This window comes from Bos mutus, chromosome 11 (genome assembly GCF_027580195.1).
Source record: "Bos mutus isolate GX-2022 chromosome 11, NWIPB_WYAK_1.1, whole genome shotgun sequence".
Taxonomy (NCBI): Eukaryota; Metazoa; Chordata; class Mammalia; order Artiodactyla; family Bovidae; genus Bos; species Bos mutus.
This window is the reverse complement of record NC_091627.1, coordinates 8,256,681-8,384,316: the sequence shown is the minus strand read 5'-3', so window position 1 is coordinate 8,384,316 and position 127,636 is coordinate 8,256,681. Positions and strand designations below refer to the sequence as shown.

At 54.6% G+C, this 127,636-nt stretch overlaps 6 protein-coding genes across 15 annotated transcripts; all 6 read right to left on the bottom strand.

The window, feature by feature from the left end:
- Positions 1-8,800: 8,800 nt before the first annotated feature.
- On the bottom strand, positions 8,801-18,455 carry AK1 (adenylate kinase 1). Of its 2 annotated transcripts, none has more exons than XM_005908448.3 (7): positions 18,373-18,455; positions 15,137-15,175; positions 13,564-13,599; positions 13,218-13,381; positions 12,289-12,405; positions 9,290-9,481; positions 8,801-9,039 (listed from the first exon to the last, which is right to left on the bottom strand). In XM_005908448.3, the coding sequence occupies exons 2-7, from the start codon at positions 15,141-15,143 to the stop codon at positions 8,971-8,973; spliced, it is 585 nt and encodes a 194-aa protein (XP_005908510.1). In that variant the 5' UTR covers positions 15,144-15,175; positions 18,373-18,455; the 3' UTR covers positions 8,801-8,970. The 2 variants fall into 2 exon arrangements, with proteins under 2 accessions (XP_005908510.1, XP_070235040.1); XM_070378939.1 differs by lacking the exon at positions 18,373-18,455 and adding an exon at positions 16,872-16,892.
- Positions 18,456-25,311: 6,856 nt separating this feature from the next.
- ST6GALNAC6 (ST6 N-acetylgalactosaminide alpha-2,6-sialyltransferase 6) lies at positions 25,312-42,337 on the bottom strand. Of its 7 annotated transcripts, XM_070378933.1 has the most exons (8): positions 41,387-42,337; positions 40,666-40,797; positions 35,854-35,908; positions 34,155-34,242; positions 31,944-32,123; positions 29,083-29,489; positions 26,444-26,551; positions 25,312-25,650 (listed from the first exon to the last, which is right to left on the bottom strand). In XM_070378933.1, exons 1-8 carry the CDS (start codon positions 41,457-41,459, stop codon positions 25,461-25,463), a joined length of 1,233 nt encoding a protein of 410 aa, XP_070235034.1. In that variant the 5' UTR covers positions 41,460-42,337; the 3' UTR covers positions 25,312-25,460. The 7 variants fall into 7 exon arrangements, with proteins under 7 accessions (XP_070235034.1, XP_070235036.1, XP_070235035.1 ...); XM_070378935.1 differs by lacking the exon at positions 41,387-42,337 and having other exon boundaries at positions 35,723-35,908; positions 40,666-41,310; XM_070378934.1 differs by lacking the exons at positions 40,666-40,797; positions 41,387-42,337 and adding an exon at positions 37,075-37,213.
- A 155-nt stretch (positions 42,338-42,492) lies between these two features.
- ST6GALNAC4 (ST6 N-acetylgalactosaminide alpha-2,6-sialyltransferase 4) lies at positions 42,493-51,686 on the bottom strand. Of its 2 annotated transcripts, XM_014482445.2 has the most exons (6): positions 51,530-51,686; positions 51,017-51,102; positions 49,275-49,460; positions 46,519-46,931; positions 44,347-44,454; positions 42,493-43,201 (listed from the first exon to the last, which is right to left on the bottom strand). In XM_014482445.2, the coding sequence occupies exons 1-6, from the start codon at positions 51,564-51,566 to the stop codon at positions 42,949-42,951; spliced, it is 1,083 nt and encodes a 360-aa protein (XP_014337931.1). In that variant the 5' UTR covers positions 51,567-51,686; the 3' UTR covers positions 42,493-42,948. The 2 variants fall into 2 exon arrangements, with proteins under 2 accessions (XP_014337931.1, XP_005908512.1); XM_005908450.3 differs by lacking the exon at positions 44,347-44,454.
- Positions 51,687-57,122: 5,436 nt separating this feature from the next.
- On the bottom strand, positions 57,123-66,858 carry PIP5KL1 (phosphatidylinositol-4-phosphate 5-kinase like 1). 2 transcript variants are annotated; one of them, XR_011466142.1, is made up of 11 exons: positions 66,761-66,858; positions 65,733-65,936; positions 64,522-64,572; positions 64,164-64,318; positions 63,844-63,968; positions 62,833-62,867; positions 62,688-62,743; positions 61,356-61,468; positions 60,906-61,059; positions 57,558-58,320; positions 57,123-57,227 (listed from the first exon to the last, which is right to left on the bottom strand). XR_011466142.1 is itself a non-coding variant. In XM_005908452.2 (10 exons), exons 1-10 carry the CDS (start codon positions 66,851-66,853, stop codon positions 58,053-58,055), a joined length of 1,254 nt encoding a protein of 417 aa, XP_005908514.2. In that variant the 5' UTR covers positions 66,854-66,858; the 3' UTR covers positions 57,455-58,052. The 2 variants fall into 2 exon arrangements, 1 of the variants encoding a protein (XP_005908514.2); XM_005908452.2 differs by lacking the exon at positions 57,123-57,227 and having other exon boundaries at positions 57,455-58,320.
- Positions 66,859-69,447: 2,589 nt separating this feature from the next.
- DPM2 (dolichyl-phosphate mannosyltransferase subunit 2, regulatory) lies at positions 69,448-72,614 on the bottom strand. Its single transcript, XM_005908453.3, has 4 exons — positions 72,477-72,614; positions 72,100-72,189; positions 71,213-71,315; positions 69,448-70,068 (listed from the first exon to the last, which is right to left on the bottom strand). The coding sequence occupies exons 1-4, from the start codon at positions 72,477-72,479 to the stop codon at positions 70,010-70,012; spliced, it is 255 nt and encodes an 84-aa protein (XP_005908515.1). The 5' UTR covers positions 72,480-72,614; the 3' UTR covers positions 69,448-70,009.
- Positions 72,615-75,982: 3,368 nt separating this feature from the next.
- On the bottom strand, positions 75,983-112,805 carry EEIG1 (estrogen-induced osteoclastogenesis regulator 1). Its single transcript, XM_005908454.3, has 11 exons — positions 111,715-112,805; positions 88,382-88,502; positions 88,161-88,190; positions 85,598-85,714; positions 83,884-83,930; positions 83,574-83,725; positions 81,419-81,523; positions 81,133-81,328; positions 80,577-80,698; positions 80,374-80,443; positions 75,983-78,775 (listed from the first exon to the last, which is right to left on the bottom strand). Exons 1-11 carry the CDS (start codon positions 111,858-111,860, stop codon positions 78,730-78,732), a joined length of 1,152 nt encoding a protein of 383 aa, XP_005908516.1. The 5' UTR covers positions 111,861-112,805; the 3' UTR covers positions 75,983-78,729.
- Positions 112,806-127,636: the final 14,831 nt, after the last annotated feature.

Here is a 127,636-nt window from a genome sequence, read left to right as displayed (position 1 = left end):
GAGCGTGTTTGTGTCTGCAGGAGCTGACCCCCAGGGCAGGAAGGGCGGGTGTGGCTCCTTGGGTGGAGGTGGGGGAAGGTTTGCTCGCCCAGCCCTGCGGCTGCGCTTTCCGTGCCCGGCCAGGCTCGGGTCTCGGGTCACCAGAGACCCATCCCAGTCCAGCAAGGCCAGGAAGGCTGTGACAGAGCAGAGGGAGACCCCTGAGAGTGACTGTTTCTCGGCCTTTTCCTGCAGCCTCAGGGATGGGGAGGTGGGTATCACCAGGCACAAGGTGGCTCCATTGGGGGAAGGTTGGGTGCCTGTGAGGTTCCCCCAGGCAGAGTCCATGCCCCAGCGACAGTTAGTTACTCCAGTCCCCCCAGAGCTGAACTCTTCCTCTCTCAGGCCCCACCCTAGGCCTTCCTCTGTCAGCTCTGGATCCCCTCAGTCACGCCAGAAACACAGGAGGAAGCTGAGGCTCCCTGAGGTTTGAGTGACCCCAGCTGGAGACCCCAGGGCTGCCTGGCTCCAAGCTCTGCTCCTTCCCGTCTGCTCCCATCTGAGCTTGGAGAGGACAGATGGCCCTAGGTGAGGGGGATTGTTATCCAGAATGGGTGTTGGGGCATCTGAGGCCATAACGGGGACCCCACGGGAGGCTCCTCTCAAACCTCCCTCCCAGGAACTTTCCTGGTGGCCCAGTGGCTATGACTCCAAGTTCCCAATGCAGAGGGCCTGGGTTTGATCCATGGTCAGGGAGCTAGATCCTATGTGCTGCAACTAAGACCCCATGCAGTGAAATAAATAAATATTAAAAAAAAAAAGAAAACACCGCCCTCCCATCCACCCTTATGCTGCTAATTCATCCCCTCTCACACGGTAAGCAGGACCCACTGGGTTTCTCTAGAAAGTGGGATAGGCCTAGGTGGACCCAGGACATGCTTGAGGGTGACTTCCAGGAAGAGAAAAACCTAAGGAGGGCCTGGAGTCCTGAGCCCAGGGGCCCGGTGGAGGGAGGAAGAGGCACCCAGGGCTGGAGAGGGGGCTCACCCCAAAGCTCCCATAGCACCCTGACGCCCCCAGCCCTCAGCCAGTCTCATGCTGTGTGAGTCTCTCTGCTCGACTAGAAGCCCCTCAAGGGCAGGGACTTGGATGTCTCTGCTCCACTGTTTCCCCAGCACAGAGCCCAGGAGGACCTTCTGGTCCTTAAGATTCATTGATTAAAAGCATGAAGTTCCGCAGAATGTAAGGCAGGAGCGGAGCCGGGGGACGCATAGGGCAACTGAGACACAGAGAGGTAGGCCTTTGCTCCTGTCCCCAGTGGCAGAGGCCAGTCCCCGGGCTGGGCTGCCCATCCCCAGGGAGTTTCACAGTCACTGTGACACCGACCCGCAGGCGGGGAGCAGCCTTGGGTTAGTGGTCTCCTGTTTGCCCCCCAGATGCACACCCCATTCCAGCGGACACATCTGCCTCCTCCGGCCCCGCTACCCACCCCCAACCCCATCCCTGCACAGCTCAGAGAGGAAGGAGCCAGAGGATTCATTCTTCTGGCTCCTTCCCCACAGGGTCACTGCAGATTGGTGGCCTCTCTGCTCCAGAGGCCACAGCCCTGACCTGGCCCTCTCCACCCAGCCCTTCAGGCTGAGGGTAGTCACGGGTCATGGCCACTGCCAGCCCCGGGCTTCGGCACTGTCCCTCGTGACTTTCCTACACCCTGCCCACACCTGTGTCAACAGACCCTTCACTCCACTCCTCCAATTGTCCCACTGGAGCGTGCCGTCTGTTTCCTGCTGGGGCCCTGACTGATACAGACGTTTTCAGGTGCCGCCTAGCCACACGCCAAAGAGACAAGCGGCCAATGGCCAGGCGTCCGGGCTGGGCCCCCGCCGCGGGCAGGTGCCCCTTCCTCTCCCCCGCTGGCCGGGAAGACCGGGGCTGCAGGAGCGGATGGAGCACGTCTACCCTGGCCGCGGGCCACCAGAGGAATTTCAGACGGCCCCCAGGGACACCCCCACCAGGCGGCGGGCTGTCTCCAGCACCGGCCTGGAGCCAGGAACAGTTGAAAACAGCAGGACCAGACCCACACAGGCAAGGGAGAGCGTGGGTGCGGGGAAAGACGGCACTGGCCTGGGAGTCAGGGTGTCCAGGCTTCAGGCAAGACCTCCACGTCTTGTGATAACTGAGGAGAATCTACGTATAACTCGGGGGACTCTGCTTGGTGCTCCTGGTGACCTAAATGGGGAGGAAATTCAGAAAAGAGGGGCTGTATGTAGATGCATAGCTGATTCACTCTGCTGTACAGCGGAAACTAACACAACATTGTAAAGCGACTGTACTCCAATAAGAATTAATTTAAAAAAATGTTCTGTGTCTCAGCTTTTACCTCTGTGCAGTGGGAGGGCAGTCTGCTAGCCAGGAGGAACCCAAAGCCCAGGAGAACAATCAGAAGCACCCCACCACCATTCACACGCTTGCCCTGTGCCAAGTGCCACCTCCCGGCCACTTTAACGGGCTGAGAGTGTTGCATCTCCATTTTGCAGTGGAGGAAACTGAGGCTCAAGTGCGCAGGACAACAGGGCTGAGGAGGAGGGGCTAGAGGCTAATTCTAATCTGGGCCTGTCCTTCCTCCCTTGACTTCCAGAACATTCCATCCTGGTTTTCCTCCCACCTCCCTGGTTGCCTTATCTGCCTCTTCTCTGGTACCTCCCCATCCTTCCTTACTTGGACCCTGGGTCTCTTCCCTTCTCTGTTTATTCTCACTCTCAAGTCCGATTTTCTGAAGTCTTTGTGACCATGATGTCATGTCCCAGAACAAACCCAGGGACTCAGACTCCAATAATTAAAACGAACATTTTGTGAACCTATATATATATATATATACCCTTAGGATGAGCATTCACCCTGTTCCATTTTCTTTCAAATACTGATCACTAGACACCCTATTGATATCATTGCCCACTGTGGGTCTTGGGCATAGAATATAATGCCCCAGATGCTCGCCACTCAAAATGTAGTCTTAGCGTCTCCTGGGAGCTTCTCTCAGGCTCTGCCCCAGACCTGCTGAATCAGAAGCTGCGTTTAATCGATATCCACAGGATATTCACGTGCACATTCCAGTTTGGGAAGGACTGTTCTGGGTGCCCTCATCCAGATAGCTTTAAAGACCATCCATACATTGGCAGCTCCCAGCTTTGTGTCTCCAGCCAGAACTCTTCCCTCAGGCTCCAGGCCCCTGATAAGCGCCTCAGACTTCATGAGTCCAAAACTGGGCTCTATTCATTCTCTGCCAACTATTCCTGCCTTCGTCTCCCCGTCTCAGACCATGACAGCTCCCTCCTCTCATTGCTCAAGACTTAAGGATGACCTTGACTCTGCTACATCATTCATCCAACCTATAAGCACATCCTTCGGCTCCTCCTCCCCAGATAAATTTCCACTGTCTGTGGGGCTCCCACCACACCACAGCTACCGCCCTGGCCACCACAAGCACCTCATGGAATATAACAGTCACTGGCCCTCCTTACTCCCACCCGTGCTCCCAGCCCACTCTGCACACTGTAAGGAGAATCTGTTAAAACAAAGTCAGGTTCCATCCCTCCTCCGCTCAGTGCCCTCTGCAGATAACCATCTCGCTCAGTGTGAAAGGCAGAGCCCCTCAAATGGCCCCTGAGGCTCCCCTGCCCCTCTCTGACTTCTGCTCTTCCCCCATTCACTCAATCCACCCCAGCTGGCCTCCTCGCTGTTCCTGGAATGCACCAAGCACGTGCCCACCTCAGGGCCTTTGCACCTGCCATGCTCTGTCCCTGAAACTCTGTCCCCCTAGATAACCACTGGGCTTGCTCCTCATGCTTTAAGTTGCCGATCAAATGTCACATGGTCAATGAAGGCTTCCCATCGCATTTTTGAAAATAGTTTTATTTATTTATTTGCTTTTGGTTGTGCTGGGTCTTCGTTGCTGCATCCAGTTGCGGAGAGAGAGGGCTACACTCCAGCTGTGGTGTGTGGGCTTCTCATTGCAGTGGTTTCTCTTATCGTGGAGCACGGGCTCTAGGGCTTGTCCCATTACACTTTAAGCAGCCCTCTCTCTCCCCACACCAGCAATTGGCCCCCTGGGCACATATCAACCTCGGACAATATTGTGTGTGTGCTAAGTTGCTTCAGTTGTGTCCAATTCTTTGCAGCCCTGCGGACTGTAGCCTGACAGGCTCCTCTGTCCATAGGATTCTCCAGACAGGAATACTGGAGTGGGTTTCCATGCCCTCCTCCAAGGGATCAAACCCACATCTCTTATGTCTCCCGCATTGGCCGGCGGGTTCTGTACCACTAGTGCCACCTGGGAAACCCTCTGACATATCATATACTGTTTATTTGGTCTGTTTCCCTCTTTAGAACAAGAGTTTCATAAGGGTAAGGGCCTAAGCTTTGCTGCTAAATCCCCATCGCTTAGAATAGCGCCTAGCCCATGACAGGTGTTCATTAAGTGTTCGTGTAATAAATGAACAAACTTAACCCCCGGGCTACACAACCTGGGGTCTCATGGGCTGTGATTCTGGGTTTCCAGGGTGTGTGTGTTGGGGGCATTCTGAACCCGGGGATGGGGGGTTCTCTGAAGAGGGCAAATGACTCCCAAGGGTAGAGGGAGGTGACCAGGTTCAGAGGTCCTGCCAGACTCTATTCTAAAATAGTGGAATCTATATCTCCCTCTCTTTCCCCGGGAAATGGTCCTGGTACATGCTGCCTCCTGGGTGATGCTGACCTTCTTGATAAAACCTGACCAGGCCCAAGGTCTAGATGACCATGCCCGTGACGACAATCTAAGAGGCAGAAGGATTCTACTGGGCTGGGATTCTAGCACCTCTGTGTTGTAGGGACTCCAAGTTCATAGAAAGGGAAACTGAGGTCCAAGAAGAGATGAGACTCTCCAACACCCCATGAACCATGGTGGGCAACAGAGGCGGGAGACCCTTCACCACAACCCCCAGAAGGGGCAGAAGCTATAGAGCAAGGTGAGGGTGCCCCTGCCCTGCTGTGTGATCTGGGGCAAGTCGCACAACCTCTCTGGGTCTGCTTGCCAAAGAGGAAGCCCTGTGTTGGCCAGCTGCGCATGTCCAGTGGGTCTCTGCACCCCCCTCTGAAGCCCCCCCACCGTGGAGCCGCCAGGCCTTCCTGTTTACTCGAGGCCCCTCTCTCGGCTGGGAGGCGACAGCCTTGGCCTCCTCCGCTCCCTGCTTCCTTCCTCTCCCACTTCAGTGCCTCCGGCCAGGCCCTCAGGGCCCCCGAAGCCAAGACTTAGGGGCGCAGTCCACAGGGGCGGGGGCATCTGAGGATACCTCCCTACCTGAGAGCGCTTCCTCTCTGAGACCCTGAGGTTACAGAGAGGCTGCATGGTTAAAATGTTCCTGCACCTTGGGAGGGTCCCCAGAGACCTGAAGAGTGACCGTTTCTACAGTCTCAGATTGGCCATCACGCTGCCCTCTCAGCCCGCCACTAGGCGCTGAGCACACACTGACTCTAGAGATGCCCCCTCTTCCCACGCCTTCCCTGGGCTCCCACCTCCACAGGGCAGCTCCTCTCTGAGCTCCCCAAAGTAGGGGGCTGTAGACCAGCAGCTGGGGCCTCCTGCCCAAAGCAGACCTGCTGAAGCAGAGTCAGCTTTTCTAAGACCCCAGGGAGATGCGTGTGCAGGTTACAACTGGAAGCGCTGCAGGACTCACTGTCCTTCCTGGTTTAAAAACTCTTCCTGGGACTTCCCCCAGTGGTTAAGACTCCACGCTCTCAAAGCAGGGAGCACGGGTTCAATCCCTGGTTGAGGAACTAACATCCCACATGCTTCGCAGTGTGGCCAACAAACAAACAAACCTTCGTGAGTTTAGTCTATTAGGTATTCCTGCCCCAAAGACTTCTCTTAAATCTACGAAGCCTCTACAGCTAACTTCCAGTTTACAAGAAGTTCAAGGGGTGGGGTAGCGGGTGAAACACCACCACGAGAAAGTGACAGAAGAATCTGGAAAAAGGAATTTTCTGTAGGACAACCAGTCCCTTCACAGTCAGTGTCAGAGAGCAGGAAGGCCTTCGAGGTTAAAAGAGGTTTCATGGAATCACAACCAAATGCGGTGTGTGGTCCTGGGTTGCATCCTGGTTTGACCACAGACATGTTTTGGGGACCATTGGGGAAAAGTGCATGTAGTCTGATTATTATCTATCACAGTGTTACTGTTAACCCAGTGTTCTTGGACCGATGAGTTGTGGTTATATAGGAAAGGGTCCTTATTGTAAAGTCATACTGAAGCCAGACTTTAGGGGTGAAATGTTTTCATATCTGTAATTTACTTAAAAGTGGTTTGGCAAAAGTAAAACAATGAGGTATGGAAAAATAGCACCAATTACTAAATGTTGGTGATGGATGTATGGAGGTTCATCACATTATTTCCTCCAGTTTTCAGTTTGCTTGAAAATGTTCATTAAAAAGTTAAGCTCTGGGACTTCCCTCGTGGTCCAGTGGTTAAGAACCCGCCTTATAACGCAAGGGACACAGGTTCAGTCCCCGGTCAGAGAACTAAGGTCCCACATGCTGCAACGGAGATCCTGCGTGCCACATCTAAGACCCAACACAGCAAATACATAACTATTAAAATATATTAATTAAATAGAATATATATGAATCAAATTATGTACTTCTGTCCCTCTAAGGTTTCAGCCCTCCCCACACTCAATGGGCCGTCTCCACCTCTGAGGCTCTGCAGAGCTGTCCCCTCTGCCCTTCCTAATGAAACATACTCCTGGTTTCCTTCAAGGCCCCACTCCAGAGCTCCAGCTCAAGGAAACTCCCGCCACCCGGGCCCCCTCTGGTCTGGGTGGAGTAGCTCGGGTGGAATTTTGTGAATATGGCCGCCCTTGTTCCTAGAGCCACTGCACATGGACCAGGGGGTTTGTGACCCCGTCTTCCGAGCATAGCAGTTGCTCTGGAAAGTAGAATGAACAAACGTGAACGAAGGAAACCCTCACAGGGAGGTTTGTGGTGGCAAGGATGGGTGGAGCTGTTAAAAAGTTTATGGTTTTTTTTTCAAATTCTCAAGGGTTTTTTGTTTTGTTTTTTATCAATAAAGTGATTCCATGGTGAATAGTTGGGGTCAGCTTAGGTTTTCATAAACTAAAGACATATCTGAATTAATGAAGCTGTACTTAAAAAATAAAGGTAACGAAGATGATTTTGTCAGGTAGATTCCTCTTAGCTTTGTATCATTTGGGGCGTGTTTTTCCACTTACCCTCACACTGATCATGACAACCTCAACAGAGGAGGTGCGTGCACGCCTGTGTGTGTTTTATCCCAGTTTGACAGATGCTCAGACAGTAAAGAATCTGCCTGCAATGAAGGAGACCTGGGTTCAATCCCTGAGTCAGGAAGATCCCCTGCAGAAGGGAATGACAACCCATTCCAGTATTCTTGCCTGCAGAATTCCATGGACAGAGAAGTCTGGCAGGCTACAGTCCATGGTGTCTCAGAGAGTCGGACCTGACTGAATGACTACACTTTCACTTTCCTTTTGACAGATGCAACAAGGAGACCCCGAGGTTAGAGGTCACAGAACGAGTAGGGAGTCCTTTGTGTGCCCTGGTTGGCATGGCTCACAGACTAACCAGCCGCAGAAGACCAATCTGTACCCCATCCAGGGCCTCATGGTGCAGGCCTTCTAGAACCTATCTCTCCTATACTATTATCTACCGATTTCATGTTCTTTCAATAGACTCACTTTTTATAACTTAAATATGTTTATTTTAAAGGAAAGTTTAAATAATGACTGTAAATGGAAAACCAGCCACACGTGCCATAAATAGAAGGGGACACACACGCGGGTGACCCTCACCCCACCCAGGATTCCGTCCCAGCCGGGGGTGCCCTGCTGGAGACTGTCTTGGCTTTAAAAGGAGCCAGCTGGGCTTGGGACAGGTGTTAGGGACAAGTGAGCACCAAGGGAGACGCTCTCCGTGATGAGGTCAAGGCGTGAAAGAGAACAGAAGAGGGAAGATAGTTCTCCCGGGGGATTCTGGGGGATTCTGAGGCATTCCCAAAGCACCCTGCCAAGGCTGCTCTGGTCTGTGGTTCCACAGGCTGTGGTACTGACCACTCACACCCCTGGCTCGGTGTGTTCTTGTCCTAACCTTGGTTGGGGGGTAGAGGGAGGAGCACTGAGCCTAATTCAGATTTGGAAACGGGCTCGGGGAGGGAAGGTTGTGACCTGTCCAGGGCTGCATGGTGGGACATCCTGCAGGTCTCACCTCCAGGGAGGCACCCTTGACCATGACCCCCCTTCATTCCCAGTGCTCTGTCCAGACCCTCAGAGCATCTCGCGCCAAGAAGGCCAATTCACTGCCCACCCAGCCAGCTGATGTGTTCTGCCCTCCCTGCCCGGGGAGCCCCTACCCCTACCCCCAGCCCATGACCATGCTGCCTGCTCCAGCCCTGTCCCCCGTGACGGTTTGGAACAGAAAACATGCTCAGAGCTAAGGGGCTCAGGACCAAGGTCACACAGCAAGGATACAGGGGAAGCCAGGCCAGGGCCCAGCTCTGCCTGACCATGAGCCCCTGAGAACCAGGACCCCACCTCCATCACCCAGCGTCCCCCCGCTTGGCACAGCCCATGCCCAGCACACCCTGTGTGAGGGGGATTTTCCACTGGAGCAAGGAGAGGGGCGCCAGCTGAAGTGGGTTGAGAGGGGCCCCGACAAGGAACCAGAGGGGGAGGGGCTGGGGACTCAAGGCTGGGGCGTCCACGCCCTGTGAATCAACCCTGATGGAAGCAAAGAAAAAGGAATAAAACTGAATGTCCTTGGAAACTCCTTTAGTGCTCGGCTGTCCATGAAAACAGGATAAAGTGGCTTCCTCTGCCTGTGCTCAGCCGGGCAGGGTGGAGGCGCTGAGCTCAGGCCAGGAAGGCCTCGAGTCAGGACGAGGGTGGGGCGGGGCTCTCGCTGGGGAGGGGGCTCCAGCTTGGCTACTTGAGGGCGTCCAGGTGGGTGCAGACCTGGGAGAAGACATTGTCCACAGAGCCTTCAGCGTTGACCTGTAGGGAGATGGGCCATGAGGGCAGGAGGCCTACAGGGCTTGGTGAGGGGGCTGGGTGGACCCCACCAAAGCAGGGGGCTGAACCCCCTGAGAGGCCAAGCCAGGGTCCCCAAGCCCAGCCACAGTGGACAGCAGCCTCTTGTCCAACCAGTGAGGGAAACCAAGGCCCAGTCAGGAGGGCTGTCCCAAGGTGACAGCAATTGGAGGCCACGCCAGGCAAAGACCCAGGTTTTCTCTCGGACCCGCACCTTGCGAACAATGCCGCGTTTCTCGTAGAAGGCGATGACGGGCTCTGTGGCCTTGTAGTAGGTTTCCAGACGCTTCTTGATGGTCTCTTCGTTGTCGTCCACACGTCCGCTGGTCTCTCCGCGCTTCAGGAGCCGCTTGATCATGGTCTCAGGGCCGGCGTCCACATACAGCAGTAGTGTGGGCTGTGCGATCTGCAGGCAGGGTGCTGTTTACAGAAGGTCCATTCCTGCCCCCTGGGGCCACCTTCTCCTCCACTTTCCACTTCTGAGGCCCACCTGAAACCCACCCATTCCTTCCAGCCCTTCCCCAAGGCAGCCTGCGGAAGCTTGCTCAAACCGATCTGCCCTGCCCCTCCCCTGCTCACACCTCTTCCATGGCTCCCCAGTGCCCTCAGGAGAAAGTCCTAACTGCTCACCTGACCTGCCCTCCTCATCTCATGCTCCTCATGCCTTTGCTGTCCTGGCTGTGGCCACATGACTAGCTGTGGTCGGGCTCTCATCCCCTCCTCGCCAGGTCTCTGCTCGTTCTGGGAACCTCAGTCAGAAACCCTTTCCCTCAACACCAAGGGCTCGCCTTCCGATTTGAGCTAAAATCTCATTCCTCTAGGGCAGTCTTCTCAGATGCCCCCTCCCCCACCCCAACTACGACCCCAGCTCTCTGGGATGCTCTCCCTGGTGGCTCAAACAGTAAAGAATCTGCCTGCAATGCAGGAGACTCGGGTTCGATCCCTGGGTAGGGAAGATCCCCTGGAGAAGGAAATGGCAACTCACTCCAGTATTCTTGCCTGGAGAATCCCATGGACAGAGGAGCTTGGCGAGCTATATAGTCCATGGGGTCTCAAAGAGTTGGACGAGACTGAGCGACTAACACGCTCTTTCACTTTCTTGCAATCAGTCCCCGTTACTTCTGCCTTGAGCTTGTCTCAGGAGTGTGTGCGTGAGTGCTCAGTTGCTTCAGACTCTGCAACCACATGGACTGTAGCCTACCAGGCTCCTCTGTCCATGGGATGATCCCAGGAAGAATACTGGAGTGGGTTGGGTTGTCATTGCCTCCTTCAAGGGATCTTCCCAACCCAGGGATCGAACCCTCATCTCTTGCAGCTCCTGCATTGGCAGGCAGAGCCATGGAGCTACCTGGGAAGGCTTGCCTCTGGTTATTTACTTAACATCCCTCTCCCAGGCAGGCCTGGAGCCCCTGAGGGCAGGTAGATGCATCTTATATCTGCAGGGCTGACCGAACCTGACAAAGGAACAAGGGCTGAGTGAAGGGGCGAGGGGCTGCTTAGCTCTGGGGGTTCTCAACAACGTCACTGTCATTGGAATAAGCATTTCATCAGCGGAGGTTTGGAAGGACCAGGTCGACCAGTCCTCCTTCAGTGAGGCCCAGGCGCCCCCTGGTGGCCAGAGGCTGGAGGACACAGTGGAGCTGGGCCCTGTGCCAAGTCCAGCACCCACAATATCACCCACAACAGCCCCAGAAAGGATGGGGTCTTTCATTGACCACATTTTCTAGACATGATTGTCACGGCCTGAAGTGACATCACAAAGCTGGTACATCGGGACATGCTCAGGGCTGCCTGGCATCGGACTTCAGGATCCATGGCCTCCTAGCTCGAAGGAAGCCCAGCCAATCCCCATCTCACAGATAGGGAAACTGAGTCCCAGGCCAGGATAGACACTTTCTTGAGGTCCTTCAGCCTCTTAGAGGTCGAGAAATACAGTGTTGGGACACTCCTGGTGGTCCAATGGCTAAGACTCCTTACTCCTGATGCAGGGGGCTCAGGTTTGATCCCCGATCAGGGAACTAGAACCCATAAGCTGCAAATAAAAGCCCAAATGCTGCAGTTAAAGATCCCGTGTGTTGCAACTAAGACCTAGAGCAGCCAAAAAAATTTTTTTTAAGAAATATGGTATATTCCTACTGGGTGAGGCTCAAAGCTGTGGAAGCCCAAAGATGGCCCAGTCTCACAGAGATGGGCACTGGAGATGGAAGTCTGTCCTACCCCAGCCCCCTAAGATGTCAGGTCCTCCCCATATATGGCCCTGCTGCTGACAACCGCCCCTGAGTCCCCATCCACCCTTGCTGACCTCGCCCTCCTCCTGAGAACTCGCAGTTTCCTCTGTTTCCCCATATGGCCTGTGACGTCAGAGATACTGGCATACATCAGAGGCGTGTGTATGTGTGTACATCTGTGTGTGTGTACATGTGTACAATCTCTGTGTATACCTGAGTACATCTGTGTGTATCTGTACGTGTGTACACACGCCTCTGCCTTGTGCTCATGAGTCTGTCGGTACTTGTGTGTACATGAACCTGTGCTTGTATGTACCTGTGGTCACCTACCTGTACATGTGTGTGTTTGGGTGAGGTGTTCCCACCCTGGAGAAGATCCTCCTGGAGGGCACTCATGCCAGGCAGCACAGAGCCCTCCTCTTCAAGGCTGTCTCTGTCCAGCCAGACTTCCTGTGGTGCCTGGAAGGGGACTAGACTCCCCCCATGGCATTCAAGACCTCAGCCAGGCCTGCACCTCCCTCCCCACGGTACTCCGAGTTGCCCTGCCCCACAGACTCTGTTCTCCCCACACCCCCTGACCTTCCATGCTGCTTCCTGCCCCTCTGACTGTGTGTTCACGGGATGCCAAGCCCCACTTTTGAAGGTGCATTCTCTCTAACCCCCATGCTACTTTTCAAGGATAATGTCTGTCCCCATTTTGCAGTTGGAGACACGGAGGTTCACAGGCAGAATGATTGGCCCAAGGCCTCAAACAGCTGAATGGGAACCCTTGGCCAGGTTTGTGAACTCCCCAGCCTGCTGCCTCCTCTTCTACTCATTTTCCTCTAGACTTCAGAAAGGCCTCCAAAGAGTCATCCTGGGCTTCCTCCTTGCCCACCCTGCCACCCTCCGATGGTCAGTCTATCTCTCCCTCGTCTCAAAACTGCCCATCACGGCAGCTCCTGCCTGCCCGCTCTGTGTCACAGCACCCCCAGGTTGCACTTACCCTCCGCTCAAACTCCTCCCCCTGCTGCACCTCCCGGGGGTAGCCGTCGATCAGAAAGCCTTTGGAAGTATCTACCTTGGCCACCATGGCGTCTCGGAGCATGTCCAGTACTGTCTCCTGGGGGCGCAGCAAAAGAAGGGGGGGTCATGAGCCCCTCTTCTCCAGGCTCCGCTCGAGCCTCTGCACAAGCCAGCCCACAGTTAGAAATGCTCTCTGCCCTAACACAGATTTCCCAAACAAGCTGCCCTCTCCAGGAAGCCTTCTCTGAATTGCGAAGACTTAACTGATTGATCAGGCCATTCATTCATTCATCCATTCATTTCTTCATTCACTCAATAATATGATTGGGCCCCTCCTTCCAGCCTCCTGTCTGAGCCCTGAGGACACAGCTCTGAACAAAGTAGACCTTCCCTGTCCTCAGCACACTCACAGTCTGCTGAGGGGACAGACCAATACACAGTTCACTTATAGTTTCCAAGAATGACATGGGCTATATACTGGCAAAGAAGCAGGGGTGGGAGTCTAAAGTGGGGGGTGGGAGTCTAAAGTGGGGCGGGTCTTGGCCCAAATCTGAGGGAGTCAGCAAAGTCTGAAAGCTGAGGAAGAAGGAACATTCCAGGCAGGAAGGAGTGTGGTGAATGTGAGGGGATAGAAAGGCCAGGGTGCAGGGAGGGTGGAGAGCTGGGGCCGGGGGTAAAGACTAGGGGGTGTGGGGAGGGGCGCTGAAGGGGGTCGGCAGGCAGGTCCTGGAGGCTCTTGGGAGCTTCTGGAAGGAATTTTATGCCAACGGCAATGAGGACTCTCAGGAGGGTTCAGGGCCAGGGAAGGTCATGGTCAGCCCTGCCGGTGTGTCATGGGCTTTGCTGGCTGGCGTCCACGCAGGGCCACCACCACCCCCACCAACCCTCACCCCGCCAGGGCCCACTCACCAGTGGCACCAGCTGCCCCTTCTCCATGATTTCTGACAGCATCTTGCCCCTAGCCGAGCCCGAGCTGACCTCGGCCCGCAGGAGGTCTCCGGTGGAGAGGTGGGTGTAGCCGTACTTCTGCACAATCTTCTCACACTGGGTGCCCTTCCCCGAGCCGGGCCCGCCTGCAAGCGCCCACCCACTCAGAAGCCCCAAGAAACGGGACCCCTGCAGGGACGGGGTGTCTGCCCGGGCCACCCAGAGAGGTGGGGGCAGAGCCCAGGGTGCCCCCCAGGCCCAGACTCCCACCGGGAGGCCTTTGAAGCCGCGCCCTTCTCACTGCCTCACCCGCCTGCCTTGGACTCACCCACCACAAAGATGATCTTGGTTTTCTTCAGCTTCTCTGTGGGAGAGAAGAGGGGAGCGGAGCTTGGTGAGTCACTGGACAAGGAGCCAGAGGCACCTCTGAGGTCCCAGGCCTGTGCTGAGCCCCAGGCAGAGGGACGGACACCGCTCATGTTCGTGTCAGGGAGGCAAATGAGTCAGCCCAGAGCGAGGGATACGGGGCGAGGGAAACGCAGAGACCGGGACAGGCCGGGGAGGTGAGGCTGATCCAGGCGGAGAGACCCGCAGGGACCAAGGCCTGGAAGTCACGGGCTCCGCACAGGCCATGAGGGTGACGCTCAGGGGCTCAGACGCCCACCCTCACGGCCCCTCCCTGTGGGCAGCTGGACCAAGGCGCTGGGTCACCTCTGGCTCTAGAGTCTTCCATGATGCGGGGGTCTGTCCCCGAGCAGCAGGCCCCCATGGTCCCGGTCTGCTGTGTCCCCCAGCCTTCCCCCCTCAGGCTCTGGGCCTGCCCATCGCCTGCCTCCCCTAGGCGGTACCAGTGTGGAGTTGGCAACCACAACATATGTTGCCCTGGAGACGGTTGCTGGGGAAGAGGGCTGTGGTGGGCACATGGAACCCTTGCTTAGAGAGGGCGGGAGGGAGCTTGCGTTTCAACCTCTGCCTCAGAACTCCACCAGACCGCAGCCCCACCATACAGAAGGGACTGAGGCCTGGAGGCAGGCGCCTGCTGGGACTGGGCGGGGGGCGGGGGGCGCCTCTTTCCAAGCTGCCCGGGCTTCTCCGTTTCTCAGGGAAGTAGGAGCTCTGTGTGCCAATGGGGAGGTGAGCTTGGCAAGCTCCCAGGGGTCTTGAGGAGCTGCTAGAATGACTTCCATGGGCTTCCATCGTCTGTGGCCGTGTGAAAGGGTACAAGCCTGGGAGTGGCGGTGGGGGGGCGGTGCGCCCACACAGCCCAGGGCACCTATGTTCAGAGCCCTGGGGGTAGAAGGATGACTGCCGGCTTCAGGCGCCAGCAGCAGCCAGGCCCACTGGGCTCCTTTAAGAGCCGCCTGGGCCAGGACCCAGTGCCAGGGATGGGATGGGTGGTGTCGCCAGGAGGCGGGCCAGCCGGGCGCTCTGCCCACGTCTCCCTGCAGGACCCAGCCCGCAGGAGCCAGGAGAGCCCAAGACACCCTGAAGACTCAACTCCACTGGTCCGGGAGAGGGGCAGGAGCGTGTCCTTGTTTGCCTTGGCATTTGCACACTTGGGGCCTCTCCGCAGGGCAGGCCTTCCCTCACTAGCGCTGTGCCCCCCCTCCAGAAAGAGCCAGAGATTCAGCTCTATAAATACCAGTGTAGGAGGTGAGCTATGGGGCCCTGAGAAGCCTCAAGGAAGCCTCATTCCTTCTAAAATTAATCTTGGAGCTGGTACATCAAGCGAGAGGCCCAAGAGGCCTGAGAAAGATGCTGGAGGCCCCCAGACAGGTCCTTCTGGCAGCTCCAGAGCTACCTCCAAACCGTCCCCGCATGTCTCCCCAAAGCACACCCCTTTAACAGATGGGCACACTGAGGCCCAGGCTGTGAGTGGGCAAGGAGAGGCGCTTCCATACCTTCCATCCTGCTGTGATCCGGGCAGCCGAGTCAGCGCTCTGCAAGACAAGGGCACAGGCAGCCAAGTGAGGGGGATTTCTTGGACATCCAGCCTCTGACCCCGGCAGCCTCCCAAGGTGGGGGCCAGGCCCTGGCCTGGTCTTCTGGGGATGGAGGGGCCGCTGGGGGCAGGGGAGGCCTGGGAGGCTGGGAGATATTACCGAAGTCACCTTTCCTTGGGGTGCCTCCACTGCCTCACCTGTCTCACGCAGGGCAGGCAGCAGCCCCTTCCGCCCACCCAACAGTGAGGGTGACAGCCAGAGGCGTAAACAGCGGCTCCTGCAACTGCTGAACTGTTTCCCTCCCAAGTCCCGGAAAACAGGCCCTGGGTTTGCGTCTGCCCAACACCTTGACAACGCTCCCCAGAGCAGGATGAAAGCCCGGGAGGTGGGAAGGTGTCCTCATCTAGGAGGGGTTTGGACCAGGATGCTCAAAGGGACACAGAGGCCCGAGGGGAGAGAGCTGCGGGTCTGTACTTGGTCCACACCTGCACAGTTCTCAACTGAGCGAGTTCCCCGGCTCCCGCCCCTGTAATGTTGCACCCAATACCTGAATGCCCTTCCCCAAGAAGCTATTGTTGAGGACTCAGTTCAGGTCCCACCTCCTTCAGGAAGCCTTTCTGGACTCTGCCTCCGCTCCCACACTGGCAGGTGACCGGCCTCCAGCATCGCACACACCACGCTATACTGGGCCTCTCTGCTGTACTGCAGCAGAGTTGGGTGGAAGGCCTACCTTCCACCCCGACATGGCCCCTGCCCCCTCCCTGCCTGAGGACCTTGCACCCCATTTTCCCCTCAGCTTGTCAATCAAGCCCAGTGCCTCTTGGGACCACACCCCTCTGCAGCCACAGTTCAGAGGTCTCCCTCCCTCTCCCCTTCCCATCAGTCTCTCTGGAGTTGCCAAGACACATCTTTGGCTCCCACTTCTTCACTCCTCACCCCCCAGCCCTCCCCAAGGCTCCCAGCAACCACCACAGACTTTTTTGCCTTAACCTTTGACCCCAAAGCCTGGGCCAGCGTTCCTTCTGCCAGGGACCCCTGCCCGGTGCCCCTACTCTGCCCTCTCACTGTTGGCCTCAGGTGCCCTGGACCCTCATCTCTGCCCAGCCAGCCCAGGCCTCTCTCCCCAGCCTCCCAAAAACACAGCCCCTGGACAGGCCCAGAGACCCCCAGCCTCTAAACAGCCCTTACATCATCCGAAGCCACGTACTCTATCACCCAGCCAGAGGCCCCGGTCAGCATGAACGCCCTTCTCCCCACCCACCTCCACCCCACACAAGCACGTCCCAGCCCTCTCGCTCCAGAACTTCCCTCCAGTCTGTGTCCTCACAGCCACTTCCTTGTTCCAAGCAGGGAAACTGGCCACTGCCCAGCCTCCCGTGGGCCTCCCCACCTCCACACCCCACCAGGCAACCTGCAGGATTTTCTCTGACAAGCATCAAACCACATCCTTGCCTGCTTGAAAGACTTCCACCTGAGGCCCCCTCCGTCCCCCAAATAAACCATAACGTAGCTGACCGAGCCCAGCAATCTGGCCCCCTTGGGAACTCTCCCCTGGGGGCCACTGCTTGAGTTGCTTGAAGCTCCCTCACTCACCACAATCGTGTCCCACCTGCAGGTCCCAGCTAATGTTCCACCCAACACCTGAATGCCCTCCCCCAAGGAGCTGTTGTTGAGGACTCAGTTCAGGTCCCACCTCCTTCAGGAAGCCTTCCTGGACTCTGCCCTCCACTCCCACACTGGCAGGTGACCGGCCTCCAGCATCGCACACACCACGCTGTACCGGGCCTCTCTGCTGTACTGCAGGCCGGTGTCCCACGCCTCCGGGCCTGGCCCTGGCTGAGCATGGGGCTGGGGCCTCACTCCATCCTCACAGCCGTCTTGGGAGGGAAGTGAGGCTTGGGGAGGAGGAGAGATCTGCTCCAGGGCCTGGCTGGGGTCACACTGGGGGCGATGTTCTCTGCTGCCCTGAGCCTGGCATCTGCTAGGTCCTTCAGCAGCTTGCTGACCGTCCTGCCTGCCATGGGGTATGAGCTATAGCCTCTTTCCTGCTGAGTGTGCTGAAGGAACGCTAAGAGCTGCCAGTGGCCCTCCGCTGCTGGTGGGGGAGGGAGAGGGTCCTCCTGGCCAGGGACAGCCTGTGGTGACGCCCTGAGGAGTGGCCTGGACCCCGACCCCACCCCACCCCACCCCCTCCTGGTAACCTAAGCCCCTCTGCCCTGCTGGCACCTGCCGCTTCTTGGTCCAAAATAACTTGGGTTGTGAGGAGTCCTCACAGAGGCCAAGGGTCCAGGGCAGAGTTGGGTTACGGCCTCAGCACCCAGGCCTTATAAGGCCCCCAGGTCAGGACCACGGCAACTCCTCACATGACTGGGTGGCCTGCTGAGGGGCCCAGAAGGCCGAGGCCCAAAGGGACCGCGACTTCACCTCAATCACAAGGCAAGACTAGGGCAAGAGCCAGGCCTCCCAGCTCCTGACCAGAAGCAGCCTTCTCAGTGGTTGGCAACTGGCTAGGGTTCAAGTCCCAACTCTTATCACTCAGCTGTGTGACCTTGGGCAGCTGGGGTCCCCTCTCTGGGCGAGAGTCCCCAAGCCTAGTCCAGCTGCTGCTGGAGGGTCCCAGGTAGGTGGCTGAATGGCACTCAGGAAAGGCCCCACGGACTGGCTCAGGGGTCCCTCTGAGCCCCTGCCCTTTCAGGAGGCTGGGGCAGGGGGCCAAACATCCAGGGGGCTTCCTGTCCCCCCAGCACTCAAAATGACATGCCAGGATAGCTCCTCCCAACACCTAGGCTAACCCTTCCCAGGTCCTAGGGTAGGGAGCCCAGTCACAGCTCTCCTCCCAGGTCCCCAGCTGAGACGGGCCAAGGGCAGGGACCTGGAGCCCCAGGAGTGCCAGCAGGACAAAAGGGTGACTGTCACGGAGGCCAGGAGGGACAGCAACACACACACACACACACACCCATCCCCAGGACACACACAGTGTGGCACAGACATCTAGTGCAGAGCCTGGGGAATACCGCCAGGCAGATACTTACAGATCACAAACTGGGATACGAACACAGCCTTACGAAGCCTGAGGAGACCCCGACACGCACAGACACACAATTCCCCCAGGTGCGTGTAGCTTCCCCACTCCCGGCAGGGGCGCCCCCCGCCCTAACACACGTGCACAAGCACACACACGGGCACACACTGACCTGGGGGAAGGGTGAGGGTGGGCACAGGGGCCAGTGCGTGCCCTCCCTGTCCTCGCCAGCCGCCGCAAAGGAGACTATTTATAAGGCTGTCAGCGGCGCGCGGCATGCCGGGAGCCAGCGCTCCGTGATGGCAGGGAGGGAGGGAGGGAGGGAGGCAGGGAGAACGGACCGGGAAGGGAGGGGGCGCTGGACCGGAGCGGAGCCCTGGTGGGAAGCCAGGCCATGCACCCCCAGGTGGCACTGTGCAGCTTCCCGAGGGGTTTTCATTCCTCTGTTACTTCCACTGTACCTGCATCACTCCAGGGGGACCGGACCAGACTTCTTCTATGACCGCTGGGGAAGCTGACGCCCAGAGAGGAGAGGCTCTTTGCACAAAATCCCACAGCAAATCCATGGCAGAGAGAGAGGCCAGAACCGGGGTGGAGGGGACCAAGGTATGTGTTCTGGGGGCTTTGCTGTCCAGACAAGCCCCCAGCCCCTCCTCAGATCCTGCCCTGAAGTCTCTGGGCCAACAGCCACCCAGAATTCCTCCTCCTCTGTTGGAAGGGGCCTCAAGAGCTTCTCTGGGACTGTAACTCCCCAGAACTCTGAAGATCACCCACATATCCATCTCCCAGCCAGTGGCTGCGTGCGTGTGTGCATGCTCAATCATGTCCAACTCTTTCTAACCCCAGGGACTGTAGCCCGCCAGCCTCCTCTGTCCATGGGATTTTCCAGGTAAGAACACTGGAGTGGGCTGCCATTCCCCTCTCCAGGGGATCTTCCTGACCCAGGTATCAAACCTGCATCTCCTGCTTGGCAGGCAGATTCTTTACCATCTGAGCCAGTGGTAGTGTAGAAGATTATTTAAAAAACCAAAACAGCCCTGTCCCCATGCAGCTGCCAGGCAGTTCCCAGTGAGGCCAGCTTGAGGATGTGGGACATTAAGAATGCTGTGGGCACAAATGGGGACTGATAGTCCTGATGCAAAGAACAGCTCCCATTAATGAGGCTCACTGGGCACCAAGTGCTGGGCAGAGCACTGGACTCAGACCACGTCTGCAGTCCTTAAACACAAGGAAAATGAGGGTCACAGCTGTAAAAGAGCTTGCCTGGGGTTCCCAGGTAGAGAGCGAAGTATTTACCCAGAGTTTTTCATGAGACGGGGACACAGCAATAGTTGCTCAACGAAGTAGCAGAGCAGAGATGAGAGCCTAGGACCATGTAGCTTCAGAACTCATGCACTTGACTGCTAGACCATATCACGACCTTGAAGGCAGCAGCCCCAGATGGTAGAGTGGGTTGAATCTGGAACTTGTCTTGCAGGCACTAAGGAGCCATGGAAGGTGTTTAAGCGAGAGGGTAAGACTCTCAGGAGAGTGAGGCCACCTTAGATGGGTGGCTTCTTTTTAGCAACAACAGCATCCTGGATACCAGGAGGCTTGGGTCTAATCCCAACACTGCCACCTGTGACATCAGACAAGGCTCTCACTCGTTGGGATTTTAGTTTCCCCGTCTGTGGGAGGGGTGAGTCGTGGGTCAGAGAGTCTGCCCTAGAAATTGTTTGAAAGGCCCTCTCAAAAGCTGTAGGTGGTTGTGTGCATGGGCGCAACCTTTGGGGAAAGCAAATTGATGTCAATCATCCGTGTGACTCTCTGCTCTTAGGAATCCCACGAGTGGGCACAGAAGGTGTACAGTGCAGACCAACTGATAGGAGGGGCAATGGTACAGACAGTCAGGGTGGGGAGCTGGCAACCGCCCTAGAGTCAGCGAAAGAAGGGAAGCTGGAGGTCTATGCAGCTAGGGGGCAAGAGGAAGAGGCTAAGGGCCCAACTGCATTGATCTTATCCCACCTGAGTGAAAATAATTCTAAACGTGTGTGTGTGGCATAAAATCTAGCCCTATAATTTTTTTCTCCATTTTAACATCTCTGAAATTGGTTTTGTTTAATATTTATTTATTAGGCTGTGCCGGGTCTTAGTTGTGGCACCTGGGGTCTTCTGTCTTTGCTCCTCCACACAGGGTCTTTAGCTACTGCATGTGAACTCTGAATTGTGGCAAGAGAGATCTAGTTCCTGGCCAGGGATCGACCCTGGATGCCCTACGTTGGAAGTGTGGAGTCAGCCACTGGACCACCAGGGAAGTCATTGAAATAGTTTTGTCTTATAATTGAATCAATGGTATCTGTTTTTTCAACTTTTTTTCTTTAATATTTATTTGGCTTTGCTGGGTCTTATTTTCAGCCCATGGGATCTTTGCTCTTTGGCTGTGGCATGCAAACCCTTAGTTGCAACAGGTGGGATCTAGTTTCCCGACCAGGGATCAAACCCGGGCCCCCTGCACTGGGAGCGTGGAGCCTCAGACACGTAACCACCAGGGAAGTCCCTGAAATAGCTCTGTCTTATAATCAAATCAATGGTATCTTAAAGTTGATGAACTAAAGCAAAACAAAGAGAGCAAGGGTGGGCACAGGATCCCCTGAGTGAAGGCAGGACTTTCACTTCTGCCTTAAAGGCTTCGAAACACGTTTCTTAAATACAACAAGCGTCTATAGATGTACCTTGAGGACACTGCTATGCTATGCTAAGTCACTTCAGTCGTGTCTGACTCTGTGCGACCGCAGAGACGGCAGCCCACCAGGCTCCCCTGTCCCTGGGATTCTCCAGGCAAGAACACTGGAGTGGGTTGCCATTTCCTTCTCCAATGCATGAAAGTGAAAAGTGAAAGTGAAGTCGCTCAGTCATGTCCAACTCTTAGCGACCCCATGGATTACAGCCTAATAGGCTCCTCCGTCCATGGGATTTTCCAAGCAAGAGTACTGGAGTGGGGTGCCATTGCCTTCTCCATGAGGACATTAGGCTAAGTGAAATAAGCCAGTCACAAAAAGACAAATATTGTATGATTCTATTTATACAAAGGGTCTCAAGCAGTCAAATTTGTAGAAACAGAAAGAGTGATGGTTACCAGGGGCGGAGGGGAAGGGGAAATTCAGAGCAGTTGTTTGATAGGTTTAGAGTTTCAGATATGCAAGATGAAAAAGTTCTGGGGTCTGCTTCACAATGGAAAAAAACGCAATGTAAATATACTTACTACTACTAAACCGTGCACTTAAAAAAGGGTAAGTGGTAAATCATATGTTTTTTTTTTTTTTTTTACACAATAAAAAAATTTTTGAAATCTTACAGACTGAACAAAAAATATATTAGGCACCTGTTTTCATTATTTCCTTTGCATATGATCTATGGATTTTCCACCAGTGCTGAGATATTAAAGTTTCAGGATTTTTTTTTTTCCCAGCTACAATCTAAAGAAAGAAAAAAGAGAGAGAGAGAAGACAGGAGGCAGGGAGGGAAGCAGGAGGGAAGGAGGGAAGGAGAAAAAGGAAGGAAGGGAAGGAGGGAAATGAAAAAGGTACATGGAAGAAAAATCTGGAAGATTAGACTGTCACCAGGGAGCAGAACTGGGTGATCCCCTTGCTTTCTATCTTACAGTGTTTGTATGTTGTGTTAGTAGCTCAGTTGTATCCAACTCTGCAACATCATGCATCATTGTCTGCCAGGCTCCTGTGTCCGTGGGTTTCTCCAGGCAACAGTACTGAAGTGGGTTGCCATTTCCTTCTCCAGAGTATCTTCCTGACCCAGAGATCAAACCTGGGCCTCCTGCACTGCAGGCAGATTCTTTACCATCTGAGACACCAGGGAAGCCCATCGTGCTTGTATAGTTCAAGTTATTTTAAAACATAAAAAAATACCTAAAATATAACCATACAGAATGAAACCAATTAAAAAAAAAATTTGAAAATACTCTAGCTAAAAAAGAATTCCAGTGCGCCGGCATCAGGGGACACATCTGAGGCGGCCACTCTTTGAGGTACACAGCTGGATCCACGAGTCCAGCATATGGGGCTGGGGTGTGGAGCTGCCCCGGGCGGGCCTGGCCAGACAGCAGAGCATCCGCAGGAAACAGCTGGAGTGGCTGCTTCAAGCAGTGCATGTGAGGTTGGCAGCGGGTGGGAGATGCCCCCTCCCCCAAGGAGGGGTACCCGGGTAAAAGGGCTCACGGGAGGGCCCTGAACCCCCAACTAGGAGGTGGACGTGGTCCTGACCATGGTGGGAAGCCAGTGAAGGTTTCAGAGCAAAGCTGGCCATGATGAGGTGGCTTCAGGAAGCTAAGTTTGGCCAAGAGTGGCCCTGTCTCGGCTGGGTCTATTCTGAGAAGGTAAGAGCACGGGGTGGTTGAGGATTGGACCCCAGGCCTCTTGCTCTCAACATCTTCCATCAAAGTCCTACTTGCTGATTCTGAACTGGGCTATCCCAGGGTCCACCCCCAGCAACCAACCCGTCTTGACTCCCTCCTGCTGGCGCCCCCTTTGTGCCACTGGTGGGGAGACAGGAGACCACAGCATTCTGGAAGAAATCCCGCCCCCCGCACCCCCTGAAACCTCTGCCTGGACCCCAATTCCCAGTAGCCTTTACGTGGGGCTGGAAGTGTGTCACGTCCCTGTATCCCCTTCCCGGGTGGATCCCTAGGCTCCCCCATGTAATGACTTTGCCGGGAGTCCCGCCCCTCGGATACACCCACCACCACCACCATTACTGTCTGGTCACCCTGGGCCCGGACCCCAGGCCTCCCAGCCGCCTCCTCATCCTGCTGCTGTCTGAGCAAGGACGGCCTCTCCAAGCAGGAAGGATGGAGGCTTCGCCCCTCGGATTGGCCCTCGCGGCCTTCTGCCACCCTGTCCCCAGTGGTCTCATCTTCCAGTGCTCCCTTCTTTGGCCGCCCCACTCACTGCCTACCGAGCGGGCTGTGGGTCCCCCGCCAGGCTTCCATTCGGGCCCTTCTTCCCTCCTGACATCCCCTCCCTCATCAATTGCACCTCACACAGCACATGGCCCGTGGCTGCCGACAGTGAACATACATGTGAACTGAGGCAAAGGGGGGGGCCATTCTCACCACCCGCCAGCTCCGTGGTCCCCATCCCGCTGGCGCAGTGCCCAGGAGAACTCTTTTCCATCCCCGGCAGGCTGCCTGCCCTTGTCTCACAGTCACCCTTTGTTAGGCCTCCGCTCCCAAGGGCATCTTATCTGACTAAACAGGTTGTAATCTCCCAGAGTCACGGACCCCCTACCTCCTGCCAACCTGGAGTAAACAAGTCCTTTTGCTGAGAGGTTGGAGGGATTCACAGCTCACACACCTGGCCAGGGCTGCAGCCCCGCTGACTCCCTCCTGTTCAGGCTTGCAGGATACTCCTGCTCCCTACCCTGGGCACCGCCCCCCCAGCCTCCCCACCCTGCTTACAGCCAACCTCTGACCCCACTGCCTGCCTGTCCCTGTCAACCTCCTCCATCCCATCCCCCTTGCTTCTGGGACAGAAATGTCATCCTTTCCCACCCCCTTCTCTTCCTGTGGGACGCTCTTCCCCTCCAAACCTCTGCAGGAACCATCCTCAGGAAGAGCATCACCTCCACAGCTGCAGCGCCCTGTGCAGCCCTCACTGCCCTGAGCCTGTCGCGGGCCCCTCGCCTCCGTTGATCCTGACCTCCTTGAGAGTAGTGTCTGGTTTCAGCCCAGAGGGAGCTGGGGTTCTGAGAGGGGGAGTGACTTGCTCAAAGTCACAAGGGCAGGGGGAGGTCAGACTGGAAGAGCCAGGTGAGCATCCCCCAACCCCCAGGGCCACCAGGTCTCCACCCAGGCTGTAAAATGCATGACTCACAAAGAAGCTGGCCATTCTGCTGGAGTGTGGGCTCCCAGCCTGGAAGGTGTGGGCCCCAAGTACTGGGCCAGAGAGCGAGCTAGAACTCAGACACAGGAAATGGGGCTGGAGTTTAGGTGCGTTTATTTCTGTACAAATCATTACAAAATCAAGTCTAGGGTAGTCGCCGGCCCCCACCCCTTGCCCCAAAGTGCAATGACTCACCGCTGGCCTCCTTCCCCACCTGACCCTGCCCATTCCACAGCCTCCTCCAGGAAGCCCTCCAGTCTCTTCCCTTCAAGACTCCAGAAGAGCTGGGGGTGTAAATCCAGCCCACAGAGGCCCAGCAATAAAGTGCCTGATGTAGAGGGAGATGACAGAACTTAGGCGACAGCTCCCAGGCCTCTAGAGCCTTCCCAGGCCCAGGTGGGGGAAGGCCCTTTGACTATTCCAGAAGCTGCAAACGAAGGGGCTTCGGGAAACCTCAGGTGGGCTGGGATTCCCCCCTCCTCTCAGCCCCAAAGGCTCCTCCAGCAGGTGGAAAACCTCATGGCTGGATGGCAGAAACAGGGGCCTGGCTCTTTAAGAGCCAGGCTAATGGCAGCTGGGCAGAGGGGCTAAGAAAACAGCTGAAGGTTTGTCCATTCTTTTCAGAGTTCCCTAAAGCCTGAGGAAGTTGCACAAAAATACCCTCAAGTTTCCAGGAGGAGGTGAGGAAGGGAATCCCAGACCCACAGGAAGCTGAGCCCCCCAGCAAGGGGCGGTGGCTGGAGATGCCCAGTCTTAAAGGAGGACAGACCCAAGGTGGTCGGTGGGGGGAGGTGGGAGGGTTCTCAGACTCCACAATTAGAACCTGACACAGGCAGAAGGAGGCCCAGAGACGGGGCAAGGGGTTTGTTCAAGGCCACTCAGGGTAGAGGCAAGACCCAGACACCAGTCTCCCACCCTGAAGAGCCCCCCAACCCCACAAATGCCCCAGCCTGGCCCCCTACCCCCACCCAACCTCTCTCTAGCTCTAGAAAGGGAGGAGGCGGCTTCCTGGGACAGGACCCCACCATCCCCATCAATAGGAAGTGATTTGGGGTCCATCCTGGGGTTCTGAACCAAGGCCTCACGGGAAAGGACATGACCTTAGCCTCAGATTACTCAGAAATACCCTGATTGACTATGCTCAGACCCTGACTGAACAAAAAAATACCCTCAACACCCGATTAACCACACAGAAGCCCAAATCCTTGATTGGCCAAGAGATTCCTCCAGGCCCTGGATGGCTGGAGGCTGCGCCTGCTTCAAGGCCTGACCCTCCAGAAGACACCCTGACCAGCCTTGATTGGCCAGGAGACGGCCCCGGGTCGAGCAGCTGGGCGGAGAGCCACTTCTCCCGTGTCCCTCGTGAGAGCCCCACAGGCGGGGTGGCCTAGGTCCAGGAGGGGTGGGAGAAGGTGATTCCGTACAGCTGGGCCCAGGATGAGAAGACCCTCTTCTCCGTGATGAAGCGGTGGTGGTTGCCCTTGCGGCTGTTCTCGTTCTGGATGTAGGTGACACATTCGTCTGGCCCCTTGGGCTCATAGTAGTGGTAGGGCATACGCTGCAGGTGGGGCCGCAGGCTGCGGCAGAGCAGAGGGGGCCGTAAGGGCAAGGGAGGCACTGGCGGGATCCTACCCTTCCCAGCCCCTGACCTGCTGTAGCGCCTCAGTGGGGGAAATCCCCGCCCCCTCCCTGGGCCTCAGTTTCCCATCTGTGAAATGGGTATAGTGTAGACTAGGTGTCTGACTCTCAAACTTTTTTTTTTTTTAATCTATTTGGCCACATCAGGTCTTAGTTGTGGCAAAAGAGCTTATGTGAACTCTTCCTGGACCAGGGAGTGAACCCCATGTGCCCTGCATTGCAAGGCTGATTCTTTACTACTGAGCCACCAGGGAAGTCCTCAAATTTTTATTTTTTTTAATGCAGTGGAAACTTTTCATTTTCCCCAGAGGGTGGCAATGTGGGATAGTGGTAAGGACCATGGGCTCTGAAGCCTGACCCCTACCCCTTACTGTTCCTGGGAACTGAGGCCTTTCACAAAACATCCTCCTCTTATCCCTTACGGTCACTATAAGGAGTAAATGAAATAATAAAAAACCATGTTTGGTACACTGTCAGCACTTAGTAAAAAAACAGCTGTCACCTACTGGGCTTTTCATATAGTAATAATAAAAATAGTTATTAATATATAAACTCTGGACTCCGGCTGAGCTTGGGATGGAAGCCCCTGAGGTAGCTCTGAAGAGCCTAGATCTCTGCAGAGCAGTTTGAATACTGTAAAATAGAGGCCCTCAAAGGCATCCCAGCCAAGGTCTCCAGGACCCCTGCTCCATCCTGAGGCCAAGAGCTGGACATCGCCCTGGGAGTGCTCACCTGCAGTAGTCGGGGGGCACCATGCCATAGACGTGCACATGGTCACACAACTCCACCGCAATCACCATGGTGAACCAGCCTGTGCTCAACCACGAGTGGGACTTTTCCCTGGGGGCAGAGAGGTGTCATGATGAGGGGGCGGGGGGTGGGGCGGGCAGGGAGGAAGGCTCCACCCACCCAGAGTTTCCCAGAACTCCTCCCACTCTGCCCCTCCTGGGGCTCTCCTTCCGTGTCAGGCACCCGCTGTCCAGCCCTGCTGCGGGAGCGCGGGCAAGTCTGAACGGAGGTGAGGGGTGGAGGAGGGCTCCTTTGAGGGGAAGCACAGGAACACGACATGCTGGGAATTAACTCCTGGGGAGCCTGGTCACCCTCGGGCAGGCTGGGAGCGACCCTGACCACAAAGCATGGTAGGCGGAAACAGCTGCGCACACGCTAGGAGCAAACTCCAAAGGGGAGACTAATCAGCGGAAGTCCTGCCAGGAGTGACGACTGACAAGTTCAGAGCAAGGCATGGGGCGAGCAACCAAGAACCTTGAGCTGTGTTGCCCACCAGACAGCCACCAGCCACACACGGGCACACGTGAGCACTTGACGTGTGGTTAAGATGTGCTGTCGGTGTAAAATACACACTTTATTCCTTAGCATGAAAAAAAGAATGTAGAATATGTCACTGATAATTTTTCACACTGTTCACTTGTTGAACTGAAGATGTTTAGGGTATATTTGATTGAGGTGGGGGGTTCTTTGAAAAGTTTAAGAAAAAATAAACTTCTACAAGATTGACAGAGAGAAAAGACACAAATTAACCAATATCAAGAATAAAAAAGGAGGGTTCATCATAGGCCTTGTAGACATTAAAAGAATAATACAGAAACTGTAAAAAGCAACGTACATGAATTTGATAATTTAGATGAAATGGGCCAATTCCTTGAAACCGCAAACTGCCAAAACTCAGGATGAAATAGATAACCTAAATATCCTATAACTCTTAAAGAATTTAAAAATCTTCTGAAAAAGAACTCTCCAGGACAAGAGTTTCTACCAAACATTGGCAAATTCTACCAAACATTTAAAGAAGAAATAAAACCAATTCTGGAAGGAAAACGTTTCCCAATTCACTTTCTGAGACCAGCATTACTCTGATACCAAAATGAGGCAAAGACAGTACAAAATAAACTACAGACCAATATCTCTCATGAACACAGATACAAAAATCTCAACAAAATATTGCAAATCATATCCAGCAACATATAAAAAAAATGACATCCACAACCAAGCAGAGTTTATTCCAGAAATGCAAGACTGATTCAATATATAAAAATCAATCAATATAATCCATCATATTAATAGTCTTAAGAAAAACCATGTGATATCAATTGATGCATAAAAACTTTGATAAATCCAATACCCAGTCATGACTAAAAAAAATGCTTTTAGCAGGACTTCCCTGGTGGTCTAGTGGTTAAGACTCCATTCTCCCAAAACAGGGGGCACAGATTTCATCCCTTGTTGGGAAACCAAGATCTCGCATTCCGCATAGCATGGCTTAAAAAAAAAATCACCAAGAACCAAAACAAACAAAAAAGTCTCAGCAAACCAGTAAGAGAAGGAAACCTCCTCAACCTGATAACTTCTTCAACCCATAGCTTCAAAAACCTACAACCAACACCATATTCATTGATGAAAGACTGAGCACTTTTCCCCTAAGACAGACCAAGGCAAGGACGTCCACTCTCACCACTTCTAAAACAATTCGGTGTTATATTGAAAGCACTAGGCAGTGCAATAATGCACGAAAAAGAAATAAGAGGCATACAGATTGGAGACAAAAAATAAAACTGTCCTTATATTCATGTTGTTACATCATGATCATTTGCACATAAAACCCAAAGAATCTACAAAAGTCTCCTTGAACCAATAAGTAAGTTTAGGAAGATTATTGGATATAAGGTCAACACAAAAAAATCAATCATATTTCTATAAGCTAGCAATGAATAATGGGAAACCCATCAAAATTCTAATACTATGTACAATAGTTCTAAAAATTTTAAATATTTAGGTATAAATCAAACAAGATACGTATAGGACCTATATGTTGGATATATCAAGTTGAATAAAAGTGAATTTAATTTCGCCTGTTTCTTTTAACTTTTTAAACGTGGCTACTCTAAAATTTTAAATTACCTATATGGCTCGCATGATATTTTTATTGGACGGCACTGGCCCAGCTTTTCTAGAGAGACCAGTCAGAGCAGCACACACCGAGGGTGATGTATCCTTAGAAGAGACATGCTGGGAATGGTCAACACGTTCCATTGAGGCATGCTACGGGAGGGCTGTCCTAGAAAGACGCTAGCAGTGACGACACAACCTTAGAGCAGAGCATGCCGGGAGCCCTTGTCCTCTGGGAGCACTGCAAGCCCTCCCAGGGAGACGAGGCCAGGCAGAGCATGTTGGAAATGACACAAGCTAAGAGCTGGACATGAAGCGAACTCCCCTAGGAAACCTGACCAAGAAAATGTGGCAAGAAGTGACCACACCCTCAGAGCAGTGCATGCTGGGAGCAACAGGCCCTCCAGGTGGAGCACGCTGAGAGGGAGTGCAGGGCTGGCCAGAGGGAGCGGGCAGGAGGTTGGTACCTGTCCTTGCCTGTCTCACTCCGGAAGAGGTCGTCAAACTGGCGCATGCGGCTGAGGGAGATGGCATAGGCCTCCATGTTGGGGAACACCAGGCCTGCCCGCTGGATGACGCGCACCAGGCTTCCCTGGGGCTTCTGCATCTTGTTTGGGGGGCCCCAGAAGATGAACACAGTTTCAGGGGTCCGGTTGACAAACTCCTGAGGCCTCCGCAGCACATGGAATACGCTGGAATGGGCCACCACGCGGAAGGTGGTCTTGTTGCCCACATCGGCCGAGTAGCCCGTAGTGGGTGCGTCGTTCATGCGGATTGTGCACTCGGCCCGTTCGATCTCAGGACCCAGCTTGGTGCCCAGCAGGTGGCTGGAGCTGGTGACAATCACACACTGGCCGCACCTGGAGGGCAGCGTCTGGAGGGTTAAGGAAAGCCAACACTGTTATGACCACTTGGTGCCAGACGCTGTGCTCCATCCCTCCAGGAGGCGGGAATTATGATGCCCATTTTAAAGACAGGGAAATTGAGCCGTATTCATTCAACATTCAACAGATATTTATAGCAAGCTTGCTAATGGCCAGTACAAGAGACAGAGCAATAAACAAGAGACCCTACTCCTGCCTTTAAGAAATTCACAGTTGGGGAGACAGATGGTGAACAAGTAAATGGTAAAATAATGCCAGGTGGTAAGTTATACGTGCTGGGAAGGAAATAAAATAGAGGCAGAGGATCGAGGCTGGCAAGAGTGAGGGCTATGCTAGAAAAGTCATCTGAGGGGGCCTCTCTCAGCTAACACCTGAAGGATGAAAAGAAACCATGCAGGACAGCCATGCTGGGATGTCCCCAAGGTCGCAGAGCAGAGGAGTGCAGGGCCAGGATGTGAACCTAGGTCTACATGGCCACAGAGCCCCAGCTTCACCCTCAGGCCAGCTCTTCAAAGAAGACATCCTCCCCAATGTGTCCATGACATTTCCACATCACCCACAAACAGGCCATCAACTTGTCAGTAGGAAATGGTGTGGAAGCTGCTTTGAGCCTCTGTTTTCCCATTGGTGAAATAAACAGATTGGAACCACAAGCTATCTGAAGCCTATTTTCTGCCCATGGATTTTCTATGCACCCTTCAAGGCTAAGTTCAGGTGCCTTCCTCCTCCAGGCAGCCTTCCTTGAGGCCTTACTCCAAGATCCAGCAACATGTCTCATGTTTAATACCTCAACTGATGGCTTTGCCAGCTTTCCTGAGCTCTAACATCCTGGCCTCCCCTATCAGGCTGGAAACAGCTGCTGGCCAAGCTGTCTCATTCCCTTCCACATCACCCACCCTCAAGCAGTTCCACTTTCTCCCAGGGATTCTACCATTTCTCTTTCAAGGATCCTTAGGGTAGAGAAAGTCTCAGTTAGGTGTTAATCTGTCTCTCATGTCGTGTGTGAGTGCTCAGTCGCTCAGTCATGTCTAACTCTTTGCTACCCTGTGGACTGCAGCCCACTAGGCTCCTCTGTTCACGGAATTCTCCAGGCAAGAATACTAGAGCAGGTTGCTATACCCTCCCCCAGGGGAATCTTCCCAACCCAAGGATTGAACCCAGGTCTCCTGCATTGCAGACAGATTGTTTTCCACTGAGCCAATGGGGAAGCCCTTAATCTGTCTCTTGTGCTTAGTCACTCAGTCGTGTCTGACTCTTTTCAACCCCATGAACTGTAGCCCACCAGGCTCCTCTGTCCATGGGGATTCTCCAGGCAAGAATACTGGAGTGAGTTACCATGCTCTCCTCCAGGGAATCTTCCCAACCCAGGGATCAAACCCAGGTCTCCCACATTGCAGGCACATTCTTTACTGACTGAGCCACCAGGGAAGCCCAAGAATACTGGAGTGGGTAACCTATCTCTTCTCCAGGGGATCTTCCTGATCCAAGAATGGAACTGGGGTCTCCTGCATTGCAGGTGGATTCTTACCAGCTGAGCTACCAGGGAAGCCTCTGTCTCTAAACACATGCTAATGGGCCTTTTTCCAGTGAGGATGAGCTCATGGTCCCAGGCTCTATATGCAAAGACCTCTAGAGATTTAGGAGGGTTAGTGAGGGAAGAGAGTGAGGTAGGCAGGGGCTGAGGGACCTCCTTCTGGAAGGTGGCATCCATGCTGGAGGCCAATAATTTTCTCCCTGACCCCAAGGAAAACACTGGGGCTCAGAGGACTACAAGGTGAGCTCCGGAAATACAACCTGAGTTTCATGGCTATCCAAAACAAACAGAAGTCCCTGGAAAGGCTCTGGGCCTCTCCACACAGCTGTATCTCAGCAGATGTTGGGGCAATACCTGGGCTCCTCCTCTCCCTTGCTGTGTGGTCTTGGGGAAGTAATTTTGCCTCTCTGAGCCTCAATTTCCCCATCTCATCGAGGGAGATAATGCTAAACTCACAGCACTGGTATGAGGATTACTGCTGATCACAGTGCCCAGCACGCAGCGGGCAACTGACCACTGCAGCCATTCTTATTATTGCTTTTGTGTTGTCAAGTACCCTAGAGTCCTGCTCCCAAATCCTATGTAGACTCCCCTGCAGAGACTGAGATCTGAAAACCAGACAGACCTTTCTAAAGGGATTCTGATTCAGGAGATTATAGGCTATTAGCACTGAGGGTGGAACCTTGGAGAAAACTGAGGTCCAGAGGACAGGCTGCTTGTCTGAGGTCACATCGCAAACAAGGGGCTGAAGGCACCGGACTCCTGGGGTCCACCCTTTTCTTTAGGAGGGATGGAGGAAGTAGAGAGAAGAGGAGGAGGAGGAGAAGAAGGTAGGGGCAGTGATGGTGGGCAATGGGGAAGGGCAGTCTCCAGGCAGCTCCCAGGGAGTTCCCCAGAGCGGCTGCCCTACCTTGTTGCCAAGAATGGGGATGTATCCGTCAGTGATGCTCCACTTCCTGAGGTTGACAGGCCGGCGTGTCCGGCCCCGCAGGGAGCCATAATGAAAGACCTCATTGGCACTGCTGGAGCTGTAGAGGATGAGGATGGTGATGAGGGCAAAGAGGATCACGAACACTGCTGACCGCTGCTCCTGGAGAGGGGAGAGGCCAGTGAGGTCCCAGCCATCCGGCACAGTCCTCACCACCTACCACGCCTGCTAATTCCTGTTCTTTATTCCACCAGTTCAGGTACCACCTCCCCCAGGGAGGCCTCCTCCAACTCCCTGAGCACTGCCTATCACAGGCACCACCTCCCCCAGGAAGGCTTCCTCCAGCTCCCTGAGCACCGGCTATCACAGGACCAATCCCACTGCATTCAGATCCCTCTCAATGGAACCATAAGTTCTGAAGGCTGGGACTGAGTCAGCCTTGATCCCCACCATATCTCAGTTCCCAGGGTGGAGCCCAGACCACAGAAGGGTGGCTGGATCAGATTGGATGTGGGGGTCGCAAGGATCCCTCCAGCTGCAGCGGGAAGGATGCTTGGAGACAGGTGGGACTTTCAAACGAGAGGGTCCAGGTCTTCCCCAAACAGTCTCCACAAATGTTCATCATTCATTTAAACCTGAAGGGAAAGGTTGTGGTCAGGAATCAGGATGCATGGGTAGTCGGTACACCAACTTATGGCAGAAGAAAGGAAAGTGATCTCTGAAACGTCCACTGGGACTTATTGGCCCAGGGTCTGCAAGGCTAGGTGAGGCCCCGGAGTCCTGACTCTTTGTGCTAAGCCCCCTAGGCGGTTGTTGAAGTATCGCTTCTCAGTACCAGGTTTTTCTCTTTTTTGCCTGCTCTGTGAAAATGGATCTGGGCCCCTTACAAACTTTTTCTTGCTAGCAAACTTTGTTAGTAGAGGGCGCTAGACATAGATTTCAGGAGGAAGGAAGTTTGCTGCCAGGTTCTGGGGGCTTTAAGCCTGGTTCTGGGCACTTGCTCCTACAGGGCACATGGCTTCTCCCAGGGGTCAGCAGCTTCCTCCAGCATCCACCCTCCGGCAGTTTTGAAGCAGAGTGCCCCTGACTCCTACTGTGACCACAGCTTCTCCAGAAGCATGTGACACACTCAACCACCAGCAATACCCACAAAAATTAAGCTTCAGCTTCCTGGAACAGTTCTGCATGATGCTTGACGTGCCTCCTGGGAGTTACCTCCTGTGACCAGCGTTCCCTGTAGCCTAGCAGGTGGATTTATGACAACTTCCATGGCACAGCATCACCGTGAGCTCTCTGCCATCCACTGGGCCATAGCTCTTGCCTTCTCCAGGCCAGTAAGGCCTGAGTCTCAGCTCTGACTGTGGGGGCAGCTCCTTTTTTTTTTTTTTCCTTTTCCTTTGGCCACATCACAAGGCTTGCAGGCTCTTAGCTCCCTGATCAGGGATCAAACCCTGTCCCCAACAGTAAAAGTATCAATTCCTAACCACTGGACCATTAGAAAATTCCTGGTGACTGCTCCTTACACCCACTATTCCTGTATTTTGTAGAGTTCGAATCCTTTGTTACTCCAATGCCCAATTATAGTTAACAATTCTTTACATTAAATTTGCTCTGTTCAAATTAGTGTGGTTTCTCTTTCCGGATTGGACCCAGACACACCCATATCACCCCAATCCCAACCCCCAGGCTCTGCCAAAGCCGCAGCTCAGTGGATCCTAGGAAAGGGGTGTACAGGGCCAGGCACACAATACGTGCTCAGGAAACCATAAATGAATGGATGATGTGGAACCCGGGCACCCTTGGAGTGATGCTCACAACATTATGTCATTTTTGACTCTGACCGCTGTCCCCTCTCCCAGACTCCCATTCACCTTCTCTCCCCAACCCCACCCACTGCACAGAACTCCACAGTCACCTTCTCAGCTAATGCTTGACCACAGATGGACCAGTCAGGCCTAGGAGGACAGAAGTGGACCTGGGCCCAGACAGAGGCAGGAACTTGCCCAGACCACACAGGTCAGTGGCTACAGCAAGGCTTGCACCAGGGTCTCCCACGCATCAGGAGCTTTTCAGCAGGGAAGAGAGACTGGGTGTGAGGCAGGTCCGAAGGCGACCATTTCACGAAGGGAAATAAGAAGCTGAGATGGGGACAAGAAATAAAGAGATGGGGATAAGAAACAAAAGGTAACTTACTTTGTTGCTCTTCATCTCTCTCCGGCGTCTGCTGAGGGGCAGGGGCCAGTGTCCTGCAGGTGGCCCAGGTAAGGGTGTGTGGTCACACCTGCAAGCCACAGAAAGGATTATGGTCCAGCTGGTCCTAAGTGACACCCTCCCCACTCCCGCCAGCTCTATCCACCCATGACCCCAAGGCTCAGGGCTGTACCCATTTTCCAGATGGAGACACTGAGGCCGACAAAGGGCAGGAATTGGTCAGAAGTCATACAGCCAGGTGGTGGCAGAGCCCTGCCTCTCTCCCTGCCGTTCTCTCTCCCACTCTGTGCCAAAGGCAGTTTGCAGGCCAAAGGCTGGCTTCCCGGCTGGGGTGGGGGGTTGCTGCTCCTCACCTAGCAGGAGCCCTATTCGTACCTCTACTCTAAACCTTGCCTTATGGTCCCGAAGCCTGGGAAGAAAGCAACATTCCTTGTAGGTCCCCAAACTCCTCAACACTCACACCCTTCCAGATCTTGCATAAACTGGCCCCTCCAACTGGAACGCTCTGCACAACCCTGTTCATGCCCACTCATCCTCCCACCTGGGGTGGGCCAGGAATGTCCCCTGCATGCCACCTTCCAGCTGAGAGTTCTGATGGCACAGCTGGCCCAGGGCCTCACTCCCATTCTCTGCTGTGCCTCCAGGGCCCTGGAGATGTGCAGGAGGTCCACTGAGTGATTCCATTCTTAACTTGTTTTCCCTTGGTTTTGACTTTGTTCATTATTACATAAGATCTTGGGGGTTAAGGGTTCAGACTCATCTATCCAATGGGCATAACCACAGCTCCACCCTGGTGAGGGGGGAGAGGGTCTCAGGGAACCATACACACTCTGCTCCTCACTCTCCAACAGATGCCCCCCACCCCGCCCCCATCGTCGCAGGACGCAGCTTCTCTGCAGTTTTCAATTTCCCCACCTTTCAAAAGGGAGTCAGTACTTGTGTCCAGCCACCTCCAGCAGATTAGGCCAGAAGACACGGAAAGTGAGTGCGCAAAGAAAGGGGCCCTGGGGCTCCCCCAGCTCGGTCGAAGCTTCCCTCCAGGGGCCTCCCAGCTCCCGCCACTATCTCCGCCCCCTGACCTAGCAGCTGTTTACTCCTACACCGCTATCAGGCATAGCCAGGCCAAAGGAGGTGTCCCCACTCAGCTCCTGACTGGTTGGGTCCTAACTCCGCCCACCACCCAACCCCGCCTTCTCTCCGCAGGCGCCCCCTCCTCCCAAGCCGTGTTTCAGGTTTCGCCGCAGCCGGCCTTCAAAGCCACCCCAGTCGGGACTCATGGGGACTCTCACCAGGTCCAGTCCCCCCGGATGCACAGATCAGGAGACTGAGGTTCAACGGAAGGGAAGAGCGGCTTGTTGTTAGACTCACAGCCCACTAATGCAAAAGTTATCCAGGATCCCTGGGTAGCCCCCATCCACCCTGAGGCCTCTAGCATTCCAGCTGCTTCTCTGAGCTGAGCCTCCCCTCTCACTACGCTTTCCTTCGGATGCCCCAAGCTCCAGACACCCTAGAACACTCCTGTTCCCAGACCCGCCCCCCGACTTTCCCACCTTTGCCTGAGCAGTGCCCTCAGCCAGGACCACTGTCCCCTTGGTCAGCCCCCGTCACAGTCCTGCTCTGAGAAGGCCATGGTCAGTACAGCATCTCAGGTTCAACTGCAAATCCGGGTTCCTCCACTTACTGGCTGAGGGGCCTCGGGCAAGCCATGTGACCTCTATGAGCCTCAGTTTCCTCATCTGTGAAATGGAATGATAAAAGTAGGTAACTCACAAGATTGTTAGAAGGATTCAAGCAGATGTGGCACGGGAAGCACAGGGATTTGAAAGTGCTTGGTCGGGGCCAGCAGCTGTTAGTTTTGTGGTTATTCATTGTTCAAGGCCTGCCTCTTCAGGAGCTGGCCAAACAATTCTCCCCTGGGCTGCCTCTGATGCCTGGCCCAGCAACTTCCCTCTAATATCAATAAATGCTGAGTCCTTGCTAAGCACCACCCACTCACTGAATCTTCCTGGCAATTGTACACAGTAGGGGCTCTCATCCCCATTTCACAGATGAGGAGACTGAGGTTCACAGAGGCAAAGTGCCTTGCAGAGCTGTTCAGAATTTGCTGGGAAGTCTTATTTCCAGGCTTGTTTCCAGGCAGCAACCTGGGGCTGAGCCTGACCGGATTTCTCTCAAGGATCCCCCAGGGCTGGTACTGACTAGAGGCCACCGGCTGCGTTCCCAGCACCTGATTCAGCAGAGATAGCAGGCCTGCTGGGGAGCCACTTCCTCAGGCCAGGGAGGTGGCAGCCCACAGCCCTAAGCCAGGAGAGTGTACTCAGCCCTGAGGAGGCCCAGTCAGAAGGCTGAAACCGTGGGCTAAGGCTGGGGGCCACACCCTGCCCTCTGTTTGGGAGTTTCGCTTTGCCCAGCTCGAGGATTCCTCCTACACGGTCGGGACGCCCCCACGAGTCGCGTGGGAGGAGAGCTCCCTGGAGAAGGGGAAGGGGGCTCCTAATTCCAAATGGGGGACGCCGAAACGGTGGGTGCATCTGGTAGGGGGCGACGGGTTCTGTGCATCCCGCTTGCGCTGACCACCCCTCCCCCCACACCCCACGAACTCCAGCACTCCGGCGGGTAAGGAGCTCTAGCCTCAGCTGGGAAGAAGGGAGGCAGGCAGGACGGCGGCAGGGTCCCCGAGCTCGAATGGGGTGTCAGCGGCGGGAGGCCCCGCGAACCCCGCGACAGCCCTTGGGCGTGAGGACCGGGATCTTCAGGCGAGATTGCCAAGAGACAGTGGGTCTAGGGGAGCCCCCTGTGGCCCCCGCATCAACCTCCATCACCAGCGGCTCCCACCCCCACCCCCACAGGGGTGCAGGCGGCGCCCCCTCCCGCAGCCCGCCCCCGCGCGGGGCCTGCTCACCTCCCCCGGGGAGCGGTGGCTCCCCGCGGCCCCCGAGCCCCCTCACATGGCGCCGGGAGCCGAGAGCCGGGGTCCGCGATGCTCTGGCCGCCCAGGCCCCGCCGCAGCCCCGGCCCGCCGGGTCCTAGGGCCGCCGCTCCCGGATCTCCGGCCCAGGCCTGGTAGGCGGGCGGAGCCTCGAGGGGCCGCGGGTGGCTCCGCCCCGGGGCGGTGCAGACGGGGATGGGTGAGGGGCAGGCGACCCCCCGCACGGGGCACCCAGGCGCCTTGCTCACGCCTCTAGGCAGCCTGTAGTGACAAGGACAGTAACAGCCTTCCGAAGAACCTCTTCTGTGGGTCAGACCCACACCCACTTCACTTTACTCTCCCCACGGCCGGGATGGGGCAACTGAGTCATAGAGCACCCTGCCCTTGGAATCAATTGAGTTTCTCCCTGGGCATCCCTACCTTGGGCCTCCAGAGCCCTGCACCCAGTAATCACCCTGGGTGAACGCAGGGTTCCACTGTGCAAGTTCAGCGCTGCTAGCTGTGTGGCCTTGGCACTCGACTTGCTGCTTCCCCTGCTTTCGAAAAATGGGGTGAACAACCTCCGGCGGTGTTGTTAAGGATTAAAAAAACGTTACATTACTTCTTGCAATTATCATGGTATTCATTACATCATTTTCTGTGATAGTGAAAAATAAGAAGGCTGGACGCCTGGTTAAATGAACAAAGGCACAGCCCTGCTAAATGAAAGATTCAGATCAGTATACACCGACAGGAAGAAATGTCCAGGATGTTCACGGGAATATGTCATAAGTGAAGAAAGCAAGTGTTAAAAATGCATCTCTATACTACTTTGGAAAACGAAGTTGGAAAATTTTGCACCATGCTCCTAGATATATTGGAGAAGGAAATGGCAACCCACTCCAGTCTTCTTGCCTGGAGAATCCCATGGACAGAGGAACCTGACGGGCTACAGTCCATGGGGTCGCAAGAGTTGGACACGACTGAGCGACTAAACCACCACCACCTAGATATATACCCTGGAGAAAGTCTTGCAAATGCACGTAATGAAGTTCAGAGCAGCAGTGCTTGAAACCAAACTGGAAATAGTTCATATAGCTATCAAGGAGAATGGAATCTTTTTACATTATGATACATTCACATGGTGAAATACTGTAGAGCAGGGGGAAATGACATGGATGGATCTTACAGACAGGAGGAGTGAAAAAGCCAAGTTCTGGAAGACAAATGGGACTACACAATATACTGTTTAAGCACACAGCAGGCAGTAGGCCGCCTCTCACAGGACAGGCGACAGCTTTGCCTATCAAAGTGATTAAAGTTTTAAAAGCAAAAATCAAGAACACAGCAGTCTTGTGTGTTGGGAAATGGGTGTGGGAGAAGGGAAAAAAGGCAGGGGTGTGCAAGTTATAGTATCAAAGTCTGGTCTTTTAGTGGGATATGAATTCCAGAAGTTCATTATATTGTTTTATTATTCACAAGTATAACTCATGCCGTCATTCAGGTATATTTTAAAAGGTGAAAAAAAAAAGAATATAAATGAAAATAGAGATGTTTTTGTCTATCACAGTGATTGAAGGGTCAATAGTGGTTATTTCTGGAATGATAAGATTATGGGCTGATGTCTTCTTTTGGCTTCACTGTATTTTCCAAATTTTTTAAGATAATGGTCACATTGTGTTTTTTATATTTTAAAATTTATTTTTAATATAAAAAATGAACTGCATATATAGCATAATTCCTTTTTTTATCCAACTATCTATGCACGTGGGTTTGTAATCGCACACAAACTGCTTCGGGAAGAATCCATGAAGGGACTACAGGCAGTAGTTAACCCTGGAGAGTGGACGTGGGGAGAGTGGACGTGGGGAGAGTGGACTGGGTGCTATTTTCACCTTTTGCTTTATAAACTTCCAAGTGGTATCCATTGGACTAATTTAGGACATTAATACCACTTTTAACTTGTTTTTAATTAAAACAAGTTAATGGGCCCCCAAGGTCCAGCCTCCAGGCTGTAGAGACACTGCCCTCCAGGCACTGGGGGCAGTACAAATGGCTGTGGGCACAGGCAAGGCTTCCTGCCCCTCTGGTGTCCTGCTCCATCCGCTTCCTGAGCCTCGGCCCCACCCTCACCCCAGCCCTTCTCAGCGCCTGACCTGCCCTGCTGGCCAGAAAACCACGGAGCAGGGGGCAGGGCGCCTGATGACCAGGACTGCTGGGAGCTCACAGAAGAGGAATCTCTTGCTTGAGGTCACGGGCAGGTTAGAGGCCAGCCCTTCTCCCAGCCCCGGCCAATGACCGGGACTCTGGAAATAAAAGGGTGCTGCAGCCCAGCTCCAGGACCAAATCCGGGGCTGGAGCTCCCCCGTCAGGCCTGCCGTGTCCCTGGGGCCAGGCTTACTCCAGGAGGCTCTGCTCTAGGGCTAGCTTCCCTTTCCAGAGCCCCCAAGAAGAGTAACAACCACTTCAATAATAACAAGGACACGGAAGCCTACACAGCTCCCTGTGGGTCAGGGGTTTCTCCTGCGCTATTAATAACAAGCACTTTGCGAACATAACTCGCTGAATCCTTAGCACAATCTATAACGTGGACACTGCTGTTACTCCTGCTTCCCAGAGGGAGAAAGTGAGGCTCCGAGAGTACACAGGTGTTCCAGCTGGGATTGCCCCAGGCCTGTACGCTAAATAGTCACAAGCCTTTCTGCCCACAAGTGTTTCCCCAGTGGCTCAGCTGTAAAGAATTCGCTGGCAACGCGGGAGATGCAGGTTTGATCCCTGGGTCAGGAAGATCCCTTGGAGAAGGAAATAGCAACCCACTGCAGTATTCTTGCCTGGGAAATCCCACGGACAGAGGAGATTGGCGGGCTGCAGTCCACGGGTTGCAAAGAGTTGAACATGACTGAGTGACTGAGCATTTCTGCCGCTAAAGCCCCAAGCCTGCTCTGCACACGTGCCAGGATCTTCATGTCTGAGAAGCTGTGGCCAGTCCTGGTGCTACTCCCCGACTCTGCCCACAGCTGGGCAGCCCGTGCCCGCCCCCACCACAGTCTGATGGCAGTAGCCTCTGCTTCAGCCCTTCCTGCCCCAGGGTGGGGATCCTGGTTGCGTGTCACCCTCAGGCCCTTCTCACGCCTTAGCAATCTTTGCACTGTTAGGATTTTTTTCCCCACCATGGGATACTGGAAAAAGCCTTCACAGGCCTCTCGGCAGTGGGTCTGGAATTAAGAAGTCCCTGGTCATTTGCAGACAGAGGCTGGAGCCATCAGACTGGCCCAGGTGACACTGGACGTGGGTGCCCACCAGTTCCTAGAAGAACCCAGGCTCCTTTCCTCACCTGGGCTAACTGTGTGAGTGTGCGTTCCTGCCTGGCCCCAAGTTCCTTCTGAGAAGAGGCTACGTGAGATACCTCCAGGCTATGAGATTCACCCAGCTTCCCTTGGTTTCTAGGAGGAAGCAGTGGGTCCCCAGCAGGCCCACAGAGGAGACAAAAGAGCCTGGGTGTGATGTGAAAACAGGGGCCCAGAGTGGCTGCCCACCAAGGTGACCCCCACCACATCCCTCAGGCTCCCACTCCCCCCGACTCACCTCCGGGAAACTGCAGGAACTGCAGTGGCAGAGAAGGGGGTCCAGAGAACGTCAGCAGGCCCAGATCCAATCTCCAGTCATCTTCGTCTGCCTGGAGGAACTGGCTGGTGGATCGCAGCTGCCAGGTTACCACTCCAGAAAGACATTTGGGTCAACAAAGCAATAAACCTCCAACCCACCCAAGGGCAGGGCCGACAAAGGTTCCTCTGTACACTGGACACCAAGGGTTGGGCCTGCATTTCCCGAGTAATGGAACAGGAAGGGGAGGCAACCTCCTGGGACCAGCTGGAGTTGTAGTCCGATCAAACCCAGCAGACCCTGGGCCTGGGAGACGGAGGGTGATGCTATGAGCAGACATGGCTGATGGCGGTGGGAGGTCTTCCTGCCCATACCTCACCACCAGGGCAGGCAGGGCTGGGTGAGCAAAGGAGACCCCACTGAAAATGATGGCACCCCACTTCATGGGTGCCATCTCTCTCCCGTGAGTTGTATGACTACTCCCTGTGCCTACCCCTGTGCCTTTTACAGGTGAGGAAACTGAGGCCAGGAGGGAGGCACTAACTTACCAGGGTCCTGCAGCAGGAAGTAGAGCCAGAATGAAGCCAAGTCTGACTCCAGAGTCCTCTCTCTGAGCCTGGAAGTTCCCCCACCAACCCCCGCCCCCATCTGCGAGGTCACATTGCCCCCTACCTCTGCCCAACACCAGCTTAGAAACACTCACCACTGCCAAGCCAGCAGTTGTGGCTTGGCCGCCAGCCTGCTGCCTCCCACAGCATGGCTCCCTGCCTCCCCATCTCAGGGCTCTCCTCCCATGCCTGCAGAGACTTCTGGGGCCACCGGGCCCTGGGTAAGGGGAGGCAGGGCACAAAAGGCCTATGGGCCAAATGCCAGGTCTCCAGACTCTCCTGACAAGGTTAGGCGTGGGAGGGGAACGTTCCGGCTACATGTGATTGGTCGGTCCAGCGCCAAATGAAAAGGTGTAGCCCCTTGTAAATTAAAAACAAACAAAAAAAAAGTGTCAAGTGGAAACTGCAGAACATTAAGCCTGGTGCCCAAGGTAACTGCACAGGTCACCCATCAGTGAACTGGCTGAGCCCTGGAGCTGCAAGCTAGAACCCAAGGGCTCCATCCCAGCTGAGACCTTGGGGTCCTGGCCCACCATTAGTCTCCTGGTCTCCAGAAATGGGGAAAAGGGAGGAAGTTAGGAAGAAGGGAGGGGGAGTGAAGCCCTCTTTCCAACCACCAGGTGCAGGGGGCCCAGACACTCAGCTGCAGCTCTCAGACCTGGGATTGCATCCTGGCTCAACCCGGTGGCTTCATGTCGTCTGTGAACTGGGTTAACTCTAACCCCACCCCAGGGTGGCTGCACACCGTCCATCCCCTGTTCGATGGTGGGTCTGCCTTTCCACTTTACCGGTGACCGAACTGCTACTCAGAGAAGGAAGGCCCCTGGCCTGCCCCCTGCTTTCCTTTCTGGTAGTGTAACGAACTCCAGAGTTAACTGGGAATTGAACTGGCCAGGCCCTTGGAATCTGACCCTGAACCAGGAAGGGAACGTGATGTGGGGGGATTTCCTCCCACCCTGACTCCTCTCCCAGTGCAGGGTGGGAATCCCATGGAAGGCATTTCCTGGGCTATGTGCTGCCATGGGCCACACACCCTGAGCTGGTGGGGAAGAAGATAGGCTCTTGAGGAAGAAACAGGCAGGCCGATTAGATGGCCAGAGGCCAGCTGGCTGGAGGTCTCCCCTCAAGGCAACAGATCATGGGATTGTGGTGAGCAGAGAAGCTCCAGTCCCCACCCTCAGACACATGACAATAGCCGGGACAGGCTTCCAGAAAACACATTTACCCGTACGCTCCAGAGGTGACCCTGGCAGTCACAGTTCAAAGGCCCCCCACTTCACCCAACGAACCCCAAGCTCTAGGCTGCCCCGCTGAGGGCAACCAGCCTGGGAAGTGTGGCACCAAAGGCAGGTGGAGAGGGAGTACAGAGAGGAAGGACCAGGGCTGGTGCTCGGTTGAAATTCATAGTGCTGGTGACTGGGGGCCACCAGCCCCCAGGGCGAAGGCCACTGGACAGACTCAGAGGTGGGAAGAACTTAAAAACGAAGACTCAGATTACTCAGGGAGCAGGGGTGGGGAGGAGGCTGCAAAGGTCACCAGAGGCCTCCTCCTCTCTCCCCAAGTCTAGAAGCCTGAGATGGCTCCAAGTGTCCCCAAGGGTATGGCTGGAAGGGAACTCAGGTCCGCTCGGCATGTGGCAGGAGGCAGGATCCATAAATTAAGTGTTTTTGGCTGAGTGTGGCTGCAACAGAGGCCTGGTGATGGTACTGTGGCGATGGGACCACTGCGTCCTCCAGGATGGGTGGGCAAAGACGATGGGCCTCTTCTTGGCCCAGCGAGAGAACACGGCCTTCTCGGTGATGAAGCGGTGGGCGCTGCGGGGCGCCCGCTCATGGGCCAGGTACATTTGACACTCGTCCAGCCGGCCCTTCTCGAAGTAGTGGTAAGGCACTGAGGGGTGATGCTCTTCCCTGTGGGTGGGGAAGAGGGACAGGTGTGAGGCAGCCCACCTGGTCTGCCTCCCGCCAGACCCCGCCACCTGCCAGGACCATCCCTCCCCCAGCCCTACGGACCACAGAGTCCCACAGGCCAGGTCCCAAGGGAGGCCAAGACAGATAAAGGAAGAACAGGGCAGCCCCCGAGGATTCTAAAGGCCAAGGGTTCAAGCCCTGGCTGTACCTCTTGCGAGCTGGTTGACTCTAGGCCAAGACAAACACCCTGAGCCTCAATAACCCATCTGTAAAATGGGGATGGTGACATCTACTTTCTTGGCTGAAAGTGAAAGTGAAGTGGTTCAGTCGTGTCCGACTCTTTGTGACCGCATGGACTGTAGCCTACCAGGCTCCTCCATCCATGGAATTTTCCAGGCCAAGAGTACTGGAGTGGGTTGCCATTTCCTTCTCCAGGGGATCTTCCCGACCCAGTGATCAAACCTGGGTCATCCCACATTGCAGGCAGATGCTTTACCGTCTGAGCCACCAGGGAAGCTAAAACCACAGGTCAAAAATTGCAAAGTGCCTGGTGCCCGGCTCATGGTTGAGGGACCGCTGGGTCCCCGCAGCATGTAACTGCCAGGCCTGCATACCCACCTACTCACAGGCAGTCTAGCCAGGCGTCCTGGTAGAGAGGGGCTACTTTCATCTTGCCCACGTGCTCAGCAAAGAAGTTCCCCAAAAAAACAGAGGATGAAAACACGGGGCCCCTTCAGTTCAGTGATGGGAGCCATGACAGTGTTGAACTAGAACAACATCACAAGTCAAAGCTTAGGCGTAACAGCTGATCACAGACACGCACAGCAGCCCTGAGGCTGGGGCGAGGACTTCAGTAGATCATTCTCTTGCTAAACCTCTCCACAAGCTTCTGAGGACAGTGTGGTCATTTGCTCTCTTTGACCTAACAAAATGGTTGCCCTGGGAGGTGGCGGCTGGGCCCAAGGCCACTTGGGCAGAGTGGAGGTGGGAAACCCAGCCTGTTCTACAGGTTGGGCTCCTTCCCACCAGGTACCAGGCCCAAGGGCTGTCTGTGCCTTGGCTACTCACGCGGAAGCCCACACACCCTCAGCATAGGGCCCGAACATGGTGTCCCCCCCCACCACCTGGCTCCTGGCTGGCCTGACCTGCAGTAGCTGTCGCTGACCATCCCGTAGACCACGATCTCCTCACACAGCTCCAGGGCGAGAATCATAGTGAACCAGCCGGTGCTGAGGAAGGACCCGGACTGCCTCCTGGCCGGGGGAGGGACGCACAGTCAGCTGGCCACGTCCCCCAGCTCAACTTGGAAGGAAGGTGGCCCCAGGCTCACCACACAGCACTGGTTCCCCTCCCAGTCAAGGGCTTCTCATCTTAACCCCCACAGAGAGGCTCTGTGGGAGCACTGGGGAGCCGGAAGATCCGGCCCAAGGCCAGCAGTGGGCAAGAGGTGGGCGTGGGTGCCAACCCAGGTCTGTGCATCTTCTACCCATCCACACAGAACTTGAGCAAACCACGCCCCCAACAATGATGATGCATCAGCCCTGGTCACACCCTCTCCACATCTCAGGGACCAAGCTTGCAGAGACAGCAGAAAGCAGCAGAAACACAGCCATTGAAAGCGGGGAAGAGGGTTGTCTAGAGTCAAGCAGTCTTCAACTTGAACCCTGAATTTGCTCCGGGGCATCCGATTTGCTTATGAACCTCTCTGAGCCTCAGTGACCCATAGGTGACATGGGGATAACTATAGGTGGTGATAGAAAGGGAACACGGTCAGCCCAGCTCCTCCCTCAAGCCCCAACCCCCAACTCAGAGCACGGGACCCTGGAGCCGGACCTGGCTTCACCTCTCTCCAAAAGCACCAGTACTGATTACTTTCCCAGTCGATGGCCATTCATCTCGGGCTCTACTGAAGGGCTGTGGGGTGGTTCAGCCATTCAAACCTAACACCTCCCAAGCCCTGAGCTGGCCATGAAGTGGCCCCACCCAGCGCTACCATTCTCAAGGAAGTGGGCAGCTGGAAGAGACCTGCTGAGAAGACAAGGAAACAAAAGAATGGTATGAAGGACGTCAGGTAGGAGGTGTCCCTTCAGATGGGGCCAAGGAGAAACTCCATCTGTATTGAACACAAGGGAGGATCTGGGGGAGGAACAGCATGTGCAAAGGCCTGCAGGTGAGAGCAGTGTGGATGTCCACGGCCAGTGCGGCTGGAGCAGGGTAAGCGACGGACGATGAGGCCACAGAAGCAGGCAGGGGCAGACCATGCAAGGGCACGAAGGCCTGGGCAGGGGAGGAGGTGGGAGTCTGGACTTTATTTTCCACGTGATGCGAAGCTGCTGTAGGGTGAGGCCAGGTGACTGGTGGGATGAACTCACTGGGGCACTTAGAGATCAGACTGCAGGGGGTGCTGCAAGTGCAGGGGAGTGTGGGGACTTCCCTGTGGTCCAGTGGCTCAGACTCTGTGCTCTCAGTGCAGAGGGCCCAGGTTCGATCCCTGGTCAGGAAACTAGATCCCACATTCTGCAGCTAAGAGTCTGCATGCCACAACTAAAGATCTGGCATGCCATAACAAAGATCCCATGTACTGCAACTAAGACCAGGCACAGTCAAATAAATAAAAAAATAAAATATTACCAAAAAACAGAGAAGGATGGTGGCTTTGGTCAAGGAGGTACCCATGGACAAGGAAGGAGATTCGAGAGCCCATCCTATGTGGCAGGTGATGAAACAAGGGGAGTCAAGGGCAAAGTCAAGTGTTTGACTAAAAAACTGGAGGCTGGTGGCTGTATTTTCTGAGCTAGAGAGGTGGGGGAGAAACCAGTGTGCAGATAAGGAAGCCATAGGAGTTCAAGTGCTCTCTTGGGTGTTGGATAAAATGAGATCTTGAAAGCAAGAGTACTTAGCTCAGTACCTGGTGCACAAAAAGGGCTGTTAGAACTGCCACTGTTACTTTCATTTTCTGGAAGGGACATCAGAAACCAATTCAGGTCTTAGAACATCCCCTCCAAAGAGAAGAGCTCCCTGCCATGGCCCCACACTGGTCACCACCACCACCATCCCCCGCCACCACCCCGCCACAGTGTATACTGGTGAGGCCGAACGCCCTTCACCGCCGTGTGGAACATCTATATGGTCATTCGATGATGACAGTCTCTCTGATTCCTGTCCCCATCAGAGGGCAGGACCATGCCTGCTTCTATCACTGCTGAGCCCCAGTGCCAGACAGAGCAGACCCTTAGTGGACCAGAGGCTCCTGGAGAAGGCAGGCCGCCAGCTGCCAGGGAGATCCCCAGCAGGCCAGCTCCCCGGCTCATGCTCACCGGTTCTTGCCCGTCTCGTCCTGGAAGACCTGGTCGCAGTAGGCCATCATGCGCTCGGTGAATGTGTACACCTGCAGGCCGGGGTACATCCTGGTGAGCTGTAGCAGCGCACGGTAGGTGCGGCCACCCAGCGCCCGGTCCATGTGCTTCCCCTGGCCCCACACCACATAGAGTGTGTCCCGGGCCTGTTGGAAATAGTGGGAATAGTTTCGCAGCAACAGAGGCACGCTCGTGTGGGAGATGACCCGCAGGGTGCTCCGCTGGCCCACGTCTGCCTCGAAGCCCACGGTGGGCGCCTGGTTCATGCGCAGTACGCACTCAGCGCTGTCAATCTCGGCGCCCAGGCCCGAGCCCAGCATCTGGCCTGAGCTGGACACCACGGCGCAGCTGCGGCACAGCTCTCGGACCAGAGGCTGCAGGGGGAGGAAGAGAGAAAGAAAGGAAGTCCTGGGCACGTAGCTTCCACCCTGCCTTCTCCTCCACCCAGGAATACCCCTGACCACCTGTATCAGCTCCAAGGACTTCATCAACCCTTTTTGCAGATGAGGAAACAGAGGCTAGGCAGTTGGAATGACTTTCTAAAGGTCATTCCAGTGACACGTGGCAGAGCTGAGATTCTATGCTCAAGGCCTCTGCTTTCCCATCAGCCACATTTCTGGCCCTGGTTTCTGTTGCTAAGGCCCTATGAGGCCCTACATTGCACTTTCTTGTTAGGGTTATATAAGTCAATATTTATAAAGCACTCAGAGCAGTTCCTGGCACAGACTAGGAGTCAGTTATATGTTCGTTAGGTAAATATGAACCTCAGCTCTTCAGAATTTCTTTTAGGTCACTTTCTCCTCTGCCCAAGTCCCATTTTCCTTGTCCCAGTTTATAAGTAAAAGCCCATCACAACATTGGGAACCTCTGGTTCTGAGCCTGAATCCTGGCTCTGCCCCATCCTAGCTGTGTGTGCTTAAGGCAAGTTACTTTGTCTCTCTGAGCCTCAATTTCCTTATCTATAAAAAGGGGATGAAAATAGCATCTGCTTGATCAGGTTTTAAGGATTCAATTCAAAATGCCTAGAGAGTGATCAGCACAGACTGAGGGCACAGTAAGCTGCCCTCCTACCCCACCTCATCATCTCATAAGAGGCAGGAGCCAATCCAACAAGTCTGCAAACTGTCACTGGAGAGAAGACTTGCTGCCTACCCCAGGCCTCCATGCCCCTTTGGGAACACAGGTTTATGGAGGCCTGTAAAGGATATGGGAATATTCAATCTAGTCGATAAAAGACACACAGTTGTAGCCCACTCAGGGACAGTTTATGTCTGACACAGTGTTGATTTAAGGACTTTTAGCCCCATTTTCCATGCCCTGGCAATAAAGAACAAGACTTCCTTATTCTGCCCTCAGTTTAAGCCTGAGCTGACAACTGTCGTCTGTTCAGATCCAAAGTCACCATCTGCCTCAGAAGGTGTTCTGCTTGTTCTGTTTTGCAGGATCTTTAAGACAATGAATCCTTTATAGAAATCAGCCCTTTCGACATTCTAAGATTTTCTGCTCTGTTAACAAACTCAGAGGATCTGGCCATCCTGGGGCCACGTCCTCATGAGCTCTGAGCATCTGAAATGAACACTAGCTGTGACCACGGAAGCTGGGATGGCGTCTACCCAGCCTACCTCGCCGCTTGTCCCTCTTGGCCAAACCTGGTGGCACTTGAGTTTGTCCCTCCCAACTCAGCTGTTTTTGCATCTTGATCAAAGATTTATACAGCACCCATTCTAAACACTATCCATGAATCATGCAGTTGGACCTGCAGAGCAACCCTACCAAGGTAGGAACCACAATGATTGCCTTTTATAGATAAGGTAACTGCGACTCAGAGGGATGAAGACCTGAAATAGATCTCCAACGCAAGGTCCCTGAGCCCTCCTCCCTCTGACCAACACTCAGAGAGCTGGCAGACTCCGAGCTCGGACCTTCCTGCACCGGATGTCATTGGCAGATGCCTTTGAGAAGAAACCTACCAGCTGGGGCTGCTGAAATCAGGGTGAGCGGTGTAAAGCCTTCTGAACCTCGCCTGGCAAAACAAGCATGGGGAGGTGCACGCCATGGGGCAGGGGCCTCAGCTGCCTTGTCACCCTTGGGCTCCACTGTCCCTGTCTCCTGTAGAGGGCCAGCTCTGGGGCAGATCTGTATCCCCAGCAGGTATCAGCACAAGGCAGAGCACATCTAAGGCACCAAATACACACTTGCTAAACAGATGGGTTGTGCGTGGACAGTTTTTAATAAATTTAAAGCTGCATGTACCACCACGATGTGATGCTGTCTGGCTTCCAGGATGGACCAGGAGTTTCAGGTGGCCACCCTGCCTAACCCATCTTTTTTATCCCCAGTGCCCAGCTAAGAGCAGTCAGGCAATGTTCGTTGAATTAAAAAAAAAAAAAAAGACATTTAGGAATACCCTGGTGGTCCCGTAGTTAGGACTCAGCGCTTTCACTGCTGTGGCCTGGATTCAAGCCCTAATCGGGGAACTAAGATCCTGCAAGCCATGCAGTGCAGCCACAATTGAAAAAAAAAAAAAATTTCCTCCTAGAATTTGAAGCTCAGAGAGGTAAAGGGACTGGTCAGCTTGAGCAGAGGAGCCAAGTCCAGGATCCAGGCTGGCCTGACATAAGCCCAGTTCTCACAGTCCCCAGAGAGTCCGGGGAGAACCCTGGCAACCTTGGCTGGGCCTACCCCCCAGCCCCTGACACGCTGCCCAGCAAACTCACCTTCCCATCTGGCACGCTGCTGTAGCCACTGAAGTGCAGAGGCCCTGGCACGGTGGGCCTGGACTTGATAGAGAGGTGGGGGTCCAGGCAGAAGGCTGGGCAGAAGGGCAGGCAGGCCCAGTAGCACAGCAGGATATAGACAGCCGAGAAGCCCACAGAGCAGAGGACGATGAGCAGGAGCCGACACTGGGGGAGACCGCGGTCATGGGGTGTGAGTTAGGGGTGGGGGGCCAGTGTCGCTGGAGCTCCTAGAAGCTGCCTCTGGGATCCCCAGCCTCATGGGTCCAAATCCCAGCTCAGTAGTTCCCAGCACATCAGCAGAGGCCACAGTCTCTGTTAGCCAGGGCTGGGGCTGTCTCTGGGCTGTCAGGTTCGGAGCACATGCATGACTGAGATAAGCCCTATTATCCCAATATTCTAGATAAGGAAACCAATTTGGGGTGAAAATGGGTAGGTAACTTAAGGCCACACAGTAAGAAAGCAGCAGGGTGGGGTCTCCAAATCAGAAACCGTCCTCTTAACCAGAAAGCTGAGGTGCCCTGTGCAGCCTTGGGTATAACTGTCTACGTCTCTGGGCCTGCTTCCTCTATGAAACTGATACTACCCACAGTGGGAACTCACTCTGAGGACAGCGGCCAAAGGGCTACCATAAAGTGCTGTGCACATGAGGTCAGGCATGGCCCGGCAGAAGGGCCACCAGTTCCCTTCAGACCCCAGGCTCAGGCTGTCCCGCACACCCAGAGCCGTCCCCTCCCCCAGCCGATGATCATGACCTGGGTCAGCAGACCCTGTGAGTAAAGAGACAGTAGAAGGGGATATTGGGAAGCGTCACTCAGCAAATGGTTTCAAGAACTGAGAGCTGCAGCCTTGAAGCGCCCTCCTCCAGAAACCACGTCCCCAGAGGCCACGTGAACCAGGAAGCCCTCCTGGCCCCCTGCCCGGCTGGCGGATGTAGTGAATACCTCCACCGAGCCTTCAAGGAGGGGCTGCCTGGTGGGGGGACACAACTCTGGCCTGCCATTGTGTGCTGGGCCACCTCAGTCACCACCTGTGTCTCTCTGGGCTCTAACCGGTCTCCCAGCCTGCCTAAGACACAGGTCCCTCTGCCTCAGGAACCAACTGGCAGCTGGCTGGGGCTCTCTGAAAATCAGAGGTGAAAAAGTAGCCCCCACCAGTCCCCTCCTTGGGCATATCCTGCCAGAGGCCCTCCCTTTTCTGCCCACAAGCCACTTCAGCTCCTAAAAATAAATCTCTGTGAGACCAGCTGTGCGGAGGAGGGGGTTCAGCCCCCGAGGCCTCAAGCTGTGCTTGGCACCTGGTTCCCTGCCCGCAGGGACCCAGAGACCTTGATTCAGGCAGCCATGGCTGACTTCCCACAACATTCAAGGCTCTCGCCAGGGGCTCCTGAATAAAGTCAAGACTCCGCTAAACTGAACTTTCACAACATACCCTGCTCCCAGGTAGATGCCTCACCTGGGTGACCCCTGGATGCTCACAGGAGGCAGTACTATTATCTCCGTTATACATAGAAGAAGAGCAAAGTACTGAAACCAGAGAGGGAATGCCACTTGCCTGGGGCCACACAGCCTGCCAGATCAGGGCTGGACTTTGAGGCTGGTCTCCCCGTCTCCTTCAGCTCAGGAGCAGTGGAATCAGAAGTGACAGTCAGCTCTGGGGTTGGGGGAGAGGCTACTGGGCCGGAAGCCACCTCCCCTGTGAGCCTTCCTCCTTCTGCCACTTACCGGAGCCTTCATGCTGTCACTGCCGCTCAGTAGCCCGTGGCTGCTGCCTCCAGGGATCAGGCTGGGAAGGGATGGGAGCCAGGGACCTGCCAAGACCCAGACACTCAGAGCTGGGTCCCAGGCTTCCGAGGAAACTGCCCAGGGATACCGAGGCAGGGGAGGGTACAGGCCTGGGTCAGGGCAGACGGCTTCTGGGAATCATACGCCCTTAAGTCCCCAAACACGGGGCAAGCACTGTCCCCATCCTAAAGGAGCTGTAATATCTTCCTAAAGGAGCTGAAACCTCCCGCCAACCCAGTCCCCATTGCACAGACGGGGAAGGAGAGGTAGACAAGAGAAGCCCAGGGCTCAAGGCCACCCCATCCACTCTGGGTCAGATAAGCACCAGGAGCCTGGAGCCTTGACTCCCATCTCCGCCCAACTCACTAACAGAGAGGCCTGGGGCTGGAGGGGACAAGGGCTCTCCACCCCACTGCCAGATCCCACCGACCCCTCACCCGCTGGGGCGCTAACCTGGAGGGCAGGCGGGGATGCGCCGGCTGCTCCCCATCCGTTGCTCGGAGCTCCATGGCCCGCGGGCGGGACGGACGGGGCAGGAAGCCGGAGCCCCGGGGCTGAGGCGTCGCCGTCGCCGTCGCCTCAGCTTCTGGAGGCTGGAAACTCATTGTGCGCCGCCGCCGGTGGGGGCGGGGTTTGCTAGGACGGGGAGGAGGAGACAGGCGCCGGGGGCGGGGCTGGGGCGGGACCTACGAGCGCGCCTCGGGTGGGGCGTGCGCGGTGGGCGTGGGCGGGGGCGGTGAGGCCGCAGGGTCTGAGGACCCGGCCTCAGCAGCTGGGGGCGGAGTCTCAGCTCCGGCATCTCTTCCCTTTCGCCTTTCAGCTCATCTCCCAAGCTCCTGCGGGTGGTGGGGTGGGCGGCCCCCCCCAGAGGAAAGACCTAGAGGGTGCCTTGTGTGCCTTGTCGCTCTCTTGTGGTCCGGATTGGAATTTCTCCATTCCTGAAGTTTGGGGTGGGGAGCTTCAGGGATAATCAAGTGGGGTTTTAGGCTCAGGCAGCTCCAGATTTCAAGCTTGGTAGGGTTGCCGGATTTCGCCAAGTAAAATACCGGATGCCCACGTATATTGGAACTTCAGAAAAGAAAGAAAGAAAGCGCTAAGTCGCGTCCGACTCTTGCAACCCTGTGGACTGTAGCCCGCCAGGCTCCTCTGTTCATGGGATTCTGCAGGCAAGAATACTGGAGTGGGTTGCCATTTCTTTCTCCAGGGGATCTTCCCGACCCAAGTATCGAACCCAGGTCTCCAGCAGTGGAGGCAGATTCTTTACGGGTTGAACTACGCAGGAAAGCAGCCACTAATTACGTTAGAAATCTGAAAGTCCAGTGTAACTGTGTGTTAGTCGCTCAGTCATGTCCGACTCTTTCTGGCATCCTTACCTGGACTACCTCAGATGAGCCTGTTTTTCTCCTCTGTGGAGGGAGGTTGATGATAGAAGCTACCTCAAAGTGCAGGGGCATCTTGTGGCAGAAGCAGGATTTGAACTGGGCAGTCACTGCAAAGCCAGGGCTCTGACCACCTACTTTCAACTCCCAAATGCCCCTGTTTTTTTGCAGGGTCCAGCGGTAAGACCAGGCTAGAATCACAGGACTGGGGATATACAAAACATAACCAGTATTCAATTCATGAGTCACTTGGTTTATTGTACACAATTAGCAGGCAAAGAGTTGGACTATAAAGAGGGCTGACCACTGAAGAACTGATGCTGTCCAACTGTGGTGCTAGAGAAGGCTCTTGAGAGCCCCTTGGACGGCAAGGAGATCCAACCAGTCAATCCTAAAGGAAATCAACCCTGAATATTCATTGGAAGGACTGATGCAGAAGCTAAAGCTCCAGTACTTTGGCCACCTGATGTGAAGAGCTGACTCATTGGAAAAGACCATGATGCTGGGATCAAATTGCCAACATCCACTGGATCATGGAAAAAGCAAGAGAGTTCCAAAAAAACATCTATTTCTGCTTTATTGACTATGCCAAAGCCTTTGACTGTGTGGATCACAATCAACTGTGGAAAATTCTGAAAGAGATGGGAATACCAGACCACCTGACCTGCCTCTTGAGAAACCTATATGCAGGTCAGGAAGCAACAGTTAGAACTGGACATGGAACAACAGACTGGTTCCAAATAGGAAAAGGGGTACGTCAAGGCTGTATACTGTCACCCTGCTTATTTAACTTCTATGCAGAGTACATCATGAGAAACGCTGGGCTGGAAGAAGCACAAGCTGGAATCAAGATTGCCGGGAGAAATCTCAATAACCTCAGATATGCAGATGACACCACCCTTATGGCAGAAAGTGAAGAGGAACTAAAAGCCTCTTGATGAAAGTGAAAGTGGAAAGTGAAAAAGTTGGCTTAAAGCTCAACATTCAGAAAACGAAGATCATGGCATCCGGTCCCATCACTTCATGGGAAATAGATGGGGAAACAGTGGAAACAGTGTCAGACTTTATTTTGGGAGGCTCCAAAATCACTGCCGATGGTGACTGCAGCCATGAAATTAAAAGACGCTTACTCCTTGGAAGGAAAGTTATGACCAACCTAGATAGCATATTGAAAAGCAGAGACATTACTTTGCCAACAAAGGTCTGTCTAGTCAAGGCTATGGTTTTTCCAGTAGTCATGTATGGATGTGAGAGTTGGACTGTGAAGAAAGCTGATCGCCGAAGAATTGATACTTTTGAAGTGTGGTGTTGGAGAAGACTCTTGAGAGTCCCTTGGACTGCAAGGAGATCCTACCAGTCCATCCTAAAGGAGATCAGTCCTGGGTGTTCTTTGGAAGGAATGATGCTAAAGCCGAAACTCCAGTATTTTGGCCATCTCATGCAAAGAGTTGACTCACTGGAAAAGACTCTGATGCTGGGAGGGATTGGGGGCAGGAGGAGAAGGGGATGACAGAGAATGAGATGTCTGGATGGCATCACCGACTCGATGGACATGAGTTTGAGCAAATTCCGGGAGTTGGTGATGGACAGGGAGGCCTGGCGTGCTGCAATTCATGGGGTCACAAAGAGTCAGACACAACTGAGCGGTTGAACTGAACTGAACTGAATGATGAGAGATTGAAGGCAGGAGGAGAAGGGGAATGACAGAGGAGATGGTTGGATGGCATTACCAGCTCAATGGAAATGAGTTTGAGCAAACTCCGGGAGATGATGAAGAACAGGGAAGCCTGGTAACCATGGGGTCACAAAGAGTAGGACATGACTTACTGACTGAACAACAACAAAAGCAGGCAACACAGGTTAGTCAAAGTAGGGAAAATAGAAAGGGGGGTAACAGACTAGTCCAAGAAGAAGTCTGGGAAGATCCCATCTCAGCACCAGTGAGCAGCAGGTTTTGGTTCAGCTGAACCAGTCTCATGACAGACATGATAGGAAGTCACCTTCTGCTCCAACAGAGCATCCATCTGGAACAGCAGCGGGGAGTCCTCCAGCAAAGAGCCTTCAAGTCACTTAGCACTGTGGTCTCATTTTAAAGGATCTGCCTATAGGGGGTAACAGTTATGCCCCCAAGGAGTCTTAGTCTCTATCAGTCTCGGTGCCAGTAGAGTCTTTCTGAGGAACAAAACAAATCTCTTATCTAAAGCAACACTATTTTTTTTTTTTTTGACCACACTACATGGTATGCAGGATCTTAGTTCCCCCACCAGGGATCAAACCTTCACCCTCTGCAGGGAAAGCATAGAATCTTAACTGCTGGACCTCCAAGGAAGACCCCAAAGCGACAATGTTAATTTATCACACTCAGACACTCACAGTCCTGTAATGGACAGTTCACAACAACTAATATGGAAGTTCACATTGGCCACTGTGACTCCATCTTGAATTACTAAGTTTAAATCCTATGAGTTTCATGCAAGATGAGGAGGAAACACAGTAACAAAAGAAGTCACACTGTAAAAGCCTGGGCTCCTGCTCTGGTCCTATCTCAAACTCTATTTTCCTTTTTCTAAGAGGTTCTGATGTGGATACAATAGCAAGGTATCTGTGTTGGGTACCTGCACCCAGTTCAGCAACTTTCCAGGGCTCTCCACTCCATGTGTGTGTGTGCTAAGTCACTTCAGTCGTGTCTGATTCTTTGCGACCCCAGTAACTGTAGTCCACCAGGCTCCTCTGTCCATGAGAGATTCTCCAGGCAAGGATATGGAATGGGTTGCCATGCTCTCCTCCAGGGGATCTTCCCAACCCAGGGACTGAACCTGCATCTTCTGCATTGGCAGGCGGGTTCTTTACCATTAGCACTACCTGGGAAGCCCACATGCAAAGCCAAATTCCCCGAAGCCGGTGACTAGACCTCCATGCTGCTCCTCATCCTATCGGAAGGGCTGATGTTGAAGCGACTCTGCTCCCAGGGCATCCTTTGAGCACAAGCCTTCCTTGTGTTGCCTCCCCCTAACCTGGGCACACCTAAGTTCAGTCTCTGTCCGTGGCCCCAACTCCAAGGGGAAGAAAATGATGAGATGTTCCTATGGATTCACTCATCACCCACAATGGCTGGTGAAGTGACGATTCCTTCCGCAGAGAGGCATAGCCTGCCTTGCTAAGACTGCATGGGGACAAGGACACACACCACGGTCCTGGGCTCCCAGAGCAGAGGAGGAGCGTACATCCACAGAGGAACTGACACTGGCAAGTCCTGCCGCCTCAGGTGAAGCTCTTCTGTTCAACCCTGCAAAAGTCCTGTCTCCTCACCCTGATCTGTGAGGCCCTGCATACTCTGAACTCCTGCCTCCTTCCTAATCGCTGTCCACCCACCCTGACTGCCGTTTCAATCTCCAATTGCATTGAACTTGTTCCTACCTCAGGACCTTTGCACTTGGTGTATCCTCAACCTGGACTTCTGTATTCACATGGCCAGCTCTTTCTAGTCATTCAGCTCAAATATCACCTCCTTAGAAGGCCCTTGTCAACCCCTCTGATACCACACCCCCATCCCTCTTGTCCCAACTGGATTCATTTTTTTCAGAGGACTTGTCACACTCTGAAATAACACTGTGTATTAATTCATTGTCTTGTTTATGGTCCACCTGCCCACTAGCCTCTAATCTCTGTGTGGGCAGCCAGGCCAGTCATGTTCTGAGAGCATTTCCAACACCGGCACGGTGTCCAGCACACACACAGTGCTAGATAATGTGTTGCTTGAGCCAGTTAGAAGAGCCAGGAGTCCTGTGCCTCGTGAGACCTTAGAGGGGCCACTTCCTTTCAGGCCCTGTTTCCTGCCGTGCTGCCCTTCCACCAGAGTTTCCACGACCCACCCACCTTCCTAGTGATGACCTTAACGCAGTCTGTGTCTCAACTTCCTGCTGAGCCAGAATGAGAAGTGCTCCGTGGTTTATGCCGGCTCAGAAAAGTTGAGTTAATCACCCAGGGTCACCCAAACAGCAAGGGATGACGTCAATTACGTATATATTTCAGGAGCCCCGCTCCAGCCCTGCAGCCTAAGATTTCCTTTTCCTCTCCCTTCCCCCACCAGCCGTCTTTCCTTGTTTTCTGTTATGGCCAATGCAATGGCAGCGTTGAGTCACTGAGTGACTTTCCCAAGGTCTGGAATCATCCGGCCCCAGGGACCAGCGATTGGCCCACAAAGCTCCCCCCACCACCACACTGTCACCCCACCCTCAAACTCCGACCGCAGTGAAATAGTTCTTTCTCTCAAATGCCAAGCTGTCTCTTACCCCAGATCTTTGCTTTGTCCTTAGCTTGGGACACACCCCCATCCCCCTGCCACTGCCAGAGCTGCATCTGATTCTTCTGGTCTCTGTTTAGAGGTTAGAGCCCCCCTTCCCATCAAATAACTAGATAGGGGCTCCTTCCCTAAGCGCCATGGCCCCATGTTGCTTCACGAGGCTTTGTCACACACGTGGCTTTTGTCACTGTTCCCCCACACACACACTGTGAGTTCTTCAGAGGAAGAATCTCTGCATTTCGCTCCACCCGAGGTCCCCATTCCCCCGGCAGAGGGCCTGTCACATAGCAGGTGCTCAATAAACATTTAATGAGTTAAATATTTCCATTTGCAAAATTAGACCACTGAGGCACAGAGAGGTTTAGCACCTTTTCCTGGTCACACAGCCAGGCCACAGAGAAGCTCTAGAGGAAGGGCTCCCTTGGGCATGGTCGAACTGGACTGGGGTCAGAGGTAGGGCTGAAGTTTCCTGGAGGAGGGAGAAGGAATGATCAGGGGCTATGCAGGCAATTTCCTTCTCTGCTCCGGTGATGTCTGTGCGTCCAGGTCCCTCAGACTGACCACCAACCTCTGCTCCCATTTCACAGGTGATTAAAGTGACTCCCAGAGGAGGGCAGAACTTACTCAAGATCAATAATGGACCCCAGTCTAATGTTACCTAGAGCTGAAGCACCCCCCCCCAATGCCCCACTTCTTCCCACCTGTGCAGGATATAGGGGGCCCACCCCAGAGGGAGGCCAGTGGGTCCTGCTTGAGCCTGGGTTGGGGGCGGAGCGGGTATTGGGACTCATCCACTTACCCGTGCATGAGTCCCTTAAAGTCTTTGGGCCTCAGTTTCCCCATCTGGACGACGAAGAGGCTGGACTTGGAGGTTTCAGCCACCCGCTTCCCCAGTGAGGACAGGACTGTGGGAGCTGATCAATAAGAATACAGCTCCTGAGTTCAAAAGGCATAGTTGAGTCCTGGTTCTCGCATTTATTGCTGAATGATTTTGCTCAGTCCCTTCACCCCCTGAGCCTTCATTTCATGGTCTGTAAAAAAGAATAATAGCTTTTTTTTTTCTTTTTTTTGAGGATTAAATAATCTCACGTTAGGGGAGTCCCTGGCACAATCAGGCACAACATTCCCCAGCAAAATGAGTTCATAATATTAGTTAGGGGATGCCGCCCTCTGGAGGCCAACCGGAGGAATGGCAGGCGAGGGGAGCCCGACCCGCTGCCCGGGGCCAGGCTGGAACCCGCGTTCCCGGCGTGGTCCCATTTGTCCAGACGGGGAGAGAGCGGCTGGGCGCCGGTCACTCGGTGTGCGCCTCCACCCACTGGCAGAGGCGACGGGCGTAGCAAGCCGGGCTGACGGTTGAGAAGGTCCGGCCTGGGTAGCGCAGCGTCTTCCACAGTTGCTCCAGCCGCTTGCGGAGCCCGTAGACCGTGGTGAGGTCCACCAGGCCTAGGAAATAGCGATGCTCCGGCCCGTCCACGATGTGTAGGGCGTTGGGGGCGTCGGGCAGCAGCCGCCGGTTCTGGGCTCCCGACTCCTCGGCGCTCTGCGCCCCTCGTATAGACCTGGGGGCCGACAGGGGGGTAACTGTCTCCTCCGAGGACCCCCAGTCAATGGACCCTGTCAGCCTGGGCCAGACTGCCCCTGGGTCATCCCCACCCCTCCCGTGTGCCCTGGCCTGATGTCAGATAAACTGGGCGGCTGAATGAATTGCAATTGACAGGCTAAAAGCTGAGCTGCATGCTATGCAGCCACCAGCTAGCCACGTATGGCCCCAGATGCATGGTTAGTGTAAAATACATACTGAAAAAAAAGGAAAAAAAATACTGAATTTCCAAGATAGTATGAGAAAAAGAATGTAAGATATAAATGTTTACATTGATTAGATGATGCAAGGATCAAAGTTTGGATGTATGAAGTAAGGGAAATATGCTATTAAAATTATTTTTACCTATTTCTTTTTATTTTTATTTATTAAGATTTTTTAAAGTCTTTGTTGAATTTGTTACATTATTGCTTTTTGTTTAAAGGCATGTGGAATCTTAGTTCCCCCACCAGGTATCGAACCTGCACTCCCTGAATTAGAAGGCAAAGTCTTAACCACTGGACTGCCAGGGAAGTCCCTCTTTTTACTCTTTAAAATGAGGCTACTAGAACATTTAAAACTACCTGTGTGGCTAGTATTAACTTTCTACTGGATAGCGCTGATATCCAGCACTTGGGTCACACAGACTCTGGCTCTACATTTAAGTACAACATCACTTTGGGTAAGTCCCATATTTGGGTGGGCTTCCCTGATGGCCCAAACAGTAAAGAATTTGCCTGCAATGCAGGAGATACAGGTTCGATTTCTGGGTCAGGAAGATCCCCTGGAAGGAAATGGTAACCCACTCCAGTATCCTTGCCTGGAAAATTTCATGGACAGAGGAGCCAGGCGGGCTACAGTCCACGGGTTGCAAAGAGTCAGACAGTTTGAGCGTGCACACACCACACCATACACAGGTATTTCCAAAACTGCTGTTCGGGGTCGTCCAACCCTGAACGTTTTAGAGTGGCAGAGTTGAAACCCTGCAGAAAAAGGTCCAACCCAAGTTTGCAGATGTGTGTCTTCTTGCCCCAAATTGTATTCCAAATCAGAAGATCCCTCTGGCGGGGGCCCACAATCCAAGCCAGAGAAGGCTCAATTCCCTAACTTTGTCCTCTTGTGATGGTGCAACTTGGAGAGTAGGGGGTCAGGGGGTCACTGGGGGCTTTATTCCTGCCCTGCCCAGGTCTTGGGGGGAAATAAGCCAATCAAAGAAAGCTCCCTTCCACCCCAGGCACCAACCAATCCGAACAGAGTGGTCTGGGAGCCTGGACAGAATACTGGTACTTTTGCAGTGGCAGGGTTAACCTGGGGATGGTAGGTTCTGAATGAGGGGCTCAGAACTGGGTGGAAGCAGGGCTATGGCCATTTACCAGCCAGCTTGGAAAACTTCAATAGAATAACAACCACTGTATGCAAACTTGGGTTTACTCTAGCTTGGATAGGCAGACTTGGGGGAATCTGTATCCCATGGTGGGCATTCCACTACCTGATCAGGATGTGTCCACCAAGCCACAGGTTTCATGGGGAGCCATTACCTTGGGTTGTGCCCAAGATCACCCATTGGAAGGTCTTCCTCCAAAGAGTGGGGCTGGAGGCTGGGTGAGTGGACATCACTTTACATTTGTCCACCCAACAAATCAATGAACTTATTTCCTTTCTTATTTCCAAGAAGGGCCTATCTTAATGCCTAAATATTTCTGAAAATCGAAAGTGAAAGTGTTAGTAGCTCAGTCGTGTCCGACTCTTTTCGACCCCGTGGACTGCAGGCTACTAGCTTCCTTTGTCCATGGGATTCTCCAGGCAAGAGTACTGGAGTGGGGTGCCACGCCCTTTTCAGGGGATCTTCCCAGGCCAGGGATTGAATCCAGCTCTCCTGCACTGCAAGCAGATTCTTTACCACCGAACTGCCAGGGCAGCCCTGAGTAATTCTGTTCAACTACAAAAGTGGGCCTTGGAGGACTGAAAGCCAAGTAACTAACCAAGTACTAACATGAATCCTCAAAAGTCATTCTACAACTTCATTTCCTCCCTCTGAGGCTCAGTTTTCACATCTCTAAAATGGGAATGAACCCATCCTCTCAAAACCAAAACCTCATTGTCAGCATGCGAGATTGATTGCATGCAGAGGAAGGCACCATGATGATGGTGCCAGAGGCGATGACTTCAGGGTCCTCGAAGTGGAGTGACCAGGTCAGGGGGCAAGGGCTCTTTCTAAGGCAAAAGTGAAGTAGGTCTGAAATCGTCAATGACTCCACATCCCCTTCTGGAAAATGGGCAGATTCTTCAACACTGAAGCCCTCATCCAACTGGATCTCACCTGGTCTTTCCCCTGCTGTGATCCACCTGTGCCCACTATCCCTGCTGGCCAGGCTTCTCCAGCTCTCCACTCCCCTCCTCCGCCCCCCCCACCCCCACCCCCTCCCACACACACGTACACACAAACACACAAATACTGCACTTTCCAGTCTTTGAACCTTTGCCTGTGTTGTTTCTCCCACCACACCATCTGTCTTTTCCATGCTCTCATCACCTCATTCTTGCTGTTGCCTCTAGGGGGCCCACCTGGCTGTGCGGAAGATAAGGCTACTGCCTGGACCCCTCTCATCCTCATGAAGACGCTGGAAGGCCATCAGAAGGCTGTAATCCAGTACGTTGAGCTCCCGGAGGAAGGCGGTGTCCAATTCCATCTGGCGGAGGAACCAGCTCCTCTGGGGCCCTGCCGGAGCATCAGTGCCCCCACCTGAGTGCTCGTCGGGTGCCGGGCAAGGTGCTGCGGGCTCCACACGCACCTGCCCCGGGAGGGCAGGAGACATTACTGTCCCAATTCACAGATGGGCAAACTCATCTGTAATTTGCCTTGGTCACCTAGCTAGAGAGTCACGGAGCTAGGATTCTCCACTTGACTCCAGAATCTAGGCTGTTAATGACTCGGGCAGAGGATAATGCCAAGGACACCCTTCTAACTTCACCCTAAACAGAGGAAGAGCAGGCAGTGACTGCTCTATGGCTCACCCAGATTGATGGTCTTGCCCTGAAAGTTGAGGTCTTTCAGCACCAGAACAAGTACGCTGCCCTCAGGGGCGGGCTCCACCCAACGGCTCACCTCGCAGCCCTTGATGTCATACCTGGAGGTGAGGGGTTGGGGAGACAGAAAGTGAAAGTGAAAGTCGCTCAGTCGTGTCTGACTCTGCGACCACATGGACTGTCCATGGAATTCTCCAGGCCAGAATACTGGAGTGGGTAGCCTTTCCCTTCTCCAGGGGATCTTCCCAACTCAGGGATTGAACCCAGGTCTCCCGCATTGCAGGTGGATTCTTTACCAGCTGAGCTACAAGACAGAATTCCACTTTATACGGACTTGAGACACACGGAAAAGCTCACAAGGTAATAAGAAACAAGAGCAGCCACAGGGGGACTGTTCAGATTCTCAGCACAACCCCAGTCCATTATCGTTCCCTTGTTAGAGATGAAGAAAAAACCTCAGAGAGGTTTTTCAATTTGCCCAAGACCACACAGTGACTAAAGGGCAGAGCAGGGATTCCAACTCAGGCTGAACACCAGTCCAGCCTTTCCCCCTACCTGTGCCTGCCTCTTGGCACCTTGTCATCCTTGGGGTATCCGACAGAGTGGGCCCACACTACTCACAGAACCACAAGGGCCTGTGGGAGGTCTGCAGCCCCTGCGGGAGCACCAATATGGAGCTCTGGTGGCAGAGGAGGGGGGACTAGGAGGCTCAGAGGGCCGAGTCCAATCAGAGGCTGGGTTTGAATCCCTGCTTCTAGCACAGTTGCTGCTGCCGCTAACTCACTTCAGTCGTGTCCGACTCTGTGTGACCCCAGAGACGGCAGCCCACCAGGCTCCACCATCCCTGGGATTCTCCAGGCAAGAACACTGGAGTGGGTTGCCACTTCCTTCTCCAATGCATGAAAGTGAAAAGTGAAAGTGAAGTCGCTCAGTTGTGTCCGACTCTTAGCGACCCCATGGATTGCAGCCTACCAGGCTTCTCCGTCCATAGGATTTTCCAGGCAAGAGTACTGGAGTGGTGTGCCATTGCCTTCTCCATCTAGCACAGTAGCTATGTAGATTTCCCCTCCTCGATTTCTCATCCACAAAATGGGGATGATAAGGACACCTACTCCTCAGAGATATTCTGGGAAGGAAGATGATGAATGCAAATGACTCAACACAGCACCCATTGCCTCTTGAGCGCTCAAGAGACGTTGGTCGTGGGGATCACGGTCTCGGACCCGTCAAGAAATCTTGGGATCGATCTTTCACTGTCTATCCCATGAGTGTGGGCGCTTCAGGTGGTACATTCTGGGCGGGGCTGGGAGGCCGACTCACCTCTCAGAGATGCGGCCGGCGGGATAGAAGACGCTCTGCATGACGATGAAGTATTTCTAGGGACGGGAGTACGGAGTGAGAGGAGACAGGGTCTCACCCTCCCACCCTCCCTCCGGCCCGGTCCACTCGGCTCGGCCTCACCCACCTTCTTTCCCCGAGCCACCCGCAGACTGTGCACTCCTGGAAGGGGAGAGGGCGTCAGGTGAGGGGCGCAAACTCGGATACGCCCCGGGTACGTCCTGTCCAGTGCCAGTTTCAGGCCACGCCTCCTCTTCGAGATCTGCCGCATCCCAAGCCTCCAGGCCGCGCCCCCGGACCCCACCCTTCCCCAACTTGAGGCTGGTGTCCCGATTTGACCTGTTTCTAGATTTAACCCCAAATGGGGGGCTCGATGGTTAAGAATCTGCCTGCAATGCAGGGGACTTGGGTTCGAGCCGTGGGTCAGGAAGATCCCCTGGAGAAGGGAATGGCTACACACTCCAGTATTCTTGCCTGGAGAATCCCATGGACAGAGGAGATTGACGGGCTACCATCCATGGGGTCGCAGAGAGACACTACTGAGCGACTACTGCTAAGTCACTTCAGTCGTGTCCAACTCTGTGCGACCCCATAGACGGCAGCCCACCAGGCTCCCCCGTCCCTGGGATTCTCCAGGCAAGAACACTGGAGTGGGTTGCCGTTTCCTTCTCCAGTGCATGAAAGTGAAAAGTGAAAGTGAAGTCGTTCAGTCGTGTCCGACCCTCAGCGACCCCATGGACTGCAGCCTTCCAGGCTCCTCCGTCCATGGGATTTTCCAGGCAAGACTACTGGAATGGGGTGCCATTGACTTCTCCAACTGAGCGACTAACAGGCCCACAAATCTTCCTCCGGTCACTGTCCAACCCCAATCCCGCCCTCTTTGGGCCCCACCCAGGTCTTGGCCCCTCCCATCGGCCCCGCCCCCCTGTACATTGCTGTCTAGGACCCGCCTCCCCACTGGACTTGGCCCCAGCCTCTCTGTTGCCCAGTGCCCTCCACCCTGCTCGGACTCAGATCCCCTACGCTCCCCCCACCACTCCCGACCCTGGAACCTTCCCACTCTCCGACCCATCCCCTTCTCGCCCTCTCTCCTCACACCTCCCCGCTCCCTGCAGTCCCAGTCCCGGACAGGTCATACCCAGCACCCGTGCGAGCAGTGAGTGTGGGTGTCGCTGCAGGTGATGCACGTAGCGGGGCAGGTGGGCGAGCAGCGCCTGCACCTCCCGGCTCCTCAGGGTCTTCAGGAAGAAGCGTTGGTCGTGGCTGAGGGGCGGGAGGGAGAGGTCACTGTCCAGGCCGGTCAGGAGCCGCCTCCCCACCGCCCGTCTGGCCTCCTGTCTCCACCCCTCTCCACCCAACTTAACTTGGCCATTCTCTCTCTCTTAAAGCGCACCTCTCCCCCGACCCACCGCCAGACACCACTCCTCCCGCCATTCCCCACCCCTGCCACCAGCTCACGAGAGAAAGAAGCTGGCTTTGCTCTTGGAGGTGCTGAGGAACTGCAGGTAGGGGCGACTGGGACCCAGCGCGGCCTGGTAGTCCTCCTCGGCCAGCCCCAGGGAGCGCCTCAGTCGGGCGAAGACGGGGCCAGCCAAGGTGCCCAGCTCGAAGCCCTGCGAGGAGGAAGAACAGCCCCCAAGAGTGTCCCCTGGCGCCCAGGGGTGTGCAGTTGGCCCTCCCGCGGGAGGGTCAGGGTTAAGCACACCCTTTCTGCAAGACCCGGGGGTCAAGCCATCACTCCCACTGCAACTGATGGGGAAACGGAGGAGGAGAGCTGAACACATTCCCTCCCATGCAGCGGTCTTGGGCCTCCTACCTCATGAACCTGGGTCAGGACTTCAGAAAAATCCTCCTCCGTGGGCAGCCCCTGCAGCAAGGAGCAAAGCGGCCCAGGGCAAGTCTCAGCCGGCGCTGCCAGCCCAGGGTCTCCCAGGGTCTGGCACCCGGCCTCACCCCCTTCCCCCCATTGTGGTTCCTCCAGCTGCTGGGGACTAATCCGGGTATGCCTGAGTTGAGCAGGGAGACGGCCAGCCCTCCCAGAGCTGGAGGGAAGAGTGAGCCGGGGCAGGTCCCAGGTGTGTCTTATTCACTGCTGAGTCCCCCACACCAGTCTCTGAGTTAGAGTCTGGCACATGTGCCTAGACACACGCTGGCCAAAGTGTTGCCGGATGCCCTCCCGGTAAAAGGGGGTGGCCTTGAAGTCTAGGGACCTGCCGGACTGAGCCTGGGAGGAGCAGGATCAGAGAAATCTTCCTGGAGGAGGTGCCCCCTAAGATGAAATGTGGGGGTAGTGAAGACGGGGAGCAAGGTGCTCATAGCAGGGGGAACAGCAGTGATGGCCACTGGGAAGAGGAGAGGCCGAGACTGAAGAGAATAAGGGAGGGGTAGACTGAGAATGAGGTTGGACAGATGGCCCTTGAGCTTGAGCCAGCAGGACGCTGAGACCATGCTGAGAATTGGGGAACCCTGCAAGATTTTCAGCAGGTGATGAGATTCAGAGGACTCCTGCATCTCCCTGGACCTCCAGGTCCCTGCGCTAGGATGGGGTCACACTGCACATGTGTGCACACACACAAACGACACACATGCTCACCCGGGGCCATCCGGGTGCTGAGCTTGCAGTGGGCGACCCTTTCTGCTGAGCCAGCCTGGCCCTAGCCAGAGCTCTGGGGAGGATGGGCAGAGCTGGTAGGGTGGGGGTGGGGTCCCTTCTCAACAGAGACCAAGGAGTACAATCCCTCCCACCCATTATACAGATGGAGACACTGAGGCCTAAAGAGAGGCAGACACTCACCTAGATCACACATCCACCACATGGGTTCAAGGGCTTCCTCATACCCTCAACACACCTTGGGCTTTCTGGCTTCCTGGCCTCAGCCCAGAAATGTCCCTCCTTCCCTGCACCGAGTCCTGGCCTTCCTCCCCTTCTATCTGGCCTGCTCTGACCCCCAGCCCTGCATTTATTAGCAGGACGGGGCATCAGCCTGGTCTCGCTGTTAGTGGAGGTGCAGAGAACTGGCCACTCACCGTGGGCGGGTGGTCCATGGACACTTGAGTGGCAGCCCACAGCCCCGCCTGCATCAGGCACATCACCTGGTGCAGCTCGTGCCCCGGGCTGATCTCAAACAGTCCCAGGCGACACTGCTTGTCCCGCAGACGCCAGAGGAGGCCACGGTGGCCAGAGCTTGAAGCAGCTGCTCTGCGTCCAGCCTCTGGGGAGGGGGCCAGGATCTGTGGTGGGAGGCACCAGAAGCAGTCAGCATGGGGCAGCCAGCACCCCACAGGAGAATGACCCTGGTCTGAGTCCCACATCACTGTCAGCTCTCTCCTCATCTCTCTGCCTCAGTCCCCTTAGTTGTAAAATGCAGAAAAGGTTGGTACCCACCCGACGGCGTGTTGTGAGAGGACCGTGCCTGGCATTCAGTCAACACTCATAGTGATGGTTCTTACTATCAGCGGGTGGAGCATTCGTTCCGCAGCCTCTCACTAGCAGTGTAACCTCAGGTAAATCACCTAACCTTTCTGCACCTCGCTTTCTAGTCTGTAAACTGAGAACTACATACAATACCTCCTTCGGGGCTGGTATTAACTGTTGTTACTGGTGAGTCTGAGCACCGTGCACAGGATCTCCTTATAGTAGGAGCTGTGATGTCAGTGATTGAGTCATCTATTCTACTCGTCTACTCCGAATTCCTCCAGTCCGGCCCGGCAGGTCTCCACGAAGCTGAGGTCACAGCTTCTGACCCATCCTCAGTAGGCACCCACCACGAGCCCAGCCCTAGCTGAGAGCTTGACCTCCTAACCGCCCTATGAAGGAGACGCTTTTATTATTGTCTCCATTTTACAATGAAGAAACCAAGCAAGTTCTCGTGGAAAACCCGCTGGACTCCCCACTTCAGACCAGCAGCCCCATGTGGGGCGTGTCCCAGTCCCGCCCAAGTGCAGGACCCCTTCTGGGTTTGGATGGGGATGTGTCCGCCCCTTACAGGGCGGGGAGACCCGGCCCCTGCTCTCCAACCCTTTCCTTTCCTGTCCTCTCTCGGGTCTGCACCTACCTCGCGGGGCCCCGGGCTCGGCGCGGCCATCGCCCCCGCAGCAGCTTCCCGGGCTCCGGCCGCGTCCCCCGCTACCGGGTAGCCCCGCAGCATGAGCCGGGCCCCGCCCCTCCTTCTGGATCGACCAATCGAGCGGTGCCGGTCACGGCTGCACCCAATCCGAAAGGGAGCCCCGGGGATCGCCTGCGGGTCCCGCCTCCGGGGCTGCAGCATCCTTCGGACAGCGGTCCAGGCCGGGCGGGGCCGCCCCGCGTTGGTTAGGGTCTCTGCGGCATGAAGACCCCCACCCCCCATTCCCTTCTGAGTGTGGGAGACTCAGATCTCCGGGAGTTCGGGAGGCCGATAACCTAAATCCAGTCCCGCCCACCCACTCTGGCATGAAAATCCCACAGACCGTATTTCGGGTAAGGAAACTGAGGTCCAGTGAGAAAAGCGACTACCTCCAGGTCACACAGGAAGTCAGGGACATGTATTCATTCAACAGTTTTTTGAACACTCACTATGGGCCAGGAGCAGTGTAGGCCGGGGTGTGTGGTGGGGCGGGGGGCGGGGGCGCTGGGGAGGGCAGATTTTAGGGTGAGAGAACACAGCTGCCTGCGTGAGCTTTTAAAAGCATAAATCGGATGATGTCACTGTCGTGCTCAAAGCCTCCAGTGGCTTCCCAAGGCACTGAAACAGTCCAAACCTCCCAGTACAGCCCCAGGCCTGTCTGCCTACTCTTAAGACTCCTCTCAACTCACTCTCCCTGCACCTTCCACAGGGACTCTGGACCCTCTTTCAAACCTCCAGGCATTTGCAGGTGCTGTTCCTTCAGCCTGAAGTAGCCACCCCCGCCCCCCACACACACCCGATTTGCTTTATTCCTTATCACCTTGCCCTACTCTGAGTGTCCCCGCCCCTCAGTCATGATCACATTACTTTTATTTTCTTCATCATGCTTAACACTGTTAGAGACTGTCTTGTTCATTTACTTATTACATCCCCCTTTCCCCCACCCACAGAGTGCAAGGAGGGCAGGCTCCTTTCCTGGCTCAGTAACCTGGCACAAACTGGTGTTTGAGAAACTGGTATATGCTGAACCAGTGCAAGGAGGATGTACACAGAACCTCAGTGACTCCCAGGAAATGGAAGGCCAGTATGGCTGGAGGAGAGTTCAGAAGGGAGCACGGAGGCTCTTGTCAGCCATGGGAGGAGAGGGATGGGAACCCAGAGAAGCAATGTGTGAGAAAGATGCTCAGGAAAAGTAAAAAAGAAACTCAAATGTTTTCCAAAGGTAACTGGTTGTCATGCAGCTGGATTTGAGGGGGCCATTGTGGGGGAGTGGGGAGAGAAGTGAGGACACTTTTGGTGATTTAGGGCAGAGGATGCTGGCTTTGCATCAGGAAGGTGACTGGGGCGGGGGAGGAAATGGCAAGAATTGATAGGATTTGGGTCTGGTGGATGTGGGGTGGAAGAGGAAAGCCAAGGTCTGTGACATCTGATGGAGATGTCAGGTGAACAGCTGGCACACATCCAACACCTTTGGGCTCAGGAGAAAGCTGGGCTGGAAGCAAGCCTGGGTGAGGATAAGGTCGCCCCTAAGAGTGTGGGGTGAAGAGGCCTGTGACTGAGTCCTGAGAAACTTACCCTCTCACGGCAGGAGAGGAGCATGAATATGATAGAGAGAAGTAGGAGAATGCACCCGGGGTGGGGGTGGGGGGCGGAATGTCACTGGCCAAATGTGGCAGGTCAAGGAACATGCCTCTGATGTAGACCAGACATCACTGGTGGTCTGAGTGCAGCCCTCCTGGAAAGCTGCCAAGCACAGTGGGAGGAGAGGAAACGCGGGGGCAGAGGTGGATACCCTTTGGGGAAGTTTGGTTGTGAAGACAGGGAGAGACCTAGAGGGAGTTAATGAGTTGATGGAGGGTCCCTTATATGGAGCCTATAACACATTCATTTAACACTGGAGGACCATGTTGAGAAGCAGAGGCTGTTCCCCTGAGAGGGATCATCAGATAGCAGGCTCTTGCCACAGCGGTGGGAGAGGACAGGACCCAGAGTCCAGGAGGGCAGCTCCGCCTGGACTGGAGGTTGGGGAGGGGAATAGGTAAGGACAGGGCAGGTGTGCCTGCAGTTGGGCTCTTTCCTCTAATGAGGCAGGTGGGACACCTCTGCTAACTGGAGGAAGAGAGTGCCCAAGGAAGTGAGGGGTGGAGGCTCACACTGTGAATGGGAGAGCTGGCTGCCCAGAGGGGCACGGTGGGACTGCCAGGGGCTCGAGCTGAGGCCTGGACCAGTCAACTGGAACACAGTGGAAACAGCCCTGCTCTGGCTCACAGTGGCCCTCTGCTCAGAGCCACACTAATTTGGGCTGCTGAGTACGAGACAGATGATGGGCTTGGGCTTTTAGGGGTGTGAGGGTCCTTAATATACCAGTGCCCACTGGCTGGGCTGGCACAGTGGAGGCGAGGTAAAGGCTGATGTGACGTCTGGCAGACGGCCATGCCTCCAGACTCCCCCGCCGTGAGCTGCACCAGGCCAGATCCACACCAGTCCTGGCCCCTGCTTTGTCCTGTGTCCAGCACAGGGATAATCCAGGAGGTACCCAAGGCACCCTCGCTGCACAAACCAGTGTCTCCTGATCTGAGACCAATGCAGAGGCCAGCTCCCAGCTCCTGAGCACCTCGGGTCAGGGACAGCACTGAGACGAAGACAACGATGTTTATTGTTCAGCTCTCCCATCAGGCCAGCCCTGAGGCTGGGGGGCTGGGCCTCCCTCTAGGCTCTCCAGGTCCAGAAATCCTTGTGGGATCTGGGGCTATGTCAGACCTGGGAAGGTTGCCTTTGTGGAGGAGCAGGACATGTGGGGAGAGGTCACGTGATGTCCCAGAACCTGCCAAGTCCAACACCATCATGTGACAAGAAGGAAACTGAGGCAAGTGTAGAACCCAGCGGGAAAAATGAGAGGGAGTCAAGGTGAGGTGTGTGTGTATGTGGAGAGGGACCAGCACCTTGCAGGCCCTGAGCCAGAATGGGGGTGAGATGGAGACTTCCAGGTACTTCTCCTCCCTGGCTTCTGGAAGGAGGAGCAGGGGCCCTGGTCAGCCAGGGGTGAGTCCTGAACAGCTTCCATCCCACAGGGGTGTCTGCAGGGCAATCAGGCTTGACGGGGCCTCAGTGCCTGAATGGGTCCTGTGGGCACCCTTGTTGGGTCTGCCCTGGAGAAGAAGCAGAGACGGGGCCAGCAGCCTCATTCCTGCTGGGCCTTCACTGAGTCTTTTTGGTATCGTTCTGGTTCTTCAGCATCACGTAGGTGATGAATATACCTGGAATACACAGACCAAAAAAGGCAGCTAAGATCCTGGCTCAGGACTGCTGGGAGGTCAGAAAGTGAAGTGAAAGTCGCTCAGTTGTGTCTGACTCTTTGTGACCCCATGGGCTACACAGTCCATGGAATTCTCCAGGCCAAAATACTGGAGTGCTTCTCCAGGGGATCTTCCCAACCCAGGGACTGAACCCAGGTCCCTCACACTGCAGGCGGATTCTTTACCAGCTGAGTCACAAGGGGAGCCCAGGGAGGCCAGAGCAGGACCCAAGCATGGCAGTGACCCACACAGGGGGCCAAGCAGCTACCCAACCGCCCTCCAGGCCACGCCCTGGAGGCCATTTCCCTAATCGCTCATCAAGCTACACTTCTGCCTGCATTCATTCAACAAACATCAGCTGCTGCTGCTGCTGCTAAGTCACTTCAGTCGTGTCCGACTCTTAGTGACCCCATGGACTGCAGCCCACCAGGCTCCTCCATCCGTGGGATTTTCCAGGTAAGAGTACTGGAGTGCGGTGCCACTGCCTTCTCCGAAACATCAGCTGAGTGACTATCAAAGGCAATTTTCTGAGTTTAGTGTTTCTGATTCTACAGGGAATAAGATCCACCCAACTATCTACCTACTTACCCGACCACCTGTCCATCTACCTAACCACCCACCCACTCAGCATCCATCATCCACCCACCCCATCCTCCAGACACCTAATTGTTGATTTATCCAAACCACTTTCTTGAGCACCAACTCAGTGCCACAGCTTGTGCTTGGGGTGAGGGCATAAAAATGACAAAGCCACAGTCCCTGCCTCTATAAGGCCCACACGCTTACCCTGGGAGACAGAGATGCAGGGATCATGAACCAGGGTGACAAGGGGGTGAGAGGTGATGGAGGTGTGAGCAGAGCGGTGGTGGTGGTGGTGGAGGGAGCAAGAAAGAGGGAGACATCCCATTAGATTCCAGTGAGCCTGAGGCATTGGGAAGACTGACTTACAGCCCTGAAGAATGAACAGGGAAACCCCAGGACGTGAGCTGGGGGTAAGGAGCCTCAAGCAGATGTACAGTGAGTGATGAAGTGTAGCAGCATGTTTGGGGTTGGGAGGGGGTCATGGGGTCCCCAAGACACCCTGTCCAGGGTTGAGGGAACTTACCCACAAACAGGAGCAGCAGGAGGCCGGCGGCCAGTGGGATAGCAATGGCATAGGCTCGGGGCAGGAAATACTTGTGGATGACATGCTGACTGTCGATGAATGGCTGGCATCAAAGGCAGAGCTCTAGTGAGTGTTCCTCGCTCTGCTCAGCTCCCCAAGTCCAAACAGCCCACCTCCTCCATCTCAGGGGTTGACCCCATCAAAGCACTGCATTTGCTTTTCTCTAAGATGATAGCACTCTGGGTGCCTTGGTTTGTTCCCTTCCTTCAGTTATCTAATGGTTGTGTACTGGGCACTTGACTGGTGCTCGCCCAAAGTTGGGGCTAGGGACCTGGCAGGGAACAGAAGACAAAGGACTTGCCCTAAGGCCCTCACAGCTTAGCAGGGACAAAGCGGACATGAGGAATCCTCGAGTGATTCCCAACCAGGACTCCAAGGTTTTCTTTACTAACATTTGTCTCCAAAGGATACTGACTTCTGCAAGATTTTGCCCTCCAAACACACACTTCACTTTTAAAGCAGTAACCAAAAAAATTTCCCACGGGGAAAAAAAAATGCTAAACACTCTCACAAAATCCACTGGGATTGTCATGCCCAAGCGCCCGCAGGATAACCAAGACTAGAACTCCCATCAAAAGCAAAGCAAATCAAGGACAGGACTTTGCAGTGGAGTGGTTAAGGATTCCACCCTGAGCCTTCCCCTTGAGCTTCTGCTTCCTCGTCTATAAAATAGGGACACCTGTTACCATCTTCCTCATAGTGCTGTCCTGGAGCTTTCATGAGATATGCAGTGACAGCACCTAGCACAGTGCCTGCTAAAATGATGTGAGGAGTTGGCTTCGAGATCCAAGGATGGGAGGTAAGAGAGGGCGGGGAAGCACACATACCAAGAGAATTACCCAGGCGGTGTAATAAGTGAAGATGATCAGGCTAAGGGCGACGAGGCCGAGTCCCACCACTTGGTCTGTTCCCGTGGCCTGCAGAAAAGGGAGGATTCAACTGAGGAAAAGATCCTCCATTTAGGAAGGAGGGGGTAGTCGTTGCGGCCCGATCACGTCCATTTACTCAGCTGACATATGTGACGTGGCTGACTAGGTATCTTTTCTAGGTCGGGAGAGAGAGTACCGGGCCAAAGTCTATCACTCGTACGATGAGACGGCAGGAGAACGATACCGGCTCCGAGTGCTCAAGCCCCAGCTCCTGAGCAGACGCAGGACCCCACCCTCCAGACGCCCCCTTTGCCGACATTCGGCCTCACGCTCACCATTTCCCTGGCGCTTCAGGTACTGGAGACGCAAGCCCCATCTGGTTCCGGATCCGGGCCCTTCCGGCCTTGGGCCGCGGGGCACGCCGGGAGTCGTAGTCCTCAGGCTGGCCCGGGACCGCGTCGCCGGAGACGGGCGGGCACCGCCTCCTCTTTGCATGTCGGGAAATGTAGTTTCTCGAGGACATTCTGTGACGCGTTCCCGAATCTCTGGGCAGTGAGATCGAATTGAGGAACCTAGACTGGCTTGGCCCTTGTGGGCTCGGTCCTGTCGAACTCGCCCGAGAAAAAAAAAAAGCCCATCTCTCAATATCCCAGAGTCCTAAAGCCAGAACAGAATAGGGGTGAGTGGTCAGAAGTCCCGTGTTTCAGGTGGGGAAAAGGAGGCTCAAGAGAGGGGCGAGAACTTTTCAGATCACAGTCTGAGTCAGTGGTGTATAGCTGACTCCAGCACCCGAGGGCGCTACTTCCTGGTCCCGAGGCCCGAGCGTGTCTGTTGAGGGTAAGGTAAAAAGTTCAAGGACCGGCCTAGGGTGGGAGGAGAAGGAGGAGCCGGAGTCCCTTCCTCTGTGCTTCACAGCCCCAAGTGCATCACCAGGAAGACGCTTGTCACTGCGTTTCTGTTTTTTACATTTTATTTACTTTTGGCTGCGCTGGGTCTTCGTTACTGCGAGGGCTTTTCTCTAGTTGCTGTACAGAGCCTTTTATTGCCGTGGCTTCTTCGTTGCAGAGCACGGGCTCTGGGGCATGCGGGCTTCAGTAGCTGCGACTCGCAGGTTCTATGAGCACAGACTCTACTTGTGGTGCACAGGGCTTAGCTGCTCCGCAGCATGTGGGGGCCTCCTGGATCAGGGATCCAACCATGTCTCTTGCACTGGCAGGTGGATTCTTTACCAGTGAGCCACCAGGGAAGCCCCATCACTGCGTTTTAATTATCTGATTTACTTGTTGACCTGGCCCACTTGACTGTGAGCCCCCTGAGGATAGGGTCTGTATCCCCAGTGCCCAGAATGAGGCTTGGCACAACTGGGAGCTTTGAATCAGTCAACCAGTTTTAAGATTTTGGTGACTTCTGTAGTGCTACAGAGAATAGCATCTGGCAATGCCAGGCTCTCCCTGCGCTGTCTTCACTTGGAGGGGAGGGGGGCTGCTGCTGCTAAGTCACTTCAGTCGTGTCTGACTCTGTGCAACCCCATAGACGACAGCCCACCAGGCTCCCCTGTCCCTGGGATTCTCCAGGCAAGAACACTGGAGTGGGTTGCCATTTCCTTCTCCAATGCATGAAAGTGAAAAGTGAAAGTGAAGTCACTCAGTCGTGTCTGACTGTTCAGGACCCCATGGACGGCAGCCCACCAGGCTCCTCCATCCATGGGATTTTCCAGGCAAGAGTACTGGAGTGGGGTGCCATTGCCTTCTCCTGGGGAGGGGGGCAGGGCCATGCAAAGATGGGGTCTGAACCAGTCATGGCTTGCTCCTGCTGGCAGCATCTGTCTGCTTGGGTTGTCTGAGCCCATTGCAAAGCTGAGAGGAACATTTTCCCCCCATCATTTATTTTATATACTGATTTTTCACTTAGCATGGAAAAAAAAAGTGAAAGTTGTCCTTAGTCATGTCTGATTCTCTGCAACCTCATAGACTGGTTCCGGATAGTGAAAGGAGTAGGTATATTGTCACCCTGCTTATTTAACTTCTATGCAGAGTACATCATGAGAAACGCTGGGCTGGAGGAAGCACAAGCTGGAATCAAGATTGCTGGGAGAAAATCAATAACCTCAGATATGCAGATAACACCACCCTTATGGCAGAAAGCAAAGAACTAAAGAGCCTCTTGATGAAAGTGAGAGAGGAGAGTGAAAAAGTTGGCTTAAAACTCAACATTCAGAAAACTAAGATCATGGCATCTGGTCCCATCACTTCGTGGCAAATAGATGGGGAAACAGTGGAAACAATGACAGACTTTTTTGGGGCTCCAAAATCACTGCAGATGGTGACTACAGCCATGAAATTAAAAGACGCTTACTCCTTGGAAGGAAAGTTATGACCAACCTAGAGAGCATATTAAAAAGCAGAGACATTACTTTGCCAACAAAGGTCCGTCTAGTCAAGGCTATGGTTTTTCCAGTGGTCATGTATGGATGTGAGAGTTGGACTATAAAGAAAGCTGACACCCAAGAATTGATGCTTTTGAAGTGTGGTGTTGGAGAAGATTCTTGGGAGTCCCTTGGATTGCAAGGAGATCCAACCAGTCCATTCTAAAGGAATTCAGTCCTGAATATTCAGTGAAAGGACTGATGCTGAAGCTGAAACTCCAATACTTTGGCCACCTGATGCAAAGAACTGACTCATTAGAAAAGACCCTGATGCTGGGAATGATTGAGGCAGAAGGGGACGACAGAGGATGAGACGGTTGGATGGCATCACCGACTCAGTGGACATGAGTTTGAGTAAACTCCAGGAGTTGGCAATGGACAGGGAGGTGTCTGGTGTGCTGCAGTCCATGGGGTCACAGAGTATGACTGAGCGACTGAACTAAACTGAACTGGACTATAGCCCACCAGGGTCCTCTGTCAATGGAATTCTCCAGGCAAGAATCCACTCGCTTCTCCAGAGGATCTTCCTGACCTAGGGATTGAACAGATTCTTACCGTCTGAGCCACCAGGAAAGCCCACTGAGCATTACTGTGTTCCAAAGGAGCAAACTTTTTTGGACCTTACAGCCCTATTCCTTCCCTGTCTCAGAATTGGGGCTCAGCCAGGAGCCAACTCATCCCTCCTCAGGTGTGCAAAAAACCGAGGAAGGGGCTGAGAATCAGCCTCCAGGATTTTCTGGGGTGTGAGCAGGCATCAGCGCTGAAAATGGGCGAGGATAATGCAGTGCTGGGGCCGAGACAAGGCCTGGTAGTCTAGTCCCTTCCAGCTTGTCCAGAGCCCTGAGGATTCCTGCCATTTCTGAGCTCATGACGGGCCCAGGGTGACTTGCCTTTCCCAAGAGCTTGGTGGCCATGTCAACTCTTCAGGAACTTGAGTCAAGGGCAGGGAGTGAGGTGGTCCAAGCCTGGAGACAGTGCTGGCCTGTGGCTTTGGGGAGGCTGGGAAAACTCTTAACGTCTCTCAGCGGGGGTCAGGCTCCCTAGGGAGGGCTGTATACCCACCTCCTAATTTGATCCACAATCCCATTTGCAGCTGCGAAAGCTGAGGCACAGTCATTGATCCTCAGGCGTGCTTGTTAGAGGCCACCCAACTCTGGGGAGGTTAGAACTTGGGCTCTGAGGTCAGAGCTGCCACCTTTTAAGTGTGAGGTTGGCAAGAAACTGCCCTTTCTGGGCCTACGTTTCCTCCCAATGAATGTGTAGTAGGAACAGTGATAATAATTGTAATGACTGCAGCCAGGACAACCAAGAACCCTGGCCACCGATGTCTCTCCCACCCCCAGAGTGTCATCTCGCTCCCTTCTGATGCCATCTGTGACCTGGGATTCAACTCAGTAAAACAAGCAAGAACCAACATGCCATAACAAAATCTGCAACATTTAATCCCCAACCCCCCCAACCAAGACACTGACACTAGGCTGATTTCCCCTTACAATGTTATTTTCTACAATAGAAGCTGGGACGGAGATACAAACACAGCCCACTGAATCAGGGGGTGGTGGTGGTAACATTCTGTTCGAAAGGAGGGGTGTTAAAAAAAAAAAAAAGACCTCCTCTCCCCCCATCTCCCTGCTCACCTCCCGAAAGAGAGGAGACCATGGCATTCTCCATCTTGGCGGATCATGCCATGCGGTCGGTTTGTGGGGTGACCAGAAAACAAAAAACAAAAAAAAACGACCTAAAAATATTGTAGACTTTTCTTTAAACCTCCTAGTAAAAACATTAAACTGTCTTTCAAGAAGATTCCAAACTGCCATTGCATAGACCAATTCCTTTCCAAAAATATCTCTAATATATTCTGTCTGTTTCTAAATATAGGATTTTTAGTCCAGAGATGTGGGCACCTAATGGGAATTCACTGAGCTTGAGGGGACCAGAGGGTTGAAGAAAGGGCTTCCACGTGGGAATGAGGCTGGGGGTCCGGGGCTCCAGGCCTCCAGCTCCAGCCAGCATTGATTTGGTTGTGGCCGAATTCTGTTAATCCAGTTACCCTGGCCCAGGGCCTGGCATGGGAAGGTGCGGCAGGCTCTGTCTCCTTCTGGGATGACTGTCAAATTCAGACCTCGCCTAGGGTGGGGCTGGGGTTCCTGGTATGGGGAATTCTCCCCAACGGCACCAAAACCAGCTATCTTATGCCTGAAGCCCCCAGAATGTTGACTCAGACCTAAAAACACCCTGAATACATCGCCTCACTGGGCTGAGGTCATGCAGATACAGAAGGGAAGGACAGCGTTCCCCCATCTTCTAGGGGTCACTTCAACTGCAGACAGTGCAGCCAGCTCCCTTTTAAAGTGCCAGGTGTCTGTGGGGCAGGAAGGGACCTGCAGAGCTGACCAGAGCCTTCCCCAGCCAGAGCAAATGCTCCATCCTGCCTCGGTAGGCACCTTCTCACATTCATTTTCTAAAAGGGTTAGGGCATTAAAAACAACAACAGAAACCCTAGAAATGCTCTGGTCCCAATGCCAGGAGGTTCCAAGACCAAGTCCAATTCTTGCCAGTGGGGCAGAAGGCAAGGACCCCTCCCAGCCTGGGGAGGGCACCCCCCACCCCCACCCCAGATCCCCAGCCCTGCTGGGACCCAGCCAGCGGGTAGGGGGAGAACAGAAGCACCTCCCCTCGCCTGGGGGAGGAGAAAATACCAAACTGTGAACTCTAAAAAAAGAAAATGAAAGGGAGGAAGGAAAGAAAAAAGAAAAGAAAAAAAAAACAACCAGCAAAGAAAAGGAAAAAGGTATGGGGCTACGTAAACACCAGCCTGCTGGGTTTATACAAAATGAGTGGAAATTAGAGTGTCGGGGAGTCTGTCCAGAGACCGGTGGGCAGCCAGAACCCACCTTCAAGCAAGTAACGAGGACAAGGCCAGGGGAAAGTGCTGAGAGCAGAGGGTGTAGCGAGGGGTGGGGGCGGGGGCAGGGCCAGACTGCTCCCCACGGGAAAACCCCCTTAATGGACGGCCCCCCGCCGCCCTCTCCTTTGCCCAGAGAGGGCATGTTTTCAGAGGTTGGCTGAGGCTTTTCTGGCCAGGAAGCCAGCTCCGGGCCAGTCCAGCTACAGCCCATCTGCCTTTCCAGCATCGGCCCTGGCCTGGGCCAGCTGAGCCTGAGGGGAGAGAAAGGGCGCTTGGCTTGGCAAACCCAGCCCAGCCGGGCTGCTGACCTCCAGGGCCTCGGGAGGCACCCTTCCTGGCTTCATTAACGGAAGCCAGCTGCCCAGGACCCAGCCCCGGGCAGAGGGGAACCGCAGCTCAGGCTCAGACCTTTCTCAGCAGGGGGCTCAGGCCTGAACTGGAGCCAACTGGAAAGGGCAGGGAGGGGCAGGGGCAGTGCCACGTTCCAGCCGGGCTGTGAGGGCTGGGCTGCTGACTGCACGGCAGGCAGGGCCCAGGGATCCTTGGGAAGGGCTCAGTGGATGGGCAGGCAAGGGCCAGGGTGCTGTGCTGGAAACAAGCATGTGCAAAGTGCAGGCTGCCAGGGCAGCAGGAGAACATTCGCTGCGGGGAAGGGGGATCTCAATCTGGAGCGCGGGTGGGGTTTGAGGTCTTGGTTTCCGGGAGGAGGCCGCCAGCAGGTCCCCCGGGACGCAGGGGAGGGACAGCTGAAGCACTAAGCAGTCAGAGGGCCATGGTGGCAGGATTCCGGGGGGTGAACTGCCCCCCCAAGGACAAGGGGGCAATGGAGCGAGGCCCTGCCAGGGCTGAGCCAGCGCTCCTGGAGTGAACGGGGACACAGGACAAAAGGCCCCTCGGCCACCAGCCTCCCTGCATGTGCAGGAACTGCTGAATGTCCTCGCCGAGGGCCCAGGTGGGTCTCAGAGGGGCAGTGCCCGCCATGGGTCTCTGCCCACCTGCTTCACGGGCCCATGTGTCCTGCCCTCTAGTGGTTCAGGGGAGAATATTCACAGTGGTGCCCGGGGCCCTTGTGGGCCATGAGCGTCCCAGCATAGATGGGAGGTCAATGGAATGATGCTTTGGGCTGGAGTGCATGGAGGAGGCACAGATGAGAGGCAGCGCAGATGGTGATCCGAAGGGGAAGGTCCCTTGTGGAATGACGTGGGTCTGGATGCCCGTGAAGGCAGGGCCCTTCTCCAGCCGGGGCACCTGCTCCTCAATGGCTTTCAATCACGACTGGCTCGTAGACCCCAGAGGAGACCCTGTGGGGAGAAACAGGTCAGCTTGTCCTCCCTGATGGTCCTCTGGGCCAGCCCTGGGAGGTACTTCACAAGCACTGTTAACTGGCCCCATTTTGCAGAGAGAAATTGAGTCTCAGAGGAGTCACCTGCCCAGGGTAACACAGATGTTACATACCTGAGCCTGTGGGATCACAGAGCTTGCACAGACCATGCCCAAGGCCCCCTGGGTACCAGCAGCTCACATGCTGGGGTGTGCTGTGCCCATCCTCACAGCAATTCAGGCAGAGAGGATCTGCAGCAAGCCCCACTTGACAGATAAAGAAACTGAAGTTCAGAGAGATTACGGGGCTTGCCGAAAGTGCAGCAGGAGGTCGGGAAGCTTGATCAGCTCTTCTCCCCACCAAGGCCAGGCCCACTGGCAGGGCTGTAGTCATTTGGGGCGCAGTATACAGCTCTGCAATGACCTTGCTCAATCTCAGTTTCCTCATCCTCAGAGGGGGCTGGAGAGGGATGTCACAAAGCCCTAAGAAGTGCCCTCTGTTTTCTTTTTGCCCACCCCACTAAGGACAGCCTGCTACTGCTGCTGCTAAGTCGCTTCAGTCCTGTCCAACTCTGTGGGACCCCATAGACGGCAGCCCACCAGGCTCCCCCGTCCCTGGGATTCTCAAGGCAAGAACACTGGAGTGGGTTGCCATTTCCTTCTCCAATGCATGAGAGTGAAAAGTGAAAGTGAAGTCACTGTTGTGTCCGACTCTGAGTGACCCCATGGACTGTAGCCCACCAGGGTCCTCCATCCATGGGATTTTCCAGGCAAGAGTACTGGAGTGGGGTGCCATTGCCTTGGCCACGCAAAGATAGCAGTTGCGATTTTGAACCTCAGCCAGCAGGGGTCAGCAGAGCAACACCAGAGGGCAGGTCTGAGGCCCCAGTGTGGCCCAGCCAAGCCTCCGACTCCTCTGGCCTAGATGTTAAATGGCCACTTTCCCATCTGGCCCACAAGAACCAGGAGTAAAGGCTTCAGCACAGCCCTGCAGGTGGTAAGCTCCTCCATTCATTCATTCACTGAGCCTGACACACACAGACCAGCATGCTGTAAATGAATGATTTAGAGAATACTCTATATACTGGCAGAGTTCAAGCCATAAGTTTGATCCTCACATCTGCTTGCCTATTATGAAGCAGAAATCTATGTTGCTCACTGCCGTATCTCCGGCACCTAGCTCAGAACCATGAAACGTAGCTGGTGCGCAGTAACTATTCATTTAATAGATACATGAGTCATCATCATCATTTTTTAGGAGCTCCTAGGCCCAGGAGGAAGGGAAAGAAAAGTGGAATCCAAAATAAAGATGTATGAAGCCCCTGCTGTGTGGCAAGCCCTGCGCCAAGCATTTTCCAACGTTCCTCGGAACCCTCCCAAACCAACCCTGGGGTGTTCGTCCCAGGTTTCCGGGTGAGGTGGTGTGATCCACATCATTTGACAGACGGAGAAACCGAGGCTCAGACAGACATGACTGGCCCGAAGTCACACGGACAAGAGCTGGCATTCAAAGCTAGGTCAGTGGGCTGCAGAAGCCATATGCTCTCACCATGGGGGCCCAGAACCTTCCCCCGCCTACCTGTTGGCCAGCTGGATACCACTCAGGGTGGTGGTGCCATCGCGGCTCACGAACAGCCGGAGGTTGCTGTCTGTGGGGACACAGGGGAAGATAGAAGCTGAATGGGGCAGCGAAGCCAGGGAGCCCCCAGGTACTGTGCCCGTCAGTGCTGGCTGCTCACCCCGGGCACCAACCCCCACATCCCGCCTGTGCTGGCAGCTCACCCTCGGTATTGCTCCCTTCCGTGAAGTCCTGGCTCTGCATGATCTTCTCTACGATGTCATCAGCATCAATGCGCGTGTCATCCACCCAGGTCGGGTGGCTCTCCACTGAGTCCTTCTTCCTCCTGGGGTGGGGCGGGAGTCAGGACAGTCACACGACCATAGGACCCAGTCCCCGTCCACCGCACTCAGGACCCTCCGAGTGCATGTGGAAGCTGGTCCAGACTGTGTTCATTGAACCGTCACATCAACCCTACAGTGCGGATGCTGCTGCAACCTGGTTTTAGAGAGGAGGCCGCGGAGGCCCTGGGAGGTTAAGTGCCAGCCTCTGAGAGGCCACAGAGCAGGGAAGCAGGCAGGCCCCAGGGTATGCTAGACCACCCGCAGCATCCACCCACTGAGCATGCACGCCAGGCCAGTGTGGAGCATCAGCTGGTCCGACGGCCATGCGCCCAACGACGCCAGGACCCAGTTGTCCCTGTGTTACAGGTGGAGGAGCAGAGGTTCCCGGAGCCACCGGAGGGCTCTGCTCTCTAGCAGCACTTACGGTGAGACCTACCGGAACGAGCGGTCTGACAGATGCGGAGGCCGGGGCGGCCGCGGCGGCTTCTCAGGGGGCCGGTGCTCACGTTCGCTGCCTTCAGGCCCCTCCACGGCCATGCTGAGGCCGCCCGAGGCGCTGCTGCTGGTGGACGTGTTCCGGCGGTGTGTCAGGTCCGAGAGGCTGGAGGAGCGCGACTGCTCTGTGCTGTAGCCTGCTGGGCGGTGGGGGTACAGGTCATGATGGAGGTGGGGCTGGGGAGGCTGGGAGGCCAAGGGCACCGGGAGGGTGGGCGGGCACTCACCCGAGATCTTGGACTGCTGGCTGGCGTAGCTGGAGTTGCGGGAGTGGCCAGAGTGGAACACCTCCTCCGGGCTGGACAGGCTCTGGTCTGGCTCCTCCGGCACCCCTGGAAGCCGGGGGGGGGGCAGGGGTGACCAGTATGCTCGCTTCTCACTAGTCCTCTCACTGAATGTGGCGGGGTGGGGGTGGGGTGGGGGGGCACACTATGTATTTCCACTTAAGAGATGGAAAAACTCTTAAGAGATGGTTCAAGAGGGCAGCAACCTGTCCTGAGCTACAGGTCAGCACTCGAGCCCAGGGTCATTCCTTCATTCCACAAATATCTGGGGGGCGCTCTACTGGGTTGCCAGGGGACAGGAGACAGGGTGTCACAGACACCCAGTGGTGGGAAGGAAGAACACAGGACAAAAAGGACCCACGATTAAGCATAACTGACAAATGGCCCACAGCAGGGAGCGTATGAGGGGAGGTTGGGTCTGAAATCCAATCTGAAATCAGGAAGGCTTCTCTGAGGAGGTGGCCTTAATGAGTGACCTTCAGAATGTTTGGCAGGGAGCAGGCTAGGTAAGGCATCAGAAAAAAGGCCTTCTAGACCCAGGGACCAGCATCGGCAAAGGCCCTGAGGCTTCAGTGAGCTGGAGTCTGTGTAACTGGAGTGTAGTAAATAAGGGTGGGGAACACACTTTTAGGCACTGGCAGCAGGAAATACAGGGAACCAAGCAGGGTCTGCCTAGGGCTCAGAGAACACCCAGCCACCGACCAGTCCTTCTGGTCCACGTGGGAAGCAATGACTCTTCCATCCTCTTCTGATATGAGCACACCCAGGTCACAGCCTGGACCCTAGGCCTGCCTGTGTCCCCACCCAAAGCCACAAGACTTTTCAAGTCCCGACAGGTTCTCTGCCTCTGAGGGGCTGCCGGAAGAGAGAGGCTTGTAGACCTCAAATTCCCACCCTATGCGGGAGAAGCATCTCTCTTCTTACACAAAAGGCACCACATGTGCTGGGGTGCCCTGGTCCCCAGATCGCTCCTCTGAGGACCCCCACCCTGAAGCTGGAGAGAGCAGTGGAGCTGGGGAGCCCCCATTCCTGCATGCAGCCCTCCGGCTGAGGCAGGGGAGAAGCCCAGATTTCTGCTCTGGGTCCCACCTGGCTGGTGTGCAGGAAAAAAGGGGAGGGCAGGAAAGCTGGCCCTCAGGGTCAGAGGGTCCCTCTCGGCTCCTAGCCCTGGGGGCAGAATCACCCAGAAAACAGGGTCTGAGGCCCCGTGCCCTCACTGCTCTTGTGGCACAGGTTAGGGCCACCATGTGCCACCCTGCTTACTGATCGGCTTGGTGGTTGTCCACCTCCCAGCTCTGAGCTCACCCCCAGGGACGGGGTGTAGGAGCCAAGGCTCAAGCTTTGTCGGGAGAGGGCCTACTTCATCCCTTACAGCACTGGGCTCCTTTCCCTCTTAATTGCCACACCCACTCCTCTAGGGATTCAGGCTCATTTGCATTTTTCATAACATTAGTAATAATGATAATTTAATGGAAACGTGCTGGGAAATAGAGAGGACGACCCAGGTGCCAGGAAAGGCACATACGTTTTCTCAGTTCATCCCCAGAGCAACCCGGATGTGGTTACTACTGCTGATTCCCCTTTGCAGAGGATGATGCTAAGGCCTGAGAGGTAAAACAGCCGGTCAGGGTCACACAGCAAGGAGCAGAACAAGAGCTCCTAGCAGGTCCCTCTGCCAGGAACACAGCACAATACACCCCAGATTCAGCTCAAATGAAATCCCTTCAGGAAACTTTCCCTGGTCGTCCCCAGGCGGACACCTTCTACATCTCTCTCCCAGCTCTCATCACAGTTCTAGGCGGACAAACGTTTGATGTATTTATTGTTCACTGACCCCTGTCTCTCCTGCTCGACCCGGAGAGCCACGAGGCCAGCGACCTGATCCGTCTTGGTCCAGGGTGCTGCTGTGATTCTGGGGCCAGGCAGAGCCTGGATCATGGGAGGGGCGCAGATGCCCACCCGACGGAAGCAAGGGTAGGTGAATACCACCGCACTGGCTTTCTCTTCTCAGCAAGTGTCCCCCCTTGGGACCTAGGGACCGGGGGAGGTGAAAGCCTTTGTCCCAGGAGGGGTGCGGAGGGCAGGTGGGGAACGGTACCTGAGCTGAGGATGGTGGGCCGGGCCTTGGGGGGCCGGGACCCTGTCAGGGAGTTGCTGCTGCCACCACAGCTGGTCCCGCCACCCTTACACGTCAGTTGCAGGGAGGAATCCTGGCCTGGAATGGAGATGGACTTGGCGGTGGATGGCGGCCTTGGGAAAACAGAGAGAGGTGTGACTGGGGTGCCCCAGCTTGGGGTCAGGAGAAGACAGGGGACCCCACGAGCCTGGAGGAGGGAAGAGCCCCTGCCCCTCCCCCCACAATGTCCAGGACAGCCCCCACCCCTCAGGCAGCCTGCACCAGCACTCACGTCTTGAAGCAGGGGTCTCCCGAGAGCAGGAACATTCCAATGGTGACCTGTGCAAAAGCCAGGGAGATGAGCCACGCCCCGTTCAACCCTCCCAGCTCCCCCACAGGTGCCTGGACCCCATGCTCTGGCTTCAGATGAGCTTGGACTCTGATCCCATCTCTGTCACTTGCTGGCCCTGGTGACACCACCAAACTTCACTGAAGCCCAGTTTTCTCGTGCAGAGGACAAAATTGATCCTAACAGCTGCCTCGTGGGATGGCAGAGGATGCCTGGGGTGCCTGGCATGGAGTGAGTGAGCAATGAGTCAGCTACTGTCATTTCAGAACAGTGACTAGACTGTGGGACCCTCAAGGGCGAGGCTGCAGACACTCTCCATCCTCACGGCCCCCAGAGCGGGCGAGGCAGGTGGAAGAGGGGCTCTTGAAGCCTACCCGGTAGGGAGGGGCCCACCCAGCCTGACACAGCATAGGGGTTCCTAGAGTCCAACACAGAGGGCAGGGGTGTGTGAAAGTTTGTTGAATAAAGCAAAGCAAGAAGTCATTAGAAATGTTTAACATCCACTTAGGCAAAGAGTTCGGCAATGGTTCAAACAAGGCAAGATTTGGGTCCCCAAATCGGGTTTAGGATAAAGTGACAGGTGATGGGGTGAGAAAGAGAATCCTAGGGACACTTCCGACAACAATGGGGTGAGGCTGAGACTTTTAATGGGTTATTTCATTTGGCTGTGATAGCAACCTGCCACGTACGTGGTGGCCTCAGGCTGTAGACACAGGAACTGAGACTCAGAATCAGGGGAAATAAATGACTGTCCAAGGTCCTGCAGACAGGAGTGGGGGAGCTGGCCTTGGACCCGAGGCCCCCTTGATCTGGTCTGAGGATGCACTGAGGCCCTGGCTCTCACAAGAGCTAGCCTGGACCTTTCCAGGAGCCTCTGGCTTCTGCAAAAGGTCCAAGAGGTCCCAGCGCCCTTGCCTACCACCTCCTACCCAGCTCTGCCAGACGCAGCACGCTCCCACTGGGTCAGCTCACAGGGCTGTGGTTAAGACAAGACTGTTTTCTCAGCCAGGTGGAAGGGTGTGGAGACAAGGAAGAGAGGTGCGCTGGCAGCGGATGCCCCGATATCTCTGTCCCCAGGAGTTCAGGAGGCAGCTGCCCGGGGGGAGGGTGCTGCGCTGGCCACTGGAAACCTTCACGTGGCTGGGCCCTCGGGGCAGCTGCCCAGGTCTGCCAGGTGCAGGGACGGCAGGTCCGTCCACACCCCGGTGCTCTGGAGCTCAGGTGGCCTCGCATCATGCACGGCAGTGGTTAGGAGCTGGGCTGCAGGGTCAGGTGCCAGCTTTGCTGTGTCTTTGGGTGGATGACCACCCGAAGGTGGAGCCCTGTGCAAAAGTGGGGTCAGGAAGAGACACCACTCCCTGCCAGGCTGTGGTCGGGCACCACGAGATAAGGGGTGCTGGTCTCACTGCAAGAGATTGTCGGGGTCCACTCCCTGAGGCCCAATTATGGAGGGCAAAACTGAGGCCAGTGGCTGAGTCAGGCCTCCAAGGGGGGTTTCCTGACCCCAGGGCCCACGTCTTCCCAGCGTCTCTCGCTGCCCATCTGGGATGAGAACCTGTGTTCTTCGCAACTCCCCAGGGGACTCTGACAGGGAGGTGGTCCGCCCTTCCCCTGCCCCTGGGTGGGAGGGGCAGACAAGGCCCAGAGCCCCCCGTACCTTGAGGATGGAGTTGTCCTGTCGAGTGTTCTTCGTGTCGTAGCCCTCCAGCAGGCAGCAGCGCACCGTGGAGCCCGAGCCTGCAAACTCCGCCAGGTTCAAGTCCGCGAAGCCCAGCTAAGCGGGGGACAGAGGAGAGGGTGGGAGGCTGAGGGGAGTGTGAGAGCAGCGCTGGTGGCCCAAGGGTGAGCTGGGCCGGCGGCGGTGGGGGCTGGAGCCCTGGACCCGCCCCGCAGCCCTGACGGACTGTTGCATAACCAGCACCCAAGGACATGGGCCCCGGCTGGAGGCTCCACGTGGCAAAGCCAGGAGCTCACATCCCCGGGCTGCACAAAGCACCCTTTGTGCCGCGTCCCGGCGTGCACCAGGGCAGCGCCCGAGATGAAAGGACATTGTTGTCTGCGACACAGACGCAGTGTTCCCGGGGAAACAAGGCCGTGCTGTGGGAGCCGCCGAGCCAGCAGGCAGGAGGGGAGGCCAGGCCCGTGGGAACTTGGCGCTGGGGTGGGTGGATGGATGGGTGGAGGGCATTCTGCTGGGCGGGCGGGAGACCCTGGTGAGGGTGGGAGCCAAGGGCCAGTGGGAACCTCGAGCTGTCACGAGATGCAGAGGGGAGCCCGGGGTGGGGAGGGAAGTAAGAAAGTGGAAGAACAGGGTGGATGAGCTAAGAAGGCCTCCTGGACGGAAGCCACATCTGCCAGACCTGGAGGCTGGGGTGCGGGGGGTGGGTGCTGGGTTTAGGGACCTGGAGGACAAATCAAGCTAAGCGGGGACATTCATTGAGCACCTGCTGCACGCAAGTCTCTACTGTAGAATGGAGGGTGCATGCTTCAGACCCAGAAACTAAGGCTCAGAGCAGGCAAGTGACCTGTTCAGGGGCTCACACACCTTATCCGGCAGAGCCAGGACTGAAACGAGGCCTGATTAGTGTCAGATCTCCCCACCTTTCTGGGCCTCAGTTTCTTCCTCTGATTAAAGGGACCTGAGCCTGTGGTGGGACTTCCCAGGTGGTCCAGTGGTAAAGAACCCACCTTTCAATGCAGGAGACCTAAGAGACACAAGTTCAGTCCCTGGGTGGGGAGGATCCCCTGGAGGAGGGCATGGCAACCCACTCCAGTATTATGCTTGCCTGGAGAAACCCATGGACAGAGAACCCTGGTGGGCTACAGTCCGTGGGGCTGCAGAGTAGGACATGACTAAAATGACTTAGCACACACACACGAGCCTGTGACGGAAGGGAAGGGCCTGGGAGGCCTGACAGGTGACACAGCAGGTCTGGGGGGGAAGGGGGAGGGAGGTGGGTGCTCCTGCCGTTTGCTGGCCTTTTCTTCCCTGGCTGTCCTTCTCCCATGTGCGCCACCAGGAGGAGAAATCCCCACTCTAAGAGCACCTTCTGCAGCCCGGTTCTAGCCACCCTGCCCTCTGCTTCTGGGCAGGGTGTTGGCACCCGGGACAGGGCGCAGGGCACGGCCATGTCCACTGAACTTCCTGAGCTCTGGTCGGTAGGAAGGGACTCACCCCGCTTATTGCCTGCCTCAGGCTCTTCATGCAGGGTGAGGTGAGACAAAGGCATGTCTCCTCTGGACTGACTGAGCCCACCTCCCTGCTGCTGGGTGCCTCCCCGGGCCCCAGAGGGTGGGCGAGAGGCCCCACAAGAAGGAGGGCTCAGGGCAGAGCAGGCTGACTCAAAGCCAGAGGTAACCCTTCCAGAGCCATCTTCCCCCACTTTCCCCAGTGGAAAAGGCTTTAAATGGGAAGGCCTGAAGTGTCTGTGGACGAGGGGAAACCTGCCCACCACACAGACGTGCAGCCACGGGGGTGACTGAGCCCTCTTCACCCAGCCAGACAAGGGGACCCTCCACTGTTAGAAAGCAAAAGGAAACTTGTGATGACACAAAAACATGCCCGCGCTGTACTGGGTAGTTAAAAAAAAAAAGGTTTCAGAATCTGTAGGACAAGTCCCTCTAGTGAATTTAAAAATCCCATCACCCGCGTGTGCTCAGGTACCCCCATGGGAGCTCCTCATATGACCCTCTAAACCACATTCACCCGCGTGTGCTCAGGTAGCCCCGTGGGGCTCCTCGAATGATCCTCTAAACCACGTGCGCGTGTTTTATTCACTGCTCTGTATGAGATAGTTCATGCATTTTTCTTCTTCTGCTTCTTTTTAAAAGTATTTATTGATTGATTTGGCTTTACTGGATCTTAGTTGAGGCATGTGGGATCTAGTTCCCTGACCAGGGATGGAACCTGGGCCCCTTGCACTGGGAGTGTGGAGTCTTAGCCACTGGACCACCAGGGAAGTCCCCCGCTTCAGGCAGTTTTGTTTTCTTAAGAGGTCTGGAAGGGTGTGAGGAGGAGGCACATGGTGGGAAGCCCTCTACCATCTGTGCTGCAATGAGCATCTGCTGCCTTTACATTAAATGCAGAGGCTGTCAATAAAGATATTTCCAAAAACCAATACATCTCATAGATGGCAGGGCGTCTTCTGTTTTCTTAGAGCTTCTCTCATGCCTGTCCCATCCTGTCCCACCCCGCTGCCCCTTCACCTGGCCCAGCTTACCTTGGAATAAGCCTTTCCACCTTTCAGCTCCTGCAAGGGAAACAGACACGGGGATGAGGATGGCTAGGGAATCCCAGTGACCTCACGGGTCTTCCCAATCCTCTCCGCCCCCCTCCCCACCTGACCCGCAGGGGAGGAGGACAGGAAATGAGGTAGCCTGACTCAGGGGATGGGCCCGGAGGCACCAGCCCGGTGGTCCTGGCAGCCCCCGCCGGCCTCACCTTGCGCACAGACACACGGAAGATGCAGGGGTCGAGCAGGCCGGTGGCCGGATTGGCGCTCATCTTACACACGAAGGTGAACCTCTTCCGCCACCGCACGCAGTTCTCCTGCACCTCCTCCCTGCGGGCACAAGGGGTGGGGGTCCACGTTCAGGGAGGTGAGGGCCCTGCCTCCTGCGGGGATGGGTGGGGAGCTCTCACTTTTCACTTTGTATCACAAAGTGAATGCATTTTCGTAACAAGAATCTACTTGTGGAAGTGTGATAAAAACAACAAAAACAAGATAAAAAGGGGGAAAAAACCCACAAGGCAAGCGAGGGTGAGAGCAGGCTGGGCGGCCGGCGGGGAGGGGGCAGCCGTGTGTTTCCAGCACTGCCTGCCCCCCAGCCCCCACCTTGTTTTGAGGCCTCCTTTGGCTGCCACGTCCCTCCTCCCACTGGACTGCTGCTGGCCATCTCGAGTGAGCCTCACAAAGGTGTTCCCGGGATGGACTGCCAGCCCTTTTCACAGATGAAGAAACTGAGGCTAGATAAACTGAGCAGCATCACCCAGCCAGGAAGCAGCTGTGCCCTCAGCCCAGTGCTGCCTGGCTCCAGAGCCCCCTTCTTCACCAGCAGTAACAGCGACGATAAGAGTAACAACAGCAACAATAGCAAACTCAGCACACTTCCTACGTGCCAGGCACCGTCCAAAGCCACTGGAGCCTGCTCCAAGCGCTGGCAATCCACAGTCACGCTAACCCTCCCAGCAACTGTCTGCAGCAGCTACCGTCAGTAGTCCAAGCCCACATTCAAAGAAAACGGGACCTCTGGGGCTAAGACTTCAGCCCAAGGCCCACCACGAGCAGAGCAGAAGAGGGACTTGAACCCAAGCCGCCTGGCTCTGTGCCACAGGCGTGTCCTCCCCACTGGGTCGGGGGTAGAGGGGGACAAGCTGGCTTTCCAGCTCCTGGAGCTCCTCCTGGGCCTGGGGAGCATGACCAAGCACCCTCCCGCCAGTTCAGCACCCCCGCCCCCGCCACTGGGGAGGTGCCTTGTGCCGGGGGTTGGGGGGGTGGTGAGTGGGGCCAGCAGGAGCGGTACCCCCAGCCTCTCCAGCTGCGGCGGCCCTGGAGGTGGAGATCGGGGCGGGGGGGTGGTGCAAGTAGTTGTGACTTCTCCCGTGAAGGAGATGAGGTCCCCCCCACCCCCTCACAGGGCAGGATGTGCTCAGGAAGGGAGGGGCCCACGTGAGAGACATTATCTCCAGCCTCATCCCACCTAACAGGAACGGCTGAGCAGACAGCTAAGGAAGTGACCGCTCCACCCCCTGGAGACTGGAGGGGCTCGGGTTAGCGGCCAGATTGGGGCCCGAGGGCATAGGGTCAGCACAGGTTGAGCATCTCCTGAACACTTGCTTCCCCCGGCAACTCTGGAAGGAGACAGACTCTGTGCCACCCATTCTATACAGTTGAGGGCACTGAGGCTCCCCCCAGAGACGGGCAAAGCAGGATCCGAGCTTAGGGCTGGCCAATTACAGGGTCAGAGTGCCCAGCCATCGTCTTGGTTCACGGGTCAGCGGCTTGGGAGAGGCTGGCACGTGGAACCCACGAGGGTCATGGGGCCAGCTGCAACATGCTTGGTCCCCGAGGCATCTATCTGGGTCTCTGAGTCCCAAGTATGTGCCGGGTGCTGGACACTGCAGTGGACTGGATTCACAGACTTGACATTTGACAGTCACCCCAGTGATGACTCAGTGTCACCAGGACAGGGTGGGGGAAAGGGTGAGTCAGCTAGGAAGGTTACTAGCTGCAGAGATGGCATTCAGGCGCAGACCCGAATGCAGAGAAGGGGAGTAGCCAGTGGGGGAGACAGTTCCCAGCAGAGGGAACTGCATGAGTGGGAAACGAACATACTCTTGGGTGCTTAGCCAATGAAGGCCCCCGAGCCAAGCCTCTATGAGGAGCTCCCTTCTGGCCCCACGAGGCTTTGAGGATGGGACCAAGGCTTCCCCACGTCCTGCCAGGGCTGTGATGGAAGCAACACAACTCAGCCAGGCAGACCCGGGCTCACAACCTCACACTGTGCAGCTCAGGCTGGGCCCAACCTCAGCATCGGCATCGGTGAAACAGGCACAGGAGCCACTCATCGCAGGCACCTGAGAGCATTCAGGGAGGTGCGCCCAGCAAGGGCCAGGCCTAAGGAGGCCCCCTGAGACACGTCTTGTCTGATGAAGACGCTGGAGTCTAGGGGCACTCAATCACCAAGATGCTCTGACCTTGTTAAGAAGGTGAGCTCCAGCAACCCCAGCAGACTGGGGACAGATAGAAAAGGTCAGGGCTCGAGAGGAGGGGGAGAGGAAGGGAGAGTTCCCAAACCCCTGGTGGACAAAGGGCAGGAAGCAGGTGCCCCAGGAGAAGTGGGGGCCCCAGGCCAGAGCATCCACCATGGCGGCCCTCCTCCTTCATTCATCACATAATTGTCACCGACTGCGTGTCAGCCCGCTCTGTGCACTGGGACCGCAGCAGTGACCAGCTTACATTTTGCTGGAAGGAAGAACAAAAACTACCTCTACTGGCAGGTGACTTGATCTGCTATGCAGAAAATCCGAAGGAAGCCTCTACCTATTAGAATACATGAGTTCAGCCAGGTTGCAGAATACAAGGTCAATATACAAAAATCAATGACCTCCTGTATACTAGTGGACATCCACAATGAAATGAAAGAGTTTCATTTACAATAGTATCAAAAAGAATAAATTTAACAAAAGAAATATAAAACATATGCTCTGCAAAACTACAAACTATCAATACCTTACTGAAAGACATTCAAGAATATCTAAGTAAATGGAAAGACATCCCATAGTCGTGGACAGAAAGATTTAATCTTGTTAAGATGACAGTACTCCCAAATTGGTCTAAAAATTCAATACAATCCCTATCAAAATCTCAGATGACTTTGCCGCCGAAAATTGAAAAGTTGATCCTAAACCTTAGAAACTCAAGGGACCAGAATAATCAAAACAATCTTGAACATAAGTAAAGTATTCACATGTCTTGACTGCAAAAATTCTACAAAGCTACAATAATTAAGAAAGTGTGGTTCTGGTGTAAGGATGGATACAAAGATTCAAGGAATAGAATTGCGAGTCCAGAAATAAATCTTCACATTTATGGTAAATTAATTTTAACAAAGGTACAAATGGGAGAGAGAATAGCCTTTTTAACAAAAGTTGCTGGGACAACTGATATTCACATTGAAAAGAATGAAGTAGGACCCATTTTTCACCCCACGTACAACAATTAACTCAAAATGAATCAAAGGCCTAAGTTGAAGAGCAAAAAACTATAAAATTCTTAGAAGAAAACATAGGGGTAATGCTTCATGATCTGTGATGAGCCAACATTTTCTTAGCTATGACACCAGAAGTGCAAACAGTAAGATAAAAATATAGATATACCGAACTTCACAAAAATTTAAAAACTCTGTGATTCAAAGAACACCATCAAAACAGTGCAAAGACACCCACAGAACAAGAGAAAATATTTGCAAATCATGTATATAAAGGACCTGAGTAGATAAAGAGCTCTTACAACTCAAAAATAAAGACAGATAACCCAATTTAAAAATAGGCAGATAGACATTTCTCCAAAGAAGATATACAAATGGCCAATAAACACAGGAGAAGATGCTCAACATCAGTAACTATCAGAGAAACACAAGTCAAAACTCTAACAAGCGACCACTTCACACTGACCAGAACAGCTGTAATCAAGGTGGGTAACAGCCAGTGTCGATGAGGATGTGGGGAAACTGGAACACTCGTGCACTGCTGGCAGGAGTGTAAAATGGTGCAGCTACTTTGGAAGACAGTCTGGCAGTTCCTCAAGTGGTTAAACTACAATTACCATATGACTCAGCAATTCTACTCCTAGGTATAAAGCCAAGAGAAATGAAACATATGTCCATACGAAAATTTGTACACAGATGTACACAGCAGCATTATTCAAAAAAGTGAAAGCAAACCAGATGTCCAGCAACTGGTGAATGGATACATAAAGTGTGATACATCCAAACAGCGGAAGGCTATTCAGCAGTCCAAGGAGCGCCTAAACACGCTGCAGTGTGAACCACCCTTGAAAACATTCTGCTTAGTGAGAGAAGCCAGTCCCAAAGAGCATACACTGCATGATTCAGTCTCTAAGAAATGTCCAGAAGAGGCAGACTCATAAGAGACAGAAAGACTGATGACCGCCAGATGGGGGAGTTGGGGGAAAAAATGGGAATAACTGCTAATGGGTATGGAGTTTCTTTTCAGGGTGATGAAAACAGTCTAAACTTGACTGTGGTGACAGCCACAACTCTGTGAATATACTAAAAACTTTAAATGGGTGAACTGTGTGGTTTGTGAATTGCAGCTCAAAGAACAAGTTACCGAAACCAAAACAAAAGCATGGTAGTTCAAGTAGAGAGGAAAATGGGGCACAGAGAACAGGGAAGGTGGGTGGGGAGTACTGGACTGAGATGAGAAGCGGGAAGCTGCTCCTCTGGGCAGGGGGTATAAGCCCTGTGGCAGTGATGTCTGATCAAGGTCTGCAGTGAAGTGAGGGTGTGGGCTGAGCAAAGGCTGGGGGAAAAGCCGTCCTGACGCATGAACAGCAAGTGCAAAGGCCCTGAGGTAGAAACAAACTTGGAGAAGCGGCGTGGGGGTTCAGGGGCTGAATGGGACTGGGGAGGGGAGCAGAGGGGATGAGGCAGTGGAGGGAGCAGGGTTAGGTCATGCTGGACCGTGGTGAGAACGCTTGAGCCTTCCCCCTGACAGTGCCTCGGTCTTGCCACGATGGATTCCGGGCTGAGGGCAGCCCGGAGGAGGTGGGTGGAGGGGCACAAAGACCAGACCGCTTCCCATCAGGCAGAGGCCCCAAGCCTGAAAGCAGGGAAAGCTAGGGGGCAGCCAGGGTGCCAGAGCAGACCCTCAACCCCCGCCAGCCCTTCCACTAGCCTGAGCCAGCCCAGGAGTGGCAGCAGCTGCTGCAGTCTGAAGAGGAAGCTCACAGTGCCGGGCGTGTTGAAACACCCAGAGGAATCAGGATTAGTGTCTGGGAATGAAAGCCGGTATCGAATTGTGCGTTCTCTCCCTTCCCTTTTGTGAGTCTGCCATGGGAACGCCGGGCCAGGAAGCCTCCCTGACCGTAGTTCCCGCAGGCCTGGCCAGAGAAAGCCTCGGGGACCCCTCCCAGGCTCGGGTGACAGGCGGCTTCCTCTCCCGCTGTGGGAAGGTGGGCCGGGGCAGGGCTCACGGGATCAGTCCCGCACCTCCCTCGTGTTTCCACAGGGCTCTAAACACACACTATTAAGTCCCGCCACTCCCACAGAAGCAGCACGGGGCCTCGCCCTGGCGCACCCCGGGAGGTCATGGCAAGGATAAAACAAGCACCCCAGCAGCAGCCACTCCCTGAGGGCCTACTGTGTGCTGCCCAGAACTCTTCAGCACTGGCTGTTACAATGGCCCACTTCAGAGATGAGGAAAATGAGGCTCAGAAAGGCTGAGAAACCCAGTCACAGAGCAGTGAGGAGCAGAGCTCGGTCCTGACTCGGGGCCCATCTGTGTCCAGAACCAGGGACGGCACAGCCAGGACCCAGCCCTGCAGACGCCTCCAGGGCCCTCTGGAGAGAGGGAGCCAGGACCCCCAGCCAGGTGGTCTGGGGTCCCAGGCACAGGCAGGGATAATGGGGGGAGATGAATATAGACTCAGGGTGGGGATGGGGGCATTCATTAAAAAAAAAAAAGCAGGAATTAAGATGCCAAGCAGAGGACCAGGAGCCCTAGGTGGGAGCTGAGTTTAGCCAGGTTTAAGGAAATCTCAGGGCTTGATTCACTGAAGAAGAAACTCTCATGAAGCACTTACTAGGTGTCAGGTACTCCTGAAGGACCTAAGAACATAAACAGTGAACAAAACAAAAAAATTCTGCCTTCAAGGGGCTTACAGTTTGGCAGTAGGTAGGAGGCAGACGAAATGAGGCAAAAACACAGCAGACGGTGGGAAGTGCTGTGGAGGAAGGAGCCTGAGGGCAAGACGGCCAGGAAAGGTGTTGATGGGAAGGGGACACCTGAGCAAAAAAGCTGAAGGAGGTGAGACAGTGACGACGATGCAGACACCTGAGGGAAGAATCCAGGAATGAGGGACAGTCAGTGCAAAGGCCCTGAGGTGGGAATCTGCCTGGCACGTTTAGGGAGGCCATGGGCCAAGAAGGCACCACGGCCCCAGGAATAGCAAGGGCCCCTCTTCGGGGCTGCCAAGGGCCCTGAAGGTAACCAGGATGCTGAAAGCTGAGTACCGCCTGACACCAGCCATGAGTCGATGGACTGTGGCCCAAGGGGCGGGGGCGGGGATGGGGCCTCTGCGGGCAATGTGGATCTCTGCACACATTCCCGACTCCCCAGGTGCGATGAGCAGGACGTGGGGGAACAGGGAGAGCATGAAAAAATTACAAGTGAGCTTCTATGACGAAAAATCATCCAGAAGATGCTCATTAAGAACACACAGGGCTGGGAGGCTTCCCTGGTGTCTGGTGGCTAAGACTCCATACTCTCAGTGCAGGGGCCTGGGTTCGATCCCTGGTCAGAGAACTAGATCCCATGTGCCGCGACTAAGAGTTTAAGGGCCGTGACTAAGATCCAGTGCAGTCAAAAAATTTTAAAAAGGAAAAAAATAACACACTCACAGGACTGTGCATCCTCTCACCCACCCTGCTTCCCCTGCTAACGTGGCTTAGAACGGGCTGAGGACTGGAATGTAAAGATGACGGAGCCAAACCCAAAGAGGACACCATCGAGAGCCCTAGGCTGTGGGTTCCCAAACTGAGCAGCCCGCTCCACCTGCAAAGGGTCAGGAAGGGACAGTGGCTGCAGGAAGGAGGGAGCTCGGGCCGGGTCTGGCTAATGTGGGGTGAGGGACTGCAGGGCCACTGTCTTCATGTCTCTCTGAGAATTGTTTCTGTAATTGAACTTGAAATTGAAAAATGAGAAAAGTGTCTGAGGTTAGAAAAACAGTGAAAGTGTTAGTCATTCAGTTGTGTCCACCTCTGTGACCCCATGGACTACAGCCCGCCAGGTTCCTCTGTCCATGGGATTTCCCAGGCAAGAATACTGGAGTGGGTAGCCATTCCCTTCTCCAGGGGATCTTCCCAACCCAGGGATTGAACGTGGGTCTCCTACATTGCAGGCAGATACCTTACCATGTCTGAGCCACCAGGGAAGCCCTGTGAGGTTAGAAGGGCTGGTCAAAAGCCTAAAGGATTTGATGCCCACCTACCTGATTCAAGGCCTGGGCCAACACTCGTCCTCCTGGCAGGACTGGGCAGCCCCTTGTAAGAGACAAAGATGGCCCCGAACCTCCCTCGCCTGGGGTTTCAGGGTTTGAGTCCACGCTGCCAGGGACAGGTAATTACAGAGACTGGGTTTGCAGGGGAGTTTCGTTTTTAGCTTTAAGATATACAATTAGACGTCCAAACCCCAGAGAGGCAGGGCGAGGCCTCTCCACCCACCGCAGCCTGCCGGTGGCCCTCGCAGTGACAGAATTCAGCTATTTCTGGGCTGTCCTGAAATAGAGCAGAGCACCCTACCAGGCTGGTGTCTCCCTCAGAGCTCCCCTGGCCCCAGATCCTGACCAGGGCCTCTCTTACGCATCCACAAAGCCTCCCTGTGGGCGCCAGCTCGGTGCCAGGCCCACGCGGGCAGGGGGTACACAACCAGAGCAGACACCCTCAGGAGCCCCCAGCTCAGTGGGGAGACACACTTACACAAAAGTCAAGTGCAAGTCAGTCGTGTCCGACTCTTTGCAACCCCACGGACCATAGAGTCCATGGACTTCTCCAGGCCAGAACACTGGAGTGGGCAGCCTTTCCCTTCTCCAGGGATCTTCCCAACCAACCCAGGTCTCCTGCACTGCAGACAGATTCTTTACCAGTTGAGCCACAAGCAAAGCCCAATTACACAAAGAGTGACTTGACAACTGTTGCCAGCATCCTAGGAAGGGAAAGGGCTGCAAACGAGCTGCAGAGATCAGGGGCCTGACTGGGTCGGGGGCAGTGACCCCACACCTGGGACTTCAATGCTGGGGCTGGCTGGACGAAGACACAGGGAGACGGGCCAGGCGGTGGGAAGAGCCCAGGACCACCTGGAAGGAAGGAGGCCGGGGGGGGCGGGACCAGGCAGGTGAGGGCGAGGTGCATGAGTGACCCTGAGGCCCGTCACTGGGAGCCGGGACTGCATCTATGAAAGGGTGATCCCACCCACCATGTGGGGCTGTCTGGTGACCCACTGGGCTGTGTCCAGCTCCCTTCTCCTCTGCTCAGCCCAAGGGGGATACAAAGAGTTCTGCCAATCTGGGGTGCGGGGGAGTGGTGACTATGTCATCCTAGCATCCGTCCCACCGTGTATCAGGGACCAAGAGAAGGGCAGCCGACCACCTTTGCAGCCCCACACAGATGGGGGCACAGGGCATCTCTCGGCCAGCACTGCCTCCCCGGAGCTCACAACAAGAGCTGCACAGAGCAGGACTCTTGTTCGAGAATGTCCTCCTGCCTCCAGGCTCATCTTTAACCAGCAGTAAAACCCAGCCCTCTCACTGAGCCTGTTCCACAGGACACATGTTTTGTATACACGGGCATGGTCTTCGACCACAATCCTAGGAGGCATGTGCCAGTGTTGGCCCCATTTCACAGATGAAGAAACTGAGATCCAGGGAGGGGCAGAAGAAGCCCAACCAAGGCGGGACAGAACAGGGTCAGAGGCTGACCCAAGGCCACCCCTTCACTTCTTCCCCATGCTGTTGCCCCTCAAAAGCAGGAAGGAAAGTGGACACCTGGGTGGAGCAAATGTTTCTTCCCAGGCTCCCAGCAACTGAAAGGCCAGGAAGCGAGCCACCATTCTTAGCCTTTCAGATGGAGAAATATGGGGCTCCCAGCAAGAGCCCCCTACCCCCAGAGTTGGGGTTCCGTGGTTCCCCAAGGGTGGCTCACTGGCACATCCCTAGCTCCTGGCCCAGACCAGCCTCACTGCCCAGAAAATGTAAGATCCCAGAGCCTTAGCAATGGCAATTCACTCCAGTACTCTTGCCTGGAAAAATCCCATGGATGGAGGAGCCTAGCATCTATGGGATTGCAAAGAGTTGGACGCAACTAGGCAACTAACTGGAGAAGGCAATGGCACCCCACTGCAGTACTCTTGCTTGGAAAATCCCATGGATGGAGGAGCCTGTTAGGCTGCAATTGATGGGGTCGCTAAGAGTCGGACACGACTGAGCGACTTCACTTTCACTTTTCACTTTCATGCATTGGAGAAGGAAATGGCAACCCACTCCAGTTTTCTTGCCTGGAGAATCCCAGGGATGGTGGAGCCCGATGGGCTGCCGTCTATGGGGTCGCACAGAGTCGGACAGGACTGAAGTGACTTAGCAGTAGCAGCAGCAGAGCCTTAGCACTGCCCCCAGTCTCCATCAAGCAGCTGACAAGGGGTCAGTGTTATGGGGGCTACCTCCTGGCCTCAGGCTGGCTACAGCCCACAGGCTGTCGCATCTACAGGGTCCTTGCAGATAGGGACCAAATCGGGGCCATCTGGGGTGAAGGCACAGCACAGACCACAGGAAAGTTGAGAGGGTCTCAGTGGGGGTGGGGGTGGGGCCATAGAAGGGCTCCAGCCTGACCCAGCCTCAGTCCCTCACCTTCCCAGGCTGGCTGCAAGCATTTGTCTGTCTTGTGCCCAGCAGAGAGCCGAGCGGCTCCACCACGGTCACGGTCTACGAGTGGGGGTGCTGGGGCATGGGAGGACAGAGCTTCTTAGACTCGAATCAACACTGAAAAACCTTTGGTTTGTCACAAACCAAGATTCCCGGGCCCCGCCAGAACTAGACTCTGTCACGGCAGGATTTCTCCACTTCAGCGCTGCAGATGTTTGAAACCATTCCGGGGTTTTTTGGGGGGGTGTCCTGTGCATCACAGGACATTTAGCAGCATCCTACCACGAGCACAAGTCCAGCTGTGACAACCAAATATGTCCCCAGATACTGTCAACTGTCTGGAGGCAAAGACATCCCGGGTTGAGAACCACTGCTGCAGACCCTGGACTGGACTTTTTGAAAAGCTCCCAGGTTAATTCCGAGGCAGGAGTTGGGCACCCGGCTAAGAGAGCGCACGTCAGTGAGCACAGAGTGGGACCCTGCGGGCTCCCGGCCCCACTGTACTCCTGTGTTCCTGGGAGGGCTGGTCCCTCCCTTTCTGCCCCTAGGAGGAGAGATAAGCAGAGCAAGGCTCCATCACGTGAATCCCTCGCCCCCACCCCCACCCCCACCCCAGGCAGTCACGGCATCCCGCCTGCACTCCCAGCCACTCAGGCTCTGTGATCTCCTGTCCTTGGCTGGTTTCAAGTGGTCGCAGTGATGCAATCAAGGTTCCCGGCTGTTGAAGCCCAGACTGGGGCCAGGGGAGGCGAGAGAATCATAAGGAAATTATTTAAATCGACAACATCTGCCTTTGCTTCCCTGAAGAGCAGCGAGTCCAGTCGCCTGGGGAGGGGCCCACCCCGGGGGAGCAGACAAGGCGGCCGTCCAGGGGCTGCAGGGCGGTGGAGCCTCCATTCCAGTGACGTGGCCCACGCGGCAGCCAGGCAGCATCTCGCTCCTGCCAGGAATTCAGGGCCTTGTGCGGGGGGAAGCAGCTGGTTGTGGTTCTGACACGGCCAGCCCCTCCTCCTGGGATGCAACGAGGCAGCAAGAAGTTCCTAGAAGTCGGGCCACTCTGGCGCGGTGAGAAAGCATTAGGGTCAGGAGGAAAGAGATTCTGCAGGCGGATGCCCCTGGCCTTGAATCCTGCCGCTCACCAGCCCGGAAACCTTGAGCTGGATCAAAAAAACCCAAAGTGGAGACTTCCCTGGTGGTCCCGTGGTTAAGAATCCGCCTAGCAAAGCAGGGGATGTGGGTTCAATCCCTGATCTGGGAACTAAGATCTCACATGCTGTGGAGCAACTAAGCCCAAGCACCACAACGAAAGATCCTACATGACCCAGTGTGCGTGTGTGCTCAGTCATGTCTGATTCTTTGCTACCCTGGACTGGAGTTCGCCAGGCTCCTCAGTTTATGGGGTTTTCCAGGCAGAATACCGGAGTTGGGTTGCCATTTCCTACTCCAGGAGGATCTTCCCGACCCAGGGATCGAATCCACGCCAACTGGGAAGCCCACATGACCTGACGCAACCAAATAATTAAAACAATTTATAAAACAAAGTGGGCAGGTGCTGGCCTCTCCATTTTACAGACACGGGCACACTGCCTCCCAGCTTTGCCCTCCAGACTTGCCCGTACCCGGAGGCAGGCTCTGCAGGCAGCTCGGCAGCTCCCAGGTGAACATGCAGGGATGCGATTCTCAGCAGACGCAACAGGCCACTCCCTCTTGCTCTTAGAGCCCAAGAGGACAGCAGGCTGTTGGAAGGGATCCAAAGTAAACTTGCTGGCTTTGACCCAGGAATGGTCCAAACACAGGCACCTGGGTGAAGGTGCCCCCCCGACTAAGTGTGGCCCAGCCCAGCTCGTTTCCGGGGTACTCTGCCTCGTGCCAGGGGCTGCTCAAGCATGAACCCTCTGCAGGCACAGCCACCACCCACTTCACAGATGAGCAAACGTACACTCAGGGAGTCCACAGGTCACTCAAAAGGTGAGGAATGAACTGCACCCCCAAGCCCTACCTCAGGAGCCCACCCCTATCCCCTGCCATGCAGGATTGCTGGGAAAATGCTCCCAGACAGAAGAGCTGTTCTCAGGAGCATCGTCAACATTCCTGAGCTTTGCGGGCTGACCCTTCATGAATCTCAATACTAGAGAAGAGGCAGTCTTGAGACCAGTCTTACCCTAAAGGAGGTGTGGTCACACGAGGTCAGAATGCATGGTCAGTGGGGCATGACCCTGGGCCAAACCTATTAAGCAAGACCTGCTGGTGTTGGGGACCAAACCTCGTCAATCCAGGGTGGAAGGGAGAGTGGGGAAATGTTCCTGGAGGAGTTCATGTCAGCTTCCTGCCTACTTATCGGGCGCTGAACTGACAGCTCTCCCTGCCTGACCTCCTGGAGTCCACACCCTAAGCCTGGGAGGTAGGAACCATCATCCCCACATCACAGGCAGGGAAACTGAGATTCAAGGCACAGAAGCTACCTACCCCAGGTGTGGCCGGGAGATCTGGTCTGAACCCACAGCTGTCTCATCTTGGAATCTCAAACCAGGCCCAGGCCCTCGAAATTCAAAGCAAGAATCCACAGCTGGGCTAGAGTAGCAACTTTCCCTCCCTCAGAACCCTCAACTGTAAAAAAACAGAGCTAAAGGGTCAGCTTATTTAACTTCTATGCAGAGTACATCATGAGAAACGTTGGGCTTGAAGAAGCACAAGCTGGAATCAAGATTGCCGGGAGAAATATCAATAACCTCAGATATGCAGATGACACCACCCTTATGGCAGAAAGTGAAGAGGAACTAAAAAGCCTCTTGATGAAAGTGAAAGAGGAGAGTGAAAAAGTTGGCTTAAAGCTCAACATTCAGAAAACGAAGATCGTGGCATCTGGTCCCATCATTTCATAGGAAATAGATGGGGAAACAGTGGAAACAGTGTCAGACTTTATTTTTGGGGGCTCCAAATTCACTGCAGATGGTGACTGCAGCCATGAAATTAAAAGACGCTTACTCCTTTAAAGGAAAGTTATGACCAACCTAGATAGCATATTGAAAAGCAGAGATATTACTTTGCCAACAAAGGTCTGTCTAGTCAAGGCTATGGTTTTTCCTGTGGTCATGTATGGATGTGAGAGTTGGACTGTGAAGAAAGCTGAGCGCCGAAGAATTGATGCTTTTGAACTGTGGTGTTGGAGAAGGCTCTTGAGAGTCCCTTGGACTGCAAGGAGATGCAACCAGTACATCCTAAAGGATATCAGTCCTGGGTGTTCATTGGAAGGACTGATGCTGAAGCTGAAACTCTAATACTTTGGCCACCTCACACGAAGAGTTGACTCACTGGAAAAGACTCTGATGCTGGGAGGGACTGGGGGCAGGAGGAGAAGGGGACGACAGAGGATGAGATGGCTGGATGGCATCACTGACTCAATGGACATGAGTTTGACTGAACTCCAGGAGTTGGTGATGGACAGGGAGGCCTGGTGTGCTATGATTCATGGGGTCGCAAAGAGTCGGACACTACTGAACAACTGAACTGAACTGACTGAAAGGGTCAGCTATATGTGGGCGGTGGTGGTGGGGGTTCCCTTCCTGAGCCCCTGAGATCCCCAGCAGGACCGTTCACAAGACAAGGGTGCAGGAGGCAGACAGACTGGGGCCCAAGGCCTGGATCTGCCCCCCCACTGGACACGTGACCTCTCTGGACCTCAGTCACTGCCCTGTCTCACAGGTTTGCTAAGAGGCTGAATGAGAGAGCAGGGCCTGGCACACACCAGAGTTCACACACACAAAAGGGGACATGTCCATTACCATCAGAAGTAACTGAGACAGATGGTCCACAAGAAGACAGGCGTGCAGGGCCCCTGATGGAGGCCCTGCTTCCCCACCCCAGGACATGTATGCTCCGGGACATTTCCCCAGACTTTGAACCTGGCTTGGACATCCCGGAAGGCGGACTGGCAGGTAGCCCAGGCATGCTCAGGCCGCTCCTGGCTGACTCACACCTGGGTGGAGACTGAGTCACCCACGGAAGGGAAGAAACAGGAGGGAGGAATCCCCAACTCTGGAGTTCAGTTCCGTGAAGAGCTGGACTCGAGTGAATCACAGGGATGTCCCTGTCCTCTGAGCCTCTACCCAGCCCCAGAGCCTTTCCTGAAAGCACCCTCCTCAAAACTACTACAGACACATTACTTCCCCTTCTGGGTCTACGTATGGTGAAAACGAAGGACTTCCCTGGTAGTCCCAGTGGTCAAGACCCTACACTTCCAACGCAGGGGACACGGGTTCAATCCCTGCTCAGGGAACTAAGATCCCACATGCTGCACACTGTGATCAAAAAAAAAAGAAAGAAAACGGAAGGAAGCTTCTATATCTCAGAGTGCAGGCGTCTTGGAGGCAGGGCCTCTGTTTCACTCACTGATGCTTCTCACATCCTAAGGATGGCACCTGGCGCAGGGAGCACTCAGTAGGTCTCTGATGACTAGATCAGTGACATCCACAGTCCGGCTCCCAATAAGGAGCCCTAGACCCTTCTTGCGCTGAGATTTCCACCTCCAGGAAAGTGGCCTCCAGCTGTGGTCAGGACATGTACTCTAGCTTTCGGTGGTCTTCGAGGAGTGAGAGGTCATCACCACCTCTGGATCTGCCCCCAGGTGGTCCCACTGCTCCTGGTCCCTGGGTCAGGCCTCCTCTTGCATGCAGGGGCAATACCCAGTCAAAGACCCACCCCCAGAGAAGACAAGGGTCAGGGCCAGAGCGGGCGGGAGTGGCTGATGCCACCCCTCTCGCCCCGTGCTCAGCACTTCCGGGAGAGCTGATGTATCCAATGGTCCTCCCCTAGCTCAGGGGCGCTGGGTCAGGGGCCATGGCTGTCTCCGCCACTGCTGGGCCCAGTGCCCAGGGCAGGAGCCTGGCTCTAATCGCAAATGTTTGCTGAAGGGGGTGAAGCACAGGAAGAGAGAAAGAGAAACAATTAAGGGGAGAGAGGGAGCAAGGTGAACCCTTCCTTCCTGCTCCCACCCCTGGATCCCCTCCAATAACAGCCCTGGACTGACAGCCACCACTGCCAGCCTTTCCAGGGCCCTGACTCGGTGCCAGGGTTTCTGCTGCGTACGTAATGGGGACAGGGGAGGGTGGATGACCCACTTAATCCAAGCACCAGGAAGGAGCTCATCGCCCCATTTCACAGAAGAGGAAAGCAAGGCTCAGAGAGATCCGGTGGTCTGGCAGCCTTGGGAGCCCACCCTCCATCTGAACCGCCAAGGCCCACACCCAGCCGACCCTGCCAGGGTTTCAAGAGGCGGAAGGAAAAATCCCCAGCCAGAGAAGACTGTTGGCAGCTGCCAGGAGGAGTTATGGCTCATAACTGATGCTTATTGGGCTCGGGCAGGGATGGTTCAGGCCGCCCAGCCAAAAAGACCCTGGAAAGACCAGAGGATCCCCCCCAGCCCCCCCACCAGGCTCACAGGTGCCCGGCCTGATCAAAAGGGTGGGCATGCCCAGGCCGCTTCTCAACACAGACACGTGCACACGCCGGGGCACAGCTGGCAGGCTCTCACAGCAATCCTGAGGAACCAGCCACCTAAGAAGCAGGACCTCACAGGTCCCAGAAGTCTTCTCCAGACACGACCTCCCCCCTACAACCCAAGCCAGCATTATCCTGACTCCTATCAGGATGGGTGGCTTTAATCAGAATGCTTTTGAACTTTATATAACTGGCCCGGCACGGCATGCTCTTGGGTCTGGCTTCCTTCCCTCAGTGTTGTTTGCCGCACTATACTTGTTGTGAGTGGCAACGGCTGCTGCGTGGCTGGCTGGGAGTTTGGTTTTTAATCATTCCATGATGACAGAGGTGGGAAACCGCTCCTATCAGCTGATGCCGCCTCACCTCCTGCCACCTGGAGTCCCAAGCGATCAAGCCCATGGCTGCCCCTGGGGGTTCTACAATACAGCTCTGATTCACGTCTTTTCATGGCCCCTTGCCCATGGCTCCCCAAACTCCCAAGCCCAGCATTCTGCCTGGGGCGGGACACAGCAGGGGGGCAGGGCAGTAACCCCAGGAGGCAGCACGGGCCCCCCCACACCCAGAAGGTGCTCAGGAACTCGTCCTGGGGGACTGGGGGTGGGGGTGCTCTCGCAGAGGAAGTGGTGGGAGGTAAGGGTGCCTTTGCGTGCGAGAAGGATCCAGACTTCTGCCTTCCCCGGCGGCCTCCCAGGCGCCAGGCATGCACCGCCAACCCTCTTGGCAGGTTTAGTCTGGTTTCAGCTGCCCCGTGCCTGGCCCTGTGCTAGGCAGGTAAGCCCTGATCTAGAAAGCCCTCCTACCCCCTTCCTGAGCACCCTCTGCCCTGCTGGATGGATGAGGAAGCCCAGAGCAGACAAGGCGGACAAGGCTGTTGGCTGTGGTTACAGAGTCAGAGGGTAGTTGCCAAGGTCCAAGGGCAGACGCTGGGGCAGGGACCAGCCTCTACCTCCTCCCCACCCCGCGAGGAGCAGCCCCCGTCTCCACACCCAACACAACCCACCGGTGCCCCCAGCTGCCTCTCAATTGCAGCCTCTGAGCCCCAAGGCAGTGCCCAGCTGCCCGGTAGGCGGCGAGGGCTGCTCCTGACACATGCTGATACCCCTGGCACCAGGGTGGGGAGGGCCTGGGTTCAGGCAGCTGGCGGTGACTGGCACTTGGTCCATCACCATCAGTGCCCACACTGGTTCAGGGCCAAGGGAGAAACGTCCCAGGCCCACGCCAGTGCCTGCCCTTGGCACAAGGCCCCAGGACTAAAATGCAACAGAGGCCACGCCAAGTCTGGGGCTGGAGCTAAGAGGCATGGTCCACCAGGGTGCACAAGGCCAAAAGTGGGGCCAGGGAAGGCCTTGCAGGGGAAGGCGCTCTTGGGCTGAGCAGGAGTTTGGCCACGTAAAGCGGGAAATGGAGTCTGAGGACAGGGCAGCTGCAGAAGCAAACAGCTAGAGGAGTAAGGTGGGGTGAAGTCAGGCAGTCCGGGGGCCTCCCAGGGACCTTGGCATCGCCCCCTGCTCCCCCGGCCCCGACAGAGTCTGCCCTCTACTTCGGGCGGGGAGCAATCTTCTGTCTCCCAGCGAGGGTCACACAACTGACTGTGCGGAAGGCCCCCTCCCTCCTTCTGCACTTCCTGTGGAGAAGCCCCCACACCCCACTAGCCCAGCCCAACCCAGGGGAGCACTCCAGCTCTCCCTGGCTTGGAGCCAAGCCCCGCAAGACAGAGCAGGTTCAAGCCAGCAAAGGCGAGAAAGTGCAGAGACCCCACACTGGGGACCCTGAATTCCAGTGTGAGGCCCAGCTTCTTAGACACTTGGGAGCCCACCTGCTCCCGGCCCTCCGGAAGGAACTCTTCCCCACACCATCCCTAGAATCCTGAGACGGAGACAGCACCCCAGGCAGTCCTGGCCCCTGGGGCAGTTCCCCGGCCAGAGGGACAACTGAAGGTGGCTCCATCCAGCCCACCGCCTTGACTCAGCTGGGGAGGAGCTGGACCTCTGATGGTCATTATCTCACCGCGTCCTCCCAAGAACACTGCGGGCAGCTCCTGAGGCTGGGGGGCTGAGGCCCATGCCCAGGGTCGAACAGGCGACAAGAAGCAGAGGAGGACGGGTATGTCCTCCCCGGGCCTGTTGGGGGGACAAGCCTCCAGCCGGACCAAACAGGCAGTGCGTCCTCCAGCAGGGCACCTTTCTCCCAACCGTAGGCTGGCCACTCCCCACTGACATTTGGGCAGATGGAGGGGCCGATGGTTCCAGGCCTGCATCTGAGAACTGTCTATTCCAAGCCTGGGCACCAAAAGCAGCTCAGAGCAGAGGCTGAGGGTTTGCAACGACTGCCCCAAGCAGACACCAAGGCCGGGCCACGGGCTGGGTGACTTTAGGCCTCACCAAGGCCACCAACGGCACAGTGTGCGACCTCATGGAGAGCTGGAAGGCCTGGGGGCAGGGGGACAGCCCTGGGGTCACAGAGCACACTGAGGCCCTGGGGGCAGGTCTGGTGTCCCCAGAAGCCCTAGCACTTGCCAGGCCAGGTGGATAATGAAGAGTGAAAGCCGTTGTCCGCGGCCCACATCACTTCCAGGCCTCGTTCTAAGTGAATCTGACATCTCTCCCCTGCTCAGACCTTCCGGGGCTGTGCGATGAGATGAGGATAAATCTATATTGGTTGCCATGGGTGATATACTGCTCATTTCAGCAGCAGGCTAGCGACTGCAGGGTCACCAGACTGCACACAACAAGTCCCCAAGCTCCCAGGATCCATGGGCAGATACGCCAGCAGCCCAGACAGGGCTTCCAGAATGCAAGTCAGGACTTCCAAGTACTGAGCAAGCAGAGTTTAAAGCCTCTCCAGGCCCTCAGACACACGGTGTGGACACTGCTGCAAATCCCGGGCCAGAGAGCTTCCCAGAACTGAGCTCCATGTGAGGCACAGGCCTCGGGGAACAGCCCCGGCTCCATGGGGCCCTATCACCTCAGGTCAGGGCTCTGCCACTGCCAGGCTGGCAGGCAGGCATGTGGCCGGGGTTGCCAGGGTGGCACCTGCCAATGGTGCGGCCAGCTGGCGGCAGAGGCCGGGCCCCGGGAGCAGACACCAAGGCCAGGCAACAGGCTGGACGGCTTCAGGCCTCATCAAGCGCACCAGCCGCAGTCTGACCCCAGGGGAGCCCACAACTGGCCTGAAGCCACTACCCGGGTGCCAGCAAGACGTCTCACTACCAGTGCCCGCCTCCTCAGGCCCCAGCTTGCCCATTGAAGGCCTCCCACAGGGGCCCTGGGGACCAGGCAGATCACCACCAGGGACCCAAGGGTGTGAGGAGGGGTCAGGAGGAGCCCAGAGCAGGCAGCCCACGGAAGAGGCAGCTTGGGCCAGACGCTGTCACGTGACACGGTCACCAGATGCACTGATTTAAAAGATTTTTTTTCCTTTTTATGCTGTCAAAACCTGTTAGACCCCTGTACAGGGCAACAAAACCCCAGCATAAGCTCCATGAGGGCAAGGACCATGTCCAGCCTGGGGTGGGTGCCCAGTCGACATCTGTCAAGCAGACAGATGACCGAATAGAAAGGCTTCCCGAGTTGGTCCTGGGAGGACCCTTCCCAGGTGTGCCTGGCTGTGAAGTCTGTGAGGCCCGCAGACGCACTGTCCCCCACGCCCCTGCCATGGGGAACCCCCCGGGAGCCGGGCTCTCTGCTCCCGGTCACTTCTTGAAGCCCGGGTCCAAGAGGGTGCTCAGTAAATGTGGAGTAGGGACCCGGGCCTGCCGGCCTCCTCCTCTGCCCTCCCTGCCCGGTCTGTGAAAGGAAGTGGTGGCCCCGCCTACCTCGGGGTCCCATTGCACCCCCACATCCCTGTTCCCTTGGGCCCAAGAGACAGAACCGTGAGTCCATCTCCAGACCAAGATGTGCGGGAGAGCCTGCCGTGTGGGCCAGCAGGTTCGAGAGGCGTCTGCAGCCTTTTCCATGGAGGAAGGGCGAGGCCCCACCAAGCCTGAGGTGTATGTGTAAAAGGCCTGGCTTCCCCGGGCCCGCGGCCTCCAGCTGCAGAGCTGACCTGTCCAAGACTCTTCTTCAGACCTCTCCAAATGCCAAGCAATCCTCAGAGGGCTTCCATCCCGGCCTGCTCATGGCCAGGCCCGCGGAAGGAAGGCAGCGTCCGTCTTGTGAGCAGGCGTGCCCCCTTTCAAAAGGTTGCCCCGGTGAAAACCCCACTGAAGAAATCACTGAAAACTGAAAGCGGTCACAGAAGAAAGTACAGGGTGGGAGCCCACCCAAGTCACGTGTCTGTTTGTAGACAGCCTGGCACCAGGTCCAGAGCAGGAAGAGCCCCTGGTCTCTCCCTGGCCCAGCCTGCCCCTTCATGCAAAGAGGGGCTCTGAGGCACCCGGGAAGAGGTCAGGGCCAACCAGAGTGTGCCATGAGCTCCTCCTACGAGATGACCCTGAACGAGTAGTAACTTCACTGGCCCAGGAGGCTCGCTCTGCCTGTCCCCTCCACAGAGGCCTTGCTGTCCGGTAGATCCGCGCCTCCCTCTCGTTCCCTCCCACCACCAGACACGTGCACGGGGCAGGCCGCAGGCCCGGTGCCAGCCGGGCGCACAGACCTCTCAGGATGTTTGGGATTCCTCCAGCCTGAAAGACAGATTGGCTCAAGGCTGGAAGCCTGCGCCTGGCCTGCCCTGGGGAGACCACGACCTGGCCCGCGGCTTCCCGGCTCACAAGTCTTGGCTGGGATGCGTCCCTCCTGGGACCCCTGGGAAAGCCTCCCAGATGCCATTCGGATGCATCTGCTTAGAAGGCCTCTGGGCAGAGACCTCGGCAAATGCCCACTGTGCCCCAGTGCCAGCCCGCACCTGGCACTGAGTTCACAGCAACGACGTCGGCCCCATACCCACCTGCAGCCCCGAGGCCCCTTTTCCTCAGATCTCACTAGATCGAGCCCAGTGCCTCGAAGCGATCCCAATCTGGATTTCCCTGTTGCACCCAGCCCACGGGAAAGAACCTCCTTCCAAGGTCTGGGGACATCACACGGGCCTGCAGCTGCTTCTGGCCCTCCGCCACCAAGTCTAGATCACAGCTCTGCCAGGCCCCAGCGAGGTGATGCGGGTATACCACTTTAGGTCTCTTGATCCCAATTTCCTCATCAGCTCACGGGTGGGGTTTAAGGACTCAGCAGATCACACATTCTAGGTGTTTAGTGGGTCCCTGACGTCTCACAGTGCCCAATCGAAGGTAGCTTAAACCCTAATGATAAAATGGTTATTTTTGCAATTGCATTTCTAGCCAGGTGACGCCTCCGGATGGCCGAGAGGATTAACAGACACTCTGTGTGCAGAAACACTCGGCGTGGCACGCAGCACAGAACCTGGTAACCATGAGGATCACGGTTCGTAAGGAGGCCTCAGAGAGGTGAGGCTGGGGAAACAGTGCAATGAACCACCTGTTCTACCTGCTCAAATTGGGTCAGGCTGGAGCTGTGTACCCGGCTGTTGCCATGGCACCCAACACACAGGGAAACACTCTAAGCTAGAAGTGTGGTTGCTGCAGGAGTGGGGCCTCAGGCCTGCTTCACTCAGACACCTCCCATGCTGCCACTACCCCTGCTTTCTGGACCACATCAGGGATCCCTGAGGTTGGGGCAGTACACCGACCACCTAAGCAGGTCTCATACCCCTGACCCCACCCCAACTCCAAAACAATGGGGCTTTGGCCCTCTGGGCAGAGTGAGGGGCGCTGTGAGGAGGGGCTCCCAGGCTGCAGACCAGGGTGAGTGGAAGGGGAGTGGATGAGGTAGGAACCTAGGAGCCCTCATCTCCTGAGAAAACGCCAAAGCGCCTCTAAGCAGCCTCAGGTCCCAACATGTCTGTTCCCTCCAGCCACACCTGCCCAGCAGCGAACAGGTACCCAGAGCCCACTTCGTGCCTAGCTGTATGGGGTTCAGTGCCAGCTCTTCCCTCCTCATCCCACTCAGCTTTCATCCAGGGTGAGGGTTGGCAAAGGCTGTCGAGACTCAGCCGGGTTTAGGGAATCCATGGCCCGTGGCCAAGAGGGAAGAAGGGGAGAGAGAGGAGAAATCCAGATGCTGCAGGCTGAGATCTGGAATTTTTCAGACTTTCCCGCATGAGGGGGCAGGTTTGGGGCAATGGAAAGGCTGACAGGTAGGGTGGCAGGGGCCCCAGGGCCTGGGAAGCCCAGCTGAGACTTTAGCCTGGGGCTGAATACTGACTTCTCAGTAGAATCCAAGACTGTGCCCGCAACCCTCAGCTCAGATGAGAGCCCCCACTGCTGACTCCAGCTGGTACCCCCAAGATGGAGGAGGGGCCTGGGGTCTGGACCCCTCTACCATAGTAACGCAGCGGCTGCAACGATTTGCCTGGCCAGACGTGGCACATACATTATCCATTCCCCGTCACAACTGTAGTAGTGGGTATGACCTCCCATTTCACAGAAAAAGAAACTTAAGGCGCAAAGGTAGAACACGGTAGTGGCTAAAAGCGCATCCTGAGTTTGAATCTGGCCTCTGCTGCCATAACACAGGCAAATTACTCCTTCTCCGAGCCTCAGTTTCCACCTCTATAAAATGGGAATAATCTTACAGGGCACCCCCCACCAACCAACCTCCACTCTGCTCCATGGCATAATCAAAGGGTTAAGTGAGAGGTACTAGTAAAATAGGGTACAAAGGACCAATAACTTAACTTGCTGGTCTCTGGAATCAGAGAGGTTAGGTAGCTTGCCCTAGGTCACCCAGCCAGTGAGGGGCCGACACCCCAGGCCCCAGCTCTGAGCATTCTCTTTACCAGAAAGGTTGGGCTGCTGTGTGTGTGGCCGGCGGGATCACAGGCTCCCACCCCCACAGCAAAGGGCAGCCCTTGTCTGAATTCCTCAGATAAGCAGCTCCCAGCCCCAGCGACCAGGCCCAAGTGCACAGAGAAGGCGCGCTCCGCCCCGTTCCACACCGGAGGTTCCTAAATCTGGGTTAGGCTATAGGCCTCCTCTCTCTCCTCCCAGCGGAACATTGGACCACCAGATTCATCCAATAAGTCTCCAAACAGGCCGAGTTTAGTCGACAACTGCCTCCTGTGGGGTCCCTGGCAGACCACTTACTTCCTCTTTTTGGGGCCTCAGTTTCTCCACCTGTAACAGGCAACCCCATCTCACAACTATGGGGCAGCCCCAGCTAATTGTGCTCACAAGGAGGCCTGAGGAGCGAAGGGGCAGCCCAGCCAATGAATCACAGGCCCTGGACCACGTTCTCTCTGCTGAAACTTCTCCACAACTGGGACCGAGAGACCTGTAACTGGGCCCAGAAAGTGGCCGAGCTGAGACTCCAACTCCCATCTGTCACACTCCAGGACGATGTGACCCACGGAGCGGGGGGGTGCCGGGCAGTGGGCACAGCTTGGGAACTCGGGCCACTCTCAGCAACAAGCTGGGCAGCTGGGACTGCAGGATTGGGAAGAACACAAAACTAAACTTGACCGAGCTTCTTTCTTTCAGCGAGGGCAGCAGCCTCCGTGACAAGGGCATTTGCAATGCAAAGCAGTCCAGCTCCAGCCAGAAGAGGACGGTCACTCGGAGGGGGCTGGGCGGGTCAAAATCCAGCCCCCACCCTCCAGCCAGACACGGAGTGCCCGGGGGCCGGACCTTCCCGGGCGTCAGGGAGTGCCAGGGAACCTGTGGCTGGCAAGGGCTCTAAATCATATGACAGCCTGAGCGGCCAGCTGGGTGCAAGATGCCCTGGAATACTCTCCCCTTCTCAGCCCTTCAAGGCCAAACTCCGCTGGGCTCTGCCTGCAAGTCTGCAGAATGGGCCTACTGTGGGCTGTATGTGTGCAAGGCCCCGAGCGGGGGCTCAAAGAACAGACACCCCCCCCCCAACCAGGTATCCATCTGGTCACCTGCAGGTGGGTGCCCTGCACCCTGCCAGTCCCTCAGGCCCAGACCTCCCAGATCACTCAGTCCTGCCTTGTGCAAATCTGCCCCAGACACGCATAATCTCCAGGACTCCTGTGGGCCCCAAGGGGCACTTCCACACCTGCCAAGTGGCTAGATTTAGCTCCTCAAACCCCGCTTTGCACCCCTCTTTGCGCCCACCCCGCATGCAGGCAAGACTGCCCCAGCTCCTACCTTGATGACAAACTGACAAAGTCCCCGCCATCCAGCAGCCGGACCTTGCAGAAGAGAACCCCATTCACGAAGGGGACTGCAGTCAGCTCCTCCAGGGTGAAAGTGGTTTGGAATTTGAATTTCTTCTTCTTCATCAAGAAAGCCATGAGCGAGTTCCCTGAGTCTGAAGCCCCGAAGGCCAAAAAAAAAAAAAAAAAAAAAGGGAACCAGAAATCCCCAGGGTTCTTTTCCCTACCACCACACCCCCTCCTCAAAACACCGGAGCCGGATCCCGCCCAGATGGTGGTTGAGGCAGCAGAGCTGATGGGGAGCTGAGTCCGGAAGCCCCGGGTCCGAACGACCAGTCCAGTTCGCAGGCCGGCAGGCTTCACCCTCAGGGAGCTGGGGCTTGGACGGGTTCCGAGTGGCCGGGGGCTTCACCGGCCATGTAAACATTGGGGCATGGTCCAGGAGTCAAGGGCAGGGATGGCGGGCGGCGCGCGAGCGGCCGTGCTGGCGGACAGCATCCCGAGAGCTGCGGTCCCCGGAGAGCTCACGCCGCGCGACCAGGCGCGGCGGGCGGACCGGTGAGACTGAAGGCGACGGGCGGCCCGGTTGAGGGTTGAGGGCCGAGGGCGGCCCCGCCCCCGCCCCGCTGGCGGCCGGGGGTGGCGCCCACGCCCCCGCACCTGGGTGCCAGGCAGCGGCGCAGGTGAGTCCCGGGAGGCCGAGGGCACCCCCAGGGGGCGGTCGAGAGCGCTGCGGGGGGCGGGGAGGCCCCCTCTCTCCGGGAGGTGCTTCGGGGAGCTCTGGGCCGGGAACGTCCGGCCACGGCCCCCTCCCGGTGGGCAGCCGGCCGGGCTCCAGGCAGCAGGGGCGCCGCCTCCTCTTTGGTCCTGGGTCCCGCGCCGCGGTCCCTGGCGGAGCTGAGGCGCCCTTCCGGCCGGCCGGTGGCGCCCGCCTCACCCGCCGCCTCTGGCCCGCACCCCACGAACAGGAGCGCTGCCGCCCGCGCTCCCGACGCCGCCTCCCGAGCCAGACGCTGCGCGGAGCCGCTGGGAGAATGCCGAGACCCCCGTGCGGCCGCCCGCGGAGCCTCTGCCGAGCGCGGGAGGGGCGGGGCGCCGGTGGCTCAGCCCGCCCACGATTGGGCCGCCCGGTGGGGCGGCCGCGGGGCGTGATTGGCGGATGGCGGCGTGGGGCGGGACTCGCGGGAGGCCGAGGCACCTCTTGGCGCTCGGATTGGTCCGTCGCCCATCTGGGCCCGCCTCCTCGATCAGGGCGGAGCGGAGGGACGGGGAGAGGGGCCCTGGGAAGGCGGTGGGAGGTCGTGGGGCGGGAAGCCGGGACAGGCATGCAAGCTAGGAGGGCGTGAGCAAATAAAAAAGGAGAAACAATGAAGAGAAGAAATAAAATGAGCCCCAGGACTGAAGTGGCCCTCCAGTGTCCTCCCAGACTTGAATTCGTTGACCACTAGATTAGGCCCGGAAGGCAGAGTCTCATTTTTCAGAAAACACACCCAGAGAGGTGGCCGGAACTAGACCATGAGCAGCTCTTTGGCTTCACATCCCTAGTTCTCAGCACCCAGGAGGGAAATGCCTGCAAAGCCTTCGCCAAGGGGGTGAATTGAAGCAGTTCATCACGCAACCGGTGATAGAACCAGCTTCTCCCGTCCCAAGCTACTATCTAAGCATTTAGTTGTTGCTTAGCATCTTACCCAGTATGGCTGATCTCCCTGACTGCATTAACTACCCTGGACGCAGAGACCACTCACTTCGGGAGCTTTTTAGGTTCCAGGCCTTCCACACTGCAGTTCATTGATTCAGTCCCCAAATGTTCAGGGGCAATCTGCTGTGTGCCAGGCTGGCATTTAGGAGTGAGCCTGGTGGACCCGCCATCTCCAACCTTCCCAAGCTCAAGATCAGATGGAGAAGCGGACAGGGACCCAAGCAGAGACAAATCTGGTGAATGAAGGCAGTGATCGGGGACACAGAGGGAACTGGGGAAGCTCAGTGCTGGCAGGAGTGGAGAGGAAGGGGACTCAGAGAGAAGGCCTCACAAAGTTATCCTAGCCACTGGCAGGATGCATTCCCTGGGTGAGGCAGGGTCCAGGCAGATGGAGCCTCAAGAGGCCTGGCAGCCAGAGAGTCCAGTGCCTGCAGAAAGCTGTGGGTACCTGCATGCTGCTCCACTGTGGCTCTTTGAGGAAGGCAGGGGACAAGAGGTGGGGCTGGAAGGCCTGTAGAGGTTGGATCTAGCAGAGTCTTGTATAAGGAGGGGAGCCACACACAGGTTTTAAGTGACCCAGACAGATTTACTTTTTGTCGCAAGAAGTTTGCTCTGACTATAGAGAGTGTGGAAGAGAGATGATGGGAAACAGGGATGAGGGGCTTGTGGCGATCCAGGCAAGAGGTGATGACAATGAACCACAGCACTGAGGGAAAACCGGGGTCTGAGAGGCATTCAAGAGACAGAGTCAAGTGGACTTGGGGATGAGTTTGGTTGGGAAATGTATCTCAGGACTCAGATTTCTGATTTCTTCCTGATTCCCAGGCATAGCATAGTGGGCAGCCTCTACTTTTTTCCAGTTTATCCTGTAATTTCAAAAACACTGCTAGCCAGATAGGAGAAAAATGATAATAGCAGCTCCCAGTATTATTATGTGCCCCTATTTACGCCAGGGAAGTTGAGATATGGAGAGTTTAAATTACTTGACTTGGGTCTTGACCCCAGAGCACAGACTCTAGAGTGCTAAACTGTGCTGACTGTGATGAGGTGGGAGTTTCTTCACTAATCCTGGCTGGGCCCCTTTCACAGGGGAAGGACCTGTGGTTACCTGATCCCAGGAGGAGATTTCAGAGGAGAGCTAGTGAAGGATGTCCCTGGCTGACTTCTCAGCTGTGACCGCGAGTAACCCCGGACTTCAACAGGAAGCGGGGTGGGTCTGGCTGCCAGACTTAGCTCCGGTAGGGTATTTATCTCTCTGCCGCGTCAAGGCTGGGAACCCAGGAAGTTTCCTTTCCCTCATTTCCCAGATGGGTCCTGGGACAGAGCTAGGCGCCAGGGCAGGATGCCACGTTTGGGCTGAGACGAGCCTGAGTTAGTGTCCTGGCCCTGATGCATATTAGTAGTATGGCTTTGGTTTCAGACATCTGAGCTCAGGGGCTCTGAATAGAGAGGGAATTCAGTATGGTCTGGCTAGGACCGCTTGCCCTGGTGCCAACAGAGCAGGGGCTGAAATCTGGCCGACACAACATTGACCACCAGCGTCACATACACTTTGGGTGTAGTTTTCTGTGCACAGGAAGGAACCCTGAAGGAGACACTTTAAACTTTCCCATCGCTGAGCCACAGTTTCTTTACCTATAAACTGGGAATAAGAATACCAACCTTTCCAGAATGTTGTGAGGACTTCAAGAGGCTGTGCCTGCAAAAGGCTCAGCCCTGGAAGGATGTGGGGCTCTGAGTGAGCAGTCAGCAGGGAGCTCCAGGCCGGCACTTCCTCGCTTCTCCAGCCCCCCAAATTCCCAAGTAGAACCTGTACTTCCTCCCTGAGGCCCTGGCCGGATATATAAGGAAACCAGTACCTAACAAGATAATTCAGACAAGTAAGTGGTCTGGAGGACTTCCCTGGTGGTGCAGTGGATAAGAACCCACAACTACTGAGACCACGTGCCTAGAGCCTGTGCTCTGCAAGACGAGAAACCACCGCAATGGAAAGTAGCCCCCGGGGCCGCAACTAGAGAAAGCCCACACAGCAGCAAAGACCCAGAGCAGCCAAAGTAATAAAATAAACAGATAAATAAACATTAAAACAAACAAAAGTGGTTTGGAGAAGGGCTCTCAGGGCACTGTGAGAGAGGATACATGGATTGGGAGTCGTCCTGATTTAGATGCAGTGGTCAAGGAAAGCCTCTGTGAGGCGTTATCTCAGCCCAGACCCCAAGCACAGGAAGTTCTGGGAGCAGAGGCAGAGCCGGCATGCTTCCAGGACTCTATGTGCCTGGAGGGCTTCCCTGGTGGCTCAGATGGTAAAGAATCTGCCTGGAATGTGGGAGACCCAGGTTCGATTCCTGGGTCAGGAAGATGCCCTGGAGAAGAAAATGGCTACCCGCTCCAGGATTCTTGCCTGGAGAATCCCATGGACAGAGGAGCCCAGAGGGGAGCGCATAGAGGGAGGAGAGAAAGGTATGGAGTCAGGCAGGAATCAGCTCACTTGAGACCTGTGGGCCTGGAAGGAGTTTAGACTCCATTCTAAGCCCCAAAGGATACCATTGGTAGATATAAGCAGGTGGGTGACAAGATCCAAATACCTTTTTGCAAGTTCTTGCCAGTTTTTTCCATTTTTTGGAGAACAGATTGAACGTCAGCAGGCAAGAACAGAGGCAGGCAGGCAGGCAGGCAGGTGAGGAGGCTGTTACAGCCATTCCGACGGGAAACTGGTGGCTCAGACCAGGGTGAAGCCAAAACAACGGGAAGAGAGAGGGAACTCCAGTGAAGTGGAGATAAAAGTTACCCACTAGAACTTTTTAATATTCCAAGGATTTTGAATTTGACTGAATGCCACCAGGTTCTTTAAGGCAGGAGTTATGTGAGCATATGCACTTCCCTGGTGGCTCAGCAGTAAAGAATCCGCCTGCCGATGCAGGAGACGCAAGAGATGCAGGTTTGATCCCTGGGTCAGAAAGATCCCTGGGAGTAGGAAATGACAACCCTCTCCAGTACTCTTGCCTGGAAATTTCCATTGACACAGCAGCCTGGCAGGCTACAGTCCAGGGGGGGTCACAAAGAGTCAGACATGACTGAACATGCATCTTTTTTTTATGTGTGCATAGAAAAGAACGGGGCTTCCCCGGTGGCTCAGCGAGTAAAGATTCTGCTGGCAACACAGGTAACACAGGAGATGCGGGTTTGATCTCTGGGTTGGGAAGATCCCCTGGAGTAGGAAATGGCAACCCACTCTAGTACTCTTGCCTGCAAAATCCCATGGACAGAGGAGCCTGGCGGGCTACAGCATGGGGTTGCAAAAGAATCAGACATGACTGATAGACTGAACAACAGCAAGTGAGCATGAGCACTGGGATAGGAGTGAAGAAGGAATACAGGGGAATGGGAAGAATTGCCTGGGCATCGGCCTGTAGAACAGAAACACAGCTGGAGAAAGAGGTGTGCCCTTAGAGAATCCCTACCTTTATCTGACGCTGGACAAACTCTTGTGATGGTATTTTTCTTCTCTCTCATTACAGCATGAGCCTCAAGGGTCAGACACCTCACTCATGGTGTCCCCACATCCAGTTCATGGCCTGTCACATGATAGACACTCAGGAAAGGGTTGTCTAAGGAATTGATGCATAGACAGATGCATATATACGTGATGTATGTGTGTATATTTGGATGGATGCATGTTCAGTTGCTTAGCTGTGTCTGACTCTTTTTCAACCCCATGGACTGCAGCCCACCAGGCTCCTCTGTCCATGGGATTTTCCAGGCAAGAGTACTGGAGTGAATCATCATTTCCTATTTCAGGGAATCTTCCCTACCCAGGGATCAAACCCATGTCTCTTGAGTCTCCTACATTGGCAGGTGGATTCTTTACCACCCAGCCACCTAGGAAGCCCCATATATGAATGGATAGCTACATGGATAGATGAGTAAATGGATGACTGAAGATTTAACCTTGTCACCTCATACTTTAAACTCCTCAGTGTCGTCAATAACTATCAAAATCCAATATTTTGGATTTTGTCCATTTTCAGTAAGTTGCCCAGGGATTTCCTTGGTGGTCCAGTGGCTAAGACTCCAAGCTCCTATTGCAGGGTGCCTGGGTTCTATCCCTGGTCAGGAAACAAGATATCACATGCTGCAACTAAAGATCCCAAGTGCCATGACTAAGACCCAGCACACTCAAATAAATAAATAAAAATAAATATTAAAAAAATTAAGTTACCCAAAGCAATACTCACACATGCATTCAATTAGATGTGTAAGATGGGTTTGCACCCTTATATATTACGCGAAAATATTGGAAGCAACCTGATGTCTGGCAGTAGGAAGAGGGAGGCCTTGAGGGAAGGTAATGTGTTTTGTGCTTTGCTCCATCCTCAGCTTCTGGGACAATGCCTGGTACACAGTAGTGTTAAATACATACATATTTATGGAATGAAGGGAAGCATCATCGATGAGATGCTCTCAGCTGTTGAGAAGGAGATGTGTGTGCCGAGGAGGAGATATCCACTCTGTTGTGGCAAAGCAAACACAGAGGATGTGTTTGTAAAGCTATGTAAGGGATCAGCTTACTTTTGTCAAGAAAAATGGACATATTTATGGAGCTTTCCAGGTGGTGCAGTGGTAAAGAATCCACCTGCCAATGCAGGAGGTGCAAGAGAATGGGTTCGATCCCTGGGTCAGGAAGATCCCCTGGGGTAGGAAATGACAACCAACTTAAATACTCTTGCCTGGAAAATTCCATGGACAGAGGAGCCTGGTGGGTTATAGTCCATGGGGTCAATAAGAGTTGGACATGACTGAGCAAGCACCTTGTTTTTTATGTGTGCTAGAAAAGAATGGGCCTTCCCCAATGAGTCAGCAGGTAAAGGATCTGCCTACAACACAGGTGACCCAGGAGACAAGGGTTCAGTCTCTGGGTCGAGAAGATGCCCTGGAGGAGGGCATGGCAACCCACTCCAGTATCCTTACCTGGAGGATCCCATAGATAGAGGACCTGGTGGGCTATAGTCCACGGTGTCGCATAGAGTCAGACACAACTGAGCGACTGACCACAGCAAGGAAAAGAATCTCAAAGGATACACTGAATTGTTATCAGAAGCTTCCAACTAAGGCGAGTGTTTGGGGGAAAATGTTTATTTTAATGAATATTCTGGGATATTGTTTGTTTTCTGTAATAGGATAGATTTATTTTATAATTTAGTACTGTATAATTATAAGGATATTAGTTTTTATAAGGATATTAACAGAAGGCCTTCCATGCTTCTCCATCACGGTCTGGATAAAGTCAAAGGTTCTTAGAAAAAAATAAAATTTCTTAGCCAGGCATTCAGGCCCCTCTGGAATCAACTGCTCAGCCTTTCCCTGCCTGCCCCCCTCAGCCCCTGTAGCTCTGCCCAAAGTTCCTGACCTTGTTCTCTTCCCCAACTGGTGACAGCTAATATTAATAAGTGTCAGGTTTCAACTCAAGCCTCCTCTCCCACCCCATTCCCCCACATCAGGCACAGTACTCTCTCCCTTCTCTGTGCCCCCAAGTTACCAACCTGTATACGGAGAAAATGAGGGCTCTGCCTTCTGTTTTCCATCACAACAACTGGTGCCTACTTGGCACTCATTGAAAGGGAGCTGGGAGGGCAGGAGGAAAAAAGTAAGGAGCGAAAGAAAAGAAGAGAAGATAAAAGGAAGAAAAGAAAGGGGAAACTGAGGTCGAGGTGGAAAATGTCACTTGCCCAAATCACCCTGAGGGCATCTGCCCAGCTGGCTTGCTCTCTCCGTCACCTGACAGCCAGCATGGAGTGCCACGCCAAGCCATTTTCCCAGCGCTGCTTGCCAAGGGCAGTCGGTGCTGATTCACTGGTGACTGGGCTCCAATTATTTGCAGAACTGGAATGGCAGCTGAGCCACCCCAGCAGCTGACCAGGGGTGTATCGATTCATGTTACGCTCCTTGCTAATATCTGAGCCAGTCACAGAAAAAGATAAAGGCCCCAGAGAAGTCACCCATGGTGATCTGTCCGACTTAAACCTCCCACGTCCAAGTCCACAAATCCCCCCCTGTTGATCAGCCAACTCTGTCCTTCCCAAACCAAGCCTGACCATCAGTCACGGAGAGTAGTCATGGTTCAGAACATGAGATCTGGAGTCAGGCGGCCCTGGGTTCCACCCCAAGGATTACTGAGTCAAAGGGTATTTGCATATTTGCTGTTGAGAGATGCTGCCAAACGGCCAAAAAGGCTGGGCCCATATATACTCTCATCAGTGGTATAAGACAGTGCCCATTCATACTTTCTCCATCTTTACCAATCTGTTTGGAAAACAAAACAAAAAACCCTCTACTACTGTGCTTGCCTTTCTTTCATTAGCATCTTTTCCTTTTTTTTTCACTTTGAATTTCTATAAATTGCCTATGTCCTTTGTCCATTTTTTAAAATTTGAGTCATCTTTTCATTATTTATTTGTAATAGCTTATTACATATTATGGACATCAACCTCTATTATATATGTTAAAGTATTACCTCCACTTCATCAGTGGTCGTTGGACTTTGTGGTGTCTGTCTCACAGCAGCTCTTACCAAATCCCAGTTAAGAGATAAGAATCAACCTACTTCAGTGGAGAGAGCACTGAATTAGGAGTCAGGAGCCCGGTTTTGAGTTCCACCTCTGTCACTGATTCACTGTATGACTTTGAACGAGTCCCTGACCCCTCTTTCACTATCTGCTAAATAAGAGCCTTGATTTAAGTGGTCTCTGTAGATCCATCCACCTCCACAGTCTGTGCTGTGTGTGCTCAGTAATGTCTGACCCCATGGACTGTAACATTCCAGGCTCCTCTGTCCGTGAAATTTTCCAGGCAAGACAGATTGCCATTTCCTACCCCAGGGGAGCTTCCCCACCCAGAGATCTAACCCATGTCTCTTGCATCTCCTGCATTACAGATGGATTCTTTACTACTGTGCCATCTAGGAAGCCCCTCCATGGTCTAGACAAGCACTATTAATAGAATTTTCTGCAATGATGAAAATGTTCTGTCTCTATTCAGTATGCTAACCACTAGGCACATGTGGCTACTGAGCACTTAAAAATGTGGCTAATGTGACTGAGAAATTGAGTTTTAAACTCTATTTAAGTTAAATATTTAAACAGCCGCAGGTGGCTAGTGACTACCATATTACACGGTACAATTCTGGATGGTTTAGGTCCTCCACCTCTGAGTAAGCTGTGTGTGTGTGCGTTAGTCACGTAGTGGTGTCCAACTCTTTGTGACTTCGTGGACTGTAGCCTGCCAGGCTCCTCTGTCCATTGAATTCTCCAGGCAAGAATTTTGGAGCGGGCTGCCATTCCCTTCTCCAGGGGATCTTCCCGACCCAGGGACTGAACCTGGGTTTCCTGCATTGCAGGCAGATTCTTTACCATCTGAGCCATGGGAGAAGCCCCTGAGTAAGCTGTAATACTGTGATGTTGGAGAAGACTCTTGAGAGTCCCTTGGGCTGCAAGGAGATCCAACCAGTCAATCCTAAAGGAAATCAGTCCTGAATATTCACTGGAAGGACTGATGCTGAAGCTTAAACTTCAGTACTTTGGCACCTGATGCGAAGAACTGACTCCTTGGAAAAGACTCTGATGCTGGGAAAGATTGAAGGCAGGAGGAGAAGGGGATGACAGAGGATGATATGGCTGGATGGCATCACCGACTCGATGGACATGAGTTTTAGCAAGCTTCAGGAGTTGGTGATGGACAGGGAGGCCTGGCATGCTGCAGTCCATGGGGTCACAAAGAGTTGGACATGACTGAGCGACTGAACTGAACTGAAGCTGTAATATAGCAGCTTAATTAAGGTAGCAGTGACGAGTCCTTGTGTGACTTGGGGCAGGTCACTCAACATCTCTAAGTCTCGGTTTTCCCATCTGTCCAGTGGGGCCAGAGCAGTCCCTGCCTCCTGGGGTTTTGGGGCAGATTTGATTAGTGAGTGTGTGAAGGCCAAGGCCCAGTGACTGACCTGACACTGTGGAAAGTCAGGCCACATTCCCAGGTTGAAATGTGAGAGCCTTCCCAGCAGCTGGGCCTCATTTCCACTGTGTTCAGAGACCCATGAGTGGTCTTCCCCAGAGCTTCCCATCTTCCCCTACAGCTTCACGACCAGGCTTATATTCTTAAACCAGGACTTCAGCTCCCATCAGCCCTCAGCCCAGGATTCTAGATCGCTGATGGGACAGAGTCCAAACTTCAGCCTATGTTCCCAGCTCTGGGCACTGGCCCTGCCCTTGCAGTAATGTCATTAATACAACCTGCAGGTCAAGCCAACAGCCTTGCCACCTTCGCCCTCTGTCTGCCCCCGGCCCCAGTCTTCCAAGGTCTGCCAAGCACTTGATTGATTCATTTTTCATTCACAGATATTTATCACACCATCTGCTCTGTGACTGTGGTCCAAGCGATGAGAGCTGTGGTACACCTGGGGTCAGGAGGAGTCGAGGGAGCAGTGAGAACCCAGAGGGGCCCAACCCGGTACGTGTGGTCAGGGCAGACTTTCATAAGGAAATGGCGTGTAAGCCTGAGTCCAAGCAATGGATAGAAGTCAGCCAGAGCAGAGGAGAGTTGGTGGAGAGGAAATTGTAAACTGAGATAGGCACCCAGGATCAATGAGAGGCAAGGGGAGGGCCAGAAAGCTATGCAGGAGGACCCTGCAGGCCATGTTAATGATGTTGTATTGTGCTTTATGCTAAAGGTAATGGGGAGCCTAGAAGATTTTAGAGAAAGGATGATGTGATTATTCCACGCCAGTTCCCCACAAGGACAGTAAGATTCAGGAATTTGGGAAATTTCTTGGTGGTCCAGTGTTAGGACTCCATGCTTTCACTGCCAAGGGCCTGAATTCAATCCCTCCTTGGGGAACTAAGATCCTGCAAGGGGCAGAGCTGGAAAAAAAAAAAAAAAGAAAGAAAGGAATTTAGCCTCTTTAACTTTTCCTTCTCTGCTTGCCACAGGTATCTCAAGATGCGTCCTGAGCACACAGTTCCTAGGGCCTTCCTTTTGTTTTAAGTGACCTGGGTTCAAATCCCAGCCCTATTGCTTCCAGTAAGTTATTAACCTTTTTCAGTGTCCTCACCCATAAAACAGAGATAATGACACCTTTGCACAGTTACACAAACCATGAAGGGAAAGTGTGTGGCACAGAGCCACCCCGGAAATGGAGTCCAGTTGAATTCCTTCTGTGCAAAGTCAAGTCGAAGCCACAGACGGGGCCTCTGGGGGTTTCCTGAAGGGCAGAAGTCCCATTTCTGGGCTGTGTCGCCAAGGCCTTTCTCAGGAAGCCTGACCATGTGCTAGGTGACCTCAAAGGGGAACTCTGGAGCTAGATTTTGTCTTCTGAGCCTTTTCAGACCCCCAGCCAGCAGGCCAGGCATCAGCAGGTGGATCCTGAGCTTACATAACCGGTCAAGAGTCCAACACCTCTCACCCGGTGACGGGGCGTGTTTACTGAGAAGAGGTGTTCCCAGGTCAGTTCCCTGGCCTCTTAGGTGCCTCCTGGGGATGTGCACAGCCCTTTCGCCCTTGCTGAGCTCTGCTTCTTTTCTGATTTCTTAGTCACAGTGCTTGATGCTACTGTCAGCAACAGCTATTTTTTATTTTATTCATATAATTTTATTTATTATGTGTTTTTGGCTGGGCTGGGTCTTCATTGCTGTGTGGGCTTTTCTCTAGTTGTGGCAAGTAGAGTCCACTCTCTGGTTGCAGTGCTCGGGTGCTCTGGGCTTCTCATTGTGGTGGCTTCTCTTTTTGGGGAGCACGGGCTCTAGGGCACGCAGCCTTTCCTAGTTGCAGTTCTCGGGCTTAGTGGCTCCAAGGCATTGCAGGATCTTCCTTGACCAAGGACCAAACCCATGTCTCCTACATTGGCAGGCAGATTCTTTACCACTGAGCCACCAGGGAAGCCCAACAACTATTTTTAAAAATGAAAATATAGTTGATTTACAATGTTGTGTTAATTTCTGCTGTACAGCAAAGTGATTCAGTTTTATATATATATATATTCTTTTCTATAGAATGATATCTAGAGATCTCTTCAAGAAAATTAGAGATACCAAGGAAACATTTCATGCAAAGATGGGCACAATAAAGGACAGAAATGATATGGACCTAATAGAAGCAGAAGATATTAAGAAGAAGTGGCAAGACTATACAGAAGAACTATACAAAAAAGATCTTCATGACCCAGATAACCATGATGGTGTGATCACTCACCTAGAGCTAGACATCCTAGAATGTGAGGTCAAGTGGACCTTAGGGAGCATAACTACAAACAAAGCTAGTGGAGGTGATGGAATTCCAGTTGAGCTATTTCAAATCCTAAAAGATGGTGCTGTCAAAGTGCTGCACTCAATATGCCAGCAAATTTGGAAAACTCAGCAGTGGCCACAGGACTGGAAAAGGTCAGTTTTCATTCCAGTCCCAAAGAAAGGCAATGCCAAAGAATGTTCAAACTACCACACAATTGCCCTCATCTCACAGTAATGCTCAAAATTCTTCAAGCCAGGCTTCAACAGCAAGTGAACTGTGAACTTCTAGATGTTCAAGCTGGATTTAGAAAAGGCAGAGGAACCAGAGATCAAATTGCCAACATCTGCTGGATCATAGAAAAAGCAGGAGAATACCAGAAAAACATCTACTTCTGTTTCATTGATTACACTGAAGCCTTTAACTGTGCAGATCAGAACAAACTGAAAATGGAAAATTCTTCAAGAGATGGGAATACCAGACCACCTTACCTACCTCCTGAGAAATCTGTATGCAGGTCAAGAAGCAGCAGTTAGAAGTGGACAGGGAACAACAGACTGGTTCCAAATTGGGAAAGGAGTACATCAAGCCTGTATATTGTCACCCTGCTTATTTAACTTCTATGCAGAGTACATCATGCAAAATGCCAGGCTGGATGAAGCACAAGCTGGAATCTAGATTGCCAGGAGAAATATCAATAACCTCAGATACTCAAATGACACCCCTTATGGCAAGAAAGTGAAGAAGAACTAAAGAGCCTCTTGGTGAAAGTGAAAGAGGAGAGTGAAAAAGTTGGCTTAAAGCTCAACATTCAGAAAACGAAGATCATGGCATCCAATCCCATCACTTCATGGCAAATAGATGGGAAAACAATGGAAAGAGTGACAGACTTTATTTCTTTGGGCTCCAAAATCACTGCAGATGGTGACTGCAGCCATGAAATTAAAAGATGTTTGCTCCTTGGAAGAAAAGCTATGACAAACCTAGACAACATATTAAAAACAGAGACATTACTTTGCCAACAAAGGTCTGTCTAGTCAAAGCTATGGTCTTTCCAGTAGTCATGTGTGGATGTGAGAGTTGGACTATAAAGAAAGCTGAGTGCCAAAGAATTGATGCTTTTGAACTGTGGTGTTGGAGAAAACTCTTGAGAGTCCCTTGGACTGCCAGGCGATCCAACCAGTCAATCCTCAAGGAAATCAGTCCTGAATATTCATTGGAAGGACTGATGTTGAAGCTGAAACTCCAAAACTTTGGCCACCGGATGCAAAGAATTGACTTCTTGGAAAAGACCCTGATGCTGGGAAAGATTGAAGGCAGGAGGAGAAGTGGATGACAGAGGATGAGATGGTTGGATGGCATCACTGACTCGATGGACATGAGTTTGAGTAAGCTCCGGAAGTTGTTGATGGACAGGGAGGCCTGCCATGCTGCAGTCCATGGGGTCGCAAAGAATTGAACACGACTGAGCGATTGAAGTGAACTGATTCTTTTCTATATGTTCATTATGGTTTACCATAGGAAACTGAATATAGTTCCCTGTGCTCTAAAGTGGGACTTTGTTATTTATCCATTCAATACATAATGATAGCTATTATTTTTTTTATTGGAATATAATTTCTTTACAGTGTCCTGTTAGTTTCTGCTGTACAGCAAAGTAAATTAGCTATATGTATATATATATATATATATATATATATATATATATATATATCCTCCCTCTTGGACCTCCCTTCCACCCCACCTCTGTCCCACCCATTTAGGTCAGGACAGAGCACCAAACTGAGCTCCCTGTGCTATACAGCAGGTTCCCACTAGCTAGCTATTACTTTTAAATGTGAAGATCATCAGTCATATAATTTAATGATGAGGCACTGGGGGATCAGAGAGGGACAGGGGCTTCAGTAGGGACCATGGTGTGAATTCAGGACTCCTTCACTCGATAGCTCTGTGACCTGGAGCCAGTTGCTTGAAAACTCTGAACCTCAGCTTTTAGAGCTGTAAAATGGGTTCAGCTCATTTCCATATTTACCTCAGGAAATTCTTTTGAGGATTCTACAAGATAGTAATGTACACAAATTACCTGGCAGAAGGGAAGCACTAGTCAAATATTAGCTATTAGACTAGCCAAAAAGTTCTTGAGTTTTTCATAAGATGTTATGAAATATCACCAAATATTAACATCACACCATTTTGTAACCTTTCCCTTCTACTCAACTCACTGTGAAAGTCTTTCCAGGGACAGTGAGGAATTCAATGCTTGGAATTTTCTGATGCATCCCAAACTTCTAACCGGGAATTGGGAATCCTGAATTTTTTTCTCCTGGTTGGATTTAGGGCCCCACCCTCCCAGACCTTGGTCCCCACTTCCCACTTGTAGAACAACAGGGGAGTAGGGTGGACCCTGTTCTCTGATCCTGCATTTCAGAACTACAGCCCCCAGGCCCCACCCCTCACCTTTCCCTTCCTTCCTTCCTTCAACAAATACCTCCCAGGGTTCAAATTCCAACTCTGTCACTAGTTGGCTATGTAACCTTAGACAAGTTATGTAACCTCTGTGTGTGTCTGTTTCCTGACCTCTAAAATGGAAATAAATTACCTATTTATTTACCAGGGATGTTATTAGTAATGAATGAGTAGATTTTTGTAAAGTGCTTAGAATAGTACCTATTCAACTAGATCAAAACCCGAGTGTCCTTCTGTGCCATTCACTGATGTAAGCACAAGTGTGAACAATCAGACAAGAGTCATGATCTCAGTGGGGTTTTGTTGGCAGGGAGGGTTGAAATCAACGCAGTGATGTATCCCCAGTGACACAGCCCCAAGGCAGGGCAGTGTTGACCCTTCTCTGGCAAGGGGGTTGGCTTTCAAGGAGGCCATGATACTCTGATGCTGTCATTTCTCTTTGTCTAAATAACAGCTCCTAGGTATTGACCTCACCCTGGGGGAACATGCCTGGGGTTAAGCCCTGTGCTCCTAAGCCAATAGGCCGCACGGGGTTCCATCATTGCTATAGACCAAATGTTTGTATCCCTGCACCTAAATTAATGTGTTGAAACCCTAACCCCCAGCATGATGGTATTTGACAGTAGGGCTTTTGGAAGTAATTGGGTCATGAGGGTGGAGTCCCCATAAAAAGGATTAGTGCCCTTATAAAAGAGACCCTAGAGAGCTCCCCTACCCCATCCACGCTATGTGAGGACACAGTGAGAAGACAGGCCCTCAACAGACACAGAATCTGCCAGTACCTTGATCTTGGGCTTGCCTGCCTTCAGAACTGTGAGAAATAAATTTCCGTTGTTTGTAAACCACCAGGTCTGTGATATTTTGTTAGAACAACAAGAACAAACAGTCATTATTCCCATTTCAGGAAAGAGTTTCTGTCCATTCTCCCTCCTGGGCCAAGCACATAACAGGAGGCCAGTGAATGAGTGTCAAAGGAAAGAAGGGGTCTTCCCAGGGGGTCCAATGGCTAAGACTCTGCACTCCCAACGCAGGGGGCCTGGGTTCCATCCCTGGTCAGGAAACTAGATCCCACATGCTGCAACGAAGAATTTGAGCACTGCAACTAAAGATCCCACGTGCTGCAACTAAGACCTGGTGCTGTCAGAGAAGTAAATAAATAAAAATAGGTAAGAAAAAAGGCCACTACTGACAGTAATCCTTTCAGGGGCAAGCATCACAACAGGGCTCAGGCGCCCTTTTGCGGGGAACTCCATCGTATGTGCTTGTGGTCACCATACAGGGCTCAGCAGGAACACCCTCCAGACGGTGCCTCTGACCCTGGCCCGTCCTCCTCTGCATCATCACAGCTGAAACTTCCCCAAACCTTAGTATGTGCCCCAAGCACTGATCTAAGTCTTCAGCATATGGACTCTCTCAATCTTCACAGTCCCATGAGGTATGTCCCATTTCACAGGTGAAGAAACTGAGGCACAGATAGGTA

What these genes read in the sequence shown, in the direction of transcription:
- DPM2 (XM_005908453.3), bottom strand. An exon ending in CCGCCTGGGTAATTCTCTTG is followed by an intron (nt 71,316 to 72,099) that starts GTATGTGTGCTT and finishes CTTTGATGCCAG; the next exon opens with CCATTCATCGACAGTCAGCA. An exon ending in CCTGCTGCTCCTGTTTGTGG is followed by an intron (nt 70,069 to 71,212) that starts GTAAGTTCCCTC and finishes TGTGTATTCCAG; the next exon opens with GTATATTCATCACCTACGTG.
- ST6GALNAC6 (XM_070378933.1), bottom strand. Translation starts at nt 41,459, where the DNA reads ATGGGGAGGCAGGGAGCCATGCTGTGGGAGGCAGCAGGCTGGCGGCCA. An exon ending in GAGAGATGAAGAGCAACAAA is followed by an intron (nt 32,124 to 34,154) that starts GTAAGTTACCTT and finishes TCCCCTCTCCAG; the next exon opens with GAGCAGCGGTCAGCAGTGTT. An exon ending in TCCCCATTCTTGGCAACAAG is followed by an intron (nt 29,490 to 31,943) that starts GTAGGGCAGCCG and finishes TTAACCCTCCAG; the next exon opens with ACGCTGCCCTCCAGGTGCGG.
- PIP5KL1 (XM_005908452.2), bottom strand. Translation starts at nt 66,853, where the DNA reads ATGCTGCGGGGCTACCCGGTAGCGGGGGACGCGGCCGGAGCCCGGGAA. An exon ending in CGAGCCCGGGGCCCCGCGAG is followed by an intron (nt 65,937 to 66,760) that starts GTAGGTGCAGAC and finishes CTCCCACCACAG; the next exon opens with ATCCTGGCCCCCTCCCCAGA. An exon ending in ACTGCTCGCACGGGTGCTGG is followed by an intron (nt 62,868 to 63,843) that starts GTATGACCTGTC and finishes CTCCCCTTCCAG; the next exon opens with GAGTGCACAGTCTGCGGGTG.
- AK1 (XM_005908448.3), bottom strand. An exon ending in CAAGATCATCTTTGTGGTGG is followed by an intron (nt 13,382 to 13,563) that starts GTGAGTCCAAGG and finishes GGGCGCTTGCAG; the next exon opens with GCGGGCCCGGCTCGGGGAAG. An exon ending in GGGAGGAGTTTGAGCGGAGG is followed by an intron (nt 9,482 to 12,288) that starts GTAAGTGCAACC and finishes CCCTGCCTGCAG; the next exon opens with ATCGCACAGCCCACACTACT.
- EEIG1 (XM_005908454.3), bottom strand. Translation starts at nt 111,860, where the DNA reads ATGGCTTTCTTGATGAAGAAGAAGAAATTCAAATTCCAAACCACTTTC. An exon ending in GTGGAAAGGCTTATTCCAAG is followed by an intron (nt 85,715 to 88,160) that starts GTAAGCTGGGCC and finishes TCCCCCGCTTAG; the next exon opens with CTGGGCTTCGCGGACTTGAA. An exon ending in AGGACAACTCCATCCTCAAG is followed by an intron (nt 83,931 to 85,597) that starts GTACGGGGGGCT and finishes GCTTTTGCACAG; the next exon opens with GTCACCATTGGAATGTTCCT.
- ST6GALNAC4 (XM_014482445.2), bottom strand. Translation starts at nt 51,566, where the DNA reads ATGGGGAGCAGCCGGCGCATCCCCGCCTGCCCTCCAG. An exon ending in CATCCCCGCCTGCCCTCCAG is followed by an intron (nt 51,103 to 51,529) that starts GTTAGCGCCCCA and finishes GGGTCTTGGCAG; the next exon opens with GTCCCTGGCTCCCATCCCTT. An exon ending in GACGAGACGGGCAAGAACCG is followed by an intron (nt 44,455 to 46,518) that starts GTGAGCATGAGC and finishes TCCCCCGGCCAG; the next exon opens with GAGGCAGTCCGGGTCCTTCC.